Source organism: Rhododendron vialii, chromosome 4a (genome assembly GCF_030253575.1).
Source record: "Rhododendron vialii isolate Sample 1 chromosome 4a, ASM3025357v1".
NCBI lineage: Eukaryota > Viridiplantae > Streptophyta > Magnoliopsida > Ericales > Ericaceae > Rhododendron > Rhododendron vialii.
The window spans coordinates 37,341,428-37,484,824 of record NC_080560.1 but is presented as its reverse complement, the minus strand read 5'-3'; the positions used below and the strand labels follow the sequence as shown (position 1 = coordinate 37,484,824).

The window sequence follows — 143,397 nt, the reverse complement described above, 5'->3', positions numbered from 1 at the left end:
TGTTGCTCCGTTTGGTTTGGAAAATTGGTTAGATCAGAGAACGACACGGTTTGATTGTATTGTTGTCTTCTTTGTTTTTGTTTTTTTTTGTTGGTCAATCAATATAGGCCGATAAAAAAAAAAGTAAACAATTTAAGTCATTGGATTTGTGGGTTAGAAGAAGAGATGATTGAGGAATTTGAGATAGGATAGACTGAGACTAGGGAGATGCATTAATCAACTGTTGGGTGGAGCCCGTGGTGGAGGTCGCCGGTGGTGGTGGGAGTCGCCGGTGGTAGTGGGTGTCGCCGGTGGTTGTGCTCCTCCTCCTCCCTCTCACTCTCTCTCTCCCTCAATCTTTTTCAGATCTGGAATGGGTTTCTTTGTTTTCCTTTTATTTATTTATTTTTTGTGTTGGGTGAAATTGTGGGTCCCACTGATGACGTGACAAATATTGTAAGGATGTTGTAAATTTTTGTTGTCATCGTAGCATTACTGCTGTAGTTTCGAGGGAGAGAAAAGTGAAGCGGCGGCGGAAATTTGCAGAAGACGAAAACACAGATTTTACTGTAGTTGGCAACAAGTTTCACACCACCGGAGGGATTGGGTGTAGTCTAGTCTATTGGCTTTCTATAGTAATGGATACGTGTTGACTTTTGGATGGGGGACAGGGATGGGGACACGGCAATTGGGACAGACGATCTGAGTTGGTAAAAATGACCTCCAGCACAATGTTTCGCAGGCACGTATACTTTTGTTTCTATATATAGCATTTGTCCATTTCCAAGGACAAATTCAGGAATATAAGTTATAGTGGGGCACCTGTTACTCATAATAGTGGAAGTTCATTTTTTTAGTCAACCACAGTAAAATCGCATAAAATTAAGGTATGCATTATGTAGGGAGGTATTCCCGAGCAGATGCATTTAGTTGCCGAACACGAGATGTTTGGGAGCACGTGGTAAATACGACTGGACTTATTGCCAGGCAGTATGAAGAACAGCGATATGGACCAATGATATGAGAAGTCCTTGGTCTATGCAATCTGTTCGGCTAAATAAAGGCCAATGACGTGACAAGTCACTGGTGTAAATTATCTGTTCGGCAGATAAGAGACATTCTGACTACGTTTGGACCAAGTTACATGTGAGGTTCTTGGTCCAGGTAGTCTGTTCGGCAACGAGATCGCCGAACAAGGAAAGAACTCCAATCGAATGTTGGAGCATGTGGAACATTCTGGAGGAATCCAGAAACAATGGTATTCCGTTAAGGAATAAGATCCCAGGAATATAGGATCTGGGAAAGATACCCAATGAGAATGGGATGTCCGGCCAGTAAAGGAAAGAGAATCCTAAAAGGACTCTTTTCAATTAAACTGATAAAGGAAACGAGAATCCTTGATATCCTGGGTTTCCTGTATGAATTGGGAATCCTAGAGCAACAGGGATGCTTGGTCAGCAAGTATACGAAAACCTATAAATATGAGGTGAACCTAGAGGAAAAAGGTACGCAATACACTGCATTCTTATTACTTTCCTACCGATAATTAGGGATTGATTTCTAGTACGTGATACTAACAAAGGCATCGGAGGGCCTTTGCCACGAGAGGCAGAGGTGCACTCACCCCCTGTTTATTTTGCAGATTAGGGTTTAGACGTCGAGTTAGGGTTTCGGTGAAGAGGCACGAATAAAGCCGTTGCAATCCAGTTGATCCGAAGCACCAATTGTTTTCATCCCCCTACAATTGGCGCCGTCTATGGGAAAGAACAAATTTTTTTGAGAAAATAAATATGATGGAAGAGGATCCAGTCACTCCATTCAGTCCGAAGGACCAGTTGGGTGGGGGAAGAGATAAATCCCCACCAGGAGCTCCGAGAAAGCCCACTGGTAGACATGACCGAGATAACTCTAAAGAAAAAGGGGATAAAACTGCTCCAGGCTCCGCGAGAAGGAGTAGGTCTCATCGAAGAGATGAATCAGTTACCCATTCGAGAAATATTCACAGTGATAACGATGTTCTCGATAAAAAGAGAAGGAAAATAGAGGAGTATGCTCGTTTGATTAAAAAATGAGAGTACGAGATACAAGAGTTGCAGCGGATACGAGATCATCCAGAAGATTCTGGACTTTCTCGAAGGAATTCCCAGAGAGAAGGACGGACTCTGGTAGTTCATAAACAGACCCATTCAAGACGAAGAGGGAGCAGAAGTCCTGTTTTAGGGCGTCATGAGGCTTCTCCACGAAAAAAGGGAAGAAGAAGTAGAAGCCGAACACCCGAGAGAAGGGCTTCTTCACGAAAGAGGAGGAGCAGAGACCGAAGTTCTACCCCCGAGGAAGAGGAAACAAGAAAACTTCATCGAGATAGGTATGAGAGACCTGATGCTGATTGGGTCAAGGCTTCGGCTCACAAATCGAAGGAGCAAGAGGATGGGACAGTGACTGCACGAGAAGCAGCACGCAAGGCCCTGAGTAATATTGCAGCCTCCCCCTTTACAAAAAGGCTACAAGAAGCGAGATTGCCGAGCAGAGTGAAGCACGGTGCGTTCGTACTTTACGAGACAAATACGGATCCCGTGGCTCACATACAGCATTATCAACAGGCCATGTTTATGCATTGAGGGGATGATTCCATCTTGTGCAAGATGTTTCCCTCCAGTCTTGGCAAGGTGGCTTTATCCTGGTTTCATAAACTGGCCCCACAATCCATACGAGGATGGAGGCAGTTGGTCGAGGAATTCACTGCTCGGTTCTTGACAAGCAGAAAGGCCCCAAAAACCTTTGAAAGTCTCTCCACCATGAAACAGGAGGAAAACGAACAGATCAGGGACTATGCGAAGAAGTACTGGGAGACTTTCAACGAGATTGATAGTTGTAGTGAAGAGTATGCAATTGCAACCTTCAAAACTGGTTTGCCTGTTCGGGGAGAGCTACGTCGCTCATTGAACAAACACCCGGTAGCCACACTGGCTAAACTGATGGAACGAATAGAGCAACACGCCAGGATGGAGGATGACATACTCCGTGAGGTTGGCAGGACTATTGCCGAACAGCGGAAGGTACCTGCCAAAAAGGTGGATAAGCCAGAGCCCAAGACTTACAAAGAGAGAAGAGAGTATGGGCAGGCCAAGAAAGAGCCGTACAATGATAAGCAAGCTCCTGACCCTAAATCCTTCTTTTCTATCACTACAGTTTGGAAGGAGCCAATTTACAGGATTCTTTATCGAATAAAGAATCAGCCATATTTTAAATGGCCACCAAGTCTAGACGGAGACAAAGATGCAAAGCGTGCTACGAACCAGCACTGCAGTTACCATAAAGATTGGGGCCATATGACTGAGGACTGTGAAATGTACAAGAGGCACCTTGATGATTTGGTCTCTCGGGGCTATCTCAAGGAGTTTATCCAAGAGGACCCTAAAGAGAAAGGGAAGGTTATGGAGCTGGGTTACGAGCAAAACCCTAAAGGAGTAATCCATATGATACATGGGTTGGCCACACCTTATACGAGAAATGAGGTTAGGCTGTTACAAAGGTAAGTTAAGCATGATCAGCACGTGATGCGATTGGGAAACAAGAGAGGTCGAGAGACTGATGTATGCAATGAGAGCTTGGCATTCAGTGATGATGACCTGGGGGAGGTCCAAATACCCCACAATGATGCATTGGTCGTAACCCTACGAGTTGGGAATATGACATCGAAAGAATTCTAGTGGACTCGGGGAGTTGTACAGAGGTATTGTACTATGATGCATTCAATAAGCTGGGGCTGGCCCAATCAGACTTAGAACAGTCTACAACACCTCTCATTGGCTTCAGTGCAGGAGCAGTCTGGCCCCTTGGAAAGGTAACGTTATCTGTTCGGGCTGGATCAGTGGTGTTGAGAACAGACTTTTTAGTGGTCGATGTCCCTTCTTCCTATAACGCAATTATAGGGAGGACATGGTTGCACAAGATGAGAGCAGTCTCCTCGACTTATCACCAGATGGTGAAATTCCCAGGATCAAATGGGATTGAAGTCCTTAAAGGCAACCAGAAGGTGGCACAGCAGTGTTTGATTTCCATCATCAAAACAGCCCCAAAGGTCCACCATGTTCATACATTGGAAGTACCAGATCAACCAACCATCGAGGATGTTGGAAGAAGCCCGGCTGAAAAAGTAGTTGAAGGCCTGGAGAAAATTCAGATCAACGAGAATGATCCTGAAAGATATTTTTTAATTGGGGAATCACTACCAGCAGACGAAAAGGCTGAATCGATAAGGTTTCTAAAGGAGTATATTGATGTTTTTGCATGGGTGCCAGAGAAAATGCCCGGGGTGGATGCAGATGTAATCTGTCACCATTTAAACATTGCCCCTCAGCACAAGCCAATCATTCAGAAAAAACGAAGAGCAGTCGTGCAGCATGTAGATGCAGTGATTGAGGAGGTCGATCGTTTACTGGAGGCCAAAGCAATACGTGAAGTCTATTACCCAGAGTGGTTATCCAACACTGTTGCGGTAAGGAAGAAGAATGGGAAGTGGCATGTCTGTGTGGACTTCACAGACCTAAACAAAGCGTGCCCTAAGGATAGTTTTCCTTTGCCCAGGATCGACCAATTGGTTGATGCAACCTCTGGTTACGAGCAAATGAGTTTTCTCAATGCATATCGAGGATATCATCAGATTGCTATGTTTGAACCTGATCAAGAGAAGACTTCGTTCATCACGCCACGAGGGTTATACTGCTACAGTGTCATGCCATTTGGGCTGAAAAATGCTGGGGCTACATACCAAAGACTTGCAACCATTATGTTCAAAAAGCTCATTGGAAAAACTTTGGAAGTTTACATAGATGATATGGTGGTAAAGAGTCGAGAAAAAGGAGGGCATATTACTGATTTAAAAGAAATTTTCGAAATCTTGAGGAAATACAAATTAAAACTCAACGCCTCGAAGTTTGCGTTTGGAGTTGGTTCGGGAAAGTTCCTGGGCCATTTGGTAACCATGAGAGGGATAGAGGCAAATCCCGACCAGATTGATGCCTTGCAGAGACTACAAAGTCCCAAAACTACCAAGGAAGTCCAGAGGCTGACTGGAATGGCAGCAGCACTTAACAAATTCATCAGCAGGTCAAGTGACAAGTGCAGACCCTTTTTTCAGCTATTAAAAAAGAGGGAGGGATTTGAATGGGGAGCAAAATGTGAGCAAGCTTTCCAGGACCTGAAGAAGTGTGGGCAGGGTGCCCTTCGGAATTTCCGGATTCCGAGACGCGAGATGCCCGGGTCGAGGGAGCGCGAGCGGGGAAGCAAGCGCTCGCAAAATACAGAGTCGCCACTCGGGTTTTGAAGGTCCGACACCCAAGGAACCGTATTTTGAAGCACTTGCCGCGCTGATTGATTTTGAAAAAGTTAAGGAACCAGTCCGTCATAACCATATCTGGGTTCGGGAGCCAGGTTACGAGAGGGGAAGGGTTTTATGGCACCCCTCTCGCCCAATCCGGAGATCGGTCTCTACTTAGGCATTTGCGAAAAATGTTTGTTTGCGATTCTGTTTGATTAATCAATTTTTAGCCAATTAGGGCGGGGGAACAGTTAATCGGGGATTAAAACTGTAACAGTTTGCAGGATGTGATGGATAGCATGCATGAGCAGTTAGTATAGGATGAGAACAGACTGCTGTGAGAGTTTAAACAAACTAGGAGGCCCCTGTTTTGGAGTGACGTGCGTAGGAAGAAACCAGCATGCACTGAACAAGTCACTGCATGCTGTTCACTCCCGCGCGCACAACTCCAAGACACGCGCGCGCTAGTGAGCTCAAACCCACAGCTCTTATTCTCAAACCATCTGGGCTCTGGAAGGACCAGTGCATACCCAGGACAAACCACGCAGTTCATATAGCAGCATAATATATAGTTTAAAGGTTTTAAAGCCCTACAAATTAATAAAATACCCCATAAACAGTGTGGGGACAAAATAATGGCCTAAAACTAAGCTACCCGTGCAAGGCCACTCACTGGTCTGAGGCATACTGTCGCGCGATGGAGTCACTCTGGCGCGCGAGGATGCGCCCTGGCGCACTATCGCGCGACTGAGTGAGTCTGGCGCGCGATGGTGCGCCCTAGCGCGGACCAGTGTTTGGTTTACACATTTCTGGGTTCTGGGACAGGTCCAGAATGATCCCAGGGGTACTCCAAAACAGAAAACATGCAAATTGAACTACGGCTAGCAATTTCAAACAAAGGAAAGCAGTAGACTGGTTATTAACATGCTCAACAGAGTGATCTATACACAAAATAAAGCACAAAATAGTAGGACACCAATCCCCACGCGGTCCATCGCGTGCAGCACCGGAGTGTCGCGCGCGAGAGTGGGACCATCGCACGTTGGTTCCTACCTCGACGGTTTTTGAAACCTTGCTAGCTTTAGGACCAGGACTGGTATTGATTACCAGCCTTGGCCCTGCCAGCCCCCCTCAGAGATCAGAACAGAAAACAGAACAAAGGTAAGCTATACCTTCGGTTTTGAGTTTGAAAGGTGTTTGAACTTTGATGTTTGAAGGCTTGATTGAGGAGTTTGAGTGGTAGAAGCAAAGAACAAGCTTTGTTCTTGGAAGGTTGAGGTGTGAAAATGGGGAATGGTGACCCAAAGTGTATTCTTTTGAAATTCTTGAACCCTTTTAATGGAAGAAGAATGGGGGTATTTATAGAGAAGGATGGAGGTGAATCTGGTTGGTGTAATGAGAGGAGCTCAATCAGTCCACGAGGCTGGTTGAGGTTTGCTTGGTGGCTAAGCATCCCAGCTGATAAAGGTGATGGGGACAGCTTTGACCGTCGCGCGACATAGTGAGTCTGTCGCGCGATGGTGCGCCCTGGCGCATTGTCGGCCGATGGAGTGAGTCAGGCGCGCGATGGTGCGCCCTGGCGCGGGATGGTTGCGCCCTGGCGCACATCAGTAGGGTTTTTGGTTTTTGAAGTGACTTAGGTTAGGTTAGGTTCAAGGGTTTTGCAAACACTCAAAGCTCAAACATGCTATCATTCCCAGGGTGTTCTTGATCCATTTCATCATCGAGGAATCAAAAACCGTAAGTAAACTAATCTGGAAGCCCAGATTGGGGTGTCTACAAGAAGTACCTGGCCGAACCCCCACTGTTGTCAACTCCACAGCCAGGTGAGTCTTTAATTCTGTACTTAGCTGTTTCCGAGCATGCAGTAAGTGCAGTCCTGTTGAGGGATTTGGGGATCGAGCAAATCCCTATTTATTATGTTAGCAAGACATTGTTGGATGCAAAGACGAGATATCTGCCTTTAGAAAAACTTGTCCTGCCACTTAAGACAGCCACAAGGAAATTGCCACACTACTTCCAAAGCCATAAGGTTGTGGTATATACTGAGTATCCATTAAAATCACTGCTTCGAAAGGCAGACTTCTCGGGGAGGATCTCGACATGGTCCGTGGAGTTAAGCCAGTACGATCTCGAATATCAGCCATGAACAGCAATCAAAGGCCAAGTGTTGGCTGATTTTGTGGCAGAGTTTTCCCCCACTGTTGCTCCCTTGCCTCCTATGAAAATGGAACAGGTGGCTAAAACATCATCCATGAAGGATCAACCCGTAGTCGAACAGGATCCCAAAGAATGGAAGCTATTCATTGATGGATCAGCATGTAATACTGGTTCTGGAATTGGGGTTGTCCTTTTTCCTCCTCAAGGAGTTCTGATTGAACTATCTGTTCGGCTTGGATTCAGTGCATCGAATAATGTGGCTGAATATGAGGCACTCTTGGCTGGATTGAGAAGTGCAAAGACCCTTAAAGCAGAACGGGTCAGGGTGTATTGTGATTCCCAGCTTGTTGTGAATCAGCTGTCCGGCGAGTACGAGACTCGAAATGAAAAGATGGTGGCCTACGTGCAGGCAACCAAGGACTTGCTTGATATCTTCGAGAGGGTATATATTGAGCAAATAAGTTCAGGACAGAATGCTCATGCAGATTTCTTAGCTTGGTTGGCTGTAGCTGTACCAACTGAGTTCAAAAGAAGGGTGGCAGTAGAATATCTAAATGAGCTGAGCATTGGGAGGAATGTAGACTTAGTCTTGGACGTGAATCAAGGACCAAGTTGGATGGACCCAATCATGGAGTTCTTACGAGATGAGATACTCCCTTCTGACAAAAAGGAGGCCCACAAGATAAGGGTCAAATCTGCTAGGTTTTGGCTGTCCCCAGAGGGTAAATTGTACAGGAAATCCTTTACGGGTCCATATTTGCTATGCGTACATCCTGAAATGGTGCAGAAGTTCCTTCACGAAATCTACGAGGGAACATGTGGGAGCCATGCTGGAGGGAGATCCATTGCCCACCGAGCAATTACTCAAGGCTACTGGTGGCCACACATGCAGGAAGATGCAAAGGTATATGTGAAGATTTGTGAGAAGTGTCAAAAATTCTCACCAATGATTAGAACACCCGCCGAGGATCTGGTGCCTTTGACAAGTCCCTGGCCGTTTGCCCAATGGGGGATGGATATCGTGGGTCCACTACACAAAGCAACTGGGAATCGAAAATTCCTGCTTGTAGCAACTGACTATTTTACAAAGTGGATTGAGGCAGAACCATTGGCCAAAATCACTGAACCTATGATAGAAAGGTTCGTGTGGAAAAGCATCATCACTCGCTTTGGGGTCCCTTATTCATTGATTACAGACAATGGATCCCAATTTCAAAAGAAATTCAAGGCTTTTTGTGCCCAGTATGGAATACGAAACTATTATTCCACCCCAGCCTACCCTCAGAGTAATGGGCAAGCAGAGGCTTCTAACAAAACTATCCTTGATGGGATCAAGAAAAGGCTAGATAAAGCCAAGGGTAAGTGGCCTAATGAGTTACCGTTAGTTTTGTGGGCTCACCGAACAACGCCTAGGAGGTCTACGAGAGAGACCCCCTATTCATTGGCATTTGGAACAGAGGCTGTCATACCTCTAGAAGTGGGTCTGCCAACCAACAGGACCGCTTTGGTTGAAAGTGGAGGCAATGACAGAGCCCTTGAAATCGAGCTTGATCTCGCCGAGGAGAAGAGAGAGAAGGCCTTAGTCCATCTGGCTTCTTACCAAGAACAGCTGATGAAAAGCTACAACAAACATGTTCATCCTAGAGAATTTGGTGTTGGGGACCTCGTGCTACGAAAAGTGCTCGGCAACACCAAGATGGCCAACGAAGGCAAGCTGGGGGCCAACTGGGAAGGCCCGTATAGAGTAACCGAGATTGTAGGCATAGGAGCCTATAGATTGGCAGATCTGGATGGTGATCCAATTCCGAGGCCTTGGAATGTTCATAATTTACGAAAGTTCTTCGTTTAGCAGTATTAAAATCTGTTTTGGATTTGCACTACATGATTGTGTGGGATTTACGAATATAATTCTCTTGTTCCAGTTTTGATTATTTTTGTTTCATGGGGTACAAATAACGCCCTCTTGAGTTTTTATAGATTATGAATAAAATCACTTCTTTAGTATAACTGTTGTGGTATTTGTTTTTAATACGAACTACGGGTTCAGTTTCCCTCATTTGTATTGGGGAGCAGGGTATACCTTTTAAGTATGTGAAACTTAAAAGTTTTATACATCTTAAGTATGTGAAACTTAAAAACAAGTATGAAACACTTGTGTACTTTTTAAACATTTAAGTACGTGACACTTAACGAATACAAGTACGAAACACTTGTATGGAGTTTAAAGTACGAGACACTTGTAAAAAACAACTGGCTTGGCTTAAAGACATAACGAGTATATGTTAGCCACATTTTATTCAAGTACGAGAAACTTAAAATAATTATAGTTAAGTACGTGAAACTTAATCATTTGTATGCCTTGTTTAAAGTACGTGAAACTTAAACATTTAAGTACGTGAAACTTAACGAATACAAGTACGAAATACTTGTATGGAATTGGAATTTTAAGTACGTGATACTTAAAATTCATAACGAGCATATGTTAGCCACATTTATTTAAGTACGTGACACTTAACATCTGTATCAAGAAAGGACGTGAGACTTAACAAAAAGTCTGTTGAAACACACTTATTCAAGTATGAAACACTTGTATAATTATGTTCACAAATACAAGTATGAAATAAACTTGTAAACAGTAGGAGAAACTGAGAAAGCAAATGATTTTAAAAGTACAAGAAACTTAGCAAAGTGTGAAAAACTTACGATTAAAACTATTTGCATCTGAACAGATGCAAATACGAGTGTAGCCGAACAAAACATAAAGAGTTATACCACAAAGGGCCGAATACTTGTATCAAGCCAACTGTTTTTTGAAAGTACTAGTGCCACGCAGGGCCAATGCTTATGGTCACGCAGGACCAGCAACCAAAATCAAACAGCTCAAACAACTTACCAAAGTCAGTCCACATTCTGGACTACGGGAACATCAGTATTGATCTGAGTATCTGCACCATCATCGACTGGATTTTCCTCCAGGATTATGGGTTCATTAACTGCATCTCGAGCAGGAGACTGGACGGGCTGAGATCCAGATGGAATATCTTCCTCTGCTTCTGTAAAGTCTTCAATTTGGTGCTCAAAATCATCTTCCAGGGGCACTTCGTGCTCCTGGGGAGCTGCAACCCGGTTGCTCGGTAATTCATTCTCAGTCCAGAGAGGGGAGTCGTCTGCAACGCCAACCTTCGTTAAACATGTTTCCCAGCAAGCAAGCCAAATCTGATCTTGAATGGCAGGAATCTGTTCAACGTAGTTAGCAGTTGTGGTATCAAAACCCTTCTGATACCCTTCTTCGTATGCAGCTTTCTTGGCATTATCAATCTCTGACAAAGCGTGATTGAGGCTTTCTTCGGCAACTTCGAGTTTGCCTTTAGCTTGATTGAAGTCAGACTTAGCTTTGTCTCTTTCTCTTTCCAACCTAGTGATTGTTCGGAGCAACCTGGTGTTGTCATTCATCAGCCTGACCCTCTCAGTATCAACTTCTTGGTACTTTTTACCCAAGGTAACCATCTTTTGAATGAACTGGCAAAATATCAAACAGTTAGAGACGGATGTAGCAATACATGTTTGATAGTGTACGGCATATACATAAAGACCTTACGTGTAACTGAAAGGAAAGATCAAGTCATAAATACCTTGATACCACTGACAAGTCCAGTAGAAACGAGCCGGTCAGGTGCAGATGCATTTTCTTTCTGCATGTCAACTGGGAGCAGCAGCCCTTGAGCTAGGGCAAGTGCTGTTTCAGATGAACTAGTACTGTCCCCGACGTGAACGGGACGGTCTCCCCTAATGAAAGGAGGAGTCCACGTCTGAGGAAGGACTTGAGTAGTTAGTGAGATAGGATGATGAGTTTCGGTATCTGCTTGAGAAGCAGTACCGTCATGGTCATCTACCCTTGGACGTTTGTCTCTATGAAGGTCAGTGGCCTCTGTAGTGGTATCCACTTCTCGAGGAGAAGACGATGACCGAGCAGATCCCCCCTATTGCGACGAGATCGTGGAGGAGGGGCGCCAGTTGAGGCCACTCGGCCAGTCCCACGTCCCCGAGAAGAGACGGTGAGGAGGGAACTGAGATTTAGAGGATGACGGGTCATTATCTCTAAGTTAGGAGGAGATGGAGTATAACCTGATGAAGACGATTGACTGGTAACACGATTTGGAAAAGGGTGTTCGGGCTGTTGTTGAGAGATAGTTCGACTCTGAGTAGTTCTACGAAGTCTTAAACGTGGTAGTGGGACTCCTTCTGAAATGGGAATTTCTTCAAGTTGACCAGCAATGGTAACACCGGATTGATGTCTTGAGGTACGTGGTTGGGGAGCAGCTGATGTAGAGGTAGAAGTAGCACTCGTACTGGGATGGGCGAGTCTTCTGTCAATGACCCCTCTGTATGAAGGGTCGTATCCCAGCAGTATATCAGCGTCTCGACCCCGACCAGCTGTTCGGGTACCCGGCTCTCCTGTATATTTGAGGACTTTGTTGATGTCCTCTGTTCGGATATTGCTCGGTAAGCGTCTGGGACGGTGGTTAGCGTTTTCAGCTGCAGAATCAAAATTGAAACAACAAAATTAGACATATGGAAAAGCTATGAGAAAGCAGTAAACAAAAAATTGCAAAGTTGGAAAAATGAGGAGTATTATGTGGGTATCCCCATACGTGGGGGCAGTGGAGTCCCACCACTTGACCATCCTCTCCTAGTGGCTCAAAAGCTCCAGTAACATATAGAAAGTCAATCTCGTGGTCCCGAGCAGAATCTGGCAGGTTGAGCACGAGACGCTTTTCTGCCCTTCTTACTTTGAAATAGTATGTGTTATATTCAGGGTTTAATACAATACTGTACCACCACTGAATGTCCCAGATCCCTAACTGGGTGCCTAGAATCCTATTTAAGGCAACTACTCCCATTATCAGCCTAAAAACATTCATTGATACTTGCATAGGAGTGAGGCGGTACCAACTTAGGATTTGACGAAGGAGTGGATGAAGGGGAAATCGGACTCCACCTTCAACAATTGCCACTATAGGGATACACATTCTATCCCAAGAGCCACCGTCCCTATCTGCCCCTAGAAGGGCGAGTTCAAATCCTACGTTGTCAGGGATATTATATTCAGACCCAAATGCCGCCATGGCAGTTGGAGTTTCACAGAGTTTCCTAAACTTACTGGGTCTAGGAGGGTTTTCATTGTCATTTGCCATGGATATATTCGAAGAAAAAGTTAAGACTAGAAAAGGGTGCGACTGAATCCCTAGAAAATGACTCACGAAACTGAGAATGGAGATCTCAGATAGAAACCTAAGCAGAAGAAATGGAGTTAGAACGAGAATCTTACAAAGATACCGTGACAATTTCCTAGAATGCAATCGAATTTGTAGATGGCGGCGATGGCGGAAAGCTTAGAGGGAAAGACTGAAAGTTCGAATGTTTTGGGTGAGAAAATCAAAATGAACCCTTTTCTGGGGTTTAAGGGAGAGAAACGGAGACGAAACGTCTCCTCTCACGCCGTTATAGGATAAAGTAACGGAAAGCAGAGATTGTTCTGACGCCGTTTCATAGAACGTCAGTTCGAAATTGATGATAGGCATACGATACGTGCCACGTGGAGTCATTACCCCGAAATGGTATAATGACAGAAGCGCCAAAAGTCATCAAATAAAATATTAAAATTTTGACTGCACGGGATCAGAAGAGTCTGGTCTAAATAAAATTTTGTTTCTAAGCATCATATATTGCCCTCGAACAGTGGTAAATAGATGAAGCTGGGGAGCAATTGTAGGGAGGTATTCCCGAGCAGATGCATTTAGTTGCCGAACACGAGATGTTTGGGAGCACGTGGTAAATACGACTGGACTTATCGCCAGGCAGTATGAAGAACAGCGATATGGACCAATAATATGAGAAGTCCTTGGTCTATGCAATCTGTTCGGCTAAATAAAGGCCAATGACATGACAAGTCACTGGTGTAAATTATCTGTTCGGCAGATAAGAGACATTCTGACTACGTTTGGACCAAGTTACATGTGAGGTTCTTGGTCCAGGTAGTCTGTTCGGCAACGAGATCGCCGAACAAGGAAAGAACTCCAATCGAATGTTGGAGCATGGGGAACATTCTGGAGGAATCCAGAAACAATGGTATTCCGTTAAGGAATAAGATCTCAGGAATATAGGATCTGGGAAAGATACCCAATGAGAATGGGATGTCCGGCCAGTAAAGGAAAGAGAATCTTAAAAGGACTCTTTTCAATTAAACTGATAAAGGAAACGAGAATCCTTGATATCCTGGGTTTCCTGTATGAATTGGGAATCCTAGAGCAACAGGGATGCTTGGTCAGCAAGTATACGAAAACCTATAAATATGAGGTGAACCTAGAGGAAAAAGGTACGCAATACACTGCATTCTTATTACTTTCCTACCGATAATTAGGGATTGATTTCTAGTACGTGATACTAACAAAGGCATCGAAGGGCCTTTGCCACGAGAGGCAGAGGTGCACTCACCCCCTGTTTATTTTGCAGATTAGGGTTCAGACGTCGAGTTAGGGTTCCGGTGAAGAGGCACGAATAAAGCCGTTGCAATCCAGTTGATCCGAAGCACCAATTGTTTTCATCCCCCTACACATTACTAACTATAAAAGTTTATAACGCGTACTATAAGTTAAATTAGGTAAAAATGAGCACAAAATCTCAGACAAAAATTTTAAAATATGTTTTAAATGAACATTGACAAGTATAATGAGCTAGTTTTGTTAATGACTTTATTTTAAAATATTTCTCTAAGACAGTTAAAATAAAGAGAATCAAGAAATAATAACTCCAAATAGATAACCAGCTCGTAAAGCAACAAATATAAATGCACCATATGATGAAATTCAAGCATAAAACTAATTCTATATGTGTATTTTCAACATATGTGCAAGTGTGTGTATTTATATATATGCAAGCATGGATTGGCCCTGCCACGTTATATCTTAGCGGATATGGAAGTACTATGAGTTTGATTATGGCCATCCGATTTCTCATTTATTTTCTAACACTCCAAAGCATTTTCCTGCGATGAAGCATTCACGAGTTTATCAGTCGAACTAATGCGCTGAATGCACCGTGTCGAATAATTCTCTTATATTTGTCCACGCATCGTCTTTCTTAAATGTCATTGGATTTACACTTTCTATCGACGATACTTGATATAAAAAAAATAAAAATGAAAGACATGAAAAACAAAAGATAGAAGAAAAAACCAAACAAAGGGAGAGGCTGATGGCAAAATTACATAGAATGGTTCCAAACCTTGATGGTAGTGGCTGCACTTATAGCCACCATCACCTTCGCAGCTGCTTTTGCAATTCCCGGTGGCTATGATGGAAACCAAGGTCGACACCAAGGCATGGCAGTCCTAGCAAGAGCAACAGCTTTCCAAGCGTTTGTCATAACCAACACCGTAGCCATGATATGCTCCTTCATATCTCTATTTCTATGCATCACTGGTTTATGGTTTGCTTACACAGGAGATGATGATGCTTATGATCTTGCCATTGCTCGCTATGTTGGTGCGGTTGTTCTTATTTTAGTTTCCATGTTTTTCCTGATGACTGCGTTCATTGCAGCTACTTTTGCCATGTTAGCACATGTTACCGTGTTTTCTGTGTCCACTTGTATTATTGCTTGCATCCCCTTTATTGCAAATATTTTGGAACTCAGAAAGTTTGTTTCCAAATTTTTGAGCCAGAAGAGTCGTGTGCTTAAAACGTATAAAACGTATTCAACTGTCCTTCAAAGAGACAAAAGCCAACAACTGGGCCTGACTCATCCTTTTACTTTCTCATGTATCATGTTTTGAGTTTTAATTTATTCTTTATTTATTTATTAGAGTGTCACGCCCCGATTTCTCTCTCCCTTATCTTCCCCTCCAAATTAAGAGCCCCGATTTCTCTCTCCCTTATCCTCCCCTCCAAATTAAGAGACAAAAGCCAACAACTAAGCCTGACTCATCCTTTTACTTTCTCATATATCCTGTTTTGAGTTTTAATTTACTCTTTATTTATTTATTAGAATGTCACGCCTCGATTTCTCTCTCCCTTATCCTCCCCTCCAAAGAGACAAAAGCCAACAACTGGGCTTGACTCATCCTTTTACTTTCACATATATCCTGTTTTGAGTTTTAATTTACAAAAAAACTATAAGCAGAGACAATTCGCAGAGAACCATGCAGAGACAAACGCGTTTGGCCCCATTTTGAGTCCCAAAAAAATCTAGAAAAATATCCATAAATTTTTGAATATTATTTTATGGGGCCCTGTAAAAAATCAGCTCCAGTGAATATCGGTAAATATTACTTTTTGATTCGTAAGGGCGAATTATTCAAAAATTTATGGATATTTTTCTAGATTTTTTTGGGACCCGATATGGGACCAAACGCGTTTGTCTCTGCGTGATTCTCTGCGAATTGTCTCTGCTGTTAGCTGAGCTCTTTAATTTACTCTTTATTTATTTATTAGAGTGTCACGCCCCAATTTCTCTCTCCCTTATCCTCCCCTCCAAAGAGACAAAAGCCAAAAACCGACGTGACTCATCCTTTTACTTTCACACGTCTCCACCTCACTATATATGCTATTCCCTCCGTTCCTTTTTTTAGTCCAGTATTTCATTTTGAAATGTCCATTAATAAATATTTATTTTGTAAAGTTAAGGGGTAAAAGTTAATGCATTATCTATTTTGTTCCTAAAAGTAGATTTTATTTTGAAAAGTTAGCGAGTAAAAGTGTAATGATGATGGGTAAGTAAAAAAAGTGAAGAAAAAATATGTGAAAGGTGTAATGACGATGTCTTTTTAATAAGTTGGAGTTACGAAGCAGGACACTTAAAAAGGGACGGAAGGAATAATGTCTTTTTCTTTGGAAGCTGATTTTGCCGCACTCTAAATTGTTAACGCCACTGTCCTTTTTGTTTATATTGAGTGAAGTTACTAAAATACTCTTGTTCTTTGTAATGCCTACTTTCTCTCACTTGCCAAATGACTGACTTGCCCCTTTCTCTCCCACTACAAAGGAAATAAAAGAGCACACAGAAATTACAACCCGAATCTTCTCCTTTCTCTTGCAACTGACTTAGAAAAAAAGGGGCAGACAAGAACTAAAAAAAAAAAACCCAGAAAAGGTTTCTTCTCCTTTCTCTTGCAACTGACTTAGAAAAAAAAAACATCCAGAAAACTCCATTAAAAAATATACTTCACTACTAAAACCATACAATTCCAATTAAAGCTTTATCATCCATCACATTATATAGTCATGCAATTTCATTAGTTCTGCATACATTTCCCCAAAAATTTAGCTAGTTCCACATGACTATTAGTTCTTCAATCAGTCCAAAAACATTCAACAAGTTCCCCACAAATTGATTCTACACATTCAACTAATTTGTGCTCCGCAAAAAGTGGATGCGTCTTTGTCTAATTTGTGCTTTGCAAAAAATCGAAAAAATTTAGCACCTACACGATAATGATCTCCACCACACTTATAACTGCAATGACGTATTGATATCATATTGAGCCACACAAAAGTAATTGGAAAGTATATCAATAATAAAGCAAGATAGAAACATGTATGAGTCGCGGAAAATATGCTCAAGTATCATGAAATAGAATAAATAGATAACTTACATGGTGTTTCGAGCATATTTAGAGAGACATCTTGGTCGGCCAAGACAAAATGAGGGTCCGAGCTACTGCTTTTATCCTTGTGTGGGCAGGTGCGGCTATTGTGTCCAACACGGTAGCAAACACTACATGTACGGGTCTTTTTCGCGATCTCAAAATGCTGAAGGATGACGAGTGGTAGAGGAATCTCCCTTTCTTTTCTTTGAACCCAATGGGCATATCCTTTGTGGGGTTGAGTGTTAGGATCAAGAGTCAACAGAATTTCACCGTCAACAAGTTCAGCAATTCGCCTATGGCTATCTTCTTTTTGAGCAAAAGGCATTTGTTTGTATTTATCATGGAACCTCTTGAAAAGACTTTCAATTTCACTTCCATTTGTGTCTACTCCACCATCCATATCAGTAAATGATCTATCAATTCTCCACTGTGGATGTATATCAAGTAGCAAAGTTCCATCTTCCTTATCTCTCATCATGTGTGCACAAGGTAAACCCATAGTTCTTGAGAAATGACCAGTACAAGGACCCAAGACATAATCTGTCCGAGCCAATTCACATTACTTGAAAAGCTCTCCAAGTGTGTCACGTCCTAGATTTTCAACAAAATACTAATACTTTTTCTACCAACAAGTCATTCTCTCAACTATATTTACCCTTAAATGTCATTCCAATCCAAACAAAGAATCAAAGTCTCTTCAATCTAAATTTTTTTTACATAAAGTCTCCCAAATGTCCTCCATTAAAAAGGGCTTCACAATAATCAAGGAGATGAGTTCATACATAGCTTTACATATGTTCACACCAAAAGGTACAACCTTCAATTGCGGATGAAGTACACAACGTGATTTAGACTAGATGATAAACAATTCCTTAATAATTTCAATGAAGCTCTCAAGAGACATCTCAATATACACTCCATGCAATTCAAGCTAAGTCCCATGGCGAGTACCTGAAATGTTAGGGTGAGCTACACTAGCTCGTAGAGATATCCATACCTAAATTATATGCAGAAGTGAAAGGTTAGGGTGAGCTACACTAGCTCGTAGAGATATCCATACCTAAATTATATGCAGAAGTGAAGACAAATATTAAGGAAAAACATTTTCCAAAAGCAAATTTGTTGTCAAAAAGAGGAACACAAAATACCACTCATGTTGGGAAAAAATATATATATATATTTAACTCCATTTCTCAAATACTAACACTCTCAGCTACACACGCACACGCACCTCACTTCACTGGTCACACTTGCTTCTAAGTCGACACACTACACACAAAAAATATATATATTTAACTCCATTTCTCAAATACTAACACTCTCAGCTACACACGCACATGCATCCCACTTCATTGGTCACCCTTGCTTCTAAGTCGACGCACTACACACAGAGAAGTGAAATACAATGTGCACAAATACCTTAACCTCAATGTGTCATCAAAGAACTCACACGTCCACCTAATTTAATCTTTTCAAACTTAAGTTTTATCGTGTCCTCCCTCGTGTCCCATTTTATTCTGTCTTTTCGTTTTCTTCACATCATCAACAAGTGTGAATTATCCACCTATACGCACATGCATACCATTCAATCAAATCTCCAATTTACCATTATAAGTTTAAACTACAATACCAATGTAACTCTTTAACAATAGATACTATCACATCTACAACATCAAATTAACATGTTTCCATACCAAATAAATTACCACACCAATCCCAATTTATCAAGCCACTATAATTTAGGAAGTCTATAAGAAGGAAGAAAGCAAGCATCGACACTTCAAAGCATCCAAGACACCAACTCAGGTTAAAAGTTTGTCGTTTCTCACAAGTGCTTTGTTCTGTCTAAACTTCACATTCTAAATCAACATATTAACACTCACAACCTTCTGTATTACCACCCTTTGCGTTACAGTAAACATCACCCAATGGTTCGATTTCGACATTTCCACCCTTTGCGTTGCAGTAAAATATAACTCATTAGTTGGGTTTCTGCATTATCACCCCTTGCGTTGCAGTACTTCCCCATTACAACCCTTGGACTACAATCAATTAATCTCATCAATCAGATAACATCAACATCAAACACTTTTTTCCAGTCTCAATGTGAGACCCTGCTCTTATAATAAAAGTAGAACATAAAGTTGAGTTAATTTAATTATATTTGTGTGTGAGGGTTTATAAAGTGATTTTCCTAAACTATAAGGATGTAACTGTAAAAAAAAAAGATGGCATGTGCTGTGTGTGCACGTGGAAAGCATTTGTTGTGCATGTGTGTGTATGTGACACATATCTAATGGAAAGAAGCAAAGCAAAAAAAAAAAAAAAAGAACGAACAAGGGTGATCAGAAAACAGAGAGAAGAAGAGGCAACAGAAAAGAGGGGAAAGAGAAGAAAAGGGAAGGAAAAAAAAAAGAATTAGGTTTGTGGTAAGTGCTTTAATTTTCTTCTTAATTTGGGTGTGTTATGATTTGTTTACATTCCTCTCTAATTAACTCTAGGGTTTGTGTAGGATTTGAATTAAGAAACTCAAACACAAGTTTTTGGTGCTGGGAATAGATTTCTTAGATACTTAAACTAAATTTTTTTGGTGAGATTAATATATAATACCTAATTAGCTGGTTGGAATGGAAGGACATGATTGGAACCTACTCCTATTGTAGTTGGACATGTGAATTTGCTGGTAAAAAACGTACCTTGAAGTGCTGAAACTAGAAATCAAGTGCTGAACTTATGATTTCGAAGCTGTGAAGTATATTTAAAGTGCAAAAATTACTTTTTGTGTGTTGAAATGTGATTCTATGTGCAGCCATTGAGAACCTAATTGCAGAAAATGTGTGCTTTTGGTGCTAAAACTGAGTATAGCCGCTGGAACTTGGAATTTGGATGCCAAAACTGCATGTCTGGATGTAGGAATTACATACTAGATGTTGAATTGCAACTTGAGCTATAAGAACCTGTATCAGAGAAGTGGAAATCAATTAGGATACTTAGTTAAGGAGATAGTATAGAGAAAATGGTTGTTGGTGTTTAACTTTTTGGGCATCTCTATACTAATACTTACATGTATGAATTTATGTGCTGTACGCCAAGTTCGGAAGCGACGACGAGCACCGTGACTCCATGTAGGGAGTGAGCTCGTGTTGGTACCTTTTTGGCTGGACCTCGAGGTGGGTGTTCTTATTTTTAATAGCAGAAGATGAGACATGGTGTAAAGTTGTTTTTCGTATTGAAATGGTTAATATTTGGCTTGAGCTCCTAAGCGAGAATATGATCGTAGCCTTAGTGGCGTTATAATATGGCCTTAGTGGCGTGAATAAATATTGCCTTAGTGGCGTAAAGAGTATTGCCTTAGTGGCGTTGATATGGAAATTGCCTTAGTGGCGTTATGAATATTATGTAATGGAACGTTATTGTGGGCTGAATATTCTTGTTTTAAATTGTTGATAGCACTTGTCTTTATTGCTTCTCTTATTACGAATAAGCACATTCACTGAGCAAGTTGAAAGCTCACACCCCCACAGTGATTTCTTTTCAGGTGCGTGACGGCACGCGGGTCCATTGCAGAGTCTAGACAGGAGTTGTGTATATAGAAGTCAAGCTTTTTGACTCTTTTGATTATGTGCCTATTTTTGGAGCTTGTATATGTTGTAAATACATGTGGGCACGTTTTGTATGACAGTTATTTTCGTATATATGCAAGTTAAGTTTTTTTTTATGAGTTGGACACCTAGCTGGTGCTTTTATTTACTGTTTGAGCAGGGCCAAGGCGTGGATCCATCCCATTTGGAAAATAAATTTTAGTGTGGTGTTTTCCGGAATGGGGTGTGACACTCAATGTACGACAAAACACACCAATCAAACCAACTCAAAGATTAACTATGCATAAATAATACCATCTTCACGATTATAACAATAAGAACACCCAAGTCCAACTCTTTCATGTAGGAAATCCACCACATATCTTCATCAATCAAATAACATTAACATCAAAGCATTCGCTTGCATATCGAAACATCAATACACGTGACACATTAATCACGCCGGACATCGAAAAGCTCACACACACACTTATTCACACACCTTTTACTTAGATTCTAGGCCCACCATTGCCAATATCATTTTCTGTTATCACGTTTCTATTTTTTTTAAAGGCCTGGATACACTTTAGGTTTCTCGAACGACTACTTTCTCTTCACCGATTCATTTACTAAAACATACCCTTTTAACAAAATCAACTTTTCACATCTCTTAAATTAAACCCACATACTAGCCCAACATCAAAACAAGAGTATTCGAAGATAGACAAGCTCAAACTCTTTCTATGGCCCCTTTTTTTAAAAAACTGATTCAAGTTTTCCCAAATCACACCCATTTAAAGCATAGGGTTGAGACACTCAATAATGTGCTAAACTACCACATAAAAAAGCACACAGAGAGAGATATCTCTAGATTAAAACTCAGTTCTTCCAAAAACCCCAAAAGTCCCGGCACACAAGGCACCACATATTTCTTTGTGAAAATTTGCCATACTCTTACAGAAAAATCATATTCTTTCATCTTAAACCCAAAAATATTGAAACCAAGGCCAAACGTTGCACCACTACAAGCACTACACTCAGTAAAAGTCCTAGGTTCAAAAACGAGGGGAGATTAACCTAACAATCAAAAGAAAAACAGATTCACAACCATTTTCGCACCAGTCAACCAACCCTGCTTTAGAAATTCACCAAAAATTATATACTTAACCAAATTACTTGATTCCAACGCCAATCTCTTCTTAAATTAAATATGCAGCTCCTGTAAAAGACCCAAAGCCACCCAAGGTGTTCAACATGCCCAGGACATTAAAAGAAGGCAGCCATGCACAGATTCGCACATCCAGGAAACAGCCGGTATTCAAAAATTCATAACTAATTGTGTGATTATCGGTTTTTCATGATCTTGGTACCAAAATCTTCGTATCAAAACGTACTTTAACAGTTATGAAGACACCAAAAATTGATTCCTAGCAGAAGGGCCCCCAAAATACAGATTACTAAAACCTACGAAATTTTCAGCATACACTAGATTTATTCAAGACTCAAAATAGATGATCAAACTTGATTCTTGTACATAAAACTAACACTTAAACATATAAAGAAGGCAGGAGATCCCAACCTTGAAGGTTAGAAGCATGCCCGAACATGGAGGAAACTTCTAAGTGCTCCGATCATGAATTTTCTCGGATGGATAGAAACCTCTAGTCGCGTACAACTTAATTTAGTACTTGGGATTTTTTCAAAATCTCATTCTAAGGTGATGAAATCGAAGAGAGAAGTTTGGAGGAGAGGTGAGAGAGAGAGTCGGCCGAGAGAGAGAGAGAGAGAGACGTGTGTGTGGCCTGGAAAGAAAAGAAATATAGGTGGGGGGAAATTATCCCCTACACACACCTGCACTTATACACCCATGCATATTACACTTGCATCCCAAACTTCTAAATTCTAGCACATTCGACATCCGAACTCATTCTCCATTTTATATCTCTACTCATGCCTTCATAAAACATAAAGAATTATGGAAATCAAATACCGGTCTCTACATCCTACCCTTCTTGAAGAAATTTCGTCCTCGAAATTTGATAAACCACGGTCTATCACATTCTGCCTCAATGAATACACGCAAAACCACTTGTGATCGAAGTTATTCAACCATTCAACAAACACGAAGTCTTAACTCGAGAAACTTACGTTCATTATATCGAAAATAAATAAGAATTCCTTTCTAACCTTGTCTCTCCTTACCCAAACTACTACACAAAACTCTCGGTACAGATATCACATTACCCCTTAACACATGATCATGAAGATCTAGGACACGCACCAGTTTCTCCTCAAAATGATGCACCGACTCTAGCTCTAGACCTGTTCATTTTACGACACAACGCAAACAATCCCAATTCTAATCGAACAAACATGACTCACTAAGCATGCCAAACAACTCTTCCCGAATGCTACCATCTCCATCTTCCTTTTTGCCTTCAGTTCAATCTAAAAGAAATAATTCTAACCGTATGTCTGCTTATTATATCGTTTAGTCCACTACCTACAAATCACTTCTAACTCCGTACATTAATGTTTCAGCCACAGTCATGCAACAACTTAGATATGTAACAGACAGTCAAGAAAACACAAATAAGATAACTCTGAATACTTCTTTCTATATATTTTTTTTTACAGAAATTCCTCTTTTCTTTTCCGATGCAACTCAAAAATTTTGCCTCAAAACAACCCTGTCACGTTTCTACATATTCAAGTGTTCCATCCAAGGCTTAACCTTAATTCATCATTAGATCGTTATTCAAGACTTAACCTTTCCTTTCAACATTTTCCTTAGCATAGAATCAAGAAACTAAATTCAACCACAATTTTACACTAGTTCTTGTTAATTAAAAACATCATCATCAAGTCATATTCTAACATCACTTAGTGTCAAACACACACGTACCAACCTATCATCATGAAGGTAATAGAAAGCATTGCAATTCCAAAAGAATTTAACCATTTCACTTCACAGTTCTCAATTCTCTATCGGATGCAAAAACACATGTTCACATGAGACATAACAAGGCACGCATACTCTTCGTAACCCCTTTCAAACAAATTGATAAGCTCACCCATAGAGAAAATTTTGCAGTTGAACTTATCTCTTTATGGTTAAAAGAATTAAATATTATCTTGCTTATTAGTACACCATACAAGACAAGGTCCAAGTTGATACCCCCCTTTTTTTAACAGGTGTCTATTCTGGATATTCAATCTCTAAGTTGCAGTGGCCAGCTGCACCTCAAACTGAATATCCGGAAGTAGATCCTCAAAATCTTAAAAAAAATAAGTTTCACATATGCTAGATATGGTCACCCTTAGCAATCTATATATCAGTTAACATAAACATATGAGATGCATTATACGTTCAAGCTTACCATTTAAGATAGCACAAAACAGACACCAAATACAATAGCGTAAAATATTATACACAGAATCACCCAGAACAGTGATCAATACACCACAACCACAAGACATAACCACGTCACCTCAACTGCATTAATATGTAGCTTTCTCCAAATACACATATTTGTAAAACACAATTTTTCAGCCGCCACAAGAGTTAAGTAGAAGAACTAATCAACAACCACAACTTCACTTACGAGGTCAAACCTCCAATTTTCTCCAATAAAGGTCAACAACACTATATGACGCTACAGAGATGCAATTAAGATGTCGCGTAGATCGGTGTAAGCTATTCACGTACACACAAAATTCATGCCCCAATGCAACCGCTAGACTCATAAGACTAAGTGTCTCCCCACGGTCACAAGGTATTCTAAACCTATGCTCTGATACCAAGTTGTTACGTCCTCGATTTTCAACAAAATAATAATACTTTTCTACGAACAAAAGTCATTCTCTCAACTATATTTACCCTTAAATGTCATGCCAATCCAAACAAAGAATCAAAGTATCTTCTTCTTCTCTCTAAATTTTTTTTTTTTTTACATAAAGTCTCCCAAACGTCTTCCATTAAAAAGGGCTTCACAATAATCAAGGAGATGAGTTTATACATAGCTTTACATATGTTCAAACCAAAAGGTACAACCTTCAATTGCGGGTAAAGTACACAACGTGAATTAGACTAGATGATAAACAACTCCTTAATAATTTCAATGAAGCTCTCAAGAGGCGTCTCAATGTACACTCCATGCAAATCCAAATTAAAGGCCATGGCGAGTACCTAAAAGGATAGGGTGAGCTATACTAGCTCGTAGAGATATCCATACCTAAATTATATGCAGAAGTGAAGACATATATTAAGGAAAAACATTTTCCAAAAGCAAATTTGTTGTCAAAAAGAGGAACACAAAATACCATACTCATGTTGGGAAAAAAAATATATATTTAACTCCATTTCTCAAATACTGACCCTCTCAGCTACACACGCACCCCGCTTCACTGGTCACACTTGCTTCTAAGTCGACACACTACACACAAAGAAGTGAAATACAATGTGCACAAGGACCTTAACCTCAATGTGTCATCAAAGAACTCACACGTCCACCTAATTTAATCTTTTAAAACTTAAGTTTTATCGTGTCCTCCCTCCTGTCCCTTTTTATTCTGTCTTTTCGTTTTCTTCTCATCATCAACAAGTGTGAATTATCCACCTATACGCACATGCATACCGTTCAATCAAATCTCCAGTTTACCATTATAAGTTTAAACTACAAAACCAATGTAACTATTTTACATTAGATACTATCACATCTACAACATCAAATTAACATGTTTCCATACCAAATAAATTACCACACCAATCCCAATTTATCAAGCCATACCAACTCAGGTTAAAAGTTCATCGTTTCTCACGAGTGCTTTGTTCTGTCTAAACTTCACATTCTAAATCAACATATTAATACTCACAACCTTCTGTATTACCAAAATCAAACATACCCTTTTACCGATTCATTTACTAAAACATACCCTTTCAACAAAATCAACTTTTCACATCTCTTAAATTAAACCCACATACTAGCCCAACATCAAAACAAGAGTATTCGAAGATAGACAAGCTCAAACTCTTTCTATGGCCCTTTCTTTTTTAAAAACTGATTCAAGTTTTCCCAAATCACACCCATTTCAAGCATAGGGGTAAGACACTCAATAATGTGCTAAACTACCACATACAAAAGCACACACAGAGAGAGAGAAATCCCTAGATTAAAACTTAGTTCTTCCAAAACCCCCAAAAGTCCTGGCACACAAGGCACCACATATTTCTTTGTGAAAATTTGCCATACTCTCATAGAAAATCATAACTCTTTCATCTTAAACCCAAAAATATTGAAACCAACGCCAAACGTTGCACCACTACAAGCACTACACTCAGTAAAAATCCTAGGTTAAAAAACGAGAGGAGATTAACCCAACAATCAAAAGAAAAACAGATTCACAACCATTTTCGCACCAGTCAACCAACCCTGCTTTAGAAATTCACCAAAAATTGTATACTTAACCAAATTACTTGATTCCAACGACAATCTCTTCTTAACTTAAATATGCAGCTCCTGTAAAAGACCCAAAGCCACCCAAGTGTTCAACATGCCCAGGACATTAAAAGAAGGCAGCCACGCACAGATTCGCACATCCAGGAAACAGCCGGTATTCAAAAATTCATAACTAATTGTGTGATTATCGATTTTTCATGATCTTGGTACCGAAATCTTCGTATTAAAACGTACTTTAACAGTTATGAAGACACCAAAAATTGATTCCTAGCAGAAGGGCCCCCAAAATACAGATTATTAAAACCTACGAAATTTTCAGCATACACTAGATTTATTCAAGACTCAAAATAGATGATCAAACTTGATTCTTGTACATAAAACTAACACTTAAACATATAAAAAAGGCAGAAGATCCCTACCTCGAAGGTTAGAAGCATGCCCGAACATGGAGGAAACTTCGAAATGCTCCGATCATGAATTTTCTCGGATGGATAGAAACCTCTCGTCTCGTAGAACAACTTTAGTACTTGGGATTTTTGTCAAAATCTCATTCTAAGGCGATGAATTCGAAGAGAGAAGTTTGGAGGAGAGGTGAGAGAGAGAGAGTCGGCCGAGAGAATAGTGAGAGAGAAAAAAAAAAAAACGTGTGGCCTGGAAAGAAAAGAAATATGGGTGGGGGAAAATTATCCCCTACACACACGTGCACTTATACACCAGGGGTGGGCATGCCTGACACGAAAAACAAAATAATTTCATATAATTGAGCTAAAAATAGATATTTTTATAGGTAATTCTATACATTGGACATTAGTTTGATAAACTGTCAACTAAAAAAAATAAAAATTTAGCAAAAAGTAGGACTTTTTGACATGACAACACAATCCGAAAATGACACGACCCGAACATGACACGAAAGATTTGATAAATTGAAAAATGTTGTGGGATTTTATAAATAAGATTTTGATATATAACACGAAAATGACACGAAATTACCTATTACCCACCCCTACACTCATGCATATTACACTTGCATTCCGAACTACTAAATTCTAGCACATTTGACATACGAACTCATTCTCCATTTTACATCACAACTCATGCCTTCATAAAGCATAAAGAATTATGGAAATAAAATACGGATCTCTACAAAGTAGAAAGAGAGAAACATGACTAACAAGTTCCCTTTGACATAGGAATCTGAAATTTATGGGTAACGAGAAGCTTTTCACTAGCAATCTTCGTTTTGATTTCATTGTATTGATTTTCAATTGCAAGACAAATTTTTTCTCTTACCTCACGGAAATTACCTGTGAAAACTGCCAAATATCTCTTGAGCGTTAAATGTGCACCTTCAACCCTTGAAACTCGACATCTTTATACCAACGAAAATGAGTTAACGTTGGACATTTTAGATTTTGAAGTAGTTCCCTACTTCTTTCTCGTTGGTTATCCCAGTGACCAACAAAATGTAAAATTATGGATTGGACAAGAGCATAAACCGCATCTTGTTTTACCTCACCAGTTTCATATAGTATTTAACTTGCTAACATTTACTTTGTCCAGCCATGTAGTCTAGCCGGATCAATAAAAAATAGCATTTGATGTTTTAATTTTCACATAACTGGAAAGAGGGGTATAGAAAATCCTGCCTTGCAGCCTTCCCTGTTTTTAGTAAATTATCCTATATTTTTTGGATACTGCCATATAGTGCCCAACAATTTTTTTTCCAATCACGTATTTATATGAGATTTCATACATTTTAATAATATGATCGTAAAAATGCATGGTAATAAGGGCATGAAACATTACTTGAGCTAGCCGGCCCCAATCTGGATTTGATTGGGCTGCAACGCTTTGGGGTGATGGCCACAAATGTTTTCTAGGTGATGTAAGCGCCATGACATCGTTTGTCAATCACGGTGGTGGATTGTGGGGCATCAAATTGAAAAGTAAGCAAAGGCCATGCCTCGAGTAAAGAAAGAAAGAAAATGTTGTCCATTTCAATTTTCACATGAAGGAAGAGACGGTCCTGGATTCTAAAATTGAAAACGTAGTTAGAAAAATCATGTGGTGTTTTTTGTCAATAAACTACCGCAATCAGGGAGCCAGAATCTCAACTTTAGGGTGGATTTGAATTGAAAAGTTAAAGTAATTTATTTTTTCGTCTTTATTTAAATTTTTTTTGTATTTGTTTATTTTGTGCCAAACTTTTTTAACTTATTGATTCATCTCGATGAGAGAAATTGAACAAGTAAAAAATTTTGATCGAAACTCCTAATTTTTGAATAAAAATAAAAACAAATCAATAAGTCAACTTTTTTTTGTCTTTTTTTAAAAATTATAAGTTCTAATCAAAATTTTTTACTTTTCTGATTCTTCTCGTCAAGATGAATTAATAAGTCACAAAAGTTTGACGCAAAACTAACAAATACGATTTTTTTAAATTTTTTTTTTGAAAGATGCGATTTTTTTAATAAAGACAAAATAAATCATTGTTTGACTTTTAAAGCCAAATTGGTTAACATGGGCCGGATTAAGAGGAGAAAAGAATACACAAAAATAAACTTCCACATATTGATTAAGTATATTAAAATAGAGTTTGAAATTTAATTAAGTATGTTAAAAAAGATTGTGACTATTAAAATGACAAATTTTGGAAAAAAGCACAAAGTGATTGTAAGAGTGTTATTCCACCTGGCAAGTGGCAAATAGAATGATAACGACTTGCTGAGTTGCTAACTATTAACCTAATCACGTAGTTCAAAAGGTCAATTTCAATTAAGTTAATAGTAACTGATGAACATTTTACTATAGGAAAATGTTAATTAGTATCAAAGGTACTGTTTTGGTTGGTATCGAAACTCCAACAGTGTATAATGAGATTGTACATTAACAAATTAAAATATGACATTATCACTACCCTTCATTATATATATTACACTTAAGTTTTGCTTTACCCACCAAAATGGGACTAAAGAGGTGGGATCTCACAGTCATCTTTTCCCATTAGTAGTAGAATATGATTTGTCTTGTACAAAAATAAACTTAAGATGCAAAACAACATAAAAAAAATGATTAAATCAATTAAACTCGGTAAATTTAAAGTGATTGTTTAAATCACATTTTCTTCACTTTTAATGAAAAATTACATGTAAAAGTTGCACTAAAAAGCTAGTAAAAAAATAGAGTGCAAAATCATGTCCCCTTTGCAATGGTGCCCCAGAGCAATTTTTAGATAGTACTGCGGCCCGTTCCGTAACGGGAAAAAAGTCTTTATTTTTTACGAAGGCAATTTTAAACTCAAAAATTATGAACTTATTGAAATCTAAAAATATGCAATATGGATCTTATTTGAAAGATCTTTTATACGATGCAAAAAAAATTGAAATTTTATTTTTCATTTACATTATTTTTTAGTTTGAAAATGTAAAATAAACTGTTTATTTTTTAAGAAGGTTTCTGGAACAGGACCTACGTATCACAGTGAGCATATCGCACTCTACCACCATTACATTTCAGAGATCGCTTACAACGGCGGTGGCGAAGGCGGCGTCGCGCCGGCGGTGAGGGAGATGTTGAAGGCGGGGACACGCCGTTGCACTTGGCGGCGAGGTATCGAGACCCGTGACGTGTTGTGAGTTTGTTGACGGCAGCAGATGGACGGCTGGATTATAGGCCGAATAAATCCGGAGAAACTCCTCTGTACTTGGTCGTCGATCGGGGTTCCGACGCGGCGGTGGTGTCTGAGATACTGAAGAATTGCAAATCGCCGGCTTACGGAGGACCCGGACGGAGAACGGCTTTGCACGCGGCTGTGATTGACAGCAGTAAAGGTTCGTGATGCCTACTCCCTCCACATGTTTGGAACTCAAAGAAAACAAAGGAAAATAAAATGGGAGGGAAATGTTCCTCACCCTCCTCTAAGGAGATATCTCTCTCAATTCAAGTTTGAATTTTATTAATCTTTCATCAATCTTATCCCTTTCCATTACCAAAAGTAATCTTTTCCAAATCTTTAGGATCCTTTTCCGAAACAATTAGGATCATTTTCTCATCAAGGAATTTGGCAAACAAAAGTGCTACACGCATAACGGTTGTGTAAAACACAACACACAACCATTCTCTAGCCATCCATGGTTGTAATGAATGGTCAGGATTCACTCAAACTCTTCCTCATAATAGTTAAACTTATCCATGGAATAGTTCTTTTAAAATCTAGACCGTCCAAATATATCTGGATGGTCAGAATTACGCACACAACCAACACAACGGTTGTGTAAGTAGCATTTTTGTTTTGCAAAATCAAAATCATTTCTCATCCTAAAAATATACTCCTATACTTTTAGTTGTGTGTATACATTAAAGCTTGTATTTGTGAAAGGGTAATTTTTGTCGACTCAGCCCGTTTTTTTTTTGGAATTTGGATTTAGATTCGTAAGTAATGAGTGTAGAGAGAATTAGAGTAATGATTAGAAATAAAAGTAATGCTTGGAGAGAGATAGAGATAAAAATGAGAGTAATAATTGGAGAGAAATAAAATAATTATTAAAATCTAAAATCCAAAATCCTTAATCGAATATTTTAGGATGAGAAATGAAGTGAAGACTAGGACTATGATCAAAACCTACGTTGTCCTACCGCTTAGGACCCTGATTTAATTTACATGTTTTTTTTTATGCCAAACAGTATATTCACGCAAAAAAAAAAATTGATCTTGATCGGATATCGACAGGTATCTCTTGGCCAGGTTCACTGAATCACTTATAAAGAGTAATACTAGTAGTAGTAGTAGTAAACAATAAAGATTATGATTGATGCAAAATCTTGTGCTTGGCGCAGAAGTTTTGATAGAGAGAAAATCTATAGAGAGAAATTTAGACATTTTTGGTACATTTGTTTCCTTTTCCCAACAATTGAATCAACTCTCTTATCTCCATCTCGCTATTTAATAATTACTAAGCAAACTTGTATACAATACAGAAAAGGAATTATTTTAAATCCATAATATTGCGAGTTTTAAGCAACCATTTCTCTGATCTTCTTTGTCAGATGCAATCTTAGATAAATTATTAGAATGGAAGCAAGATCTAATCAAGGACCGAGACACAAAGGGATGGACATCTCTTCACTTCGCTGCTCACAATGGGAACCTTGAAGCAGTTAAGAAGCTATTAGACAAGGATAAATACGTGGCATATACAAACAATGACGAAGGGAACACGGCTCTTCACATTGCTACCGCTACGGGAGATGTACTCGTAATGAAAGAGATTTTACAAAAGTTCCCAGATTGTTGGGAGATGGCAAATAGTAAAGGGCGAACCATTCTTCACATTGCCGCAGGTGTGGAGAGAGATGTGGCGACCAATTTTATCCTTAAAAAGCCATGGGTAAGCAGTCTTATTAATCGGAAAGACAATGAAGGTAACACGCCTCTCCATGTGCTTGCTTCCAAGGGTAAAGCTGGGCTTCACATGTACCCTGGAGCTGATATGCTTGCTCTCAACAACGAAACCATGACCCCTCTTGACATACTAAATCGGGAGGTAACGATGCCGCGCCATTACATCTTTAAGATTTTTTTTCAGTTTCTATATGTTTTTTGGCTTATAAGTTTTGGAGGTCAGAAGCGAACCTTTTGAATAAGGCCACCCTATATTTTTCATACAAAAGTGATCTACAAAGAGTCATTAAAAAAAAACCAATACAAAAGATTTACTATTACAAAATAGAAGCATATAATTATCCCAAAAAAAATGCAATTATTATAATACCTCAAAATCCATCATTTGAAAATTATTCTTCTCGCACTTTTTGCTGCAAACGCACTGATTAAGCCTCCATAGTCAAGCTGCTTCACCAACTCCTTCTTAATAGACAACATAGCCAATCCATTTAATCTTTCTTGAGACATGGTTGACCGAAGATAATTTTTGATCAATTTCAATTTTGAAAAGCTTCTTTTCCCCGATGCAACTGTAACCAGTATAGTCAACAATATTCTGTATGCAATCCATGCATTCGGGAAACAACCATCCAATGTCTTCAAGTAATTCAACACATCAATTGGCTTTCATTTATCTTTTGGCAAAACATTCTTCAAAACTTTTAATTCTGAAAATAAATCTCTCCCATCAATATCAGGAAACTCACCACTTTTCAAGAGATCCTCAAAATTGGCACAAGAGGACATCAAACAATTCAAACCCCACATAATATTATTATATTCATCACCATAAATAGAAAATTCTAAAAAATTTACCAATTAGGTCAACTTGTTAAGATAATAAAAAACTTACTTGGTAGAGGTGGAGAGTTGGAGATAGTAAAAGAGAGGCGCTAAGAAATTCCGTGTGCAAATATTTTCCGTCCACAGTCGTTGTTGTTGTCTTCCCTCCCCTTCGACTCCTCAAGCATGAAGCGTTTCTAGTTCCTACCGTATTTACTCCTTATGATCGGCTATATCTTCTTTTTCTTTTTTGATCTTTTTTGATTGGCTATATCTTCCTTGCTAGTTCCTGCCGACCCTTAAGTTATTTTCTTTTTCTTTTTTTTTAAATGCATTAGTGTTTCTAATGAATAATTTCACAATTTGAGCTTATTTTGTGGCTCCTAAATTTCAATTGGGTCTATTTTGTGTAAAGAAGTCAAGTGCAATTTTTTATGGACCATATATACATATATATATAGGAATCCTAAAAATTTGGGGGCCCTCGTTTTTAATTTTTTTCGGAGGCCCGAAGCGCTCGCTCCCCTCGCCTTGGCTATAAGCCGGCTCTAATCACCTCCTGAACGTGTTTTGTTTCAATATATGAATAGCATTAGTCAATTTTGATATCTAACTTTTCAAACCGACCACATAATAACAAAAAAGCTGGAAGACAGCACGGCTTAGGCACGACACGTTAGATCTTAAATAATTATGTTAAGGTAGTTTACAGACACCAAGTGAGTACAAACACTAAGTAGGTTAGGATCAAAGAGAATACAAGACACATGATATATTAAGAAGACACTGGCTTTCATTAACTTGAACTAACTTAACTTTTACAGAAGTGAAGCTCTCCTTTTATAGACAGAGTAAGGAGGCTTACACAGAGTTTACATAATTGGTGCCCGTCCATTTTTCTACTAGACAGTACATCACATAAGACTTTTGTTACAGGGCATTTATTACTATTACAAGACTTTGCTTTACCTACTTTACAGGCAAGACTAAGACTTTACTTTACAGAATTTCACCCCTCTCCGGAAAGAGGACAATACTATCACACTTTATATTACAGTACACACCAATAATATGATACAACAACAAACAGTAAACACTAATAATTTTTACCCTTATCACTCTGGATCATCTGAACTACTTTCTTCATCTCTGTCAGTCAAGTAATACTGTTCCAAAAGATAGCGGATATTTTGGCGCCATTCTTCCGGATAAGTATCATTGAATTTTCAATTTGCAGACTCATAATGGAGGAGAGATGAGGGGACGTCAGCAGGTGTTAATCCATTGAGTGAACACATTGTTTGAGTCATGACTAGATAATTTCCACTGTGGATCTCAATGCTAGGGGACTCTTGATATGCTGAAAGGAATATGGTGTGATACTCCTTTCTCCAAGTAATAGAACCATCAGGATTAGGAAGACATCTGTTGTTATGAGTTGTCCAAAAAGCAAATTGGAGGTCTTCGTCTGGACCTGTGGTGACTTGTCTGATCTTCTGTTGCCAGTAGGGTATGTTGCCAAAGAGCAGAAGAAATTTCAAAAAGAAATCTTCTGGAGGTTGAACTTGATTGAACGCCGCATGAGCCAGATAGACCAAGACTGCTGATTTATTAAAATAAACACTTATAGTATATACATCAACTAGATACCATAAGAGGAGAAAAGCTTCTTTTTTGAAATAAAAGACATTATGGTAGGACACTTCAAACTGGGTGAGAAATGGATAAACAGGATGGAAGGGTAGACCTTTTGTGGGACCTTCATCAAGACCATACTTGAAAATACAGAGATGTTGAAGGTTTTGACACATTTGGACACATATAGAAAGAAGGGTTAACTCTAAAATATGACAATGAAGGTGGACTGGGAGATTGACTGGGTGGAAACAGAAAATCATGGGAAAACAACCAGGAACAAAGGAATGTGGTCTTATTTTTGAAAACTGGTTGATTTCTCTTTTGAGCCTTGACAAAAAATCAGGGAGGACATTTGTTTTTCCTTTTATATGAACAGCATCAAAACTCCAATTGGAAAACCAATTTGCCCATCTGAGTAACTGTGCCTTTGGAAGGTGCTTCTGTTTGAACTTGAGCATACTGGGGAAACTCATCATATCAGTCTCAATTAGAAAATGATGACCAATTAGATGAAATTCAAACTTCTCAATGCTCCTTTTGATTGCCAGAATTTCTTTGTAAGTAGAGTGGTAATGAAGTTCTGCTGGAGAGAATGCACCACTCTTGTATCCACAAATTCTGCGGTTTTGATCTGTATTTTCTTCCAAAAGAACTGCTCCCCAATATAGATCAGAGGCATCTGTCTGAAGGACTCTCTTTCCATCTGAAGGTATGGTTACTGGAGGAAGAGTTTTGGTTAGGGTTTTGAGGTCTTTTACAGCTTTGGTACAAAGGGTTGACCAAGAAGGAGGGGTTTTCTTTAGTAGAGTTGAGAGAGGAGTTCGGTATTGGGCCAGGTTGGGAATAAAATCAGCCATATAGTTAATAATTCCAAGAAACCGTTGGACTTGTTTGACTGTGAGATTTTCATCTGAAAAATGATCAAGTTGGGAGGCTATATGAGGCTGGAGGGTATATTGACCTTTAGAGATATGCATCCCTAAAAAATCAATTTCTGTTTGGGCAAGAAACATCTTTTTCTCTGAAAGCATGATACCATGGGTTTGGACTAGGGAATGGAAAATTTGTAGTAGGACAACATGAGACTCAATATCTGGAGAAAAAAGTATGATATCATCTATATAGACAAGGGCTGAGGATAGTATAGGAGCGAATACCCGAATAATGGCCTTTTGAAATAGGGATGGAGCTGTTTTCAATCCAAAAGGCATGACTGACCACTGGAAGTGGTGGTTTGGAATGCAAAAACCAGTTTTGGGATGATCATCTGGATGGATGCCCAGCTGCCAAAAACCTGCTTTCAAGTCAAACTTTGAGAAAATTTGAGCTTTAGGCAAGTTTGCAAAAAGAACACTTCTTCGAGGAATAGGGAATTTGTTATCCTGCAAAAAATGATTAAGAGGCTGGTAGTTGATAACCAGGCGAAGCTTTCCTCTTATCTGCTCTGTTCTTTTGTTGACATAAAATGCTTCACATGCCCTCTGAGAGGTTGTGGGCTCAATCAAACCTTCTGATTGAAGTTGCTGGAGTTCTTGAAGAGCAAGCTGGTAGTGTTCTAGATTCATTCCATGATGGATAGCTTTGGTGGGGTTGATGTCTTCATTTTTCTTAAAGGGAAGAGAAATGAAGAAATCTGAATTTTTCCAAAGTGGATTAGAGCATTTGGTGAGGAACTGGAAATGGGATTCAGCACAAGAAGTTTGGATTATGGCTTCTTTGATGGTGGAGAAGTTTTCTATGGAAAAGAGATTTGGTTGGGTGGTCCAGGGTAACAAGTAGTTTTTGTATTTCAAATCTTTTTTGAGCCAGGAAACTTTGCTGAGATTTTGGAGAATATCAAAGCCTAACAATAAATCTTTTCTTGGGAGATCAGAACCATAGACTTGGTGTTTTATGGTGTATCCTGGGAAAAGTTGGATGTATCCTGGGAAAAGTTGGATGATAATAGGCTTGCTGTTCAGGGTGATAACAAAAGTTTCTCCATTAGCTGCTGTAAAGGGCCTGAAACAAGACTGCCAGTAAGACCTATAAAGGATTGCTGGATTGAGAATGGAAGCTGCTGCACCAATATCAAAGAAAGCGATGACTGGTATGGGTTTCTCATATTTTCCAAGCAAGATTTTGACCTTAGCTAAAGGCTGAGCCAGCATGATGTTGAAAAACCTAATTGTTTGGACTTCATAGGGGAATGAGTCAGGATCATCAGAAGAGTCACCTGATTCTGAGGAATCGTCTGAATCATCAAAGGTAAATGCAAGGACTGCTTCATCTATTGCTTCATCGTCGATGGAAAATAGTGATTCTACATCAGCATCTTCAAGATCATCATCAATGAGAGCCAAAGAGTTCACCATTTTGTCTCTTGCTGCTTTATTTGGACACTGTTTTGCATAGTGCCCCTTCTTTCCGCATATGTAGTAGCGATCAGACTTTCGCTGCCCTCTGAACTTTTTCTTCTTGAAAAATTTTCACTTCTTCCGGCGTGAGAACCTGCCAGATTTTGGAAACTTTGAAAACTTGCCAAGAGATTGAAACTTCCATTTCTGAAAGTGTTTAGACTTCCGGTGTGAAGGACGACAAGTGCACTTCTTGTCTTTGCACTTTATAGATAGGTCAGGACGATCACATGCTTTACCAAGAAGTTTTTCCTGTTCTTCAAGAGTTCTGAGGAATTTCTGGTGATTGCACAATTTTTCCAAGGCAATCAAAGAGTGCTGGTAAATACCACCAAGAGATGTTGCATTCAGCGTCAATCCTTTTGTCTGAAGTAACCTTGTCGTCTCATTTTCCAATGGTTCAGGAAGGGAATTGAGAAAGGCTTGCTTGAGATTGACATCATCCATGCCGTTGAGAAGATAAAATCTCTGAGACATGCGGTCATAATGAATCTCGAGATCTTTCCTTTTGAATGAACAGCACTTCATGCTGAGATATTCTTCTCGAACAAACTCTTTTGTGTTATTGTGGTCACCAAGAAACTCAGTATGCAAGACTGAGATAAATTGATCAAGGGTTGGCAATTGTTTAAGTTGTAGCTGTCGGTTCTCACCCAGAGCTAAATACCATTGACAGAGACGGCCAAGGAATTTCGCTGTACACTTAGTAATGACATCACTAAGTATAGCATTAGGAGAGAGCATAGCAGCTGTGCACCAAGCATGAATTTCATAAAGTTTATCCAACCATTTTGACGGGGGAATGGTGTCAAAAGAGAAACCTTGAGTATGGATGTTGGAATGTGAGAAGGAATCAAAGGTTGGATTTTGAGGGGGTGTATCAAACTCAGGACCTTCTTTAATGATGGGATCTTCAATATTTTCCTCTGGGTTTTCAGGGTTCATCATGAAAACATGAGGAATGGGCATCGAGTCAATGGATTCAGTATCTGATTCAGACTCAATGGTTGGTTCAGGAGATGGGGCTTCTGGTATAGTGGCTAAGGTATGTAGGAGAGTGGAGATTGGATTTTTGGAAGGGTTAGGAATTGGCTGAACCATTAACTGGGGTGACTTTGAGTTTGGGTCAGATGGTTTGGAGGGAGTAGAGGTAGTTGGAGTAGATGTAGATGTAGATGGTGGAGACGGACTTTATGGAGGCTGGACAGGTTTTATCTGGGGCTTTGGGAAATGAAATTTTGGTGGAGATGGTCTTTTTGGTGGAGGGAGAAAAGCTGATGAGCTCCCAAAAATATTGAATTCACCAAATCTTGAAGAGGGAGTTATAGGTAAGGGTTGAGACATTTGAGGATACCCAAACAAATTTTCTTGAGAGTAAGAAGGGAACATGTCAAATGGGCTTTTTTGCTGAGAATACTGCTGAGCTTGAAGTGAGTGAAGCTGGTTTTTGAGGTGCTTCATTTCAACATTCTTTTGAGAAAAAACTGCTGAAAATGTTTGGTTGGCATATGCCATCTGGAGAAATTCCTGGTGAACATTTTGAATTTCCTGCTGCAGATCTCTAATAAGAAGTTCCAAAGTTGATAACTTCTTATGGACAACATTCTCCAAATTTTGTTGGAAGTTAGCAATTCTTTGAAGAATTTTGTTCTGAGCAAGAGAATTTGCTGACTGCCAATTTATCGCTGCTTCTGCTACTGACACGGCTTTGGTACTACCATCAGGGAGAATGGTAGTAGAGTCTGGAATCTTATGCCGATGAGTCGTCCTTTCTTGGGAATTATGAAATTCCAAAGGAGGAAAATCTACTTCAGTCCAGAAAGGAGATGAGGTGAACATAAAACATCCACTCGGTTGAACAGAAGAACCATCATCAGAGGGAGGTTGAGGAGGAGGTGGAGATTTACACGGAATGGGAGGTGATGAAGGACATATAGAACATGGACATGGATCTTCAAAATCCTCGTCATCTTCTAGGAGACTGTCTTCTAGACAATCATCACAGTCACAGGCATCAAAATAACAATGACCTGTTTCTGGATTTTTGAAATAGAAGACTGGAAGGCCACTGAGATCAAAATATTTAATTGGAGGGTCAGGCCTAGAACCATCCACAAACATGTTAATTCTTGAGGGAAAAATAACAGGATGGGTTGAAGATGAGGCAGAGGTTTCTTTTTGAAAAGTGATTTCCACAGTACCATCAGGTTTGGTGATGAAAGTTGGGTTGGATGTTTGGATAGGTATGAGCCTGTTTTGATTTTTCTCATAAGCTGTAACCCAAGATTCTGGGAGAAGCTTGAGAAGCTCAGGACGAGAAATTTGTCGAGGTACATGGACACAAGAAGTTTGGTGAGGTGCATTTATAGTGAGGAAAAGGGCTTTATCTGTGGAGGATGGTAAGGACATGTCAAAGGCATGGTTTTGAAGACGGTAGGCCATTTGGTAGTGAAGGGTTGCTGCATATGTGGTGAAAATTTGGGAGGCACCACCAATTTGAACTTGGACCTTCAAGGCGGATAGCAGATGAGGATATGCTAATGGCATGTTGAAATTGGGATAGAAGGTAAAAATCACAGTTCCAGCATTTAGAGTGGTTTGGACTGTAGCGATGCATGCGTGCTGATACTGTAGAAACCTGGTATCGACCAGAGCAAGTCTGGAAGTAACAGGTAAACCTTTTCTACCATGGAAAGTGACAGCCAGACGGATTGCTCCAAAGTGAAGATGGGTAAATCCTTGTTGTTGCCAAAGGCGAGGCAAATTAATCAACCGGGATTTCCAAAGGTAAAAGTTGTTCAGCTTCTGTAGCTGCTATGAAGCATTGGTCAAATTTAGAGGCTTGAACATATTCTTTTACGGACGTTGGGCGTTTTGTGGTGAAAAGTTGGGTGACGGTCTTTTTTACAGAAGTTTGTGGTCTGACAAAAGTATTATAGGGATTTAAGAAAGGGAGATCAGTAAGAGGGACTTTACTATCATTAGGAAGGTATTCAAACTCATACAAATATTCAAGATTAGAAGAAGAAGATGAGAAATTTCTACTGGTAGAGGAACATGAAGGGACTAAAGATGACGTAGTAGAAGAGTGGGTGGTAAACAGATGATTCATTTTTAAGTAGAAATCTGGGTTCTCCTTTTCCTTAGTACAGTAAACCTTTTCTTTTTCAACGTAAAGGACTTCAACCAATTTTTTGATTAATAAAATTTTGTATATCAGGGTAGATAAACCGAGACACACTGCTCAACAGCCAAAAGTCTCAAGGTACTTTAACCCACTGATACAAAATTCTTTTAACCAAAATAGTTGATGAAGTTTCTGATGTGGAGGATCCTTAAAAGGCAATCACAGAGCATACACTTCAAGTTTTTCTTTTAGAAAAGATTTGAAGTAGTTTTGGAAAAGAAGTTCCCATAAGAGGGTTTAAGCTAGAATAGAAGACATGGCTCTGATACCAAGTTTACAGACACCAAGCGGGTACAAACACTAAGTAGGTTAGGATCAAAGAGAATACAAGACACAGGATATATTAAGAAGATATTGGCTTTCATTAACTTGAACTAACTTAACTTTTACAGAAGTGAAGCTCTTCTTTTATAGACGAAGTAAGGAGGCTTACACAGAGTTTACATAATTGGTGCCCGTCCATTTTTCTACTAGACAGTACATCACCTAAGACTTTTGTTACAGGGCATTTATTACTATTACAAGACTTTGCTTTACCTACTTTACAGGCAAGACTAAGACTTTACTTTACAGACTTTATATTATAGCATCCCATTGGTGATATATTTAATCAAACTCAAACGCATTTTCTGCCAAGCAGGAGTTCAATATGTAGTTGGACAATTGTGGTGAATGTGCCACATCCAAAAACTCAAGCATTTGCCCCTGCATCATCAGTCTTTAAGGATTTACACTTTGTATCCACGAGACCTCATAGGAAAATTTAAATAATAGTTTGTGAGATTAATCTCGCAGTTGAGTATATACTAGCACTAATGTTTGGATTTACCTGCAAACAGCGAATACAATTGGCGAAAATTCTAAGCACTTATCAGTGTTGTTCCTCTCCACCACCACAAGAAAGTATACTATGTGCAATCCAACCAGAGTAATTGCTTTAACAACCAAACAGGGAAAAGAGTTTTAGTGTATTTGCCACTTTTAGTGACCGGATGTTACGCTGTTGCAAATTAGGTTTTCTGAAAGGTAGTATATATTGGCAACGGGTACATTACCCATTCTGATAGGAAAAGAAATACAGTCCCCGTGATGGTATGGTGGGGGCTGTGGCGCAAAACAAGCGCTAATGGCAACAGGACGGGGCCAGTGGCAAATACAGAAATTAATTTCTAGGTAGGGTGGCGCGATTTGGAATTCTCCTCATTGTCGTTCATAATTCTAAAGCTCATAGGGAAACCAATTATTGCACCAAATCATGGCCTTGGTAATTGGGTTTGGAACTTGATCATTTATTTTTAAGTAGAGTAATTTCCCCCCTATGAAGCTCCGTAATTTCTGAATTTCGCCATGATAGAGTATACAAACTCTCTGATTAATATAAATAAAAAAAATGGTTACATATGCTGGAATCGAACGGGCTCATTTCGGAATTGCAGAGTTCGTGTCTTTTTCTTGTCTAACTTTTAGTAGAAGAATATTTCACAGGAAATGCCTGACACTGCTGTTGCAGGGCCAAGTTGTCCTTAATTAATTCTTCAGAGAATAAACGTGACCATGGCTCAGTACCTCATAATAGTGGTCAAACACACTTTTCCCAAATTAGACGTGAAGATTTTCTTTTCTTTGGGAATTAATTAATAAATTATGTCGAATTCTAAATCTTCTTCATTTGACCATTTTAGATAGCTGGAAAAGGTGGGAGCCTTGATAAGATGAGTGTCTACACACAAACACGAAGGAAAGATGACCATGACGTTGAAAAGACAAGGGTATGTATTTAAGTGTCTATTTTCCATATTCAAGTACTTATTGCGTACTTATGTATTTCCAATATAGGAGGAGTATATGGCTGAAATGGAGCAACGAATTGAGTCTCTCCTAACCCAATGACTCACTGCACAGTTTGATCAGCTACAATCTAAAATGTTCCAGTACATGGAATCCAGGGGCTTAGAGGTTAGACAGGTTAACTAGACTGTGCAGAACACACCATGTAATTGCATTTATCGAAATTGGGATGTATGCATATGCTTACAAATTGCTCATTCACTTTGTAGGTTCCAGATGCAGTAAGTGAACATCGAACTGTACGAGAGTCTATCGAAGATGACACCTCGCCGATGGAGAGTAGTCATCGACCACCAACACGTTCTCCAGGACCTGACGAGCAGGTATCTTCTATGATTTTGTCATGAATCCTCCTTCAATTCATGCTCCAAACCCAGTCTAAGAAATGAAGATAAGTGGCTTTTTCGAAATTTGGCACAACAACTGCTATAGCTTTGTGGTAAATGCTGAATTTCACTAGCACTAGCACATGCAGGAAATTAAATGTTTTTTCTGTTGTTACCTAGCTAGAACATAGAATTAGCTATACAGTGAGTATGGTATGTGGTGGCATCTTAAGGACCAATAATGATAATTTCGGAATTTTTTTTATTCAAGGTATCATGTGTGTATGCAGCATGCTTCTGTAGTTCCTTGTGTTGTGCTTTGTTTTAAACCTATGTTACATGGAATGCGGATTGTATTGGTGCGAAGAACGACAACTGGAATGTGGTATGCCAAATGTTTTCATTAATTGTGGTACTCTAGGGGTATGCTTCTATAGATGACGAATTAGAACATACTCTTCAAAGCAGTAAACATATATATATCGACATTGACAATGGATGGAGGGCTAAGAGACCATTTGAATATGTAGCCAACACTGAGAGGCTGTTTTCTGTTGTTGATTTCTTTCTTTCTCTGGTTCAACTACTGCTTTCTTCTGATTGCAGCGAGACAATAATTGAATGATGAACAAATTAGTATTGAACTTCCTGCAAATCTGTTTTTGAGCTTTGGAGATTAATTTGGATGAGCTGTGGAGATTCATGAACCAGTGGGACTGAACTGCTCCTAATGGGACTGAATTGCTAAGGTTTTGGTTACTAATGGGGCGGAGCTGAAGGAGGTTTTGAATGTCAATGTCTTGCGACTCAATTTTGGTGGGATTAGTGGAGGAGTTTTTGCTAGTCTACTGAGCTTGCAGCCTTTTGGAGGGCTAAGAGATGTCATTGTTGGTTGCTGGATGAAATTGTTTGTTAGGCTCTCCAATGATATTGTCCATTCTCTGTCACATGCTCCATTTGAAGTCAAGCAAGTGCTGCCTAGCCCTAGTGCATTTGCTACTGATTAGTATTTTGGGGAAGTGCCATGTGCCTCATTTTTGTAGAAAGAAGTGGACGGGATGGTATAGGGCTCATTCAATTTTCCCGTTGGATGTATTTTTATTTTCTTTTGTTTTCTTTCCCTGGCCTTATACTATGCTTCACACTCTGTGGCTAGTATTTGGTCTCGTCTCAATGTACCCTTTGTCGAGTTTTTAATAAAAATCTTGTTGCCTATAAAAAAAAACATATATATATCTAGTAAAAAAATAATTAGAGAGGAAATCCAATGGAGTCAGATAATTCATATACGATGTAATGCTCTCTCCTATCTTGGTTCGTGTTTGTGTGTGTTTTTGTTTGAGGTCCCGGAAAAGCACTACAAAACTATCGAAACCAGTTGATTTGCAGTGGCTGGTAGGAACGCTAGATCAAGAAGGAAGTGTGTTGTCTATGTATCTCGTACGATGGTGCTTGCTGACCCTGGAGGAACATCTCAACTGTGAACAAATTACAATTGCCATTTAAAATCAGGATCCATAAGGGCATCGTACCAACCTTCATTATGCATGATGCTGACCTTATCTTCAATGAGCTGAAAAACCTCCTACTTCCTAAACCGGAAGAATTCTAGTCCTCGCAAAACCGGAAAGAAAACTCAGTTCCCAAGTCGAGATTTTTTTGCAGATTCTTCTTCAAGCTATTATCATACATACACAAATGATGTGTAGCCTCTATTTTAAATGGGTATAATTAAGTAGTTAACTGCGTAGTAATCTTTTGCCCTTAAGTATTAAGTAGCCGAAAACACATGAGAAGCAATATCAAAGGTAAAATGAATAGATCAAAATAAAAGAAACTTGTGATCGATGTATATTGACACTCTGATTTTATTGTTTCATTTAATTATTGCTTCTATAACTTGAATTATGGTTTTATATGTTGACTTTTCAGGTTATCGATCAAGAAAGAGATGGATGATTGAGTGTGTTTTTTGGAATTTGATAAGCAACTCACACCATTTGGAAACCACCATATTTCCAGTAAGCCCTTATGAAATCAAGGATGCCAATTAATTTTGTTTGGGTTTGTGATAGGCGCATAAATGTTCACATTAGCGCCCCCTATCTTTGTTAAATCCTATTTATATTATTATTTGAAACTTAATGCTTAATTTGTGTATTATAGATATTTGAAAGTTTTGGTGCAAAAAGCGTGAAATTAAAATATTATACGGTGATTGAAGCTGATCCGATTGAAGGTCATATGGAGTCAAAGGGTTCACTGCGCATGTGAAAGGATTCTTGTGTTGTAGCCCATGGGCATTACTGATTCCATTGTGTGTAGGGCTGCAAACAAGCCGAGCCGAGCCGAGTTTTAGAGTGTTTGAGCTCGGCTCGCCAAAAATTTAGTTGGCTCGAGCTCGGCTCGAGCTCGTGACGAGCTGCAGAACTCTAGCTCGAGCTCGGCTCGAGAAGTATTTACAGAGCTCGAGCTCGGCTCGTTCGGCTCGTTTATGAAACAAATATATATAAATATATATAAAAATAAATATAAATATGTAAAAATATATATATATATTTAAATATAAATATATATATAATATAATTGAGCTCGCGAGCCAATTCGAGCCGAGTTTCGACTAGCTCGAGCTCGGCTCGTTTACGAAACAAGCCCAAGACTCGAGCTCGAGCTCGTTCGTTTGTGTCTTGAACCGAGCCGAGTCGAGCCGTTGTCGAGCCAAGCTCTGAACCGCTCGCGAGCGGCTCGGATCGTTTGCAGCCCTAATTGTGTGGGCCCAAAGGGTTATTGTTTATTACTTCATATTTTGACTTTTTAGTCTTTAACCTGGCAATAGTATAAGGTTTTTTTCGGCCCACGGCTCTGGGAATAAGTAGAGGATTAGAAATAGGGTTTTATCAGATTATAAAAAGGGTAAACAGCAACAGAGAAAGATATATATATTTTATTCCGAGGACGATTTGTTTATTTTTCACTCGGACGAAAAAAGGAAGCGGCACTTGATTCCCACGGAAAATACAAGAAACGTCGACAGCTTTGGAAAAAGGGGTTTCGGACGAAACAGGAAAAAAAGAAAGAATGGGGCTACCGAGGTCAATAAAGAACGGAGCTGCAAGACTTTCATTCGTACAGTTTTCTTCCTGAGTTTTATTTCATTCATGTTATTGAAAGTTTTGTTTAATTATTTATACTCCGATAATTCGTATTAATTTTTATTCTTCATTAAAGTTGTTCATTAATTCTTGCTTAACTTAGGTCCTGTGTTTATTTTCTTTCTCCAGTACTAGAAGCATGAATCAAATTAAGATTTCTTCTATTTCTTGCATAATGATTAGTGAGTAGTCGTTTAGATAGGGTCGTGGGGTGATTAGCACATCGTGGCTAATTTGGGCACTGCTCCTTTTATCAAACTATTAAATTAAACGATTTTCGATTGGAAAATACTTCCCGCGGACGAACTCCGGTATCGTCGGAGCCCATATGAACGGGGGAATGGGGGTCCAAAACTCAATCTTCGCTGCGCATGGGTATACGGCGACCATAGGGTCTCACATCTTGCGGGGTATCTTTTTCAATCTAAAATTAAACGTTTTGAAGAACTCCAAACAGAGCAGGTTAATCAGGATTAGTTACAAGTGCTATGAACCCTACGATTTTACCTCCTTTTAATTTTCTAGAAAAGCACATTCAATTTTTTTGTTTTAGTTAATCTCTCAATCAATCGTCAAAGGGTGGCTACCTAAGAGCCCGTTTAAATTATAATCACCCGAGTTTTTTAGTCAGCACACATCACCGTCTTTGTGGATTCGACTCCGGTCTTACCGAATATTATGCTACGTCGGTTTCTGCCCTACGCTTGGGGCAACCCATTATTTTAGGACTAAGAATCGGTCAAGCAGCTTGTCAATCTAAGAATCCTAATTTTTTAAAATGGGTGGAAATTATACGTACTCCTAATTTTTATTTTTATTTTGGTTTTAGCTTGTAAATTTTTTTTTGGGTTGAAACTATACATCCCCCAAACAAATTTTTTTCGTTAGGTTTATAATTTTTTTATTTGTATTTTTGTTTGTTGCCCCATGCCGGGGGATTGCCCAAGCCACTGGACTTGCAGGCTTATCCCACGGCCAGCCCTGCTCTTTTTGTCCCAAAAAGTTGCATACTTTCACTATTTTAGACCTATAAAAAATTAATATATATATTTTAATCCGTAATGTACCCCATTTTATGATCAATATGTGTCTTGTTTGATAAATTTTAATTTGTTCTGTTAAACAAATTTTTTTAAATTATATAAAACATTGTGAATTGAATTATATAGGCAATTTAAAAATGGCATACAATCCTGAAAGTATCTAACATTACGAGATTGGGAGTACAAAATTAGATAAGGGTATTTCGTGAATCAGCTATTCCCCTTTCATTTCTTTTAAATTCTTGCTAGCCTATCAATGTTAACAGGGGGTCTTAGTGCGATTTAGGGGGCTTCTGGCTAAATAAACAAATTGATTTTGTTTTTTTTGTTTTTATCTTTATTCTAAAAAAACTGCATCGGTTGATTTTGTATCAAATTTGCGTGAATTATTAATTAAATTTTTTTTTTGCTTTACATTGTCCTTTCCCGTTGGTGGAGATAGTATTTGTCATCGTGACTTTATCACTGTCCTTAATTTGCAGTATGTTTTTGATAAGAAATGTCTGGCAAAGAAAGAAAACGTGGTCTCTTTTCCCACGTAGAGCGAAGATGTGGTTGCTTTCACCTCTTTTTTTTAACTCTGACCATACCACTTGGCATTGAATCGTTCACATCAATCGTTTCTCGGATTAGATTAATTTTGAGTGAATACTGTATAATATAAGTGAAGATTTAATAAAAGGGGCTTTATCATTGTCCTTTCCTGTAGGTGGAGATTTTTGTTGCAGTGGCATTATCATTGTCCTTTCCTGTAAGTTCTTGATAAGAAACGTCTGACAATAATTTTATCTTTTTATCAATGTATTTCTATCACGTTCCAAAAAAAGAAGGAAAATAATTTTGTTAACGTCACTCTCCTACAAGTACATTTTTACATAAAAAATACCCGAACAAAAAAATGACATTAACAAAAAACGAAAGTAACAAAATCAGCAACGAAAAAGAAACGTTGGCAAAGAAAGAAAGCAGGGTCCCTCTGATCACATGTAAAAAGTAAGAGAAATGTGGTTGCTGAAGCGGGGTCCCTTTCATCAGTAGTAAAAAGTAAGAGAGACGTGGTTGCTTAATTTCACCACTCTTTTTTCTCCTGGCCATAGATTGGCACACATTTCAAGAAAATTTGGATTAATTTCAACGAAGGCAGGAAAGTAAAGTGCGGGGAAGCTCCCTTTGTTGCGTAGTGAGATGGAGCAAGAGTCGACAGATCCGGTCGATTAAAAATTTGTTTCTTGAATATTTGTAGAAGTGATCATGATTTTGAGATTAATAAATAAAAAAAAATCAAGACGAGTGGAAAGGTTTTGAAAAATTGAGCAGTGATCGAGAAAAATCATGTATGGTTCGATAGTAAGATTCAACTTCAAAAAGCACTCGTTAAATCAGTCAGCACCAAGTCAGTTTGATTCACCCGCTACGCAAGTAGTAAATATTCAGTAATCTTGGGCACCCCACATGGTGTTCCACGTATTTTTGCATGATTCATACATTTAGTATTAAGTTTTACATAAATATATTGAGGATAAGGGTGTTGTGGGGTACCACAAGGGCTAACCAAAATTTATATATATGAACCAAAAAGAGGCAGACTCGTATATAAATATATAAATTTTCAAAAATAAACAAAAAAATACAAAAGAGTTTTTTCGCCCCTTTATTTTGTTTTTTTGTTAGAGCATGTACAACAAAGGAGCAAAAAAGAAATATTAACTATTATAACTACCTAAAACCGAGAGAACCCGCCTGCAACAATTAGATAAAAGCTTAGGTAAAATACATTTCGCCACAATATTTTGGTATATATACTGAACGACTATTCATCAACAAATTCTTTTATATTATTTTTCACTTCTCTCTCGATTTCTCTTATATTATTAAACAGTCTCAAAAAAATTAAGTACTCCAATTGTTAATTCGTTTGAGTCGGTGCGAGATCTTATTTTTCTGACATATTATTCTAAAGTGTCATAATTAATTTTGTTGTTAGGGCTCTCTTAATTAAGTATCTACTCTTTATTTGGAACCCTATAGAGCAGATACTTGATTATAAAAGTCCCAGAGATAAAAATTAATTATGACCCTATAGAATAAAAAGATCAGAAAAATAATATTTTAGCACCGCTTCAAACAGATTGAAAATTGAAGCCCTTGATTTCTTAACCATATTTTTAAATATATAAGCTGTCTAAAAAAATCAAGTGGTCTAATTTTAATTCGTTTGAACCGGTGCAAAAATCTTATTTTTTTTGATTATATTGTTCTAAAGTGTTATAATTAATATTTTCCTCTATGGCTCTCATAATCAAGTATATGTCCCATAGGGTCCCAAATAAAGCAAATACTTGATTACGAGAGTCGTGGAGACAAAAATTAATTATGATCAGAAAAATAAGATTTTCACACCGTTCAAATGGATGGTGAGTTGGGCTAGATTGAATGGAGGGTTGGGCTAAATTTATTTGCACGGGAAATATAAATATAATTTTTTTTTTTTTTAGTTCTTTGGGACTGCACCTGGGCTATAGCCCAATGGAGCCTCGGTGTAATTCTGCCATTGGGATACCATGTGATAGTGTCCTAAGAGCACCAAATAATTTCTCTATGTCAAATGGGTAAACATAATTATGAAAGTGGCTTCCTTTATTGTATTATCTTTATGTGAGGTGGGGTGTCACTTAAGGTCGCGCGAAAGAACTAATGGGTATACAGATGTTGAACATAATTCTTTATTTTTAGCACCAATTTAGTTGCCACACTCTACGAAAATGGGAGAAAATAAGACAAGGGAGCAGTACATTTTAGATAAAAATAAAAATACTCTGGTCCATAATTTTTTGCCTTTGCACTAATATAAGTGTCTTAATCTGTTGTTCAAGTTATTAAACGTTTTAAATTTTTTGAAAACTATGAAACCTGAAGTTGTCAGAAACCTTAAGTGAAATTTACCCTTTTAAGTAAGAAAAACTCCATCATAACTAAATAGTACCAGTATCAATCAGGGTGGTGATCAGTTTAATAAAATTAACCCATTTTTGCCTTCATTTTTAGCGGCCTCATGACCTGGATTGATGATGTCATCCACTTGACATCACCTAAGAGACCGATGTCATCACATATGATAATGTTTAGTAAAGACTGTAAAGCTTTAAAAATAACCCATTCTTCTTAATACGACTTATCAAAAAAAAAAAAAAAAAACCCATTCTTCTTAATACGGAGTATTACTCATTATTAATTCCTGACTTGATTTTGGTATTTTTAGAATCATTTAATTTAGGATTAAAGATAACCCATTCTTTTTAATTTTTGGTATATATTATAGATTTAAGTTTAATAATTTGTTGTCTAGCCTTTCACCATAAATCACCATAAATGTTGAAATTAATCACTTACCCACACTCTTATTAAGTACTCCTAGAGAAAATCAGAAAACAAATTGCATAACTGAGAAGACTAAAAATACCCCCACAAAATTAAGAAAGCATGAGGAACTTTAATAATATTCTGGGAAACATTAATTGCAACAAAATAAATGCCTAAGCTAGCTACCCACTCAATTTCGTTATCCTCATTATTACTACAAGTCTACTACTATATAATAAAGTGGAGATTATTACTTACCATTGCACACCCATCCTCTGCTAAAACTTCTCTGCACCCATTGCATTTGATCAACCGATAAACAAAAATATTACTTACCCTTTCGTTTAGTTTACGATCTGTATTGCACTAATTTTATACATGAAATTTTATTACTTTCTATCTGCCCATAACAAAAGAGAGTTGGGATTAGGCCTGTCAATCGACCGGATCCGATAACATCGATCCGATAATCCGAATCCGGTAATTCAATACGGATCCGGATCGGATCGGATTAAATCCGTTATCAATCCGAATCCGAACTTTATTTTTTTTAAAAATAGTAAAAGTTTTATTTTGAAAAAAAAAATGTTTAAGAAGTTGTATTTTTATTTTTATTTTTTTAAATTTTTTTTCGGAAAATAATTTTTTTTTGAAAAAAAAAATTGTATTTTTTTGAAAAAAGTATTTTTTTTTGCTAAAATTTTTGAAGTAAAAAAAGTTTCCGGATCGGATTCGGATTTTCGGATCAGATCCGGATTTTTCGGATTAGGATCCAGATTTTTTGGATTCGGATCCGGATTACCACTATCGGATTTGAGTCTTATCGGATCCGGATCGAATTGTGTCTTATCGGATCCGGATCTATCGGATCCGGATCTATCGGATCCGGATCGGATCCGGCCCATTGACAGGCCTAGTTGGGATAGGAAAAATTAGGGAAGATTTCGCCTTGCTTTGAAGAGAGAGAGAGTGCTAAGGTTTCAAACATTATTTCCCTTTCTAATTTCAAAATTCGGCTATTTTTTTTGGCAATGAAATTTTATTGCTTTCTTCTTTGCATAACAAAAGAAAGTTGGAATATAAAATGTTAGAGAAGATTGAAAATATGATTTTTCAGCCCTAGGACTCTTCCCAGCCGTAGAATTTATGAGAGATAAGTTTGGGCCGTTAAATTTATGTACATAAGATTCAAATACTGAGTTGTTTTAATATATAGATTTCGGGGATCAAACATGACGTGAATCAAGGCACTCACTTTTTAGGCCCTGACTGTTCATAGATCAACCTCAACAATTGACTTTTGATCAAATATATGTTAACTGACCTGACAAGTAGATGAAATATATCTCTCTATTATTATTTGAAAAACATGTTTTAAGTTTTGGGTCATAATTATGTTGGAGTCTCGGTTTGGTTGCCATGATTGCGATGATCCTTGCACTCATCACCGTTGCTTTTGTGGTGTTAGCCCATTCTTCAGCTACTGTTACGATCAGTTGTACTAATGCATGCATCCCCTTCATCCTTTATGCTCTCGAGCTCAAAAAGATCCTTCGGTGTCGATGATCATCCTATGAATCATTAATGTTTCTTTATGAATTTGGGGTCAAAGTCGACGAGTAAAAAAGTAATTGTTACGCTCAATTTCTCTAATTTTTCATGTTTTTTTTTATTCATTAACAGAGATAAAGCCATTGGGTTATTTGCAATGTTTCGTATGTTTTCTTCTTCCTTTTCATGCAAAAATTTAACATTCACTTTGACTAACATTTCTCATATGTGAAAAAGGGTTACTAGAGAATCGAGATCAGTGCGTAGCCTGGCATCATGCCAGCTTTCAGCTTACCCTGTTTCTAGATGAAGCTGTAGCACATCAGGTGTTTGTCTTTTTAACCTTTGCCGTATCAAGACTTCTAAGGCATCTGAACGAGTTGTAGAATATGTTTAACTTTGGCTTATTTGCAGACAAACTGATTAAGATGCACTTTAGTCGACCTCATCCCGCGTAAACTAATGATTTTAGACATCAGAAACTACAAGCTGAATAATAACTTCAATCAAACTTGATTTGAAGCTTAATAAACTTCGAAGTAACTTAGCTTTGTGATGTGACAGCAACCGTAAGCGACTAAATACAAGCTCAGGCTCGAGTAGCTAAGTTCGTTTACCCGCACCAACACCATCTCCATCTCAGCCTTTAACCTATTTTTCACCCATCTTCATCTCGGTTTAGTAATTGAGATTACCACCAGAAAGCAGCTTGAACCTCACCTCTTTTAATCAAATTCACTCCAATAAATCCTCCACTCCAGTCCACTTCATTGCGGGATTTTTGTGGGCCCTTCCCAAGCAACTTCGATGGGTCAAAACCATTCACATTTTTAGAATTCATCAAGACATAAATGTGTTCTAAACTCGCATCAATAGGTATCCAGTTAAGTTCATTTCGGTCGGCATTACACCCCAATAAACTAGTGAGATGAAAAATCACTACAGTCCGGTTCCCAACTGTTTGACTCCCTTAGAGTTGAGAAAATTGTATGGGTTTTCCTCTAAATTTACGTACTTCTCTATACATCGCCCCCTAAGTACGACAATTAAGCCTATCCAAAAAAAAAAGTACGACAATTATGCATACATGATTTTGATGATGAACTGGAGATAAATCAGAAGTACTTGGCCCTAATAGTTAACAAATTCAAGTTCAAGAAATGTCCTAGCTTGTCCCAACCTAGGAAGTAGATCAAAGAAATGTGAAAGAAATAAAAAAAATGACTCCCCAAGGGAATGAGAGCCGGCTCCGCCCCTGTCCCACCTTTTGTATATCAGCTTATAAGCTAGTGATACAAAGTTAGTTTCAAGAAGAAAGTGTTAATTGGATTTCTTCAGAGATACCTTTCAGTACGTACTTTTCGGTTAGAATCAGCAGTAAAGTGTGTCTCTTGTTTATGTTCGCCGTTTGTGCATCGGGGGTGGTTGCTGGCCGCACGATCACTTGTAAGCTAGTCACAGCTGTAGTGGTGGAGAAGGGTGTAGCACGTACTGAAAGAAATTTTGACATTCCATCTCTTTTTGAATGGGTTGAAATTTTAGCATTAGAAAAACAGACAAACTAATTGAACTAAAACTTCATCCCAACAGACTTTTGGTCCGATGTCACTAGATTATTTCTAAATACGATCAGGTCCATATCGCTCTGTTTCACCTCCCAGTTGTTGTGGAAGTCACACTACTGCAAAGTATGTTTGATCTCCTCCATATCACTCTGTTTGGCCTCCCAGTTGTTGTGGGCATGGAAACCATACTCCATAGTATAACCGATAACTAGAGCAACAAAAAAAGTGACATCATTTATTGTAAATCAAATTTTCCTTTAGAATTCAAAATGATTCCTCCACGGAGGGTTTCTAGGAACATATACATACTTTGAAGGTTGTTGAAGTTATCAAAAAGGAAAAAGAGAACACTGTATTTTTTAGAATCGAACAAAGTGCGCCAAAAAGTAAATGTAAAATTGAAGGTTAATTAAAAGATGGAGGCATATATCATTTGCTTGAGAAAGACCAAAGTAAAAATAAAGAATTCTACTTTGGTGCATGTAACAAGCGACAAAGTCGTGCCAAAGAACACGAACAGGAATTCTACGACAACTACACTCATATTTGGTAAGTGAACTTCATTAACCAACCACCAACAAAAAAGAAAAGTCATGCCACGTACACACCTTTTGAACACGATTCTGAAACATGTCAGTCTAGGGCTGTCCAAAAAAACCCACCCGACCCGAAAAATGCCTCGGGCGGTTTAAAATGAGACAGTCGGTCTGGTTCGGATTGACTCAGAAAGACCCAACAATTTGTCGGTCGGGGTTCGGGTTGCAAATATTATATTTCGGGTCACCCGACCCGACCGAAGTTCGCACCTACTATAAAAAGAAAAAAAATGGGATTTCTTCATTTAGGGTTTTGGTCTCAGTCTCTTTCTCCTCTCGTTCTCTCCGCTGATTTCCACCCCACCCAGCCCCACTGCCCCCACCCCACTCTCTCATTCTCTCCGATCGACGACCAGATCTCCGGCCAGTCCTCTCCTCTCCGGTCTCCAGTCTCCACAGTCCACTGACTCCACTCTCCAGTCTCCACAGTCCACACTCCACAGTCCACTCTCCACTCGATCTCGCAGCCGATAGACAATGGTCAACGACTAACTTTGCCATAGAGCCACTCTGGTATCGTGGTACGTCTCTCTCTCTCTCTCTCTCTCTCTCTCTCTCTCTCTCTCTCTCTCTCTCTCTCTCTCTCTCTCTCTCTCCATAGTTTTGATGATTTCATTATGATTTCATTTTTTAATTGTTAGTTTTGAATTTCTAGATCTCCAGATTCTCCACAGTCCACTCTCTCGTTCTCGTTCGCAGCCGATCTACACCTAAATCTGGTACATTTCTCTCTCTCTCTCTGGAAGTGAGTGGCGGCAGCGGCGGCGGACTGGTTTGATGGAGTTCATTTTTTAACTGTTTGTTTTGTAATTTGTTGCTAGATTTTGATGGAGTTCATCTCTGATCTGAGAGAACCCGTCTCTGTGTGTGTGTGTTCTTCTGGAGGGAGGACTGTGAATCTGTGATGTACTGATGTACTGATGTTTTGAGGAGAATATCGTGTGCTCACGTTTGTATATGGTTGATTTATTGTATTGCATTTTATAATGCCTATTGAGTTCACAATTTGCCATATTAATTGTCCAGATTAGTGCATCATATTAGATGTTAGACTATTCTGGTGTATTTAAACGTGAAAACAATGAGCTCAGTCTTCGGGTTCCAAAGGATTTAGTTATATAAATAGGAAGCACTTTGGTTTTTGTTTATTGCTACCACTAAATTTGGTTCCTCATATAATCTGCTGGTGTCTTTAAACTAGTATAGACTTGCATTTGTTCAAGTATTGCTACTAGCTTTGTCAATTAGTGCTATATTACTTTTATGTTAAAAAGTACTCTGATTCTTTTAATTTAACTGATTCAAAACCATCTGATCATCACACTTGTTTGTTGTAGGTGATGGAGCGGGAGCCAGTTTTTGATTTCCATCCTGGTGGGGAACTTGAGGATGATGTTGTTGATATCGAAGAACTTGAACTTCAAGGTAATCCTAATCCTACTGTGACTACCCTTGCCGATGTTGTCAATGTTGAAGATGATACTGTAGATAAAGTAAATCAAGTGAGGAAAAAAACAAAGAAAAGAAAGCTTCCACCACAAACTCCTAAAAGCCCCAAGCCAAAAAAAGATCGACATCGATCTCCTACTTGGGATCACTTCGAAAAAATAATAGAGGGCAATGATACATGGGGTGAGTGTAACTATTGCAAGAAAAGATATGCGGCTGATAGTAAAAAACATGGCGTTACTAATTTGAAAGCTCACATTTCCATTTGTCCATTATATCCTTTTAGAGACCAACATGGACAACCAAACCTTTCATTCAAAATCAACGACCGGGGGGGGGGGGGGGGGTTGTTGACGTTGTGACGAGTGTATTTTCCTTTAAAGAGTGTAAGAGAGCTCTTGCAGAAATGGTGATTATTGATGAACTACCGTTTAGGTTCGTTGAGGGGATTGGGTTCAGAAAGTTTTGTAAGGTCATGCAACCGAAGTTTGCACCAGTCCCTTCTCGCCAAACGATTACTAGAGAAGTGGTTGCAATTAAAGACTACGAGAGGGGAAAACTGAAAAAATTGTTAAAGGGCCATAGGATTTGCCTTATGACTAATACATGGACATCAATTCAAAACCTTAACTATATGTGTCTCACTGCACACTTCATTGATGATGATTGAAAGTTGCAGAAGAGAATCTTAAACTTTTGTCAAATTGAAGATCATAAGGGAGTTACAATAGGCAAGAAAATTGAGTCATTATTGCTTGAGTGGAATGTTGATGGTATTTTTACAATGACGGTAGATAATGCAAGTTCGAACGCTACGGCTATTGAGTACTTGAAAAGGAAAACAGTGGATTGAAAAAGGAGTGTTTTGGGGCATGAATATATACATATGCGATATTGTGCACACATTTTGAATCTTATTATTGTTGAGGAGTTGAAAGATATGAGTGAATCTATTTTGCCTATTCGTGATGTTGTGAGGTATGTGAAATCTTCTCCACAAAGAATGGAGACTTTCAAGAAGTGTGTGAAGAAGGAGAAAATTAAATCGAAACAAATTGTGTGTCTTGATGTGTATACTCGGTGGAATTCCACTTACTTGATGTTAGAAGTAGCCATCAAATTTGAGAAGGCATTCCAAAGAATGGGGGAGGAAGACAGTAGTTTCATAAAATTCTTTAGCATAAAAGAAGGCGATGAGGATTTGTCATTGGAGGGCGAGGGTGACCAAGGTGGGAGCCATGGCCATAGGGTCCCAACTCCAAGACAAGCAACTGTCCCAAACAAGCTTGATTGGAAGAAGTGTGGGTTGTTTGTTACATTTTTAAAACTTTTCTATGATGCAACCAAAAAATTTTCAGCTTCTCTTTTTGTCACATCCAATGTGTTCTTTCATGAGTTGTTTGAGGTTGAAACCCATATAGATGAATCAATCCTCAGCGGAGATTCTTTTATGTCTAAGATAGCAATTGAAATGAAAAGAAAATTTCAGACGTATTGGGGGGATGTAGAGAAATTCAATTCCTTACTTTATGTGGCGGTGGCACTTGATCCCCAGTATAAGTTAAGGTTAGTGAAGTTTTGCTATACAAGATCCAAAGGGAAGGCGGTGGGTGAGAAAATGGAGAAATAAGTGAAGGATGTTTTGAACAAGTTGTACGATTTTTATGAAAAAGAGGGTGAAGTTAGACAAAATGTGCCTAGTGCAAGTTCAATGCCGAGAGTAATGGAGGAGAATGAGGATTGTGATCGTCGCTTAAATTTAGCTAGCGAATTTGACACTTACTTAGAGGAGGAGTATTCTAGTGTTTGTTCCTCAGAAGTAGACAAGTACTTGGGGGATTTGTGTGAATGTAGGGACAGTCCAGATTTTGATATCTTGATATGGTGGAAGAACAATTCCAACAAGTATTCAATCTTGTCAAAAATGGCGCGTGATGTATTAGCTATGCCCGTGTCTACCATTGCTTCCAAATCAGCCTTTAGTACAGCTGGTCGCGTACTTGATCTATTTCGAAATTCACTCTCACCGTCAATGGTCGAGACTCTTGTATGCACTCAAAATTGGCTTTTAAGTACGGTTCCAATCTCTCTTCGACAGTCCATGGATAAAGTTGAAGAACTTGAACGAAGTAATTTAATTCAATTGATCTAGTCTACTTACTATTTAGTTTTTTCTTAGTATTGTATTGAATTAAGTGTGTTTTTTTTTTTCCAGAACTCTTACAAACTGAACCAACTGATGATGCAACGCAAGTTCTTAGGGATTGAGTGATGGGCCTTTGGACATTGGACCTTGGTAAAACATTTAACATGCATTATGTTATTTTATAATCTTCGAAGTTTTCAATTTAGTTGTATGATTTTTCTTTCTATGTAACAGGTTTGGTCAATTTACATGGGATTGGGGAGCACTTTGGACATTGAACTATAGGACTAGTTTATTTTATTATGGACTTGTGTGTTTGGTTGTTTTAAATTATTATGGACTTGTAGTTTTAATCATTTTGGACTTGTAATTGCTTGCCTAATAGATAGTAGTGGACTGAAAATGTTGTGACTGGTTGTATGGTTGCTGAGAAAACAGGGGAGGAGAGACTAGAAAGGCTAGAGAGACTAGAAAGTGGGAAGACTGGAAATCTAGATATCACTTGCTAGTTGCTGGATATGTGGTTATGTTTGGTTTCTTAATGATTTTTTTTTTGATATGGCTTGGTGGAAGGCTGGATTGGAAGTCTGGAAATGTGTAAATTTTTGTTGCTGATGAATGATGATCGGCTTGGTAAATTTTTTTTGCTGATGAATGTGTAAATTTATATGGCTTGGTGGAAGCCTAAAGGTTAATAAGGGCATTGGGCCTTGTGGCCTGCTATGAAACTTGCAAATTTAGGAGGTTAACAACCCAAAATAAATGGGAAAAAATAGCCCAGAAAAATGAATACGGCCCAAAAAATAATAGGCCCACTAAAATGGCCCAACCCGAAGACCCGACCAAGCCCGCTCGACCACAAACCCGTCCGAACCCGACTAGAAGTTCGGTTGGTTGCGGGTGGATATTTCTCCAACCCGAAAAATGCCGGGCCGGGTCCGGGCTGGCTCGACCCGAACCCTAAAAAAACCCGCCCGATGGACAGCCCTACATGTCATGCAATATAGCGTGGGGTTTCCCTAACGATTTGAGTCATGCATTTTATAGGTCCACAAATGCAAGTTACAGATACAAAAATTTCAATTTGATTGAAACTAGAAAATGAACGAATTAAATTGTAAAAATAAGTTGTGAAACTCACATTTCTAGGAACTATGTTTTAGAAGTGTGTTTTAGAGGCATGTGATTATAATTGCCCAAAGATGAAAGCTCCAGGAAAGCCTCAACAACAATGACCAGCGTGCCACACCATTTTTTTTTTTATTGGCAAAGGAAATTTTTTGTTAAATCGAAAGGGTACATCGAGTAAAAGGGAAGGGAGAACCAGACAATTCACCATTAAGTAGGTCTAGAATTCAATGCTCCCGGAGCACAGCCACAAGGTGCTTTGAGGCACTCCAATGCCATACATCCCTATGAGACCCAGACTAAGTGTATGAATTTCATAAATGGCAAATGTGTGGCATTTGAGTGATCTAGAGCACCACATGATCGTGCTCCGGAAGTACTGAATATTAATAGTCCTCCTTTTCCTTGAGTATTCTCCTGCATCCAATTGTGTTCCTAATTTCTAAAGAAAAGCCTTGGACAATTCCTTAAGTCAACAAAAAATCAGTGTGATAAGATATTGATAAATATGCTAATAAGTTACATTTTGTTTCGTAAATTGTAAGGCTGAACTTTAGAATACCATTTACCATGCATATTGCATAACAATTTGCAACGTATTCACTTGTCTATGGAAACAAAATCGATTCGTCGCGATAGGACAATTTAGTTGTAGTGAATTGAATAGGAAAATAAGAAAAACGCACGCAAGGTTAGCTCTGAAGGCTGAATGAATTAGGAATTCAAGCATGTGCTAAATACCCAATCTAATACTAAGTTGAATAATTGATTTACTAATACATTTAAAAACTCTGCATGTCAAAAGACTACCTAAGGGTAAGCTAATTAAACAACTTTATACTTTTGAAAGTTTTTCAAGCAAAGAATTTCAAAAAGGCACACAAAGAACATAAACAAAGCGAAAAAGAGAGAAATTCAGTGACTACAGAATAAAATAAAGATGGAGTGATGAGGAAGGAAATAGTTGGTTTAACTTTGGGGCCAGGGTGGCAATTGACACTATAAATATAGGTAAATTAACCAAAGTGTTTCATTGTAGTCACCCAGCGATAAAAAAGAAGAAGAAGTGTTTCGTTTTATAGTTAATAACATGGATCGTAACCTGTACAATGCTGCTAGTGAAGGCAAAGTTGATGTCCTCCGGCAACACTTTGATCAACTAGAAAGCCAAGCCACTGCCAATAGAAACACTGCTCTCCACGTGGCAGCCCAATTCGGCCGATCGCAATGTGTGGCCGCGATCCTAGAAGTGTGCCCCTCGTTGTTGTTACGCCGAGTGAACAACAGAGGGGAAACGCCACTTCATATGGCGGCGAGGGAAGGGAACCCTGAAATAGTCGAAGTGCTCATTGAGAGTGCGAAAAAGATGGAGCAAGAACTTGAAAGCTGCTTGGGTGGGGAAGCTAAGAAGATGTTAAGGGCGACCAATGTTGACGGAGACACGGCCTTGCACATGGCGGTGCGGAATTGCCACATGGAAAAGGACAAGCACTTGGAAATGGTCAGATTGTTAACCAGAGAAGAACCTGAGTTTCAACATCCCACCAACAATGCTAAGGAAACTCCACTTTACCTGGCTGCTGAGCGAGGTAGCGAGGACATAGTGGTTACGCTCTTGGAAATTTGCACATCACCAACTTATGGCGGCCCTGGTGGAAGAACAGCATTGCACGCGGCAGCACTTAAAGATCACTTCACAGGTTTGTTGCAACCAAACTAATTTCATAACTTCGAAATTGTTAGTAAGATCGAGAAGGCTCCGAACATATCAAAAGATTAAAAACTACCTCTGTGAAAATAAGGTTCCACGCGTATACCAGATTAGAAAGGGAAAAAAGGAAATGCTAATTGCTAGCATAGACCAAATTTTCTGAAAATGGAGAGTACTTTTCATATTACTCCATATTAGTTTCGTATATCCACTTTTTCTTCCTTCTCTTCTATCATGACCATCAGATCCTTCAACGATATATATGCTTGGTTGCGGTTAGGTATTTCGGAACCCCGCTGAACAATTATTTCGTTAATTACTATTAATGGTTAACCTTTCTCGAATCTTCTTAATTTCAGGTCGACTTACAAAAGCATTGTTGGAATGGAAGAAAGATCCAATCAATCAAGCAGATGAGTATGGGTGGACACCACTTCACTATGCTGCATGCAATGAGAGTGGAAAGGGATCAGTTAAGGAACTACTAGAAATGGATATATCAGTGGCATTCATTACCACTACAAACAAGGACGGTCTGGAAACAGCTCTTCACATTTCCGCAGCTCATGGGCACGTAGATGTAATGAAAGAGCTTTTATCATACAATCCAGATTGTTGGGAGATGGTCAATAGTAAAGGGCAGAATGTCCTTCATATTGCTGTAGACATGAACAGGAACTCAGTGATTTATTTTATATTATGTCAGTCCTGGGTTGGGCAACTTATAAACCAAAAGGACAGTGAAGGTAACACACCTCTCCACGTACTTATTGCTTCCGATTGCAATGCTGATGAGCTATGGGAGCTGAAACAGCTATGGTGGCATCGTAGAGCAGATCATCATGCTTTCAATGGCAAAAACATGACTCCCGTGGATTTAGTGTGGTCCAATCTTATGGAGGAAAGGATGTCGACCTTCACTGCAACATACATTATGGTAAGTACATATGTTCTCATTGCATGATGACATCACTGTTAGAAGCAAGCGTTCCATTTTGTTATGCCTCTTCTTCATCATCCAATCAATACATAGAAGCACAGTACTCGTGCTATGGACATGAACAAAGAAAATTTTGTTATAGATCAAAATTTTAGTAGGAGAAAAGTTTGAAAATAAGAGAAAATTTGTGAGAAAGAAGGAAAAATAATAATCATTGTTGAGGATAAATCAAGTAGGGGAAAAGGTTAATCGAGAGAGCTTCTTTCTACTTTTAGTAAATATAGTTGCTTAAAGCAACTCCAACTTGCAGTATTTCATGTTTATTGTATTGTTGATTCGTTCTTTTAACCGAGTATAAAAGCGCTTGAGTGTGGACCTAACTCGGATATTTAGCTCCGCACTAGGGAGCCGTTAAAAGTGCTTAAACATGATCCTAAGTGGGGAATTCAGCCCCAGATTGGGGGGCCGTGAAACGCATTTGAGTATGCAATTAAATCGATCATTTAAACTCCATACTGGGGAGCAGTGAGTATGGAGGGTTTACCAAAACACTCGAAAAATTCGAAAAAGCACTTAGGCTAAGCACAGAGAAGCTTAGGCCTGAGCAAACGACAAGTGCTCAAAAGCATGAAACAGCTAAGTACGAAAAAACGTAGGATTAGGCGACAAGGGATGCGTACGAAAAAACTTACGATTAGGCGACAAGTGATGCCTGAGCAACGAATATTGCTCGATGCTAAATACGAATTAATAAACTTAGGATTGGGTAACGAATGATGCCCGAGCAACGAAGAATGCTCAATGTCTGAAATGGCTAAGTGCGAGTTAACTTGGGCCTGGGCAACAAGTAATGCCTGAGCAGCGAATATTGCTCAAAGCTAAGTACAAATACACTTGGGCAGGGACAGCGAACGGTGCCCGAGCAACAAGTATTGCTCAAAGCTAAGTACGAATACACTTAGGAAGGGGCAGCGAACCCGAGCAACGAGTAAGTACGAATACACTTAGGAAGGGGCAGCGAACCCGAGCAACGAGTATTGCTCACAGCTAAGTACGAATGAACTTAGTCCTAGGCAGCGAATAGTGCCAAATGGTAAAATAAAGTACGAAAAGACTTAAATATGGCGCCCAAGTAGTGAGCATTACTCGGGAGAGGGATAGTATGGAAAAGTCAAAGAAATATACAAATGAAATCAAGAACTAGAGAGAAGAAATACAGTAGAGAGAGAGAGAAAGAGGAGCTATGTATTATCTCGTTGTTCTATTACAAAACCCAGAACTCAGCTTATAAAAGCAGCACCCCCTCTACCAGAATTCTGTTACAACTCGACAGCTGGCAACTAACTAAACTAATCACCAAACTAATCTAATGTGACTTCTTTACATCCCCCGGCAAACGCATGGGAGTAGCCATGACCATGAGTTTGTGTTTTAAGAAAAGAAAACGATCCACAGGTAGAGACTTTGTAAAAATATCAGCCACTTGAGCCAATGTACCAATATGCTGAACTAATATCTATTTACTGAGAACCTTTTCTCTGATGTAATGATAATCTACTTCGACATGCTTGGTTCTAGCATGGTAGATGGGATTAGATGCCAAAGCAATGGCAGACTGATTGTCACACCAGATAACATGAGGTAATGAAACATCAATATGAACATCAAGGAGGAGTTGCTGAATCCAAGAAACATCAGCTGCAGTCTGTGCCAAAGCCCTGTATTCAGCTTCGGTGGAAGATCGAGCCACGGTATGTTGTTTCTTAGCACACCAAGAGATCAGATTGGGGCCCAAGAACAAACAGAAGCCAGTGGTAGAACGCCTATCGACATGATCCCCAGCCCAATCTGCATCACTAAATCCTGTGATGTGCAAAGGACCAGGTACAAAATATAGACCTTGATGTATGCACCCTTTGATGTACCTCAATATTCTTTTTACAGCAATGTAATGACTCTGTTTTGGAGCATGCATGTGTTGACATGCCAGGTTTACAGCAAATGAAATCTCTGGTTTAGTGAGAGTAAGATATTGTAGGGATCCCACAATAGTTCTGTACCAATGAGAATCTTCAAAACTAGAATCAGGATCAAGAATGGCAGGTTTTGTAGAAGAAGGAGAAGGACTGGGCTTGCATTCATACATACCAGCCTTAACAAGAAGATCTTTGGCATACTTGCTTTGGGAAAGAATCAGACTTCTACCATGCTTCACAACCTCGATACCCAAAAAATAGCTAAGCTCTCCCAAATCTTTCATCACAAATCTACTGCTAAGAGTGGGTAATAAAAGCAGAGATAAAATCTGTATTGCTCCCAGTGATTATAATGTCATCAACATAGACTAGGAGTAATGTGATGCCCTGATCATTCTTGAGAGAAAACAAAGAAGGATCTGCTTTACTGTTAGTAAATCCTTGTTGAACCAGAAATCCCGAGAACAATGAAAACCAAGCTCTAGGAGCTTGTTTTAATCCATACAGAGCTTTATTGAGCTTGCAAACCAAGTGAGGATGAGAGACACTTCTATAACCCAGTGGTTGTTTCATATAAACCTCTTCTTCAACAATACCATGCAGAAAAGCATTAGAAACATCTAATTGTCTTATATTCCAGCCATGATGGACAGCAAGACTCAAAACAATTCTAACAGTAGGTTGCTTTATTACGGGGCTAAACGTTTCAGTGAAGTCAAGACCCTCAGTTTGCTGATTACCATTTGCCACCAACCGGGCCTTATACCTAGCTACACTGCCATCCGAGTTTCTTTTGATCTTATAGATCCATTGACAACCAATAACATTGGCTCCTAATGGTGGTTGAACAAGAGACCAAGTGCCTTGTTGAACAAGGGCTTGGTACTCTTCTGCCATGGCAGCTTGCCACTCAGAATGTTTAACAGCCTCAGCAAAATGAGTTGGTTCAGTGTTAGGTGGTGTAGATGTACTCTGGACAACATTCAAGCTCACAATTGTTCTAGGCTTAACAATCCCATGCTTTGATCATGTGACCATGTTATGATGATTAACAGAAGTGGTAGAAGAATCTGAAACAGGAACTGAAAATGGAATGGAAGTAGAACTAGAGGTATCACTTGATGAATTAGAAGAAGCAGAACAAGAAATAGAAGAAGAAAGAGGAGAATGACAAGGTGGAGACTGAGCATTAGTAGGGATTATAGGGATAGCCATGGGTTCAGAAGTACAAGGTGCAGACCTGACAGACTGAGGAACTGAAACAGACACGGGAAAAGAAGAAGAAGAAGCAGAAATGAAGGAAGAACCAGTGGGAAAAATAGAGGTAACAGGAATAGGAGTGGTAGGAGGAACAGAGACCACAATATCATCAAAAGAAGTCACAGGAATGTTAAAAGAAGAAGTGGCAGAAACAGACACAGAAGAAGAAGAAGTGAGTGTAGAATAAGGAAACAGATGTTCATTAAACTGAACATGTCTAGAAGTATAAACCTTGGTAGTGATAGGATCATAACATCTGAAACCTTTAGTATGATCACAGTAGCCTAAGAAAACACAAGGTGTAGATTTTGGGAGTAGCTTATGAGCTACATATGGTTTGAGCCACGGATAACTGCAGCAACCAAAAGGCTTAAGATTGAAATAGTTAGGAGTAGTTTTGAACAATAGAACATAGGGAACCTGAAAATTTAATGCAGAATGAGGAAGACGATTGGCCAAATAAACAGCAGTATGTAAGGCTTCCAACCAGAACTTGACTGGTAAACCAGCTTGTAACAACAATGCAATGGTTGTTTCTATTAAATGTCTATGTTTCCTCTCAACAATACCATTTTGCTCTGGTGTATGAGGACAAGTGGTTTGATGAATCATACCAGATGACTGAAACAAATGGAGAAGAAAGTTATTAAGAAATTCTCCCCCATTATCACTCCTAACCATAGTTTTAAATCGCGGTATCGGTCGCCGTCGCAGTATCGGTCGCGGTGTATCGGTATCGGAACTTATCGGTGATACGTCGTGGGAATCGGGTGTCGCGGTCGTGAATTTTTAAAAATCATCAGCAACATATATAAAACTTGAAAAATATACTTTTGCCCCAAACATTGGTTTAAATTATCACATTTTAATTAATTTAAGACATGTAATAGCCCATTCTCTTCATGTGAAATATCCGATAATTTATCAAAACCCGCAAGTCAATAAGATTTTACAAATATGAGAAAAATGCAACATTATGAATTTCGATATAATTGACATAAATAGCAAAAATAAGATGAAGACATTAAAATAAACACACCATAGAGGTTTTACATTACATAATCGCTAGCCACAACTAATTTCAAGCTCATAGCTTTTAAGTCATACATAATTTTGCTAATACAACTTCAATGCCAGAATGAATGACGTGGAGGTACCGGAGGATCTACATATTCCTCATTAAATTGATCATCACCATGACTATTTTGCCCAATAGCTCCAAATAGGTATCCGTAGGAGTTGTTGGTGAAATTACAGTGCTCAAAATTATTGGTGGTGCCGCTACTATCGGATTGATGTTGTGAATACCCATGTGTTGATGGTTCTCTGACATAACTACTATGTGTTTTTTGGTTTTTCTGTTTTTTTTTTTTGTCGAACCGATACGTACCGGCCGAACTGGTCCAAAAATCGGTTACATACCGATACGTATCGGGAATCGGCCGGTTCGCCTGTGAATTTCAATCTCACCATTATACCAGCCTATATCCGAACCGGGAGTCCCAAATACCGGTACGAACCGGCCGATACGAACCGTATCGGCCGATATTTAAAACTATGCTCCTAACAATTTGAACAGTGGTACCAAATTGAGTATGAACAAAAGCCTTGAAAGTAGAAAGTTTGTACTTGACTTCTGATTTGTAATGCATAGGAAAAAGCCATGAATATCTAGAAAAATCATCTATAACAAGAAGATAGTATCGGAAACCTTTATTAGAAGCAACTGGGGAAGGGCCCCATACATCCACATGTACAAGTTGGAAAGGAGCAGACGAATGAGTCTGAGAAATAGGAAAAGCTAGTTTGTGACTTTTAGCCATACGACAACAAGAACAATCTCCCAAAGGAGTCTTCTCAACAGGTAAGCTAAACTGTTTTATTAAGGAAACAAACAAAGGACTACTAGGATGACCAAGTCTTTTGTGCCAAAGATCTGCAGAAGAAGAACAGTGAACTAAAGCAGTAGAAGAAGAGGCTGTGGACCTGGAAACTGCCTCTGAAGCATAGGAGACACAGCTAGAAGAGTTCAGAATGGGATATAACCCCTTGTGGCATGGTCCTCTGTACAGGACCTGATGAGTGAACTTGTCCTGAATAACAAGTCCATTAGAGTCAAAAATAAGAAGACAATGATTATCCTTAGCAAATTGATGAACAGACAGTAGATTATGAGTAATTTGTGGTGTGTGTAGAATATGAGAAAGCTAAAAATTAGCATGAGGTGTGGGAAGTAAGCCTTTACCAGTGTGTGAGACCTGTAAAGTGTTACCATTACCAACCAAGATCCCTTCATTCAGTGAAGCTGGCTGAGAGTATTCCAAGTTGAGGTTTTGCATGTCGTTGGTAATATGATTTGTAGCCCCACTATCAAAGTACCAGGGCTGAGAAACAGATTTTGCCAATGTGTCATCATGAAGACCATGAGAAGATGCTGAACCATACAAACCAGAAGATGAATGTGGCAAGGTAGAGTTATCACCCAAACCAAAACTTTGTGGAGGTATCATTTGTGGTGGCAACGCTCATGACAACTTGTCAAAATTGGAGAAAGCTCGTAGACATGAAAAAGAGAAAAAAAAAGAAGCTAAAAAACAGAGGAAAGAGGCTCATAAAAAAACTTTCAGAGAATTGTTCCAAACCTTGATGGTAGTGGCTGCACTTATAGCCACCATCACCTTCGCAGCTGCTTTTGCAATTCCCGGTGCCTATGATGGAAATGAAGGTCGATACCAAGGTATGGCAGTCCTAGCAAGAGTAGCAGCTTTCAAAGCATTTGTCATAACCAACAACATAGCCATGATATGCTCCGTTATATCTATATTTCTATGCATCACTGGTTTATGGTTTTCTTACAGAGGAGGCGATAATTCTTATAGTCATGCCATTCATCGCTATAATATGGCGATGATTCTTGTTTTAGTTGCCATGTTTGCCATGATGCTTGCGTTCATCGCCCCTACTTTTGCCGTGTTAGCACACTCTATAGCTCTTGCTCTGTCCACTTGTTTTATTGCTTGCATCCCCTTTATTGCTTATATTTTGGAACTCCTAAAGTTGATTAAGCTCCAAAAAGCCGAGCTCCTTGTAATGGCATGAGACATATTTTCGTATCTCATTATTGAGTTGTAATTTACTCCTTATTTATCTTTTTAGAGTGTAACGCCCCGATTTACCTTTTAGGAATGTGTCTTGATTTTTTCTTTTTAGATGTTTTCTATTGTGTTTAGACTTTTATAGCAAGGCTTTGATAATGTTTATTATATATAGAAATCTTATGGTATTCTAAAGATAAGTCTTTTGAGATTTTATGCGAGACTGTTAGGGTTTTTTTAGCCCCTAGTGAGTTGTAAGTGTTGGGAAACTGAATCCCCAAGACCCAGTAATGACGCGTACAGATTAGACAACAAAAATTGTAAAACCCTATAAAGCGGAATTAGGGTTCTACCTCAACTCCCTGCGACACGAACGCTGGTTGAACTTGTTATAGCACGTCTTGCTATAAACCACGAATACTGCTCGACCGTACCTTACGATCTTCTATCGTATTCCCTACACGTCTAGAACACGAACCAAGTGTGGACTCTTTCGTGATCTGTTTGCTCTCTCTAAGCCTGCCTCTATTTACTGAATAATAGAAAAACATCCTCCTGACCTAGAGAGCATAACGTGTATATATAGGGCTACGATAGGGACCTAAGGAGTAATAAGTCTGGGCTCCCAGTGTAAATAAGAAAACTTAATCCCACCAGGATTTTATTTCTTATTTCACTAATTATAATTCACCCCACTACAGAATTATAATTGCACTCCCGTCCTTATCTCAATTATATTACGAGCTCCATGATATTAAATACTCATTAATCTCCCCACGTTAAGATTACAGATACCCGTTGATTAAAATAAATTACTAACAATCTCCCACTTAATCAACATCTTAACTTGAGACTATCCGCTTAACTTATTCGATATGTCGGATACAAATATCCACCTGCAGGGTTTAACATAATCGAAACTTATAAGCTTACTCAAGGGGTATCATCAATCCCTATCGGGACGTGGATTCCATTAATAATTAATAGTTGTCATATACATAATGTTGCTACCCAATTCACCGAGACTATTGACCGTACAAAGATCTCACTCTTTAATGAATCAAAGTCAACAACATTAAATATATACTTCTAATAATTATCTTTGAATTAAGAGCATAAGCATTCATAATAACCATGAGATTCCAATTGTCTTATAAAGTTAGTATAAAGACAATTACCTCAATACGGTCCCGTTCAATACACACAAAGTATACTAGCACAATGAGTTGGAATTAACACCATTCCCTGTAGTCAAGAAAAACCTACTAAAATATTGTGCTACAGTCCTACCGATGGTGTGTCAAATTCCATCTAAGACTGTGAACCATAACTTATATTCCACAAGAACCGATGATCCAATCTTCTGTGTGTAAGCCGTACTCTACACACTGGATTATCTACTATGTAGAATAAAAGGCACACATGCACAACATACAAAATTATCATGCAAATATTGCCCATAAAAGATTCTCATCAAAAATGGATAAAATTGATTAATAATTAAATATTAATCCATCATATAAAAACATAACTTTTACATAATCTCCTAACAAACTCCCACTAAGACTCAAAACCATACTGCCATGCATCTCACTCCCATTCCTTCTACGTGACTATTAAAAGTCTTAGCTGGTAAGCTCTTCGTAAAAGGATCTGCCAGGTTATTCGCTGATGCAATCTTGGTCACAGCAACATCACCTCTCTGTACGATCTCTCGAATCAGATGATACTTACGCTCAATGTGTTTGCCCTTCTTGTGAGTCCTTGGCTCCTTCGAATTAGCAACTGCACCGCTATTGTCACAATAGAGTGTAATGGCTGATTGCACTGAAGGGACCACTTCCAGATCCAACAAAAAGTTTCTAAGCCAAACAGCCTCCTTGGCTGCTTCAGAAGCTGCCACATACTCTGCCTCCATGGTAGAATCAGCAATGCAAGATTGTTTGATACTCCTCCAACTTATAGCTCCACCTCCCAAGGTAAACACATATCCTGAGGTAGACTTTCTGGAATCCTTATCTGACATGAAGTCTGAGTCTGTGTACCCATGAGGTACCAGACTATCTGACTGGAACACCAACATATGATCTCTAGTTCTTTTCAGATACTTGAGTATATGTTTCACTGCAGTCCAATGTTCTTGCCCTGGATTAGACTGAAATCTGCTAACCATGCCAACGGCAAAGCAAATATCAGGTCTAGTACACAACATAGCATACATAAGGCTTCCTACTGCCGAAGGATAAGGAACTGCCTTCATTTTCTCCATCTCTTCAGGTGTTTTAGGACACTGATCCTTGGATAGATTGATTCCATGTCTAAAAGGGAGGAACCCTTTCTTGGAATCTTGCATGCTAAAACGGGCTAGAATGACATCGATATAAGTAGCTTGGGATAAGCCCAACATTCTATTCTTGCGATCTCGTATAAGCTTAATCCCTAGGATGTGACCAGCTTATCCCAAGTCCTTCATTTCGAATTGGCCGGATAACCACACTTTCACTGAAGATAACATTCCCACATCGTTTCCGATGAGCAGGATATCATCGACATATAGTACTAGAAACACTACAACTTTTCCGTTGCGCTTCTTGTACACACATGACTCATCCGGACATTGATCAAAATCAAAAGACTTGATTGCTTGATCAAAACGAATGTTCCAAGATCTAGATGCCTGCTTAAGCCCATAAATAGACTTCTTAAGCTTGCACAACATGTGCTCCTGGCCTTTTGCTATGAATCCATCTGGTTGCACCATATAGATACACTCATCCAGATTTCCATTAAGGAACGCGGTCTTTACATCCATTTGCCAAATCTCGTAATCGAGATGAGCCGCAATGGATAAGAGAATCCGAATGGACTTAAGCATGGCTACTGGCGAAAAAGTTTCCTCATAATCGATCCCTTCTTTCTGAGTAAACCCTTTCGCAACAAGCCTAGCTTTGAAGGTATGCACCTTCCCATCCGCCCCTCTCTTCTTCTTATAGATCCACTTGCACCCAATGGGTTTAATCCCTTCAGGTGGTTCTACAAGATCCCAGACCCGATTAGAGTACCTAGACTCCATCTCTGATTTCATAGCCTTTTGCCAAAGTTCCACATCTTTATCTTGAAGTGCCTCATTGTAGTTACAGGGTTCAGCATGTTGATCATCAGGGATCATTTCAAAAAACTCTCCCAACAACGTATACCGACTGGGTGGAACAGTAACCCTCCCACTACGACGAGGTACCGATGTGTCAATAGGTGCCTCTACAAATATCTCTTGTGGCATTTCCTCCTGCACTATTGGTGGTAAAGAAGTTTGTGCTGGTCTCTCTCCTCTCAATTCTTCTAGAACAATTTTACTTCTGGGTTTGTGGTCTATCACATAGTCCTCTTCTAAGAACCGGACATTAGTACTAACAATGACCTTCTTTTCCGCAGGACTATAAAACAGTCCACCTCTCGTTCCTCTAGGGTACCCCACAAACAAGCAAACTTCTGTTCTCGATTCCAATTTATCTGCGTTCCCATTCAGCACATGTGCTGGACTACCCCAAACCCGAACATGCTGGAGACTAGGTTTGCGCCCAGTCCATAGTTCTGTGGGTGTAGATGGTACTGACTTAGATGGTACCAAGTTAAGAATATACGCTGCTGTTTCTAGTGCATGTCCCCAAAACGAAATTGGTAAATCTGAATAACTCATCATTGATCTTACCATATCCATAAGAGTCCTATTCCTTCTCTCTGCTACACCATTTTGTTGTGGCATACCTGGAGCTGACAATTGGGATGTAATCCCTTCAGCTGACAAGTAGTCCCTAAACTCTCCCAAGAGGTATTCACCACCACGATCAGATCGTAGTGTCTTGAGACATTTACCCAAACGCTTTTCCGTTTCCGCCCTATACTCCCTGAATTTCTCAAAGCATTCGGACTTACGGCGCATCAAATAAATGTATCCATACCTTGAGTAATCGTCAATAAAAGTGACAAAGTACTCAAAACCACCTCTAGCTTGGATATTCATAGGCCCACACAAATCAGAGTGAACCAATTCTAACGGCTCTTTGGCTCTATATCCTTTTGCTGAAAAAGGCCTTTTGGTCATCTTACCTTCCAAACATGATTCACAGACTGGAAGTTCCTTAACTTCTAATGAACCTAAAGGTCCATCTCTAACCAGTCTAGAAATCCTATTCAGATTAATATGACCAAGACGTAAGTGCCAAAGATACGTTTGGTTCAATTTCGAAGGCTCTTTTCTCTTGCATGGTAAATTATTAGTGTTATTCAATTCATGCAGTTGCACTGTAGGAAATATAGGATTTATAATGTAGAGATCATCCACCAATGAACCAGAACAGATAAAACGTTTATTTAACTTAATAACCACAGAGTCACTAAAATAAACCAAATATCCATCCTTTATTAACTTAGAAACTGAAACCAAGTTTCTTCTAATAGTAGGAACATAAAGACAATCTCTCAAAATTAAACTCCTATTACTACTAAAATTTAAAAAAATATTTCCAACTGCAACTGCTGCCACTCTCGTAGCATTTCCCATATGTAGATAAATCTCTCCATCACTGAGTCTTCTGGTTTCCTGGAACCCCTGCAATGAATTGCAAACATGATTAGTGGCTCCCGTATCTACACACCAGGTACTGGTAGATAACACCGCTAAACATGATTCAACAACTAGTGAAAAAGATTTACCTTGTTTGTTCACTTTATTGAGAAAAATCGGACATTCCTTCTTCCAGTGTCCTTTCTGCTTGCAGTGAAAACATTTGCCCGTAGGCTTTTTCACTCCACCTTTAGGCACATGAACTGCCTCCACAACATTTTTCTGAGACTTATTCTGTTTTTTCTTGCCTTTCGGCTTAGAAGTAGAAGCCTTCTCTGCCACTAGCATTGATGGTGGTTTCTTCGCAACCAAAAGACCCTCAGCTGCTTGGAGTTCCTTAAGAAGTTCCGCCAAAGATAAATGCATTTTGTTCATAGAATAAGTTAGGCGAAACTGCTTAAAACTCTCAGACTGCAGTGAGTTGAGAACGAAATCGATCTGGGTTTCCCCATCAATTTCAGCTCCAAGGATCTCTAGTTCATTAAGAAGAGCTATCATCTTTAGAACATGATCCCTAACCGGGGTCCCTTCAACATGGGTGATGCTCACCAATTCTTTCATAGCAACTAGCCTTGCTGCCCGATTCTGATCCCCAAACATTTCTTTGAGGTTCAGCATCATATCAGAAGCAGTTTCCATAGCTTGATGCTGATGTTGCAATATATTCGACATAGAAGCCAAAATATAACACCGCGCCATCTCATCAGCCTTAACCCAATCTTTATAAGGCTTTGCTTCATGTTCTGTGGCATTTTCTTCAGGTATAGGAGGGCACGCCGTAGATAGCACATATTTGTGTCCCTCAGCAGTTAACACAATATTCAAGTTTCTTTTCCAGTCAACATAGTTTGGTCCAGTAAGTTTATTTTCTTTGAGAATAATGGCAAGTGGATTGAAAGAGCCCATTTTTGAATCTGAGAATCAAATAACATAACAATCAATTATGAAGGGCAATAAAAATTTTGAATTTCATTTTAATATTGGTTCCCTCTACTACATGTTAAAAGAAAAACATTGGCAACCCTACACACCGTGAAGAGCATGCCTCGATGGGAAGTCTCTACTCTTTATCATTCGTGTAGATAGACACAACTTTTTAATTTTACTATCTAGACACTATACCGTGCCAAGCAAAATTAAATAGCCAATATAACTTCGGTCCTATAAATAATAATAGTGACTCAGATGGTGAGGATACTATTATTTACAGCTAAGTGTATACCATTACCTAGCCCCATGATCCATTGTTCCGTTATGAATTACCTCAGATGGTGTAGTAAGTCACACAACAATCATCATAAACCTATCCTTTAAGGAAGTCTGTACCGATGAGGCCATAATTAATTTTGCCCGATGGGGGGGAAGGTTCTAAAACCATCTCACAAAATTAATTACATCATCTACATACTAGTAACGGAGACCGTGGGATTTATAAAAATAAACTCCCTCTCCCACTTAGTTATTTAAAAAAAAATTTGTGAGGGTTATCAAAATTTTTAAGTTTGCAAAAAAACGTGATCTAGGTCAAAAGCCATATATTACCATGTTGTCCCAATATGGTAAACTATCACATATGCAAACAATCATAGAAACATGCATAAACATAATTTAGGAAACATAATAAAATATGCATCCCAACTATTATGGTCAAAGATGCAATCCTTGAGCAACAAGGAATCCTTCCAAACTTGAAATCCTTAAGCAATAAGGAGTCCTTCCAAACTTGAAATCCTTCGGCTATACTTGTGTAGAAGATTTAGATGGTTTGAATCAATCAAGAAAACCAAAATCCAACCGTGCTTAGGCAAGAAATTTCGGATTTAACATATTCCCGCGTAAACTGCACAGCCTTCAGTATTTTGGCCATATCTTCTTCATCTGACCTCCAATTGAAGTGATTCAAATTGGGTTGGATTCGAAATTCAATTATCTACAACTTTCGTGAAGAACAGATTTTCTGGTTCCAATGTTTACTGGGTCGAAATAGCCCTGCAATCAGACCCTACGAATCTGGAAAAAAACTGTTGCGAGCCAAATAACTTGAATCTTTTGTATCTACCATCTTCAATCTCCGAATAACCGTCGAATGCTATTACAATCGAAGAAACATACAAATATCGATCTTATGCCTCCATTGGAGTTCACATGCTACGTTAATTATTACAACCACGAAAAATAATCGTGGCACCCAATAAATAACACATGCTACGTTAATTATTACAACCACGAAAAATAATCGTGGTACCCAATAAATAACAATAACCACGAAAAAATTATCGTGGGATCCAATCACATAAAACCAATAAAAATCATGTGACCATAATAGCTGGGTAAGAACGCTGCAAAACAAGGGTTAGCGCAGTTCTACGTTCTACCCTCTATAACCTACGGACAACATGGCCTGTTTAATCCATACGCGTGATTACAGCCTGCTCTGATACCACTGTTGGGAAACTGAATCCCCAAGACCCAGTAATGACGCGTACAGATTAGACAACAAAAATTGTAAAACCCTATAAAGCGGAATTAGGGTTCTACCTCAACTCCCTGCGACACGAACGCTGGTTGAACTTGTTATAGCACGTCTTGCTATAAATCACGAATACTGCTCGACCGTACCTTACGATCTTCTATCGTATTCCCTACACGTCTAGAACACGAACCAAGTGTGGACTCTTTCGTGATCTGTTTGCTCTCTCTAAGCCTGCCTCTATTTACTGAATAATAGAAAAACATCCTCCTGACCTAGAGAGCATAACATGTATATATAGGGCTACGATAGGGACCTAAGGAGTAATAAGTCTGGGCTCCCAGTGTAAATAAGAAAACTTAATCCCACCAGGATTTTATTTCTTATTTCACTAATTATAATTCACCCCACTACAGAATTATAATTGCACTCCCGTCCTTATCTCAATTATATTACGAGCTCCATGATATTAAATACTCATTAATCTCCCCACGTTAAGATTACAGATACCTGTTGATTAAAATAAATTACTAACAGTAAGTACTCAATTCTCTTTGTTTGGGATTCAAAGTTGCTTTAATTTATGGAGTGACGGGTATAGCCGGCTCCGCTGTAATCTTGCTCCCTTGCTATAGTGAATCCTCTCTCGCTAGCTCTTCGTCTGTGGAGTACAATTTTCTTCGTATTTTATGGAACCACGTATATCTTGGTGTTCTTGTGCTTTTGCCTTTTTCGTTTGCTTTACTTTATTTTCTCGTGGCTTGACATTTAAAGAGGTGTTAAATTCCCAACGTTACCTTTAGGAGTATCATATTCGTGAATGTGTAAGCTTAACTACCATCAATATCACACTGAAATTCCATCACAACCGGACCGAATTCTCCACTCCGATTTATGCCCTGTCCCGAATGGGGGATGCTGCCAAGCTTGAAGCGAGTTAAGCACTTGCTCAAACAACTGATCCCCAAGATGAAAAAGGAAAAAGTTGTTTTTTCTACTGCTTACAAGGAACTTATATTTCTGACAATGTTGGTTCAGTCCGATGCACCGGCAGTCATTGGCTACTCAAATTTTGCGGCAGTCATTGGCTATTCAAATTTTGTGGTCCTGTTGTTTGTGGATCAACTAAATACTCCCTCCTGACTTGTTGAAATGCTAGTGTTGAATGCTTAAAGTGGGATCCACGACACAATCTCAACCACCTACATGTAAGAGCAATATTTACCAATCTTTTAAGGATTGATTATTAAGCGGGCATAGAGAGCAATGCATCATGCCTTTCAGCCTCCCCTGTTTTTAGTTGAAGCTGTAGTACCATCAGAGCCACCTGGTGTTTTGTCTTTGTAAACTTTCCAGCTTCATATTAAGACCCATTGATGATCTGAACTAGCTTTACAAAGTAGTTTAACCTCATTAAGCGGATCTCTAACAAGCTTTAATCAATGTAATCTCGAATAACTTGAATTTTTTAGACATTAGAAACTTTGTTTGAATACTTAATGAGCTTCAAGAAAACTGTTAGATTTCTTGAAGGGTTCCAACCTAAAGCTAATTGGTAATAAGTGGAATAACCTCTAGAATATATTAACCAAGCTTAGGTGGATTAGATGAGCGATGTATGCACGTGGAGGTACAAATTGAGAAAATTAGGAGATTTGACTCGGGCGACAGAGACTTGACCACGCGAGATGATGCCATCCAAGACCTAGCTCTAATATCATGTCAGATTTCTTGGAGGGTTCCAACCTAAAACCAATTGGCAATAGGTAAAGTAACCTTTAGAATATATTAACCAAGCTTGAGTGACTTAGATGAGCGATGTAGGATAAATCTAACAAAAACTTACTTTGTTTACGTGACGATTATCTAAAATAAACGACTACAAATAGCTAGGTCCTTTGCACTTTCATATTCCTCCCTCATCTCCATCTCTGCAGTAATAAATTTTATTACACAGAAAGCTGCTTGAACCTCACCTCATTCAATCAAATTCACTGCAAGAAATTTTGTTTTTTGATAAAAACGCAAGCAAAGGCAAAAAAAATAAAGAATGCCTCGTGAACTACTTGAGAATTGAGACTAGCTAATAAAGCATTTTCTTAACCTCCACAAAACGATTACTAAAATGACCACGTGAGAAGAATATGGTTACGAGAAGACTGAAACAGAAACAGCCAATTTACACCCAGTTCAGTACAATTACAGAGCAAAGAACAATAAGATTCAGAGACCTACATCAGCCTTCTTCAAGTAAAACTACTGAGACTTCATCGCTAGCCAATAACAAGCACAAGAACAACATTGATACCAAAGTACGACTTTTACAAGGCTAGTCGAAACAGGAGCATAACTAAGAAACTGGTCCAAGGAAGTCACCCTCCAAGCTAACCACCGCCTGAAACTCCCTCTCGACCTCTATATACTTTGTCCCAATCACACTGAAGCGCACCACCACGTCTTTCTCAATCTTGGACAGCTTGTCATTCATGAAGATGGGATTTTCCCAGGGCACGTACTTATAATCAGACATTTTCTGATTAGAGAGGTATATGTTCTCAATGGGACCACTCCTCAAGAAAACTCCATGCTTCAAGATCTTGTGAACGACTCCTTCTAGCTAAGATCTCTCCTCTGAGAGGCTTGAAAGTGATGCAGCTGAAAAGCACTGGAAACCGCACATCCCCCATGTGCTCTCTCACCTTTCCTTCCCTGTTGTGGTCCAGTGTGGTTACTGCAAGAAAGTAACCTAGATCTTTTGTTGCCTTCTTTGTGGAGAAGTCGTCCAAGAGGCGAATTATTATCGACTTTTGCAGCATCAGCCCTTTCGTGTCAAGGCTTTCAGCTGGAGTTATGACGTTCCATGGTAGCTATAAGTTAAGAAACATGCCTCTAGTGCCTGCCTGTGAAGAAGATCAAACGGATGTAGTTTCAAGTAGATGACTTATATTCATCGGTAATAATATCGCGGACTGTAATTTGAACTCTTTTTGCTGGAAACCTCTACATAATAAGTAAAAAGCACCCGATGAGCTTCTCAGGATTTGGTACTACGGAAAAAGATGGGCCACTTAGGCAGACCATGACGGAAGACCATTATACCTATACATCTTACATATATAGCAAATGTTTTACATACATATGCCATTATAACCAATTCTCTAAGCTAGTTTGTCAGGAACTCGGCTGTCCAGTGTGTATGTACAGCCCAGGTGACTGCAATAGATGAGAGCAAAGCAACTGTTTGACTCCCTTGTGGTCGAGAAATTCATAGTTTTCCTTCTAAACCCAGAAGCTTACAATTGTGCCCCCCTAAGACCAAACCCGGTACAGCTGGTACCACCATTAGGCACAATGCAAATGATTTCGATGATGAACAGCAAATAGGTGAGAAACACTTGGTCCCAATAGTTAAGAAATTCAAGTTTGGTCGCGAAGCTTATCCAGGTGATGTTTTTGCAATGTTCTAGCTTGTCCATGTGTGGGAAGTCTAGTGAAAGATCAAAGTTTTATCAGGTTAAGAGAGATGCAAAGTTTCAACAAGAAAAGCTAAAAAGTCAAGGCAATTAGCTACTAGAAATTTTAGTGTTGGAAACTGCGCGCTGATAGTAACCCTAAGGAGTCGGCATCTCGAAAGGGACATAAAGGACTCCACTGTATAAGCAGCCTCCAAAATGGGAAGGGTTACACAAGTGTTTCACAATCTTAAGAAGAGTAAGATGAGTCATAGCCATAAAATTCACAACCTAAGAGAAAAGAGAGATGCTCCATTTTTTATTTTTTATTTTTATTGAAAAATAGGGATAGAAAGCATGAAGAGTATACCCTTCTTGACACGAGGAGACTAAGCAGTAGCACAAAGTGTGCTGATAGTCCAAATTCAAAAATATAGGGACAAATGTACCAATTTCTACGAATAGAAATATTAGCAAAACAAAAGGGAAAGCTCTTGGGAAGATTTGACTCAAAAACAGATGGTGTAATGCAACTTAGGAGATTAGACTTGGAAGGCCACCCTTATTACTAACTGTTAGAACTATGGCTCATATGTTGAGTACGAAGAAATACTAAAGAGTTCTAGAAATATGCTAGTTGCCCGAACGGAACGATTATGGTTAGAATTGAGTAGGTATAAATACTCTATGGTGTAAACTCTGTTTCAGACTAATCGATAATAAAACAGCAGCCGCTCTCTCACTCTTGTGGACGTACACAATTTTGGGGAACCACGTAAAAAAATTTTTTTTTTGATAGGCAACAAAATTTTATTAGAACTCGACAACGGGTACATCGAGGGGAGACCAATTACGGACCACAGAGGATGAGGTATCATAATAGGCCTACAAAAGAAAGAAAAGGAAAGGAGAAAAAATTACATTCAAAAGATATTGAATGATCCTGGGAATAAGAGGCCCAAGATAGATTCAGCACTTCAATCCATTTGAAGAGTCAATACCAGCAGCACAACTCTAAAACAGAGGAATCTTCAAACATTTAAGACTTCCAGCTTCAAATCATCTTCATAACGTACGTCCCCAAATCAGTCCCGTTGGACCAGTCAGCAAGGGTATATCAGAATCAATATCAGCCAGTAACAGCCACAACATCATCAGTTGAAGTGGGAATAAGCATTAGAGAAAATCCAGTTTATCAATATTCAACACAGCAAATAGCAGCTCATCCCTCAACGCCCGCTAAACAAAATTTCAGCATGAATCAGAAATCTATCAGCTCATCATTCAGGAATCATTAAGCCTTTGAGTAGTAGATACACCCAAAGCTGAAACAATCTTCTATCAATACCAGCAGATCTCCAAAGACTCTTGGCCCTCCCCAGAATTGGGAGCTGGAAAGAGTGAAAACCTCGCCTGAATTTTTATCCATCTTCATTTTGTACCAACAGCAGAGTTGACAGTTCACCACACTTCACCTTGAGCTCTCTTCATCTTGCACCCAATTCAGAGAGAATCATGCCAAAACTGACGTAAGACTCTATAGGAGCATGATCAGATATTGGTCTTTGTAGTCCCCATAGCACCAAATTCAACTTCTCCAACACCTCCACAGAGATTAGAAGTCTATCAATCCTGCTATGAACAGCATTGTCCTGAAAATTAGTCTATGTAAACTGCCTGCCCATCATTAGTAAATCCTCGACTTCTAGCTGATTAATGAATTCTTTGAATTCCCTCAAGCTCCTCTCCACTCTAATGCACCCTATCCTTTCATTCATAGCCATTATCTCATTAAAGTCCAACACCCAACCATGTAAATTTTGTGTGTTGATTCTTTAATGTTTTCAATTCATATATCGTGTGTGTGAGAGAGAGATTGATCCTACAGTAACTGAGCAATGGCTGTGAAGGGAAAAACGAAGAAGGTGATCGAGAATCGAAAACAAGCAAGAGTATATAGTTTTATGATTTTGGAAGAGAGTGGGCTGAGGCTAAACACTCCCCAAAAAGTGCACAGTCGGAATAACAATATCGAAAAATGCTATTGTGATGTTTTTGAAATCGAGTTATTTGAGATATACCATGATTAGAGCCTTAAGCATACGGGCGGTTCTTGGTTCTTAGAATAAGCAGTAAACTTCATCTCTTGTTCATGTTGGCACTAATTTGTGCATCCAAGGTGATGGTTGCTGGCCGCGAGGTGACGGGTAGTCACAGCGGTAGTGATGGAGACGAGTGTAGCAAGTACTGATCGAAAGCAATTTGGACATTCCATCTCTTTCAGAGTGGGTTGAAATTTTAGCAGTAGAAAAACAGACAAACTAATTGAAAATAAACTTCACCCCAATAGACTTTTGGTCCAACGTCACTAGATTAATTTTGAAGGTCTCCTCCATATCGCTCTGATTGGCCTCCATAGTATAACGGATTACTATAGAGCCAAAAAAAAAATGACATCAATTATTGTAAATCAAATTTTCCTTCAGAATTCAAAATGATTCATCCATGGAGGGTTTCTAGGAACATATACATACTTCGAAGATTATTGAAGCTATCAAAAAGGAAAAAGACCACTGTTTTGAGAATCGAACAAAAAAAAAGAGAAAATGTAATGAAGGTTAAAAGACAGAGGAATATATTATTTGCTTCCTCCATGGAGGGATCGTATGAACATCTGCTTTGAAGGTTGTTGAAGCTATCAAAAAGGAAAAAGTGAACTGGATTTTTAGGAATCACACAAAGCAAAAGAGAAAATGTGATGAGGGATATATTATTTGCTTGAGTAAGACCAAAGTAACATAAAGAATGCTTCCTCCATGGAGGGATTGTATGAATATATACTTTGAAGGTTGTTGAAGCTGTCAAAAAGGAAAAAGAGAACTATGTTTTTAGGAATCAAACAAAGCAAAAGAGAAAATATAATGAGGCATATATTATTTGCTTGAGGAAGACCAAAGTAACATAAAGAATGCTTCCTCCATGGAGGGATTATATGAATATATACTTTGAAGGTTGTTGAAGCTATCTAAAAGAAAAAAGTGAACTGTGTTTTTAGGAATCAAACCCAGCAAAAGAGAAAACGTAATGAAGGTTAAAAGATGGAGGCATATATTATTTGCTTGAGGAAGACCAAAGTAACATAAAGAATGCTACTTTGGTGCATGTAACAAGCGACAAAGTCATGCCAAAGAACACAGACAGCAATTCTACAATAACTACACTCATTATCTCATATTTGGTAAGTGAACTTCGATCATTAACCAACCACCAAGAAAAAAGAAAAGTCATGCCATGTAGACACCATTTCGAACACGCTTCTGAAACACGTCACCCAGTATAGCATGAGATTTCCCAAACAATTTGAGTCGTTCATTTTATAGGTCCACACTTGCAAGTTACAGATACAAAAAAAAAAACTCAATTTGTCCGGAACTAGAAAATGAACGAATCAAATTGTAAAAATAGGTTGTGAAATTCACATTACTTGGAACCATGTTTGAGAAGTGCATGTGTTCTATAGGCGTGTGATTATAATTGCCCAAAGAAGAAAGGTCCAGGTAATATTAAAAACCCTCAACAACAATGACCAGCCTACCACACCGAGTGAGCGGAAACAACAAACAAGGAGTAAACAAACTGATAATAGAAAAACACCATTAAGTAGGTGCCCCGGGGCACTCCAATGCCATACAATGCGATCCACGACTAACTGTATAATCCCCATAAATATTAATTGTCTAGCGTTTGAGTGATCTAGAGCACCATGTAGTTGTGCTCCGAAAGTATGAATATTAATAGTCCTCCGTATCCTTAAGTAGTCTTTCTCCTACTCCCAATTGTGTTCCCAAGTCCTAAAGAAAAGCCTCGGACAATTCCCAAGACTCTTGTAAAAATCCAAGACCTCTTCATCAAAACCAGAGCAAAGTACACACCTTGAATCTGTTGCAACACCGCCCCTATTGGACAATCTATCTAGTGGAAAATCTCTCAAGAAAGACCTTCCACTCTATAAAATAAAAAATAAGAAAAAAAAAAAAAAGGACCATCCACGGGTATTGTTGGGAAACCAAACCAAATGGTGCCAATTCATTGGCTTCAGTTTAAGAGATGAGCTCCCCTCCATACCCGTCCATACTCTCAATTTTGTCCACATACCGGATCCACAATTATGATCCCAACCGTAAACCTCGTAAAGCACACAAAGAACTTAAGTCAACAAAAAAATCAGTATCATCACATATTGATAAATATGCTAATAAGTTACATTTTGTTTCATAAATTGTAAGGTTAAACTTTAGAATACATTTGCCATGCATATTGCATAGCAATTTGCAACATATTCACTTGTCTATGGAGACACGAGCAAAATCGATTCACTTGTCTATGGAGACAAAAGTAACACATCAGATGTTTTTTGGGCTTTTATTTTATGATTTGGGATTTTAGGCCATCAGGAGTATGGGACTTTTGTCCCTTTGTGTGTGATTGGGCTTTGTCCCTCTAGGTGTTGAAATTCCCCTTCCCATTAATAAAAGGAATGTTACTTTTGCCGATAATAAAAACATCGAATATTCTTTACGATAGGATAATTTTGTTAATTGTAGCGAATTGAATAGGAAAAGAAGAAAAACCGTCACAAGGTGTACATCTCTTGCTTGAAGGCTGAATGAATTACGAATTCAAGCATGTGCTAAATGCCCCATGTGATACTAAGTTGAATAATTGATTTACTACTAATACACCTTTGAAAGTTTTTCAAGCAAAGAATTACAAAAAGGCACACAACAGAGAACATAAACAAAGCGAAAAAGAGAGAAATTCAGTGACAAGGAAGGAAATAGTTATTTAACTTACCACAATTCAGATAGAATATCGCTCGAACGTGGATAACCATGAATCCTAGCTTGTATACATCTGCCATGGAGGGTAAAGTTGCTGTCCTCGGGCAACACAAAGACGAACTTGACGGAGAACTCACCCCAAACCACAACACGGTTCTCCACGTCGCAACCCAGTTCGGCCACCTCAATTACGTGAAAGAGGTCTTGGAAGCGTGTCCGTCTCTGCTACACCGGCGGAATATCAAAGGTGAAACTCCACTTCATATGGCAGCTAGGGAAGGGCATGCTGAAATAGTAAAAGCAATGATAGCTCGGGCAAAAAGACTGGAGGAAGAACTTGAAAGCGGCTTGGTTGGAGCAGTTAAGGAGATGTTGAGGGCAACAAATATTGACGGAGACACAGCCTTGCACATGGCAGCGAGATATTGTCACTTGGAAGGGGAGAAGTACTTGAAAGTATTCAAAATGTTAACCAAAAGACAACGGGGTATGGGTAAAGAATCGGTGAAGATGATGATAATGAGGGCCACAAAGCTCCATAGAGAAGAAGTGGAGGAGATAATGAGGGACAGAGAAGCGGACGAGATAATGAGGGCAAAAAAGGTCTACAGAGACCCAGCCTGGCACATGGCGGAGAGAAATCGCTTGGAAAAGGAGAACAGAGACACATACTTGGAAGTGGACGAGATAATGAGGGCAAAAAAGGTCGACAGAGACACAGCCTGGCACATGGCGGCGAGAAATCGCTTGGAAAAGGAGAACAGAGACACATACTTGGAAGTGGTTAAATTATTATCACAAGAAGATGCGGAGTTTCAACATCCACCAAACAACTTCCAGGAAACTCCACTCTACCTAGCTGCTGAAAGAGGGATTATGGGTGTGGCCATAGTGGACACGCTCGTGGAAACTTACAAATCGCTGCTAACTTACAGCGGCCCTGGTGGTAGAACAGCATTGCACGCGGCAGCTCTCAAGGACTTCACAGGTTTGTCAAAATATCTAAAAATGTAAAAAAGAGAAAGCTCGAAACCCTCACTGCTTAATTAGTTGCACGTACTCATTACTCGTTAGAAATCAATATTAAATCATCTATAAAAGTATAAACATATCAAAACTACTTTTGAGTGACATCAGGCTGGAACTGGGAAAGAAGATGTGTTAATAGCTAGCGTAAACCAGTAATTCAAATTTATTTGTACAGTAGATCTCTGAATGCTAATGACTGCAGGCTTGCAAATTGAAGTACTATTTAATTATGAATACTTAACTTTTCTCTAATCTTTTTTCAGGTCAAAGCACAAAAAAATTGTTGGAATGGAAGAAAGATCTAATCAATCAAGCCGATGAGTATGGGTGGATACCACTTTGCTATGCTACATGCCATGGTAATAAAGAGGGAGTTAAAGAGCTTCTGGCAATGGATGGATCACGGGCATACATTACCACTACAAACAAGGGCGATCAAGACACAGCTACTAGCAATGGGAATGAAAACGGAGTTAGAGAGCTTCTGGTAATGGATGAATCAGGGGCATACATTACCACTACAAACAACGACGACCAAGACAAAGCTCTTCACATTGCTGCAGCTTATGGGCATGAACATGTAATAGAAGAGCTTTTACACATTGCTCCAGATTGTTGGGAGATGGTCAATAGTAAAGGGCAGAATGCCCTTCATATTGCTGTGGACATGAACAGGTATTCAGTGATTAAATTTATATTTGATCAGTCCTGGGTTGGGCAACTTATAAACCAAAAGGACAACGAAGGTAACACACCTCTCCATCTACTTATTGCTTCCGATTGCTACGCTGATGAGTTATGGACGCTTGATAGAGCAGATCATCATGCTTTCAATGGCAAAAACATGACTCCCGTGGATTTAGTGTGGTCCAATCTTATGGAGGAAAGGATGTCGGGCTTTGCTGGAAGATATATTGTGGTAAGTACATATGTTCTCTTTGCATCACTGTTAGAAGCAAACGTTCCATTTTGTTATGCCTCTTCTTCATCATCCATTCAATACATAGAACTGATAGACGCACAGTACTCGTGCCATATATGGACATGAACAAAGAAAAATTTGTTATAGATCAATAATATTAATTACCTCTCTACCATTTAAGATTAGATGTAAAAATTTTAGTAGGAGAAAAGTTTGAAAATGAGAGAAAATTTGTGAGAAAGAAGGAAAAATAATAATCATTGTTGAGAATAAATCAAGTAGGAGAAAAGGTTAATCGAGAGAGCTTCTTTTTATTTTTAGTAAATGTAGTTGCTTAAAAGCAACTCCAACCAAGCTCTATCACTCTATTTTAGAGAACCATTTTACTCCAATCACGCTCTATATTGGGCCTTTATTTTAGAGACCCAAATTTGGTTCTCTATATATAGAGACTTTCTCTATATATCTGTACAAGATTGTATACATCTATGGTAAAATATGACTTTTTTGTTATTGTTTAGACTTGACAGAGACTATAGGGACTATTGGTGGAATTTCCCTTTCTTTTGTTTACGACTCCCTATTTCTTTCCTTTTTTTTTAGAAAGAAAGATTTTATTAATTTTTAAAATTGTTACAAAGATTAAAATGATCATACAAAGACATATCACAACAAGAGGAATGCATCCCAACCAGCTTGGCACTCAAACCCTTGACAATCATATGCCAAACATGAACCAAAAAGAAAAATATTTGACCAGGGCCGGCTCATAAGTTTTGAAAGCTGGAAACAAACATCTTGAAAAACCATTACAAAATATAAGTATATAGTTATCCCAAAAAAACACAACCATTATAATATCTCCAAATCTATCGATCCTTTGAAAATTATTCTTAATTCCATTCCATTTCATCGAACTAAATGTACCCTAATGGTTTATGGATTATGGGAGTTGATAATCAGTGTATTCCATTGGGCCAATTTTGTGATTCCTAAATTTTAATTGGGCCTATTTTGTATAAAATAGGCTTAGTGCAGAAAAAAATATGGGAAAATATTCTTAGTTTGTCCTTGGCGGGTATTAATTATCAAAACACATCCTGGATCGTCATTTTCCCTGCATATATATATATATATATATATATATATGGGTCCAAAAATTTGGAGGCTCTCATTTTTAGCCTTTTTTTGAGGCTCAAAGCGCATACTTTTCTTGCCTATCCTCTAAGCCGGCACTGCATTTGATAAGGTGTCAACCGAAGAAAATCAGTTAACAAAACCAGAAATACATCAGTAACGGAAGAAACAGAAACCTCTTGAGATCCCAGTTTCCTAAAAGACTACTTGTATAGATCTTAATTAATGCCTTGGAGTTTCTTAGAGGTCTAGAAACATTTAATAGCGAGGAGATCAACAAAACAAAATTCTAATAAATCAATAATGGAGGTAGGATTTCAACTTTTACGGACCGATGTACATGGAATAAGGATAGTAGTATTTGTCAAGTTTAGAATATTTTAAACCAATCCTAGCTACTACAATGTGGGTGTTTACGAGAAATTATTGTTGCAGATTTTGATATTTTAGTTTTTCAAAATTATTTTGAAGTGTTTACCAAATATTCCAGATAAGTAATTCTCAAATTTTACGGATTTTGAAAAGCTAAAAAATGAATGAAATTCTGAAAGTTCCAAGGTTGGGTTTGGGTAATTTTTTGAACTTTTTGGATCAGATTTTAAGCCTTAAGTTTTATAGAAGCTCATTTTTCAGGTTTTTTGCTATTAGCTTTTATTGCACCTTAATGATAAACTCACAGTTATAGTAAATCTGTTAATCTGCTTCTACTGAAATTTAGAATCTTGATCTATGGTAGAATCTGAAACTATAAACTAAAATATAAAATATGTATGCACAACTATCGCAAACATGCTTGATATTAAATCAGGATAATAATCCATAGTTTTATTGATTTTGAATCTCTCTCTCTCCCCCTGATTGGTTTTCTTTAGAAAACCGATATTAGTGTGGTTTAATGGAGGCTTGGTCAAATATTGTTTATATGGTATACTGTTTTAGATGATTTGGTTTTCAGTTGATGATCAACTTATCAAAAAAATGTAGGATGATGCCTTTTTGGATTATTCGGGAATTAAAGCTAGTGGTGGGAGAAACCTAGCCTGCAACGCTCATGTCAACTTAGCAAAATTGGAGAAAGCTCGTAGACATGAAAAAGAGAAGAGAACAGAAGCTAAATCGAAGGAACAACAGAAGAGAGCAGAAGCTGAATGGAAGGAAAGGGATGAGGCACTTGAGCGTTCCGTAAAGCTATTCCAAACTTTCGTGATAGTGGCTGCACTTATAGCCACGATCACTTTCGCAGCGGCCTTCACAATTCCAGGTGGCTATGATGGCAACAAAGGTCGAGACCAAGGTATGGTAATCCTAGCAAGAGAATCAGCTTTCAAAGCATTTGTCATAACCAACACCATAGCCATGGTATGCTCCGTTACATCTATATTTCTGTGCCTCGCTGCTATGTTATATTCTTTAGCGGCAGCGAAGGCTGATCGTTACAATAAGCGCTATTTTGGAGCAGTGGGTCTTATTATAGTTTCCATGTTTTTCCTGATGATTGCGTTCATCACATCTACTTTTGCTGTGTTAGCACATGCTATCGCGCTTGCTGTGTCCACTTGTATTATTGCTTGCTTCGCCTTTATTGGGTATACTGTGGAATTGGGAAAGTTAATTGCTGGACCCTGATTAAATAATATGTTCTAAAAAGCTGAGCTCTTTGTATTGGCAATTGATTGACAAAAGACATATTTTCATATATCCCGTTATCGAGTTGTAATTTACTCCTTATATCTTTTTAGAGTGTAAAGCCCCAATTTACCTTCAAAATTATTATATTCATTAGATATGTAGCTTAACTTAACTACCATCAACATCACACTGAAATTCCATCACAACCGGACCGAATTCTCCACTCCTATTTATGCCATGCTCAGCTTCTCTCTCTCTCTCCCTCTCTCCCCAACTGCAAGTTCTCCTCCCCTTCTCTTTTTATGAGATGCTACTATCCAAAGAGACAAATTAAGCCAACAAATGGGCTTGACTCATCCTTGAGAAATTTTTTGGTATCACTAGTATACCAAAGACCTGGCATCCCTCCTTTACAAAAAAAGTGACATGTGGCAAACTATATTTTCTTAGGACTTCAACTATAATTATTCCACTCCAATTCACTATTGGCACTAAAACAATTGGTTTTTTCCCGCCTCTGTCCACAAAAAACTAACCCCACACCCCCCGCCGACCAAATTACTCCTCTGCCTATCCCAGCATGGTGGAAATTCGGGACGCTATCCGTTAATACGACACAAACACAACACGAATATGATACGACCTGGCAACGCAAATTAAAATTAAATGGGACAAACACGAATTTGACTCATGTAACTCGATAAGGACACACTAACTGTTTAATTTTCGGGATTGACACATTAACCCAAATCAACACGACTCGAATACGACACAACAAGATTAACTGTGGTTCTTTTCAATTTCCTAATTAGTCTATGATTTGATTTTTCCAAATCATACTTGGTTAATTTGTATTGAAAACAATCAATGAATTACGAAAATACAAGTCATGCATGTTACTATAGAACTCATTGTAGAATTTTTGTTTTCCAAAATCAAAACCAACGGAATATCTAAATTTCTAATTATTTGAGTTTCTATGCTAAAAAATTCCAAAATTAAATAAACATCATTTAGGCTGGAGTTCTAATTACTTTGCAAACAAGATTTCATACAATTATATAAGACCTATGACTTGAAAAACTCATAGTATCCCATAATTATTACACATCTTTCTCACTAGGGATAAATCATTTAGTTGAAAAAACTCACAGTATACCATAATTATTACTCACAATATCATTTAATCTTTGTGCTTTCAATGAAAATTTTACTACTGTAAAATTTGACTAAGGACCTTTTATTTTTTTAGAATGGTTTATGTCCTCAAGATTTATGTTTTACGTGTAAATTAAAGTCCAAAAAAAAAAAAACAATTGGATGAGAAGAAAGCGAAGATGTTAGTAGGGCTAGGCACAGGAGTAATTTGGGCGGAGGTAGTTTTTTGTGTATAGAGGCGGAAAAAACTAGTAATAGTGATTTTGTGAAGGGGGGATACCAGGTCTTTGGTATACCAGTGATGCCAAAAAGTTTCTCCTCATTCGAGAGTGAGAGGTAGGAGGAAAATGGGAAAAGTTTTCCCCTGGAACACACACCAAATTACACTAATTCCCATGACTTTCAAGCCTTGCATATTAACCACCACACCCATATTCACGTCATTTTCACCCTTTCTTCTCAATTACGAACATTAAAATTAATAAAAAATTGTTGGAAAGTCCACTATAGTATATTTGTAACCCACTAAATCCACTTCTAAATTTCATAACCCCTCTAGTCCACTAATTAGGTTTTGGTGAGGCTTTAAGTCCAATTCAATTAAAAAAGGAATTAGTTCAGGACCAAAATACCCTTACTTTTAAAAACTGTTAATCTGATATATCTCACTCCTATAAAATCTCTCATATCCCACTCTTATAAAATCTCCCATAGTCACGTTGTTCCCATATCCAAAAGGAAAACAGAGTCCAAACGAGAGAGAGAGAGAGAGAGAGAGAGAGAGAGAGAAGATTACACTTTCCATTCAAATCCCATATTTTTAGCCCATTATCCGTTCTACATTTGAAATCCCAGCAGTTACGTCGGAATAAAGCGACAAAAGATTCTCTTTTTCTGATACACTGTATATAACGTAATTGTACATATATAACATTATATACTCGTTCATCAGTTCTCATTTAACGTGCGATACTTACATTATATGTTATATACTCATTCATCGGCTCGCATTTAATGTTATATGAGTTTTTAAAATCTTTCTTTTATTATAATACAAGAACATATAACATTCCACGTTTACATCTGAACGTACATAAATTAACATAAAATGGTATATGTTCTATAATTTTTTTGGAGTTTCGCTGCACAAAAACTCCCATATAACATTATATTTTTACTTTATTGAATTGGTCCGCGCAGCAGCCTCAATGACTTGCTTCGAGTAACAATATATGTTCTTTTTTTGTTGGGAGGTACACAAGTCAGCAGCTTTCATATAATGTTATATGTTTTATTTTTTTGGAGTTTCACAGCATAGAAACTCACATATAACGTTATATGTTTTACTTTATTGAATTGGTCCGCGCAGCGGCTTCATTGACTAACTTCTGATAACCGTATATAAATAATCTTATATATGTTTACAATGCAAAAACAAACAAAGAACTTTATATGTGTATTATTTTGCCACATAAATAAATACACACAAAAAAACATAATAAGTGTGACAAAAAATAAACATATAGCCTTATAACACTATACATGAGATTCTGTCATTTCTAACTCTAAAAAAAATGGGAAAAAAAAGAAGAGGAGATCTTGTAACTTCTTTCCCTTTGTCGCCGTCGCCTTCTTTACGGTCGATTTCACATGTAACTTAATACTCTTCACCCCTTGAACAACTGCACAAATAATAAGTCAGTAAGGCCGTTGCGCGGACCAATTCAATAAAGTAGACATATAATGATCAGAATTTGATATAATCATATCTACTCGCAATCAAAACCCTAACTTATATATTATTAACTGTTCAATTGTGCTTTGCTAATGAGTTCCTATATATACCTTGAACTGGACTCAGTTACCAACATTGATATAACCATATATAACCCTATATATTTGTTGAACAGAACATCATATATAATATCTCACGAGATAGTAGATCGTATATAACGTTATATAAATCAGAAACTATATATACATATATGCAAAAGCGACAGAATATCATATATAATGTCTCACGAGATAGTATATTGTATATAACGTTATATAAATCAGAAACTATATATACATACATGCAAAAGCAACAGAACATCATATAAAATGTCGTACGAGACAGTAGATCATATATAATGTTATATAAATCAGAAACTATATATACATATATGCAGAAGCAACAGAACATCATATAAAATGTCTTACAAGACAGTAGATCATATATAATGTTATATAAATCAGAAACTATATATACATATATGCAAAAGCGACGAAGGGCGACGATCGACGACGAAGGACGACGGCGAGGAGGAGTGCGATGTCAGCGACAAAGGGCGATCGACGACGAAGGAAGTCTGGGACGTGGGTTGATCTCTGTTTTTCGTCCGTTGATCTCGTTGTTGGAATGACGACGGCAATCGAGTGCTTGACGACGGCGACGGAGATGACTAGAACGGTCAAATAATGGCGATTAGCATCCAACTAGAACAGGCGAGTGATACGCACCTAAGATTGCTTGATCGTGGTGCTTAAGTCCGTTAGTTAGAAGTGTTTTTAGCTTTTAATTGTCGTTTTTATTCAATATTGCACGTAAGGTGTGTTTTAAGTGTTTTCAGGTAAAACGTGCAAATAAGGCGCATTTTAACGCCATAGATGGCCCAAGTGCTTCCAAGTACCCGAAGACCCTGTCGGCCCCTTAAAATCTGTCTAAGTATGGAAAAATGACTTTCAGAAAAAGTATCGATTCTCGAGATTAAAAATGGCGGTAATTGATCCTTGAATTTTTCTAAGAGTAACCACAAAGTTACAAGGTTTTATTTGAAGAGCAAGGTCATGTTTTGAGCCATTTTCGCTTGAGAAAAATGCACAGTTTTTCATTTTACACTAAAAGTGGAGGGTTGACATTTTGATTTAATTAGAATCTTGAAATTCTGGTAATGCCATTATTTCCAAATGGGGGGTACTTTTTTATTTTCATTAAATAAATTAAAATAAAGAAAAGGTAAAAGAAATGTTTAAAATGTAGTCTTTACTTAACTTTAAAATAAGATGTTGTGGAGCTCCAGGGCCGTTGGGTGTCAAGTCTGGGAGGCTGGCCTGAAGTTTTGGAGATAAGCTCCGCGTATCGATACGGATTATGTACCGTATCGATACGCGTTGGTTCAGTGGGTAGCCAGATTGTTCCGTATCGATACGGATTATGGACCGTATCGATACGGGAGCGTTACGGGAAATTGGTCTTCTCAGCTTAGCGATGTGGTATCGATACTTTGCATAATCTGTATCGATACGGGGAGCTCTCGGCCAGATATTTGCTACTTTTTGGACTTTCGATTTATGGAATAATTGCTACTTATAGTATGTTTCTAGGATATTTGTTGGGAGAGAAGTTGAGTTGTATAAATACTTTTCTCTCCCACTTTATCTCATATCTACTTTATGTTCTAGTTTTAGTTCTCTCTCTAGGAGAGATCTCCATTGTTGTTCATGCTTTTCCTATTGTAATTTCCTTAGAACTCAAGTAAGTATTTACTTTATGTTAATTTCTCGTTTATTAATGTTGTAGCTACGCTTTGGATCTTTGCATAAATCAAGTTTATTTTTGTTTTCTTCGGTTAAATCTTTCGCTCCATTTTCTTACCATGTCTAGTCTTTTAGCTATGTGTGAGTAGTCTTTTGGCTAAGTCTTGGGCTAATCTATCCTAAAGATCTAGGCGGTTATTTGGTTCTCAAACCTTCGGGCTTAAAATCATGGTTTTCGAAATTTCATTAACCTAGCCATTTTGGTCTAAGCGAGGGATGTTAACTCCTTAGTACGTCGTTTAGTCAAGCGGTCTTGGCAAGTGGCATATTGAGGGCTCGTGGCCTCCTACGTGTTAGATACTACATTAGCAAAAATAGGTTGATTTAATTCCGGTTAATCACATCTTTCGATAAACATAGTTTTTTAAAGCTAAATCTTCGGGCCGTGAGCACGCGGTCGTGACTCTCGCCTGAGTTATAATTGAGAACCGGTAATGGCTTAAGTCAAGAGTTAGACGATCCCTAGACTTGCCTCCTTTAAGTTAATTAGGCGTTTTCCTAGTCTTTTGCCTTGGCAATTTTCACCTTTCAAAGCAAAATCAAGTTGGCCGTCTTTAACGCCATAATCCACCATATAAAACCTACATTCCGAATAAGCTGTTTTCGATTCTCTGTGGGTACGATCCCGGACTTTTCGGTTATTATGCTACCGACAACCTAGCCCTACGCTTGGGGTTTTCAACCTTATATTTGAAGGCGAGGTTTGAAGGCGAAGCATTTTTGGCGCCGTTGCCGGGGAATCTTAATATAGCTTATTTGGAGGTTCGACAAACCACTATAAGTACTCCGTTTATTTTTTCTTTGTGTACTTTGAGCTCGGCTTAGCGGATACCTCTAACTGAGCCACCAATTCGACTTGAGGTTTAACGAAGCTAGTCGAGCATCAACTGCCTTTCTGCTTTCTATTTATTACTGCATCTATAGCCGTGGTGGTGGCATAACCCCACGGAACTGTTTTGAGAGAGGTGGTGGCATAGCCCCTCTAGCCTGTTTACTTTTTGTCTTATTTATCTGCTAGAATGGCGGTAGCACAGTGGGAAACACCCCACAAGACTTTGCGGGATTACCTTTGTCGTAATCAAATCATCACACCGCACAAGACTTTGCGGGATTACCTTTGTCCCAATCAAGTTATCACACCTCACAAGACTTTGCGGGATTACCTTTGTCCAAATCAAATTTTCACACCCCCTTGCATAGCCACTCATGACACCAATGTTTTTAAAAGTCATATGACCATTACCAATTGGTTTGATCTTAAGAACCAAATTCAAACTTTTGCTGAAAGAGTAAATGAGTCATTTTATACATGTTGGGGAAGATATAAGGATTTGCTCATTGCGATCCCGAATCATGGCTTTGAAAATTTCAAAATTGCTAACTATTTTTATGATGGACTTTCTCAAAAGAGTCAACGATTCTTAGACATGATGTGTGATGGCAAACTTTTTGAAAAAGAACCCGCTGAAGCCTTAGATTTCTTTGATTGGTTGGCTCAAATTTTACACTCTCGGATTTATGCTCAACATTGTCAAGAGTCTAACTCAAATGTCATAGAAGAGGAAATTGAGCCACATATCTTTGTTGAAAATGTTAGTTTAGATTGTGACAGCTTCTCAGAGTCTGCTTGGAGTGATGAGCCTATTGATGAAACTGAGGTCCAGAGTTCTCCTTTTATGGATCCCCCTCTTTGTGATGATCCAGGGGAGAAATGCCTCACTGCTAAGGTTGTCTCTTCTGATCTCTCATAGCTTGATCCTTCCTCGGAGGAATTACTTCTTGCTCATGAGATGAACCTGCTTGATGCATCGGGCGTCTACTATGAAGATCCGTTGGCAAAACCTCTCACTGCTAAGGAAATGGATGCCGAAATGGATTACTTGTATTCTTTGTTGGCTAAACAGGATGCTTATGAACTAATCTTTGAAGAGTTGAAGCCCATGGAAGCTACAATTGTCCCTTCGAATTCTCCGTGCCTTGATTTTCTCACCGCTAAGGAAATGGATGGCGAGGTAGATTCTTTCCACTCTTTGTTAGAAAAATAAGATGCATGTGGGCCTAATCTTGAGAAGTTACCAATCGTAGAACTAATTGATTTTCTTGGTGTTGAGAATGTTGATATGGTTTACGATCCTTTTATAGTAGAATTTCTCAACAATTTGAAAATTGATTTTGTTTGGGCTATGCACTTGGTAGAACTTAAGTTTTTAAAACGAATTCTGCAAATGTGCTACTCCAAGTATCTATTTTTGTGGCATGGTCGGATTCAATTTTTGAAGCAACGTGTGGAATGTAGTGCTATGTTCATTTTATTAGCTCTAGTTGGCATGATAAACATTCGGAGCCCGCGTTTGGCTGAATGTACATAAACTCTTTCTTTTTCTCCCTCTCTTTTCTTTTTTTTTCTTTTTCTCTTTTGATGGTCCGGTATAGCCACCCGTCTCTAGCTCCAAGTTGTTGCATGACTTGCTCTACGGCACTATGAGTTGGATATGGGGAGAAAAGTAGTACCCGTGCAATCACGTGACGATTTGGTGGATTTAATTTTACTTGTCAGTTGTTGGGCCTGGATAACACGAGCCAGGCGATACTAATGTCATTTGCTTCTTAGTAGGTAGTTGGTTCTTAAGTCTTTTGCAGGGTAAGCATGCTACCACACCAGCCTTGGTGGTTTAGGTCTAAAAGCTAGGATGAGTGAGGCATTCAGGAGCCCTAAGCATGGGTGCGATTACGTGTCGCGATTGTAAGACTAAGAAAGCCCTGGCGATGACCTTGTGTGACTAGTTGTGGTTCCGATGGAGGAGCCGAAAGAGTGAGCCTTGGAAGCAGTTCCAATGACGAAGGGAAGCAATGACAAGAAAGCCTCCAACTTGGTCGAGGTATACGGGGGTTGACATTCTCCCGAAGGTACAATCTTTTGTTCTTTCCTCTCAATATTGTTGTTCTTTATGCTATGAGGGCATAGCATCGTTTAAGTTGGGGTGAGGGATATATATATGCTATATATATGTTCATGAGACTTGTCTCATTTTTCTGCTTTTGGTACAATTTTCAAATTTTTTGTGTAATCTTTCCTTGTTAGTAGTGATTTCGCTTTCTAGATACTTTAATTATGCTCAATTGTGTCAATATGGCAAGAGTCGTGTATCCCGTCGAATTTGGTTATGTGTTTGAATCCATGTCACGTGCATATACATGAACATTGATGAACAAGTTTAGCTTAAAAGTCAAGTCAAGTGTTGTGCATCGCTAGAGTAGAGATTCATTCTTAAGCATCCCATGCTTTTTGCTTTCATTTTCCGCATTTGCGTAAATAATATCTTTTGTTCATGCTGGAGTAGTGTTTATATCTCTTGTGCATCTTGTTTGGAGTTGTTAGCGTACTTAGGAAATGATTCAAGGCATTTTTGCTTGATTAAACCACATAAGAGTCACTTTGTCCTTATTTTGAACCATAGTCCGAGTCTCTTCCATTGTTCAAACCTAGGTAACCGGATGTTCGGAGGGTTGTGTGTCTATAGTTTTCAATGTTTTAAGAAGGTTTGGGGGTGGTGTGAATGTGATAGAAGTGGTTGAGATGCAAAAAGGCGAAAATTTCTCTCCTCTTCCACTACAAATGTTAAAGCTCCAAATTTTCATCTCTCTCTCTAAGCCCTCAACATTGGCCCCTCAATCTCTCTCCTTACAAATCTCACTTCAAATGACCCTATTCCTCAAAGAAAAATCAAAGAAATGCTATAAAAAGCAAAATCATATCCGAAAGAGGGTTGAATACTATGATGAGAGGATTGGTGTGACCTCTGGGCTAGCTTACATTCCGGAGGAAGAAGAGTTCGATGAGGAGGAGGAGCTCAATGCTTAATACCATGAGAAGCCGGATGAGGATGACGAGTATGTGTGGTAGAGTCGGTGGTAGTAATTTTAGTAGGACTTATCTAGTAGTTTTTTCTTTCTTGTTCGAATCTTTGTTTGGTGTTTGGCCAATATGCGGTCATGCCTTGGGTAGTTTAGGGTCGGTAGTGGCCAAGGGTAGATGAACCATGTAAGTATATGGCCATTACAATTTTGTAGTCCCTTTCTCTTTGTATCCAAGGTCATTATAAGCTAATAAAGTCCTCCGTTGATCTTTTGTACGCTAATTAACTCCGTTTGATGCATGATTGATAGCTATTACTTTTTAAGTATGATTTGTCCCTTAACGTGCATAGTTGTCAATAATTAGCTTTCGTTTCTTTCTTAGCGCTTTTTTGATAGCATGCTTAGCTTTTTGTCTCTAGCTATTGCATTTACTCGCTAGCGCTTGTCATGGGATGTATCTTGTGTCTCACTGTGTGAAAAGTCAAATAAGAGCGTATCCTTGTAAGTTTTGGAGTCGAAACTCATTGTGGTGCACGCATGCTTGACTACTCTAATAGGGCAAAGTTTGTTCATCCTAGTTCATGGCATGCTTGTGTGTGGATTGCATGTACTCGGATTTGAATGACTGTTTTAGACTCTTGCCTAGTTGTAGTAGTTGAGTATAGTTTTTGTATCTTGAATCTCGGGAAGATTGCATAGCTAAGTTAAATATGTTTTGCTTTAGTTTGCTAGGGACTAGCAACGCTCAAGTTGGGGGGTGTGATACGCACCTAAGATTGCTTGATCGTGGTGCTTAAGTCCGTTAGTTAGAAGTGTTTTTAGCTTTTAATTGTCGTTTTTATTCGATATTGCACGTAAGGTGTGTTTTAAGTGTTTTCAGCAGGGCTGTCCATCAACCCGACCCGACCGACAACCCGACCCGATCCGACCCAAAATACAGCTATCGGACGGTTCTGATCGGGTGGTCGGTTCGGGTTCGGGTCCAAATCTGAGAAAAAATGTGTGTGTCGGTCGGGTGTCGGATGCAGGAGATTATTTTCCATCCGACCCGAACCCAACCGATATTTCTATTATAAAAGCAAAAAAAAAACCCTAATACCCACTTCAGTACCTCCCCTTTCCACTTTTCCGATTCCTGAGTTCGGCCTCTCTCTCTCTCTACATAAACAGTACACCCAGCCCCCACCCTGATCTCCCCTCCCCCTTCTCTCTCCCAGGTCCCAATCCAATCGACCCTCACCCTCTCGATCTCCACCTGGACTGAATCCCAGGGCTTTCAAATTCCCTCATCAAGATTCCTCCGTTCGCTTAAAAAATCGCAAATCTGCGCATGGATTCCTGGGATTCGTTGGTCGCCATTCTCGTCTTCTTTGATCGACGGCGGCGGCACTCTGTTGACGACGATGGCGTTCTCAGTGCACTTGTTCGACCAGTTGTTTTTGAAGGTTGATGTTCTTGATCATTAATGTATTTATGTTTTGAAATAGCAAGTGATGTTACTGATATTGATGGGTTTCTCGATCTGTATGTATATGGGTTCCTCGATCTCTTACTGCTGATTTCTGAATGAACTATGAAGTTTGTTTTTTTTTTTTGTTGGGTCCGACAACCCGACCGAACCCGACAGCTACAACCCGATCTCATTTCGGTCGGAGCCCGACCAGTGGTTCGGTCGGTTTCGGGTGCATATTTCATAATCCGACAAATAGTCGGGTCGGGTCCAACCCGACCGATGGACAGCCCTAGTTTTCAGGTAAAACGTGCAAATAAGGCGCATTTTAACGCCATGGATGGCCCAAGTGCTTCCAAGTACCCGAAGACCCTGTCGGCCCCTTAAAATCTGTCTAAGTATGGAAAAATGACTTTCAGAAAAAGTATCGATTCTCGAGATTAAAAATGGCGGTAATTGATCCTTGAATTTTTCTAAAAGTAACCACAAAGTTACAAGGTTTTATTTGCAGAGCAAGATCATGTTTTGAGCCATTTTTGCTTGAGAAAAATGCACAGTTTTCCATTTTACGCTAAAAGTGGGGGGTTGACATTTTGATTTAATTAGAATCTTGAAATTCTGGTAATGCCATTATTTCCAAATGGGGGGTACTTTCTTATTTTCATTAAATAAATTAAAGTAAAGAAAAGGTAAAAGAAATGTTTAAAATGTAGTCTTTACTTAACTTTAAAATAAGATGTTGTGGAGCTCCGGGGCCGTTGGGTGTCAAGTCTGGGAGGCTGGCCTGAAGTTTTGGAGATAAGCTCCGCGTATCGATACGGATTATGTACCGTATCGATACGCGTTGGTTAAGTGGGCAGCCAGATTGTTCCGTATCGATACGGATTATGGACCGTATCGATACGGGAGCGTTACGGGAAATTGGTCTTCTCAGCTTAGCGATGTGGTATCGATACTTTGCATAATCTGTATCGATACGGGGAGCTCTCGGCCAGATATTTGCTACTTTTTGGACTTTCTATTTATAGAATAGTTGCTACTTATAGTATGTTTCTAGGATATTTGTTGGGAGAGAAGTTGAGTTGTATAAATACTCTTCTCTCCCACTTTATCTCATATCTACTTTATGTTCTAGTTTTAGTTCTCTCTCTAGGAGAGATCTCCATTGTTGTTCATGCTTTTCCTATTGTAATTTCCTTAGAACTCAAGTAAGTACTTACTTTATGTTAATTTCTCGTTTATTAATGTTGTAGCTATGCTTTGGATCTTTGCATAAATCAAGTTTATTTTTGTTTTCTTCGGTTAAATCTTTCGCTCCATTTTCTTACCATGTCTAGTCTTTTAGCTATGTGTGAGTAGTCTTTTGGCTAAGTCTTGGGCTAATCTATCCTAAAGATCTAGGCGGTTATTTGGTTCTCAAACCTTCGGGCTTAAAATCATGGTTTTCGGAATTTCATTAACCTAGCCATTTTGGTCTAAGCGAGGGGTGTTAACTCCTTAGTATGTCGTTTAGTCAAGCGGTCTTGGCAAGTGGCATATTGAGGGCTCGTGGTCTCCTACGTGTTAGATACATTAGCAAAAATAGGTTGATTTAATTCCGGTTAATCACATCTTTCGATAAACATAGTTTTTTAAAGCTAAATCTTCCGGACGTGAGCACGCGGTCGTGACTCTCGCCTGAGTTATAATTGAGAACCGGTAATGGCTTAAGTCAAGAGTTAGACGATCCCTAGACTTGCCTCCTTTAAGTTAATTAGGCGTTTTCCTAGTCTTTTGCCTTGGCAATTTTCACCTTTCAAAGCAAAACCAAGTTGGCCGTCTTTAACGCCATAATCCACCATATAAAACCTACATTCCGAATAAGCTGTCTTCGATTCTCTGTGGGTACGATCCCGGACTTTCCGGTTATTATGCTACCGACGACCTAGCCCTACGCTTGGGGTTTTCAACCTTATATTTGAAGGCGAGGTTTGAAGGCGAAGCAGCGAGGAACGGAGAAGAATGTCCGACTGAATCTGGGTGAAGAACGGTGATCTAGTGCTTTTCTTGATTCTTCTTTGGTTTTTCACGAAAAGTATAGTTCTTTCTGGAAAAATAATGGTGGGGGGGAGGGGGGGGGGAGGGGGGGGGGAGGGGAAATGGGTTTTGTACTGAATTAGAGAGAAATTTTCGGGATAGAGAAATTTCAAATTGATGTTTTTGAAATAAATGAAAAAACGGGGCAAAAAGATTTTTTAAAATAAGGGTATATTAGTCTAAACATGGTTATTATATCTTTACTAATAAGTTAGTGGACTTAAGGGGTTTTGGAATTTAGAAATGGACTTAGCGGGTTTGGAAAGTGGTATAGTGGACTTATGAAAAATTCTCCCTAAAATTAAATAGGGAAATTTACGGATCTTTACAGGCGGACCCAAGAATTTAACATAATCGGACACCAATTTGTTTTGTACCGTAATATACGAGTTACAGTTAAGCACATTTACTCCAAAATAGTTTTAGCATTCATGATAAATTAACAATTTTAAAGTATATATATATTTTAAAAATTAGCTACTTGGGCAAACTTGCGCACCTCGACTATATGCGTTAAAACAATATTGTCACATGTTCATCATCTTTTTTTTTATTACTAACTCTACGATTACAGTTTTGGGGACCAAAAGTATACAAATGTAATATGGAGGTAGACTCGAACTCACAAATAGTATAAAAAATAAAGTACGCACTACTATTTTCTACTGCCTTTTGGAAAAACCAAAAAAACACATTTTTCTATTGCCTTTTGGGAAAAAGGCAAAAAAAAACCTAAAGGAGAGTGTGGGGTTGTCTCGAACCCACTACCACTTGTTTATAGGGAAAATACTTTACCACTACACCAACAGACAACTATGTACATGCATTCGACGTAAATAATATATACACAACATCACAAATAAAAAAAATTTGTTTTTTGAAAGGCGTGGGGGCACGTGACCCCATGTGTCCTATGATGGGTCTGTCTATGAGTATTATACATTACACAAAAGTACAAAGACCTTAGTTTACAAATAATAAGGTTCAACGTATAAATTTTAAAGGAAGTTGTTCAACAATTTTTTCTGATAACCGATCTAAACTGTTAAGATTGCACATCTTGTCAATTCTATGTTTGTCACCAACTTTTATGATAATCGGATGTCGGCAACCACATGGTTGGAACATATTAGATGCTTACGTATGTGTTAAAGCAATAATTCTAGTGACACCCTCAAACTCACACCCAAACATACACTGACACTCACATGAGTGGTGAGCCTCATACACTCTAGTGTGTGTAGTGTGTGTGGGACCCACCACTCATGTGAGTGGTGGGTGTGTATTTGGGTGTGGTACTAGCACCATTGTGTATTAAAGTCCTATAGTTCCCAACTCGATGACTGCTTTACCTATTTCTTTCAAACCAGAACCGTCCATCTTTTGCGTAACATAGATTAGATCATTCCTGCCAAAAATAAAGTAAATTGCTTATTGTTACAAGCTTTATTGGACATAAGTTATCATTCTTATATTGATTTTTTGTACAAATCGAACAGTTTCATAAATTAGAATAAACTGGATGGTGCCCAAATTTTTCGAAAACAACTAAATAACCAATAACAACCAAATCAACAGCCTTGATGATTAAAATAAATGATTTACTGAGGTCCTTTACATTTTACTGGTCAACATAATCGCAAAACATGTATACATTTTAAATTTTTTCCACTTAACCCAGGGTTAAACATTTTAAAATAAAAAAATTAATTATAAAAAATAGATAATGGGGAAACAGGTGGGACCAGGGGCAGGTGTCGTACTGTTATGCTAGCATGAGGTTATGGTCATGCATTTTAGGGGTCCTGTTATGCTCTTTTTTGTGGTATTGTTATGGTTATGCCTTCTATATGATTTTCGTTATGCCAACCGTGGTTATTGGTTATGTTTTTCAATGGTTTCTGGTATGCCCATGTTGGCATAACTTAACAGTTATTGCATTTAATGGTTTTGTTATGCCTACTTGGGATTTATGTTATACCAGTTTGGAAAATGTTATACCCATGTTATGCCATTAAATTCACGTGTTATGTCCTTTTAGGGTTTCTTGTTATGTCATTTACTGGTTTTGTTATACCCAATTCATTGATTTGTTGGGGTTACCGGTTTGACCGATCAGTTTTGGTCAAACTTGTAGCATGGCAAAATCTCGTTCGTCGGTTTGGTTATGCTCGTTTGTGGTTTGGTTATGTCTTATTTTGATCTTATTATGCTTGTAATGAGTTTTGATTATACTCATAATGATTTTGTTATGCCAAAATTACGGTGCCTCCAAAAGGAGGGGAGACACCGAAGTATTTCCCTTTTCATTTTGTTTCTTTTACTTTTGGGAAATGCTACGGTGTCCACCCGCCGTTTGGGGACACCATAATTTTTGGCATAATTGACCATTACAAGCATAACCAAGACCAGTGATGTGTATAACCAAAACCTTATAAAGGCATAACCCCCAAAATCTCCAAAATTCAAAATTCTCAAAAATTCTGGGGATTTTGGGGGTTAAGCCTTTGTAAGGTCTTGGTTATACATGTCACTAGTTTTTGTTATGCTTGTAATGGTCGGTTATGCCAAAAATTATGGTGTCCCCAAAATAACCGGAGACACCATAAATAATCCCAACATTTTCAGATATTATCGCACACGTGCACACCCCTCTCCCTCTAATAAGTCAAAACTCACACATGGATTTTGCCTTGAGATTGATCATTCAATCACTAGTTGTGTAATTCTCCAACACAAAAATCTATCCTTCTTGGATACTTGAGGAAACCCATGCATGAAACAAACTGCTCCAAGGAGGAACACAATTCACGTGTAGTACACCTCCAAGGTACAACCTTCTTTTTTTACACTACTACAGTACTTAAAGATCAAGGGCATCTTGTTAATCGATCGCGACTTATCTTCTGTTTTAGTTTCTATGCTTGCGTTCATCTCAGCTGCTTTTGTCGTGTTAGCACACCCTAGTGTCCTGATAGTCCAAATTCAAAAATATAGAGACGAACGAACCAATTTCTACAACTAGAAACAATATAGAAAAAAGAGAAAGCTCTTGGGAAACTGTGACTCAAAAACAGTTGTTGTAACGCAACTTAGGAGATTAGACTTAGAAGGCCACCCTTACTAACCAAGTAATAGCTTTAAAGGGGGAAAAGGTGAAGATGATCGAGAATCAAAAACAAGCAGAGTATAGAGTTTATGATCTTGGATGGCAGAGGATAAACAGTACTCCCTAGAAAGTGCACAGCTGGAATTTACCAAAATTTAGGAATATCTGCAACTTCCAACAAGAAACAATACCGAAAAATGTTATTGCGATGTTTTGAAATCGATTTATTTGAGATATACCGTGATTAGAGCCTTAAGCATGCATACGGGTGGTTCTTGGCTTGTGGGAGAGCCGGAGAGCTTTAGCTCAACACAAAACACCCCATAGGATCGTTGCATCTTTGGAGAAAAGCATCATAAAGGAATGTTTCTTCTCTAAGGAAGGATCGATGCAAAGCTAACAGACAAGAAACATCCCCTTCTGCACCTAGTTAAATTATGATCTACTCCCAATATACAATGATCCTCAAGGAGCCTCCGTGCAACCAAGTCTCTCTCCATGAGCCATGGACTGCCTGTACGCTCAGAGTACTCGAAACATATATAATCAAACCAAATCAACAAATTAATACGTATTGTAGCCGAAATTTCAAGAGCGAACGAGCACTTCATATCACATTGTTCCTCGATGCTATACCACAGTAACAACACCACCATATATCTAGACGAGGCTCGCACCATCGTTAAATTGCAACCATAGATTATGTTAGTGCAAGAATGCATGAGCTAACGCACCATTGTTCACTTGACTAGGTGATCAATAGTCAAGCAGGAGCAATGACCTTGGAAAAGTAACCAGTAAAAGAAATTCAACAAAAGAAAAAGTGAAATTTAACTGAATCAACTATTCAAATTAAACCATTAAACGCAATTCCATTGTCAAAACCCGCATCAATCTTTACTGCAAATGAAACTGTATGTGTGTGTATATATATATAAGTACAAGCTAACCTGATAAAGTCAGCTCTGCGTAAAGGGCAGCCGTGTACTCTAGAACTCAGCTTGGCCATAGAGGCTAGCTCAAGAGGAAGAGCTCCGCCATAAAGCTCAGCTAGACCTATAGCACAGCTAAGAGCTCCCTCCATGGATAAACGTTATACCTTGATTATTTCGGGTGATAAAGCTTACGAACAATCGAATAAACCCAAAACCTAACAGGGTGCCAACTCCTAAGCGCCCTGCAGGGATCCAATTCCATTAGGACTCTATGGAATCCTAATCCAACATCCAAACTGTAGACACCCTAATTTGGCTCAACAAGTATTTCAGGTCCCACCTTTGAAACTGTCCCGATGATGAATAGGATATGTGGTTGTTGTGGTTGACTTCATGAAAGCCTTAGGAACTTTGTGGAACTCTTAAGGGATTAAGGAACACTTTGAAATAAGTGATAGGAGTGTCAAACGACACTCAGAGTGGATAGAAATGTGTTGACACATGTTTTAGCATTGGTAGCATCGTCGATCTCCAATTAAGTCTACTTTCAGCCCATTTTTCATAAATTAAACTTCCTTATTTTTGTGGTTGGATTCTACCATCTTGTAACACTTTCAAAACCCTCTTTAGTGATATATAATAAGCCTTAAACCGATTGGAAACAAGGGAGATACGAGAATTTTACCAAAGCGATCCATTTTATGACCCACTAAGGGTAAAATTGTCGTATCTTTTGATGTACAAAATATTTTTGATCCAAACCACTTGGGTTACAAGTGAGACTCTACAAGCTTTCCAATGGTCCAAAAAACAACAAAACCAAGTTTGGGAGTGTCCGGAGCAAGCCCGCGAAATTTGGCCTTTTGCTGAAAAATCATTTTCACAGCCGTGAAATCCTTTTCTCGGCCGCGAAATCCTTTGGGTGGCTGGCAAATCGATGTTTTCGACATTTTGGAATGTTTAGTAGCTTTTCAATCCATTCACCCAAACCCTAGCAGCCACAAACCATTACTTCAGGGCTACGAATACACTTACCATAGAGGTCTTGAAGCCCATAACTTCCATATCAATTGGGTTAATCTCATCTGTTTGATCGGTCCTTCCATATCAATAGGGTTCCTCGAGAGCTTCGAAATACACATCTCTCCACTCCATGATCCGGCCCCAAATTCTACAGAAATCATTTCCTATCAATCCTCTACAAAAGCTATAACCTCCCGTGAGTAGCCGTATCCGAGAGTGAAAACTCCCAAAGAATTCACTTTGTTCTAGGGTTTTGTGAAGTTGACCACCACAATCAACCACTATTATCTGCAATCAATCGCAATCCGAGCGATCAATCTCTGAGAGATCAAGGTGGTGTGGCCAGGGGCCTATGATTTGATTCAATTTCTATTTTTTTGCTTTAAATCGTAATTTTTCTGCTGTCTGTTCGTATTCTGGTGTGCAGAAGAACACCGGCTGACTTTGTTTCGTCGGCCGGTACATTAATCCAGTTGGATCCCACAGCCGTGACATCTATTCACAGGCCGTGGAATCCATCCGAATCCATCCGCTGGGACAGATTCTGCTTTCGTATTGTTTATATCGCATATGGTTTACTTACTGTCCTGGGTCATCTATAAAACTGTTTTAAGGCTTAATAACCGGTTTAATTGCGTAAGATTAAATAAAGCAAATAATAATTGTGTGTTGAATGATTATGGACCGATCTTTGACTGGGCGAAGAGGGGTGCCTTACACCTTCCCTTCATCGTACTTTTCTTAATTTTAAATAAACTAAGTAGCAACTCTACTTTGTGGAAACCATTATCGTATGGCGATGCTCCTAACCATGGGAGTATCCACGATGCTGGTTTATGTGGAAGAAACAAGTGTAAAGTATATCTGTGTGGCAACACCCCTATTGGGACGTGTTTACACAAACCCTACAGGGCACAGTCCTACAAGGACCCAATCTCTAAATACTGGACAAAAGCCCTAATAAGGTATGAAACTCTTACGACCCAAAACCCTACTGCGATTACCCTATTCTCCCTAAACTCTACTAATTTAGGCATCGGAAGGGTATTGGCAATACACTTTTTGATAATAATGAGTTAATTTGCGGTGGGACCTACACAATTTCTATCAATCACAAGATAATGTTCACCCCTCAAAAGGAGGGTGAACAAAATCATTCTAAAAAAACTGATAGCCCATTTCTACATCATGCTCCAAGGACAACAAATTAGATGAAAAGTAAATGGAGCACATGCAACCTTTAAAAAAATTGGAATAAACACTAATACGCTAGCTTTGAAACACAGAGCAAACTCAGCTAGTCTGTGCCTTTCTGCCTCCCCTGTTGTTTCTACTTGAAGCTGTAGCACCATCAGGTGTTCTGTCTTTATAAACTTTCCAGTTCCATATTAAGACCGATAAATGATCTGAACCAGCTTTATAAATATGTTTGCCGAACTCAAGTCAGCTTTAATCGACCTGATCTCAAGTAACATGTACTGTGTTTCGATAGATTTTTGAGAATTTTTGAGTTTGGTTTTTGGGGTAATGAGTGTAGAGAGAAATTATGATAATGATTGGAGAAAAGGATAATAAGTGGAGAAAGATAGAAAGAGAAATAATAATAATGATTAGAGATAGACGTAATAAGTGGAGAGAAAAAATGAAAGCAATAATTGAAAATAAGGACAATCAGTGTTTTTTGAGTTGGAATTTTTTTTTTTCAAAATGTAACAAAGCATTGAATTTTGAGCGATTAGAAACTGAACGAGCCAAATTCTAACTTGTTCATATTCCTCACTCAGCTCCATCTCTGCAGTAACAAAGCTAATAACACAGAATGCTGCTTGAACCTCAACTCCTATTCAATCAAATTCACAGCAAGAATTTCGTTCCGATAGAAGCAATACTACCATCATTGCTTGACAACTGAATACACAGGCAAAGGAAAACAAAGAATGAATACCTCATGAACTACTTTGAGAATTGAGACTAGCTAATAAAGCATTATCTTAACCACCACAAAACGATTACTAAAACAACTACGCAAGAAGAACATGAATACAAGAAGACTGAAACAGCCAATTTACACCCAGTTCAGTACCATTACAAAGAGCAAACAAAAGATAAGACCCCGATCTACATCTGCCTTCTTCAAGTAAAACTACTGAGAGTTAATTGCTAGCCAACAAGTACGAGAACAACATTGATACCAACATAAGACGTTTACACAGAGGCTAGTCGGAACAGGAGATAAACTAAGAAACAGGTCCAAGAAAGTCACCCTCCAAGCTAACCACCGCCTGAAACTCCCTCTCGACCTCTATATACTTTGTCCCAATCACACTGAAGCGCACCACCACGTCTTTCTCAATCTTGGACAGCTTGTCATTCATGAAGATAGGATTTTCCCCGGGCACGTACTTATAATCAGACATTTTCTGATTAGAGAGGTATATGTTCTCAATGGGCCCACTCCTCAAGAAAACTCCATGCTTCAAGATCTTGTGAACGACTCCTTCTAAGATCTCTCCTCTGAGAGGCTTGAAAGTGACGCAGCTGAAAAGCACTGGAAACAGTACGTCCCCTGTGTGCTGTCTCACCTTTCCTTCCCCGATGTGGTCCAGTGTGGTTACTGCAAGAAAGTAACCTAGATCTTTTGTTGCCTTCTTTGTGGAGAAGTCATCCAAGAGGCGAATTATTATCGACTTTTGCAGCATCAGCCCTTTCGTGTCAAGGCTTTCAGCTGGAATTATGACGTTCCATGGCAGCTGTACCTTAAGAAACATGCTTCCAGTGTCTGCCTGTGAAGAAGATCAAACAGATGTAGTTTCAACTTTCAAGTAGATGACTTATTTTCATCGGTAATAATATCGTGGACTATAATTTGAACTCTTTTTGCTGGAAACCTCCACATAAACAGGAAGTAAAAAGCACCCAATGAGCTTCTCAGGATTTGCTACTATGGAAAAAGATGGGCCAGTTAGGCAGACCATGACAGAAGACCAATTTCATGTAGACATCTTACACAGCAAATGCTTTGCATACATATGCCATTACAACTAATTCTCTAAGCTAGTTTGTCAGGAATTCAGCTGTCGAGCGTGTGTGTACAGCCCAGGTGACTGCAACAGATGAGAGCAAAGCAATTGTTTGACCCCCTTAGGGTCGAGAAATTCATCAGGTTAAGAGAGATGCAAAGTTTCAACAAGAAAGTGCTACTTGAATGACAGTGCAACAAAATATATCCAAAGAGGCAAGAGAAAAGCTCAAAAGCCAAGGCAATTAGCTACTTGAATGATAGTGGTGAAACTGCTTATAGTAACTCTAAGGAGTCTTCATCTCAAAAGGGACCTAAGGACTCTAATGTGTAAGCAGCCTCAAAATTTAGCATGATATAATGAGATACACCAAGTGTGCTGAGAGTCTAAAATTCGAAAATATAGGGAGGAGCGTACTGATTTCTACAACTAGAACCATTAGAGAAAAAAGAGAAAGCTCTTGGGAAACTGTGACTCAAAAACAATTGTTGTAATGCAACTTAGGAGATTAGAGTTAGAAGGAAACCCTTACTAACAGAGTTAAAGCTGTAAAGGGGACAAAAGAAAAGAGGATTGAGAATAAAAAACAAGCGGAGTATAGAGTTTATGATTTAGCAAGGGAGTTGACTGAGGCTTAACACTCCCTATAAAGTTGCGTAGCAGCACTAAGAGGATATTGAGATTTTGACAAGGCCAGCATTCACAAGAAACAATATCGAAAAATGTTCTTGCGATGTTTTTGTATCTTGATTTACTTGAGATATACCATAGAGCTTTAAGCATATGGTCGGTTCTTGGTTTGTGGGATAGCTTTAGCTCAACAAAAAAACACCCCATAGGATCGTTGTATCTAGGGAGAAGAGCGTCATTCAACCCGGTGCACAGAGAAATGTTTCTTCTCTAGGGAAGGATCGACGCACAGCTAATAGAAGAAACATCCCGTTCTGCACCTAGTTAAATGATGCTCTACTCCCAAATCCCAATATACAACAATACTCCAGAGAGCCTCCGTGCAGCCAAAGCTCTCTCTACAAGCCAAGGACCACTCGTATGCTTAGAGTACTCAAAAGATATATCTGAAATAAATCAAAGCAAATCAACGAATTAATACGTATTGTCGCTGAAATTTTAAGCGAACAAGATCACATTGTTCCACGATGCTATACCACAGTGACCACACTATCATACATATAGACGAGGCTTGCATCAACGCTAAATCGCAACAATAAATTATGTTAGAGAATGCTTTGCGCACATATGTTCACCTGACGAGGTGATCAACAGTCAAGCAGGAGCAATGACCTTGAAATAGTAGCCAGCAAAAGAAATTCAACCAAAAAAAATATTGAAAATGGAATCATCAAACGCAACAAAATCAAACGCCATTGTCAAAACCCACAACAATCTTTACTGCAAATGAAACTGCATATATGCCAAAAACCCTAGAAAACCTGACAGCCCATTTCTACTACCTGCTCCAAGGGCAACAAATCAGATGCAAGCACATGCAGCCTTAAAAGTTGGAACAAAAACACTCAAGAGTATAGCAAGAGAGAGAGAGGTGGACAAGCTCAAGATATGATGGTGGATAAAAAATTTAAAAAAAAAAAAACCTAATAAACGAGCTTTGAAACAAAATAGGGCAAACCCAGCTTTATGGTATGCCCAGGTTACTCCTGCGAAGCTAAGCAACTGGGACCCATAACTTTTATTTTGAATAAATCAGGAATCTAATCCCGTAGAAAATAGTTCGGAACTTCAAATGAGCAAATGGGGTGAAAACATCACAAACACCCAGAGAGAGATATGAGAGAGAGAGAGAGAGAGAGAGAGAGAGACTGAGAGGGGAACTTACCGGTGTATGGCGTGGTGTTGAAGAGTGGTCGCCGGAGTGAAGGGGGGAGAGAGGAAAATTTTGAGGATTTTTTTGGGCAGATTGATTTGGGTGATTTGGGGTGGGGTAAAATTCGGACTCCAAGAATGAAAAGAAGCAACGACGACGTTTTCACTCTAGACCCTCCCTGCTCTTTCTTTCTAAAACTATGACCACCATACTCATTTGGGTTTGCTAACCACACAAGAGTACAGATTGGTTGAAAATCACAGACAATGGGTCCGGTGATGCATGGGCAACCGTCCTGTCCGAAGTACTTCCAACCGGTCCAGTTCAATTTCGGACCATTTGTGGACCCTTCTCAACAATGATCGAAATTGTTCATTTTTAGAACTCGTCAAGAATATTAACCACGTGAAAAAAATCACATTAATCTATGATTTGATATGATTTCTAAATGTATTAAGTTTAGACAGTAAGGTGATGCTCTCGAAAGTGGCGATCATTACGCGTTACTGTCGTCTCACCCTTATTGTATAATTTACAGGAAAACAATCCTTTCTTGCTATGTCGATGATTTTGTTTGTCAGTGCCGCAAACAACCATCCCAAAATGGAGTAACAATTATGCTGGATTGGGGCCTGCCAATGCCCGTCTACATGCCCCAATCACGGCAAGGCCTAATTCTGCTCTTACATATGGGTCGGGTCGTAAGAAAATGATCTTGATCAAAGGTCGGCCCTGATTCGCACATAAAGATTTCACCGAGCTGAAAGAATTCCAAGCTTAAGAAGTTAGCAAAGGCCATACTAGATTTGTAGCCTCAAATTGCAAGACACTGTGTACACTGACCCCTCTTTTCGAACAACAGACCTTTCATAACATGAAAAAAACCCAAACTACAAGCTACTAGTTCAAGCCTAGGTCTTCAACTGTATACAGAACTTCACCCCTCTTGTACACAAAAATCAAAAACTTATAATCCTCCCAGCAACAAGTTTGTCTATCAACACCAGATTACACTGTCGGAAAAATCAGTTTGCACTCCCCACCACCACCTGTAAAACATAAAACTACAACAAAAAAACAAAAGTTTGCACTGATAATGAAAAACTTCACGAATCCAACTCATCAGATCCAGGTAAGGAAACCGGCCCTAGGCAATCGCCTTCTAAACTGGCAAGGACAAAGAACTCTCTTTCTGCGTCCCAGTGTTTCTTTCTCCAACTCACGGCAAAGACTACGAATCGGATGACCACACCAGTCTCTATCCTCGTGAGATCATCGTTCATAAACACCTCTTGAGTTTTCAGTCGGACGTAGTGGAAATTCGGCATCTTTGTAGCCGATAGATAGACGAATTGCATGGGCCCGCATCTTAGGAAGACCCCCCTATTATATAACTTGTGAACGACTCCTAGCATGACATCTCCTTTGACAGGTAGGAACGTACGGCAAAAGAAGGCTACTGGATAGAAGATGTCGCTTGATTCCTCTTCATACTCAACATTGCCTATGCTCTTCAATTTGGTTATGGCAAGGAAGTAACCGTGCTCCTTGGTGGACTTCAAGAGTAGCAATTCTTTTAAGAGGCAGGTTACAACTGAACTGTGGGCCACCGATCCATTTCCATCTAGGCTATTGATTGGAAAACCCACACGCCCACTAAATTCAAGTTCACGGAACATAATCGTTTACTGGACAAAAAGATCAAACAGATAGAAACACGATGAAATAGCATCTTAAGACCAAACAGAGAAACCAAAGTGCCAAAATGAATCATTGGCTATAAACTGAAGAAGAAAATACCTGCCTAAAAAGTGAGTTGCAGCAGGTCATATACGTAGGGAAATATGCTACGTGGAATACAAATTGTACCTGTACGAAGAAGTAAGAACTGTAACGAGAATGTGGTATGTCACAAAATCGGGCATACTTCATTCAACTCAATAACATCCAACAACAACAACATCATAACATAACCCATCTAATCCCCAATCATTGGGGGTATGGGCGGGGATGATTGGAGACAGACCTAACCTTTGGCAATATATGCACAAAGTGGCTGCTCTCAGAATACCACTAAAACAGTGGCCCCCTAAACCTCTAAGAACCGAGGAGCTACAAGGACGTTTTGTTGTAAAACCATGCCCCCAAATCAAAGCCAAATGGCATCAGAGAGAACAGGCCTAAAGACCCAAATCAATTTATGTGCACATTACCATGCTTCCTCCATTGATAGTCCAGAGCATCGGTATGCACAATAACATCCAACAAGACAAAATAGTAATTCTCAATTTATTCATGCACAACACATTTCTAGGAGAACAATAACCAACTGACTCAAATTTTCTCTTGCTAAGATTGCACTCTCTCCGAATTCCAAGTTTCTTACAGTACACTATTTCGAAAGCCTTTTGAGCTATTGAATTCACCATCTTGGAAATGAGGTGACCCATTAACCATGCATTGGAATGTGTGTTCCAAAACTTGATTTTCGCAAGGGTATTAGGTTTCCCTGGTGACACTTGTAGGGATTTTTTTGGACCATACAGATAGGGATTGGCATTGCAAGGTTGCTACAGGGTTCCTACAAGCTTGCTACAAGCTTACAACTCAAGTGACAGATTACTAATCATCTCGAGATTACAGGAGCAAAGAATAGAGAGGGATAAATTATCAGCCAGTTGACTCAACATGTTGTCATGGCCTAAGTCATAAGTTCGCCGAGGGGGTGCAAGTGTGGCAGTGAGAGCAAGAGTGTGAGAGCATTAAATTTTAAAGGGCCTAGGATTGAGAGTGCCTTGAGTGCGTTAATATTTCACTAGATATAACAATTAATTTCAATAAAGCTAGTAAATAGATAAGAGTTTCATGAGCAATTTTGTGTGAAACATGTGACTCTCTGTTCAAATGTTGTCCACATCGAAATATAATAGCACTAGCAGCAATGTTCTAAAACTCGGTACTCGGTACTCGCTCGGCCGGCCACCTTGTACCTTGTAGGCCGAGTACTCGGTGATTACTCGGCGAGTAGAAATTACTTGGTATTTTTTTTTATATGTTCCCCAAATGATATTCATAATGCATAATGAGAAGATCAATGTTCATAGTTCAAACCAAATGAAACTAAGTACAAAATTACTAGTCCATTGCAAAGCTTAACGTTCAAACCAAATGAAACCAGGTACGAAATTAATAGTCAATTACAAAGTTCAACGTTCAAACCAAATGAAACGAAGTAAAAAATTAGTAGTCAATTATTCCTCCTCTTCTTCTCGAAGAAGAAGAAGAATAGCAGCAGCCGCTTCGGACAGCAGCAGCTTCGAACAGCAGCAATAGCTTGATTGGTGTGTTCACTCGATTAGGGTAAGTATAAAACTATGCTGAAATTACACTAACGACCCTTCAAATTTAACATATTATGTATTTTACCCCATTTTTCAGTTTTTTTTCGATTTTCTCCCCACTTCCGAGTAATCTCGTTTTACCGAGTAATCGGTACTCGCCGGGTACTCGCCGAGTAATGCCGAGTAATCGGCTGGCCGAGTAATTCCACCGAGTAGCCCTAACTCTACTCGGCTAGGCACCGAGTACCGAGTACTCGCCGAGTATTTCCGAGTTTTAGAACACTGACTAGCAGTGCTTAAACATCCTAAGTTGAGTTAAATCAGAGGCGGGGCATTCATTGTTATCAACTAAGTTGAGGTTAAACAACTTAAACCTCCACATTTATCCACTAAAATACAGTATTCATCAAATTTTCTTGCACTAAATTAAAACTCTAAATGAATACTATGAATATTCTAGCATTGTGCGCAGTGCAGAACCTAGGTTAATCCAGGACTACTACAACCAGTTCATATGGGATTTGACTTTCGACAGTTGTGTGTTGGCTAGAGCTTATCCATGTGTAGCATAATCAGTGCATATACCGGTGGGTGAATAACATGAGATCCACTCCTGGCAAAATTGGAATCGCAAATTCACGCGATTTCTTTGAGATTTCGACAATTCGCAGTTTGAGCAGGTGAATTACCCAACACCCGTTAATTATGAAAACTAAGGTCATGGCTATCTAAGTCCACTCATCTATATACCAAGCCTAAGTGAAAAATGTAAGAGAATCGCCCCGTTTAAAATTGGCATTAAGCTATGAAAAAACTTATGGACGTAACTCGCAAGATCTCTCAAAAATGGAGCTATTATGAGGTTCACGTAACAAGGTTATTCTATGACTGAAGATTTTTCCTTCTGAGTATTTCACGAATGTTCAGTAAAGACACTTAGGCCGAACCCAACATATCCATTACAGGATCCTTTGGAGCCGTAGTTTGAGAAAAGATGCATAAATACTAACTGAAAATATCTCTATGTTGATTGAGGGAGTACATTTGGAAAATAAATGAGGAGGCCCCAACCCTAGCCATATCTGAAAACATGTATTCCACCGAAGGATTCCAGGGCCATACACTGTAGGGGCCAACTATAAATCATACCATGAAATTTTGTTTCCATGATCAAGCACAGTGAGATAACACTAAACATAAACATCCATCACTAACACCAAAAGAGCACATAGCATATAAACAAAAGTTTCTACCTTTGTGCACGAAACTCAATAATCATTCATAAAGTGCCACATTACACTTATACAAATGACCCCGACTGGTTTTCGTCCTTTGCAAGCTGCGCAAGACAGTATCCTTATCAATTCCATCAAACATCTAGCTCTATGTATTTCTCCAGAACTTTTTTCCACGATAAAACTCAAACCTCAGAAATGCTAATCAGAAAAACAAGACCACAATACTATAACAACCCCAAGTATTCCATTCTAGTCCAGAACTTTTTTCTCAATGGCTTTTACCATTCGTTACATGCAGGTACTTGTGTAGTTATCAAGAAAAATTGCCCTGCGGATTGTCCTGGTGATCAAAGCCTTGGACTTAGGGGTTGCTCCTCCCTAAGGTCTCAGATTCGACAACTCCTTTGAGGCGAGTCCATGGGGGGCTTTTGCCCCGCATTTAATTGGGCACCTAGTGATAAGTCCCCGGGACTAGTCGAGGTGCACATACTCTGGCTGAACACCTGGGTTATCCAAAACATAGAACTAAGAAATAAAACTTGCCCTGCAGAAGACATAGCGCAGTCACTGCACACCTTGAGGACAATAATCTGTTCTGGGTAGCCTCTAAACTGATCCATATGGAATAACATGTTCCCTAATGGATCTACAACATAACATCTGATGGGGTGAAGTTTAATACTTAACAGATATAGTAAAGATTTATAATTTCCACTTTTATCAACATTTGAAATGCTACAATTCAGCCAAAAACTTGTCGTAAAAGATTAAATCCACAGTGGAGATAGAATCAGGGAAAGTATTTCCACAGCAGAATGGCAATCTGTTTCAGTTGATAGGAAGGTGAGGTTATCCAAACATGACATATCCGAGATCAAAACAATACGCGCATAGATACATATGCATCCATGAATTATCAAATCACATTCCCAAGAAAAAGCAAAAACGAAACTTATGATCAAAACCAGCCGAAACCCATTATTTTGACAAGATGTAGAAATTGCATGCACACTTTACTTATGCATGTGTGTGCGCGTAATTAGTAATACAGACAGAGAGCATTATTAGCGAGAGTTTACCTGAAAACAAGAAGCCCTAGAGGTGAGCAAATTGGGAAATTTGGGAATGACAATTCTAGTGGGACCGGAGGAGAGAGAGAGAGAGAGGGTCTGTTCCCTCTTACTATATGGAACGATAAAATTTCAGCGCCGAGCGGTTACCAAGTTGCACCCGCTCGGTGCATTTATTAGGTCGTTTATTTTGATTTTGGACGGCTTGGATTTAAAAAGATAAAAATAAGAGAGAAAGAGGAGAGAGAGTGTGGGGTGAAAAGAGAGAGAATGTTTCAATCTGAACCGTCCAATATACTTTTGGACCACTCTTTTTAAGAGGGTGAACATTACCTTCCACATATTGGCTGGCATGGTGTGAATTTCACCACAAAGTGATCTCATGCTTATCAAAAAGTGTATTACATAATAAGCATGACATCACTTTATAATGGAATGTAATTTCAAAATTGCACTCACTCGAATGTGCTTGCTCAAACACCACGTCAGCCAGGTGTTACTACCCGGCAGTGAAAAATTTCTCATATGGAACGGTTGATGGATCCCGTTTTCTTAAGATTTTTATTTTTAATTATACTAGGCGTAATTCTTTTATAAAACATTACTTTTAATTTAAAAATAAATATTTATTTATAAAATAATTGCTTATTTTCTTTAGAGAATCAGGCCTGAGGTCCGTTTTTCTTTTCTTTTTTTTTTTGGTACGTCGGAAATTTTGCCTGAGATCCGTTTGGCCTTCATATCGGTGTTTTTGCATTTTTTCCTCATTTTTTTTATCAAATTATGTGATAAATATTTGAAAATTTCAAAGCAACTGTCTTTTTAACACCTTTATGTTGTTTTATTCGGAATTTTTTTCAACTTGGTCGATAATTGAATATTTGTTTCAATCTTTCTTATCCAAATAAATAGTGATTAATTGTAAAATAATTAACCAAAAAATCCATTAAAAACTAAATAATTCTCATTATTTTTAAAAATAATTAACTTAAGATTTGTTTGGAACTTATTTAAAAAAATTCTCTTATTTTATTTGAAAGAAAGCAGAGAGAAAAATAATAAAACGAGTAATTAAGCACAATAAATTTTTCCTCAAACACTCTTGCTTAAAATTCTATTTTCCTTTAAACTCTCTAGAGGAAAAGTTCAAAGGAACCGTCGTCCAATTTTATCTCGGTCGGTGCGTTCTGCGCATACACGCGTAACATATCACTCTCTGGCCTCGTTAAGATATAGTGCGCACCACACAGGGAGCCAGACCCAGAGGGAAGGAGGATAATCTGAACTTTTTCCGCACAAAGCTTCAAAATTTCTTGCAGGTGTTCTCTCTCTCTCTCTCTCTCTCTCTCTCTAAATGACACTTCAAGTCTACCCAGCAACAACCACCTTCATAGACTCCCTCCACAGCTCAGTCTCCAAGCTCCATGTCACCTCACGCCTGCGGTTCTTCAGGTACAGTTCCTCCGCTCCTTCCAATAATCAAAACCTAACATCACACTCAAACCCACATGGATACCCACTAGGAAAGTCCAATTCTTTGAGAAAAACCAAGGGTACAAGATGGGTTTTTTATGCATATTCATCTGCTAGTAGTAGTTGGTTAGATAAATGGAATGAAACCCAGAAAGAAAATAAGCCCAAACCGCCTCAACCGGTACTGAGTTATCGAAATAGTGGCAATGCTTCAAATTTAGGTCCTGTAAGGATTACTTGTAGCGCGGTGAGTGGCGGTGGTGGTGGAAGTACAATGGAGAAGATTGTGGAGAAATTGAAGAAATTTGGGTATGTAGATGATGTGAAAGAGAGGAATGAGGAGGGGGCGCGGAGAGTAATCGAGAAAGGGTCTGTTGAGGACATATTTTATGTTGAGGAAGGTATGTTGCCGAATGCGCGAGGTGGGTTTTCAGAAGAACCGCCATTTGGGGAAGAAAACTTGTTTGGAAGCAATAATAAAGGGGCGGTGAGGTTTCCTTGGGAGGATGTGATGGAAGAGGAAAAGGAGAAGAAGGATTCAGTGAGGCTTAAGAGTAGGACTTCGTTAGCTGAATTGACTATTCCGGAGACAGAGCTCAGGAGGCTGAAGAACTTAGCTCTTCGCACCAAGAACAAGACAAAGATTGGCAGTGGTGGCGTCACTCAAGCAGTGGTGGATTTGATTCATGAGAAGTGGACGTCAACTGAGATTGTGAGATTGAAAATTGAGGGTGCGCCTGCACTTAATATGAAGCGGATGCATGAGATATTGGAGGTTAGCTTCTTTTGATCCTGGTTGCAACTCTATTTTCCTGTTATTCTTTTGCCTTAGATGTCCAACAAGTGTTCATGCTTTTTTAGTGCTTATTCATGCATCCAATGCTTCAAACCTGATGATAAAGTATGGAGTTTCTTTTCAATCTGTCTCTGAAAATCTGAAAAGGAACTTGATTTCTATCCTCTCAATTTGAGGACGCTTCAATATCATTACTGAGACTTTGACTACTTCACTTCATATAGGACCTCGTAAACTTGTCTCAATTCAAATGCATCTGCTTTTTATCTCAATTCCCATCTGCGAAAACCCTTTTCTACTTGTCAGTATTCAACATGGTCTGTTAAGACTCACTTGTTAGATAATATAGTGGTTCAACGAACAGTGTTCTTCCTGGAAGACATCTAACTTATAAGTAAAGAAGAAATGAACAACTTCTAGTGTTTTGAAACTTAGGCTTTCAGGTATATCACCCATTTCTGCAAATGTGGTGGTCAGGTAACGAAAATATGCCCTTGTTCATTTTAAGGTCAAAAAATACCACGGATCAACTAAGAGATCGAAATATATTTTGTCTTGTGGTCCAGTTGTGAAGTCTTCTGTCATTTCTTCTAACCTACTACACATAAATTTATGAGAGGCCAGTAATTCATGTTACTTCTGCTTTCTTAATTCAAAAGAACCAGAGTTTCCCATAGTATTACACCATTGAAAGGTTTGTTTTGTCATATATTCCACTAAATTGTGGTTCCATTCATTTCATGCTACCTTTTCCTTCACGTTCAGAGAAAAACTGGTGGCTTGGTGATTTGGAGGTCTGGCACTTCTATTTCTTTGTACAGAGGTGTGAGTTATTTGGCTCCTTCAGTGAGATCAAACAAAAAAACATGGAACAGAAATGATATTTCACGTAATTCCTTAACAACTATTGATAACAATATAGACTATTCAGAATCCAGTCCTATTTGTGATGTCCATGCTCCTCGAGGAGACTCGGGGAGCACTCTTGAGGAGAAAAAAAGCACAGAATTATCAACGGAAGTGGAATATGAAGATGAAGTTGACAAGCTGTTAGAAAGTTTGGGGCCTAGATACACTGATTGGCCAGGAGATGATCCACTCCCCGTCGATGCAGATTTACTCCCTGGAATTGTTCCTGGTTATGAACCTCCCTTCAGAATTCTTCCTTATGGGGTGAGATCTACACTCTCAGTAAAGGATGCTACATCTTTAAGAAGGCTTGCCAGAGTTCTCCCTCCGCACTTTGCTTTAGGTATTCCTCTTCATCCATGTTACTCAACTTTCAAGAGGTTTTTTTTTCTCCCTTTAATTGGTTTTTTGTTTTCTAGAGGTTATCTGAGTAGTAACATAAAATCCTGTATATCCAGGTAGAAGCAGGCAACACCAAGGATTGGCGTCTGCCATGATCAAGTTATGGGAAAGAAGTAAGATTGCAAAGGTTGCCCTTAAACGTGGTGTACAGCTAACTACAAGCGAGAGAATGGCTGAAGAAATTAAGGTAGTAGAACGAAGAAAGAAAAACTTGACTTGATCTCAAGATTTTTTTTACTTGTCTAACCTTCCGAACTCATTCCATTTACCTCATAAATTGTGATTAGCGTCTTGATTACCTGTTTGGGCTGTTTATATGCACTTGATTTTGTAAATTTCTGTATTAAGCAATATCCGAACCTGAAATGTTCAGCTTTAAAGAATAGGGGGGTAGTCTTTTTTTTTTGTGTGTAAAATGACAGCCCAGCGGCCCCAGTCTCTGTATAATGTTTAATGTGTAAGAACAAAATCTGGCTCTACATCTCTAGGTTGCTTATCAGGATTAGTGTTGTACCTCACACATTCATCCTATATTGCACAAGTGCAATTTTTCATATGATTTGCCATCGCCTGTTATCTGAAGATTCTGAATTAATTGAACTTATTTTATGTAATATCACACCATTGTACCACTTTTTATGTGTCTTTTCCCTCTTTTCATTGAACCCACTACGCCTGTGACTCGCTTTTGTTAAGTGATACACTGGCTTCCACTACAGATGGTGTCAGCTGACCTCAGACTTGTGTGCCAGCTAGGATTTCTGTTAGTGATTTTCTGTTAATGTAATCGTGCAGTTAGTTGAGGTTTCTGTTAGTATAATAGTGCAGTTAGTTGAGGATTAAAAACTACTGATCTCTGTATATAAAGTAGAGCTAGTGTAACAACCCGTCCCACATCGGAAGTCTACATGGATGATCTTGGGCATATAACAAACCTTGTGGGCTACTACTAGTACCTTGTGCTTAAGCTTTTGGGCCATGTGGTGTGGCTTGTGGATCAAAATCAAGGTATTGGGCCAGTGGTTTGCTTGGGGCATTACAGGTGGTATTAGAGCCATCCATGTACACGACCGTGTGGGCCCTTGGAGTTTGGTTTGATTTAGTTGTTGGTTTGATTTATAATGGTGATTATAGTGCTCAACCCCTCGCGAGGGCGCGAGTCTATAAAGTTGGGGAGATTGTAACACCCCGTCCCACATCGGAAGTCTACATGGATGATCTTGGGCATATAACAAACCTTGTGGGCTACTACTAGTACCTTGTGCTTAAGCTTTTGGGCCATGTGGTGTGGCTTGTGGATCAAAATCAAGGTATTGGGCAGTGGTCTACTTGGGGTGTTACAGCTAGGACTTCCTTTCATTGTATTCAGAAATCATTGATTTGTTAAAATGTGAAATGAGCGTTCAGTTTACAAAAGTTCTTAGGGTCTGTTTCTCTAGCACAGCGCTTTGTTTGATGAAAAATTGGGAATTTTTATTACATAGGTACCGAAAAGCAAGGCAAAAATTTTAGTTTGCTTTCTCTCAGGAATCTTTTTTTTTGTTGGTACTCCCATGTGCTGCTTGTCCACTTGCAGGCGGAATCAATTTGGGTAAGGTTAATAGAGGTTGAAGGCTTGAAGCTTTCATGCGTTTAATTCACTACTATTCTATTTGTGCACACTTTATCGACTGCGTGTTCCGACTTGGACACATAATATTTTGTTGAGAAATAACAATATTTATCCGATGCAGAAACTGACAGGCGGTATCCTTCTCTCCAGAAACAAGGATTTCTTAGTGTTTTATAGGGGAAAGAATTTTTTGTCACGGGAGGTGGCAGAAGCATTACTTGAAAAAGAGAGATTGGCAAAGACCCTTCAAGATGAAGAGGAGCAAGCACGGTTAAGAGCTACAGCCATGGTGATACCAAAGGTTGAAATAAATGATGAATTTCAAACTGCCGGTTCACTTGAGGAAACATTGGATGCCAGTGCTCGGTGGGGAAAAACAATGGACAATCGCGACAAGGTAAAAGTGATGAGAGAAGCAGAGATGTTAAAGCATGCCAACCTTGTTAGAAAGCTTGAGAGCAAGCTTGCTTTTGTAAGTCCCTTTAAACTCGAGTCTGTTTATACCATCGCTATGAATTTAGCCTGCTTGCTAGTTTTTTTTTTTTTTTTTACAGTTTCTAGGTTGTGTTTAAGGTCATGTATTTCGGGAGGGAAAAGGAAAATGATAGGATAACCAAAATAATATTTAGCTTCTTTACGAATCAAAACATCTCTGTTAGTTCTTGCCGGCAAAGTATTGAAATTTATCTAACAAGGAATAAGTTAGAAATCATAGCCGATCTTTTAAAAATGTCCAATATATTCTTGTCAACAGGCAATGAGACGTGACCAAAACAATTTAAAAATGAATGATAGGGCGTAGTGAAAATCATTTTATAGACATTCTTTGAAGATGTCCGGAGTAGTGAAAATGTGCAAACATATGGAGTCTGTGGGAGTAGTTGGAAACAGTTCACTTTCCAGGTCTCTGTCGCATTATTAAGAGAAACTCTCTTAACAGGCTGAGAGGAAGCTCATGAAAGCCGAACGGGCCTTACAAAAGGCAGAGAAGTCTTTAGCACCATCAGATCGCGCAGCGGACCCAGATAGCATAACTGATGAGGAGAGGTATATGTTTCGCAAGCTTGGTTTGAGGATGAAAGCCTACTTGCTTCTTGGTAACTCACTCACTCTCTCTCGGATCACAACTGTTGGATCTTTCAACTTTTCCATTTCTTCTTCTTTTTTCTTGCCAAATCCTTGATCCAAGTACACCCTAAGGAATTCAGGTATTAAGTGCTAGCATTTTATTCAGGTAGGCGTGGAGTGTTTGATGGAACAGTGGAGAACATGCACTTGCATTGGAAGTACCGAGAATTGGTTAAGATCATTGTAAATGCCAAGAGCTTTGACCAGGTAAAAAATGTTGCACTGTCACTGGAATCTGAGAGTGGTGGTGTTTTGGTATCAGTCGACAAAATATCCAAAGGGTATGCCGTAATTGTGTTTCGGGGAAAGGACTATCAGCGACCTGCTTTTCTAAGGCCAAAGAATCTTTTGACCAAGCGGAAGGCTTTGGCACGTTCAATTGAGATCCAAAGGCGTGAGGTATTTCTTCCCTTTAATACATTGATAAAAACATGTACTTGTCTGGATATTGAGCTAAAAGCCTAAAACCAGTGTTCCATGTGTTTCGTGGCCGGATCATTACTGCATAGTAACTCAGTAAAATCCTCCATCAGTTGATTGGTCTACGAGCAGTACCACCAAACGGCCACTACATGGGGCCAGTCTGAGAATATGTTTCTCACTGTTTACATGCTTATTTAGTAGAAACTAAGAATAAGCAAAATCTTTTGACATCTTTTGTCTTATTTGCTTATTTAGAAGAGAGAATGTTGCTTGTTGGTTATTTTTAAGCAACAAGCAGATGACCCGGAAATTAAGAGTCAAGGAAGGGCATGTGAATATTTCTTCAACATGGCATCCTCTCTTCTTCCCCTTCTCCACACAACACACGCACAACCCCCCCCCCCCCCCCCCCCCCCCCCCGAACCCAAACACACACACACACAGGGTGATTTGGCATGCTGGATATGTTTTCTCTATATCTACCCGGTGACTTGCATACTTAACTTCTGTGTTATATGTCCTGATCACAGGCTCTCCTTAATCATATTTCAACTCTGGAAACAAGAGTGGGGAATCTAAGATCTGAAATTGTACGACCTCTTACTTTCTCTAGACTCTTCTAATTTGAGTATAGTGTCATTTTTTCAATTTCCCTAAATCTTGTGTCTCTGCTTTTCAATTTTAGGACCAAATTGGTATTGTAAGGGACTCTGGAGACAAGGAGCTTTATGACAAACTAGATTCTACTTATTTGACAGAAGACGAGGACAATGAGGTCAATATCTCGTTTGGCATTCTGTTTTGTTTCTTGTCTAGCAAGTTGATTTGCAGTTTTTCATAACAAAAATTTTCTTCTCATTTCTTATTCGTTTGTCTTGTGATAGGAGGAAGGGGACGAGGACGAGGACAAGACATATCTTGAGACGTACGACACGGATAGTGATGGTGAAGATGAAAATGAGCACTCGATTCACAATCACCACTTGGAAACAAATTTTCCCTACGATTTCCAAGATCAAGAGTCAGAAGAACGTGAGGATCATGATCCGTACGCAGCTGCCGTCAATGAGTCACAATAAACTAGTTGATGAAATGGAGGAATTCATGCGATTCGAATGTGAGGATCATGATCTTCGGGACTGCACATATCTGGCTAATTAAAAGAAGAGGTGGAATTCATGCGATTCTTGAAAAGCAAACAGCGAGAATGGCTTCATTCGATAAGGATTTGGGTTGGCCAAAGGTACAGACAGATGCATCATGGAATAATCGATCCGTGTATCGGCTTCTCAATCTTCAGTCCATGTTATTTTTTCCGGTAAATAGTCCATTGTAGTTGTCGATCATAACTTATACATAGTTAATATAAGAAAAAATCACTTTTGTGCTTTATCGGGCTAGGGTTGCTCTTTGCAACGCGTACTAATCACTTGGTTACACATACTCGATACTCTTGTAGGCGCAAGTCCTTTTCTCCAAATGAACCATATAGTGCACAAAATTCAGTGGTACACGGTAACTCCCACATAGTATGGCCCGTATGGGTTCAGAAAGTTGCAAGTTCGAGCCTTTGTGAACAATGCTCTCTCGTGCCATGTAACCTGGCTGGCTCGGCAGTGGTGACCTACGAGTCCTCCGGGAGACCGATAAAACTTACAGATATTGCGTCCCTCATCAAGCTTGACACAGTCTAGATTAATGATCACGGCCAGGGAAATTTGAAATAAACAGTCATCCCCTTCACTGTATTTAGTATTCACCGGGTGTGACCAGGAGTTGCAATTGCATCACCAATTCCTGCCATGTAATGACGACTAAGAGAAACCGTTTCACCGTTGATTATTAACCACTCGGATTGAAGAGCATGCACTAATATTGCGGACTCCAAATATAAAATGATACTCCCTCCGTCCCTTTATTACAGTCCAGTATTCCATTTTGGGCTGTCCCTTAATAAGTGTCCATTTTGTAAAGTTAGTGGGTAAAAGTTGGTGAATTGTCTATTTTGTCCCTAAAAGTAGATTCCATTTTGAAAAGTTAGTGAATAAAAGTGTAATGATGATGGGTAAGTAGAGAAAGTGGAGGAAAAAGTTGATGTGAAAGGTATAATGATGATGTCTTTTTAATAAGTTAGAGTTACGAAGCAGGACATTTAAAAAGGGACGGAGGGAGTATCATATAACTTTCCTTATCGCACCGGACAAAGATCCCTAAAGCCATCGCCCAAATTGGGAACAAATGCTGTACGGAACTACTTGCAGTTGTGGCTTCAAAAATGATTAGCAAAAACAAGAGACTATTAGGGCTGATAAATGAATCAATAAGTTCTAATTCGAGCTTGAGTTCGACCTTTAAAAGCTCATTTGAAATCGGTTTGTAACAATAATAAGCCAAGCTTTAACAATTTTTGTAACATGTTAAGCTTTCAAACCAAGCTCAAACTACTTGACTCATTCAACTTATGATAATTGGTCACTACTCAAGATCGGCTCGTGATCAGCTTGTTTCAAATCGACTTGCATCCTAAACAAGCCAGATAAAACATCTTTAAGAATCAAATCAAGCTTGAACAGTCCAACTGTAAAGCTCAGATTAAAAAAAATCAACTGTTCAACTTATTTTTCACAGCTAGACACAAGGTTATCAAAGACAGTGAAACAGCATAAATCAAGCCATTGCAGAAAAAGCAAAACAACATAACATATGCATCAGAACTTTATAAAGCATTGCAAAATACTCAAATTATGCCCCCGGCAAAACCACATAACTAAAACCAAAAATCGTCTGGGCTAGATCATCTAAATTCAAAATCCAGCAACATATTGAAGTTACTAACACACGACCATTCAAATTGAATAAACATAGATGTTACTCGAAAATAAAAGTCTCATTTCCAGATTTTGCTTGCCAAAGGTGCTTCACTTCACAGAGGAATGAACCATCAGGGGAGTGGGTAGCACCAGAACCATAAACACCAGCAACAGGAATCTCACTTAAGAGGAATGAACCTTGAGGAGTGAGTAGCACCAATACCGGGTCTCCCATGCTTGACTGGCTTGTACGAGATCGAGAACTCGGCCAAATAATGACCAATCATTTCAGGCTTGATTTCAACTTGGTTGAATGTCTTGCCGTTGTACACCCCAATGACGCTTCCTATCATCTCAGGCACGATGATCATATTGCGCAAGTGGGTTTTGACAAGATCTGGCTTCTCACCAGCTGGAGCTTCCCGTTTCTGATCCAAAACATGAAAACACAATCATATTCAAGGCTAACATGCTTTCAAGAAAAGTAAAATTTCTACTGAAATCAAAAAATTCAATGTTGAAACACAGCCTACAATCATTCAGCACAATCCTTGACCATCTTTATGGCAACTACAACATGTTCATACAACATTCCAGAACACCAACAAACCAAAAAAAAGAGACCAGAAGGAATTCCAATATAGTTCTTGTCATTTCAATTACTGGTCTCTGGAGATCTGCTTTATGAGAAACAGACATTAAGATCATACCAAACTCAACCAGAATGCTCTCTATATGTTTGCCCTAATGCCCTGTGATACCCCAGGCAATACAAACAACCATAGCCATTAGGAAAGATAAAACTCACAAGGAGAGAACCATACTTGGATAATTAAAGAAGAAAAAAAATTCGGCTGCTAGAGAATTAAGAACCATCATACTTGAATTGGGAACATCAAACAAACTCTATCCCACTTTTCACAACTTGTTGTGACAATTTTCAAAGAAGATGGATTTCCCATTGAAACGGGAGCAATGCACAACCTAGACCAAAGCACCATTTATTTTCCTTTATTAATCTATTTTCCAAGTTCAAAACCATAGGTATAAATAACTTACCAGTTACCAAGGATCTACAAATAAATTTTTCATTCAAAATTTTGCCAAAGTACAGCCAAATGTTTGGTTCCAGATTGGCACATTAGCCCTATTATAAAGTCCTACCACAAAACAGTGTAAAAAAAAAAGCATAAAGAAGTCTTGAAGTTGATTTCTACGCAGACCACAGTACCAATTACCAAAGAAAACATGGATATGTAGAACAATATAAACCACAAGATACTTGGCTCCAAAAAGAGTCTGAACCAGAAATGAAATTTTGGGATCATAAGATAAACAAATAAAGCAACAGAGATGATATTGACAATTTTAACTCATGGAAAAGAGAAAGAGAAAGAAATAGAAACTCAAATACATCAATGCAGTTGTATTAACCGATGTTGAATGGACTCGGTCCCTGTGTCGAACGCAGGCACACCATGGGTACAGGCCCCTATTAAACCTCTAAATGAAGGGTGCATAATAAGACAGTTCTAACAGGTTTTTTTTCTAACTCCTCAACTATTCATTTTCAACCAATTATACATAAAGTATCAGCATTAAATTCAATTATGTACAAAGTTTCTAGTAGGAATTATCGTATGATACAGGTATATATCACATTGAATACACCTCTCTCCTATAAAAATGACACCAGATTCAAGACTTCACAAAAGTTTCACAACATCTCAAAATGCGGGCAATAAACATAAGAAACAACCCAGCAATCAGTTTATAGCATAGTCAAGACCAAGCTAATAATCATAGGAACTGCAAACGATTGACAATACTTTAAGCAAACTAACTCTACTTCAAGTACTTAAAACATTTAAGATCGAGACATAAACATTATAAGATCCATGTAAGACATTTACCGCTTTGCGCAATTTCTTGATCAAAGCCATGGGCTTCCTCTTCAAACCTCTTTGGAACCTAACATTGCACGAAAACAGACAAAACCCAGAACTAATTTCAGCTTAAATCACAACACAACACAACTATTCATTTTCTATCTATGATGTATTTCAAACGAAAACAGATAAAACCACAAGAAATTAATCATAACACAACAAAACAACTATTATCTTCTATCTGTGATGTATTTCAAACGGAAAACAGATAAAACCCACAAATAATTTCATCTTAAAATCGTAACACAACTAGACAAAGTATTCATTTCCTATCCGTGATTTATTATTTCAAACGAAATTAATCGGACTTATTTCAGTACCTTCTGCGAGCACGGGCAGTGAAGAGCTTGACGAGCTCATCGGTGGACATGTCGAGCAGAGCGTCCAAATCGACTCCCCTGAAGCTGAACTTCTTGAACGTCCTCTTCTTCGGCTGCCCCGCCGCCACGTCCATTTCCACGTCCGCCTGAAACCACCAGCACAAACAAATACTACATGAACACATACATATAAACAGAGATAAACACACATGAATCCGTTCTTTCATATCGGAAAGAATGGATTCAGATCTTTAGATGTTGTTGGGAACGCACCATTGTTGGAGAGAGAGAAGGGGGGATGGGTGAACCCTAGTTTTTCCGAATGGAGCTTCGGTGAGTAGCAGCGGCTAGGGTTTGGAGGATAAGAGTGTGAGGATATGGGGATATATATACGTGGTGGGTGCAGGCAGGCTTGCAGCGAGATATATATAGCACGAGAGAGAAAATGCCGTCGGCCCACAAGGCCAGCTGGGATTTGGGCTTTGAATGATGTGGGCTAGTGGGCTTTGACAGGCTTCATAAGGGCTCGTTTGGATGGTAGCAGGTGGGAGGGAAAACAGGAACACACAGGAGAGTAACCGCGCTCCTCAAACGTTAGATTAGAAAAGCAAGAAAAAAAATAAAAAATTTTGATTTTCGCAGTCCTCAAATTGTTAACCGCACTCTTCAAAAGTTAATTTTTTTATCGTTAAAAGTTAATAATTTGAAAAGTGCGAAAATCACTCTATATTGATTTATGGGAAGTGCGAAAATCCCTTCCTGAAAAAACACTCTTTTAAGGTGAGTTGTCGCCACATAATCAAGATGATCTTGCTCAACGATTCTTTTTTGAATCTCGAAATAATGCAAAATGGAACGCGCGTGATTTTATTCAACAATCTAAGCGTGCAGTTTATTTCATAAATCTCGATATATGAGTTCATACATACAAAAAATTAGGTTGAGCAAACAACACTATCAACTTGAAATTGAACAGTGGGATTCGACCAAGTCTTCTAACAACGTCCGCAAACCTCATTTTTTGCATGAATGATTTATGAATCGAAGTCAACAAAAATGAACGGGTCGTATCCTCAAATGAAACCACGATGAATCCTGTTTAAGTCCCCTTATATGAAAAATGGCTTGTTGTCGATGGAGGTTTTGGGCAACTTTGAGCCGAAATTAAAGTGGTACCCAAATACCTCCAAGAGAATTTAAATACCCCTACGAGCATATACATAAGACTCTTTACTTTTCCTTTTTCTCTTAAGTAGAGTAATAAATTCAAAAAAAGTAACCTACAATAGCCTAGGTACTCTTAAAGGTATTATACCTTAGGGGCGACTATTCACAGTCCCGTATTTTCTCCCTTAACCCGTTAAAATTTTTTAACTAATTACAACATGACCCCCTAATACAAAATGACCTACTTACCCTTATACCTATACATGAAATGACCTATATGCCCTTATGACCAAAACCCCTAAATTATCTTCTTCCCCCTTCCCTCTAAATCATCATTCACGTTTTTTTTTTTTAAAAAAAACACACACCAGGCGACCTCCCCCTATTCTTCATCTTCTCTTCTCCTGTTCTTCTCTTCTCCATCATTCTCCTGTTTTTTGTTGTTGTGACGTCTGGGTTTACAAAACCCAGTTTTTCGATGTGTCTGGTCCGAAAGAATAAAGTAAGTAATTTTGGTAGCTAACCACTGTAAAATATTATCATACTCGATAGTTAGTTACCAAAATTGAGATACATTTTCAGCATCCAATTACCGAAATATATGTTTCTTGTTTTTGTTATATGCATTTCCGGCATGTAGTTACTGAAATATAATCTTGTTTTTAACAGCTATTTATCGAAATGTATGTATGATTTTCATATATAGTAGTTCGGCAGTTGTTTACCAAATGTTGAATATATTTTCGACATGTAGTTACCGAAATATAATCTTGTTTTCAACAGCTATTTACCGAAATGTTATGTATGATTTTCGTAGATATAATTCGACAGTTAGTTACTGAATTTTGTACTTATTTCCGACATGTTGTTACCGAAAGTGATCTAATTGTTGTTATTGTATATATATACATACATATGTATGTGTAACGACCCGCTCTAGAAGGATTAACATAATCAGTTTTAATAAAAGCTTAATATCAACCTTAATGAAATTCATTTCATAAACGCAAGACAAAGTCAATTAAGTATATTACAACCGGCTTCCAAAATAAAATTTACAAGAGAACTTTACAAGATGAGTTGCATCCACATAAGGTACGACAACTCTCCAAAAATTGATATCACAAAATGTACTATCCAAAAGGACACCAAGTTGACCCTCGTCCTCGCTCCTACAGCCTGTCAGACCAGTAGTGGACCAAAACTCTACTTCAGTTACCTGGAAGGATTGTGAGTGTTACTACTTCATTCAAGCAAAAAGCATAAAACAATTTACACGAGCAAACATGGATCGAGTAATGCTTCTAACCATATTTAGCAAGAAACAAGTTATTTTTCACAACCATTAAATAAGCACAATATTTCAAGAAACCATAGGGTTGCTTCCCTCGCAACCAGGAGTTATGACGGTACCGTGACCCTGTGAACAGGGTACTTCCAACAATTTATACCCTGTTTGTGTACAGCAAACAGACAATTTATACCCTTCTTGTGTACATCAAGAAGAAAACAATTCCAACCAACAATACAGCTATGGCATGCTCTTGAAATAAATCATGTTTCAAGCAACTTGATCCATATCACTACCGTCAAAATTTCCAACATTTGCAGAAAAATGATAAGTTTATTTTTAGCTAGCCACTTCAATGAAATAGCACACTCACCTTCAAGATCCAAAAGACAAAAGCGAAAGGCTCCCTTCTCAACTTTGAGGTGGAGACTCGTCCCCCGATCCTAGAATATGAATGACACTACACTTAGTATATTTCATACACCAACTCATGTTAAAATGCAAGCTAAATGCAATAAAAATGATGGGTGATGTGTTTTAATGCCCAAAGATGATTCAATAAAATTTGATACAAGAATTCCCAAGAATAAGACTTAGACCATGACCAACATGTACGGTTCTGACCATATCTAGTACATAATCGTGAATTCTAAGAATTTCACTTAAACCGTTGAAAAGTTAACTTCTTCCTCTTCGAATCGACAGGTCATTCATAAAAAATGGGGTTCGGGTAACCTTACTACGGCCTCGCGACTATAACTTAACAAAACACCAAAACTGGACCAGAGACAGATTTTGGGTCAACTTTAACAGCAAATCTGTTATTGCTCGGGCATAACCACAGCACACGGGTTGCACCGTTGGAAAGCCCTACAAATCTAGTTTTCAGCAAAACAAGCGGAATGTGATTTCGAGTCTCGAGCTAGGAGATATGACTGTTTTCCCAACTTGTGTCAGTGCAGTCAGCAATACGAGTTTCACAGCAGCAGTTCGGTGCGTGATTTTTAACTTTTTCTTCTCTTTGAAATAAATTCTGAAAATTTTACCCAATCAACTAGACATGCATATCCATCTCCAGTAAAAATTTCAGAAAATTACAAGGTCGGCAAGTCAGTGAGAAAAATTCGTTAAGAACATGACAGATTCAGTCAAGTTCAAGCTCTAATTGACAGAATTGAGACATGTCCCAAAGATGAACGAATTTGCTAGGTTAAAATCCATTCTCTTATGAACCAATTAGGATTTAAACTACAAGAATATCCAGGTATAAACATGTTTGATCAATACCCAATACATAGATTAGGTATAAAATAGGGTTTACCTTCAATTAGATTTCCCCAATTCCTCCTTTTCTTCTTCTTCTTCTTCTACTTCTTCTTCCTCTCTCTCTCTCTCTCTCTCTCTCTCTACGTGATACAAAAGAAACGGTGGAAGGGTGTGGAATAGTGTAGAATACGGTAGAAGCTAGATTTATTAGAGAAGAATTATCCCATGAGGTTGGGTGTATAGGTTTAAATGTGTCATAACTCATCTCCACCCTTCATTCCACCAACCAAGTCAAACACTTTTAATTAACTTAATTAAACCCTCAAACTTAATCATGTATCGCTAAACAATTTATGAATGAAATGTGAACGATAACCCAACACGTGTAACAATTAGCATGACCTATGCAACATAATTAAATGTCATATGCAATGCACGTGCATGCTCGGAACGGGTGTTACAATTCTCCCCTCCTAATAAAATTTCGTCCCCGAAATTTATTTACCTTGTCCAAATAAATGAGGGTATTGCTTCCGCATGTTAGTTTCAGCTTCCCACGTTGCATACTCTGTTGAACGACTCCTCCACAATACCTTTACTAACGATATGGTTTTGTTGCGAAGGACTTGTTCTTTGTGATCCAAAATCTGAACTGGTTGTTCGACATAGGTCATATCATCCTTCAATTCCACTATTTGAGGAACCACATTAGATGAATCTCCTTTGCACTTTCGAAGCATGGATACGTGAAAAACATCGTGCATCTTAGCCAATTCTGATGGTAAATCTAGTTGATATGCTGTCGAACCCACCCGTTTCACAATCTCATAAGGCCCAATATATCTTGGACTTAATTTACCCTTTTTACCGAATCTCAACCGCCCTTTCCATGGTGACACTCGGACAAATACTTGATCGCCCACATTAAACTCCAAGTCTCTTCGTCTTGTATCAGCATAACTTTTTTGTCGACTTTTTGCTATCTTCAACTTCTCTTAAATCACTTTTACCTTATCAATAGTAGCTTTTACTAATTCTGGACCTAGATACTCCTCTTCGCTTACTAACTTCCTTTCACCCGCCTCTCCCCAGCACACTGGAGTCCTGCATTTTCAGCCGTACAATGCTTCATATGGTGCCATGCCAATGCTTGAGTGATAACTATTGCTATAAGCAAATTCAATAAGAGACAAATATTGATCCCAACTACCCTGGAAATCAAGTACACAAGCTCGCAACATATCTTCCAAAGTTTGAATTGTACGCTCGGACTGTCCATCAGTCTGAGGATGAAATGCTGTACTGAATTTCAGAGTAGTACCCATAGCATTTTGAAGTCTAGGCCAAAATCGTGAAGTAAATCTGGGATCTCTATCTGAAACAATAGAAACTGGAGCGCCATGTAGTCGAACAATTTCATCCACATATATGCTAGCAAGTTTATCCAATGAATGTGTGCTTTTAACAGCCAAGAAATGTGCAGATTTAGTAAGTCTATCCACGATTACCCATATACTATCATTTCCTGTTTTGGTTCGAGGTAATCCTACGACAAAATCCATAGTAATATGTTCCCATTTCCATTCCGGAATAGGAAGAGGTTGCAACAAACCTGCAGGATGCTGATGTTCTATCTTCACTTGTTGACATATCAAACACTCGGATACAAATTTAGCAATATCACGCTTCATACCAGCCCACCAATAATTCTCTCGAAGGTCACGATACATTTTGGTACCGCCAGGATGCATAGCATATGCGCTACTATGAGCCTCCTCAAGAATTTCTCTTTTCAAAGACGGATCATTAGGTACACATAACCGGTTCCCAAAATACAAAACATTTTCATCTCTCATTGCAAAGTCCTTATGTTTTCCTTCCTTAACCTTCTTCTTAATCCCTTCCAAATTCGATTGTTGCATTTCTCGAATACGATCTACTAGAAGGGGTTTAAGAGTAAGACTAGCTAGTAGAACGGTTCCATTAACGGAAAGTTTTACCCGCAAAGAACGTAGATCAGCAAGTAAATTCTCTTGTGTGCTCCGCAAAGAAGCCAAAGTGCCCGCAGACTTCCTACTCAAAGCATCAGCTACTACGTTGGCTTTACCCGGATGATACTGAATTGTGGAGTCATAGTCTTTCACTAACTCCATCCATCTACGTTGTCTCAAGTTCAGCTCCCGTTGTGTGAACAGATATTTCAAACTTTGATGGTCGGTGTAGACTTCACATGTTACCCCATACAAATAATGCCTCCACAATTTTAATGCAAAAACAATAGCAGCCAATTCCAGATCATGGGTGGGATAATTATGTTCATGAGGTTTCAGTTGTCTAAAGGCATATGCAATTACTTTACCATGTTGCATCAAAACACAACCCAATCCTTGTCTAGAAGCATCGCTATAAATAACAAACCCATCATTACCTGAAGGAAGAGATAATACTGGTGCAGTAGTCAACCTTTTCTTCAGCTCCTGAAAACTCTTTTCACAATCTTCAGACCACACAAATTTTACCCCCTTTCGAGTTAATCGGGTCAAAGGAACTGCAATAAAAGAAAATCCTTGAACAAACCTGCGGTAATAACCAGCCAAACCCAAAAAACTACGAATTTCCGTCACATTAGTCGGTCTCTCCCAATTAGTAACCGCCTCTACCTTTTTAGGATCAACAGAAATTCCATCCCCTGATATAACATGTCCCAAAAACACAACAGAGTCTAGCCAAAAGTCGCATTTACTTAACTTTCCATATAACTTCTTTTCACATAGAGTTTGTAATGCGATTCGAAGGTGACTTGCATGTTCCTCTTTACTTCGAGAATAGATAAGAATATCATCAATAAATACTATCACAAAAGAGTCAAGATATGGCTTAAACACTCGATTCATCAAATCCATAAAAGCAGCTGGGGCATTCGTTAGACCAAACGGCATAACAAGGAATTCATAATGGCCATACCTTGTATGAAAAGCAGTCTTCGAAACATTCTTCTCCTTTATTTTTAATTGATGATATCTCGATCTAAGATCAATTTTAGAAAATACTGTCGCCCCTTGCAATTGATCAAACAAATCATCAATACGCGGTAAAGGATATTTGTTTCGGATGGTCACCTTGTTCAACTGACGGTAGTCAATACACATCCGCATCATACCATCTTTCTTTTTAACAAATAAAACTGGAGCACCCCATGGAGAAATACTAGGTCTAATAAATCCTCGTTCCAATAGATCTTCCAATTGGATTTTCAATTCCTTTAATTCTGCAGGAGCCATACAATAAGGTGCAATTGAAATTGGTTGTGTACCTGGCAAAAGCTCAATAGAGAACTCAACTTCTCGGTCCACTGGCAACCCTGGTAATTCCTCAGGAAATACATCAGAAAACTCACAAACTATTGGTATATCCTCCACCCGCGGTGTACTTTTGCCGGTGTCAACAATATGTGCAAGGAATCCTTGACAACCCTTTTTTAACAACTTCTCGGCCTTCATTACAGAAATTATACGAGCAGAAGTTCTATCCCCGCGAAATTTTAGTTGTGGATTATTTGGAATCTGCAATGTTACTTCTTTTCGGAAACAATCAATAGAGGCATGATAAGCAGATAACCAATCCATTCCAAGGATTATATCAAAATCTGTGATATTCAATGGCATCAAATCAATTGACAACTCCTTATTGCCCATTCGAAATTTACAGTCCCGATATATAACTCTAGTCAATAGAGTCTCTCTTGCAGGAGTGGAAATGGCCATAGTATATTCTAGTGGACTTGGGGGTCGGTCTACATGCTTTGTGAATGACAATGCTATGAATGAATGCGTTGATCCAGAATCAATCAAAATACGCGCTTCTTTACCAAAAATAGTGAGCATACCTGTGACAACATCTGGAGTTTCAATTGCATCTTGTCGATTCATAGCAAAGATTCTTCCTTGTGCTTTAGGTCTACCAACTGAACCACCACCACGGCTTTGATTTTTACCCTGAGAAGTACTTCCACCCATCTGAACGCTACCCGAAGATAAAGTAGACCCCGATGTTCTGGGACAACTTGAAGCCAAATGTCCCGGATCCCCACATCTAAAACACCTACGGAATGATTCTGGTTCGGGACAATCTCGAACGAAATGATCAGGTGATCCACACCTATGACATGTAAGGGCATTGCTGCGACCACCAGAAAAAGTAGAACCCGTCTGACTTTGTTGCTTTGACACATTCGCTCGCTATCCAGATTGGAATCCTCGAAATTGACTTCCACCATGGCTCTGAAAAGTAGAAGTTCCTCTGCCTTTAATTATGGATTGTTGGCCAAAGTTCCTTCCACCTGATGTAGATTCTGTTTTTCTTTTCTTATTCTGCTCCCTTTGTTCATTCAATAACCCCAAATCCCGCTCAAAGTTTGTTGCCACTTCGATCATATCCGCAAAATTATTTAACCGTTGATTTGCCACATAAGGCCGAAGTTCTATATTCAACCCATCCTCAAACATTCTGCACTTGTCCTCGTCCGTGCTAACAAGATTCAAAGCAAAACGTGATAAGGTTGTAAACCGGGCTTCATACTCTGCTACCGTCATCTTCCCCTGTTCCAACTTCAAAAATTCCCGCCTCTGACCCATTTGGTAACTCCTTGGGAAATACTTTTCATGGAAAGCTTTGGTAAACATAGCCCAAGTGATGACCGTAGGTATAGGAGGAGCATCATTATTTTCAAGATTTGCCATTGGTGCAGACAATCTTTGTTTGGTAACTTCCCACCAACGTCGAGCATCTCCTTTTAACATAAAAGTAGCCAATAAAACCTTTTGTTCATCCGTCACAGCCATTATCTATTTCCTCTAACTTTTTCATCCATTCCTCGGCATCAAGAGGGTTAGGTGGTCCATCAAACTCTGTAGGTCCAAGCTTTTTAAACCGACTATATATGGTGTCCCGCTCAGTGCGTGCCCCCGAAGAACTCGCTTGTGCGGCTGCCTGAAACTCGAAATATTTTGCCTGTTGAGTTGTTAACTGTATTATCGCTTCAAATATTCTACCATCCATGGTCGGCTGATTTTGTGCATTACTAGCATTTCCCCCTCCAACATTATCATGTTGACCATCGTCCATAGCTAGATATACAAAAATTCATCAAATAACATCTCAAATAACAAAAGTAAATGCATGACATGTTTCATGATCATTCTATTCCTTCCCATCCCCACGGACACAAGACAAACACCCTATGGTCCACCACTAGTCTAAACACGGCTAGTCTACAGAATTTAAAACCTATGCTCTAATACCAACTGTAACGACCCGCTCTAGAAGGATTAACATAATCAGTCTTAATGAAAGCTTAATATCAACCTTAATGAAATTCATTCCATAAACGCAAGACAAAGTCAACTAAGTATATTACAACCGGCTTCCAAAATAAAATTTACAAGAGAACTTTACAAGATGAGTTGCATCCACATAAGGTACGACAACTCTCCAAAAATTGATATCACAAAATGTACTATCCAAAAGGACACCAAGTTGACCCTCGTCCTTGCTCCTACAGCCTGTCAGACCAGTAGTGGACTAAAACTTTACTTCAGTTACCTGGAAGGATTGTGAGTGTTACTACTTCATTCAAGCAAAAAGCATAAAACAATTTACACGAGCAAACATGGATCGAGTAATGCTTCTAACCATATTTAGCAAGAAACAAGTTATTTTTCACAACCATTAAATAAGCACAATATTTCAAGAAACCATAGGGTTGCTTCCCTCGCAACCAGGAGTTATGACGGTACCGTGACCCTGTGAATAGGGTACTTCCAACAATTTATACCCTGTTTGTGTACAGCAAACAGACAATTTATACCCTTCTTGTGTACATCAAGAAGAAAACAACTCCAACCAACAATACAGCTATGGCATGCTCTTGAAATAAATCATGTTTCAAGCAACTTGATCCATATCACTACCGTCAAAATTTCCAACATTTGCAGAAAAATGATAAGTTTATTTTTATCTAGCCACTTCAATGAAATAGCACACTCACCTTCAAGATCCAAAAGACAAAAGCGAAAGGCTCCCTTCTCAACTTTGAGGTGGAGACTCGTCCCCCGATCCTAGAATATGAATGACACTACACTTAGTATATTTCATACACCAACTCATGTTAAAATGCAAGCTAAATGCAATAAAAATGATGGGTGATGTGTTTTAATGCCCAAAGATGATTCAATAAAATTTGATACAAGAATTCCCAAGAATAAGACTTAGACCATGACCAACATGTACGGTTCTGACCATATCCAGTACATAATCGTGAATTCTAAGAATTTCACTTAAACCGTTTAAAAGTTAACTTCTTCCTCTTCGAATCGACAGGTCATTCATAAAAAATGGGGTTCGGGTAACCTTACTACGGCTTCGCGACTATAACTTAACAAAACACCAAAACTGGACCAAAGACAGATTTTGGGTCAACTTTAACAGCAAATCTGTTATTGCTCGGACATAACCACAGCACACGGGTTGCACCGTTGGAAAGCCCTACAAGTCTAGTTTTCAGCAAAACAAGCGGAATGTGATTTCGAGTCTCGAGCTTGGAGATATGACTGTTTTCCCAACTTGTGTCAGTGCAGTCAGCAATACGAGTTTCACAGCAGCAGTTCGGTGCGTGATTTTTAACTTTTTCTTCTCTTTGAAATAAATTCTGAAAATTTTACCCAATCAACTAGACATTCATATCCATCTTCAGTAAAAATTTCAGAAAATTACAAGGTCGGCAAGTCAGTGAGAAAAATTCGTTAAGAACATGACAGATTCAGTCAAGTTCAAGCTCTAATTGACAGAATTGAGACATGTCCCAAAGATGGACGAATTTGCTAGGTTAAAATCCATTCTCTTATGAACCAATTAGGATTTAAACTACAAGAATATCCAGGTATAAACATGTTTGATCAATACCCAATACATAGATTAGGTATAAAATAGGGTTTACCTTCAATTAGATTTTCCCAATTCCTCCTTTTCTTCTTCTTCTTCTTCTACTTCTTCTTCCTCTCTCTCTCTCTCTCTCTCTCTCTCTCTCTCTCTCTCTCTCTCTCTACGTGATACAAAAGAAACGGTGGAGGGGTGTGGAATAGTGTAGAATGCGGTAGAAGCTAGATTTATTAGGGAAGAATTATCCCATGAGGTTGGGTGTATAGGTTTAAATGTGTCATAACTCATCTCCACCCTTCATTCCACCAACCAAGTCAAACACTTTTAATTAACTTAATTAAACCCTCAAACTTAATCATGTATCGCTAAACAATTTATGAATGAAATGTGAACGATAACCCAACACTTGTAACAATTAGCATGACCTATGCAACATAAAATTAAATGTCATATGCAATGCACATGCATGCTCGGAATGGGTGTTACAGTATGTATATACTCACAAAAAGAGAGAGAGAGAGAGACTGAGATTGACGAACAGAAATAGAAAGAGAGAACGACACCTTGAAGAAAGGCAGTGGTGCGACAGTGGTGTTCTGGCAGGAGTGGCGGTGTACGGTGGTGGCTATGGAGGTGGAGGTGGTGGCTATGGGTAAGTAGGGTGGGAGTTAAAGTGTAATTTTTGAGAGGGGAAGAGTATAATGGAAAGATCAGGTACATTTAATGGGTTATATGGAGAATTTTTTTTTTAAATAATTGAAAATGGGCTATGTAAAGTAGTGGGTTAAGAGAGAAAATATGAGGCTGCAAATAGTCGCCCCTTAAATCTTTGGCTGTAGAGGCTCGGTACATTTGGCGATGGACTGTAGCATAGGTAAAGAGTAAACAATCAATATTTGAGTTTCTCTCACCAACTTTATCCCCCTCTCTTTGTATTCATACCCATCTCAGCCATTTATAAGCAATAATACAATATATTAAAGAAATCCAAAGAAGATAGAGAGCTTTGCTACAGTTGTGATGGAAAAACTGTCGAGCTAAATTATAAATCTTAGAGCATGTACACTAGACTCTTTACCTTTCCTTTTTCGCTTAGGTAGAGAGCAATTTCAGGAAAAACAACCTACAGCAGCCTAGGTACTCTCAAAGGTATTGTACCTTTGGCTGCAGAAGCTTGGTACCTTTGGCGATGGACTGTGGCATAAGTAAAGAGTAAACTGATTGCGCCCATTCGGTAGTCGTTGAAGTTTACCAAACGGCAGTCAAATTCAATTATTTATTAACCGGACTACAACTAAAGATTTGTATAGTATAGTGAGGAAGTCCAAGTCGATCCGCAGGGAGCTCGAATACAGCTTTTTGGATTGTAGATGTAAGGATTTGTGGCGTTTGGGCGGCCAACTTTTAGTTTTCCTTTGAAAGGTGAGAAATACCCTTATGAAAAAGACTAAAAAATGAGTTTGAACTAAGAATTAAAGGCGGCAAGGCAATGGAGTTTCTAACGCCCGTAACTTAAGCCATCTAACAATTCTCAACGAAAATGCGGTTGAATCGCACGGCATAGGCTATCAACTGGAAGATTTAGCTATGAAAATGGTTAGACTTGATATAGAGTTTGAATAACAAGGTAAACACAAGGCGTGACATCGCTCCCGGAACCATGTGAGCGAGCACATGATCACCGGAGATTAACAACGCCAAGACTTGTATTCAAACTAAATATCAAGGTCAAGAACTAGAAGCAAGGTTTGGAAAGCGAGCAAGTTCTTTGGTTCTTTTGGCAAACATGAGGCGAGACATAGCTCACGAAACTATATGTGCAAGCATATGATCACCGGAGGTTAACATCGACAAGTTTTGTTACATAAAAGGCGAACCACTTACATTTCCAAACCAAACCTCAAGTCTTAAGTTGAGAAAGACAAGATTAACCAAAGTCACAAGGGGTTATTCACCCATGGCCAAGCCTTACTGACTACTCACACATAAGGAAAAGACTAGAAAGCATGCTAGAATTGGAAAACATGTTTAACCGATAGAACTGAAAATAAACTTAATTTAAAGAAGAATCTAGTCCGTAGCTACAATATTAATACACGACAAATTAAACGAAACCAAATACTTATTTGAGTTCTAAGGAAAATAAGCTTGAAAACTTGAGCAACAACAATGGAAAAAGACTATCCTAAGCTAACTACCCTTTCCTAGGAGAGAGGAGAGGGATATTTATACAAAAACCAACTTTCTCTCTCAAAATATCTTAAAAGGTTACTACAAGTAGCAAGTTTCCAAATATGGAAGATTGAAAAACTATGAAAAACTGTCAGTAAGCAATCTGTATCCATACAACCAAAACGGTTGTATGGATACCGAGCTGTTAAGCCTGTGCTGGAAATTCTCCGTAGAGGAGCTGTATAGATACAACCAAAACGGTGTATGGATACGCTGGAAGTTGTCCAAAAGATAAGGTCACTGTATCAATACAACCAAAACGGTTGTATGGATACAGTCTTGTTAACTGCAGAAATGGCCTCTAGCTTCAAAACTTGGCACCCGACGCTTCCGAACTTCACCATATGCTTCGTATCTTGCTCATTAGAGAACGGTGGCACTTCGCCACTTGGTCTTGGAAGCTTGGACTCCCTCGAGGCATGTCCATGGTGTTTAAACGCGCCTTATTTAAACGAATTACCTGAAATACACAAAAACCTACCTTACGTGCAATATCGCATAAAAACGACAACATATATATACAAACACAACATACTAAAGGACTTAAGCACCAAGAATATGTATTATTGGGTGCTTATCACACCCCCCAACTTGAACTTTGCTAGTCCCTAGCAAACTAAAACAAAACGCTTTAACTAAACTATGCAATCTTTCCGAGATTCAACATACAAAAATTATGCTCAACTACTACAACTAGGCAAGAGTCCAAAGCACCCCTTCAAATACGAGTACATGCAATCCACGCACAAACATGTCATGAATTAGGATGAACAAACTATGCCATATTAGAGTAGTCAAGCATGCATATGCCTCACAACGAGTTTCAACTCCAAAACTCACAAGGATACGCTCTTATTCGACTTTTCACACAATGAGATACAAGATACATCTCATGACAAGCGCTAGCGAGTAAATGCAATAGCTAAAGACAAAAAGCTACACATGCTATCAAAAGAGCGCTAAGAAAGAAAGGAAAGCTAATTATTGATAAGTATGGAAAGACTAGGAATATCACAACTTAAGTAATAATAGATATCGACCATGCATCAAACGGAGTTAATTAGCGTACAAAAGATCAACGGAGGACTTTATTAGCTTATAATGACCTTGGATACAAAGGGAAAGGGACTACAAAAATATAGTGGCCATATACTTGCACGGTTCATCTACCTTTGGCCACTACCAACCCTAAACTACCCAAGGCATGGCCACAAATCGGCCAAACACCAAACAAAGTTATGAAAAAGAAATAAAGAAAAACTACTACCACCGACTCAACAACACATAGTCGTCATCCTCATCCGACTCCTCATGGTATTGAGCCTCGAGCTCCCCCTTTCCATCGGACTCTTCCTCATCCAGAATGTAAGCTAACCCGGAGGCCACACCAATCCTCTCATCATAGTATTCAATCCTCTTTCGAATCCGTTTTTGTTTTTTCATAGCATTTCTTTGATTGTTCTTTGAGAAATAGGGTCATATGAGGTGAGATTTGTAGTGAGAGAGATTGAACCAAATTTGAAGGCTTAGGAGAGGGAGATGAAAATTTAGGATTTTAGCTTTTGGTAATGGGAGAGGAAAGATATGGAATTATGTACCAATTCTTTACCTTTTTGCATTCCAACCACTTCTATCACATTCACACCACCTCCAAACTTCTTTGAATCTTTGAAAACCATTGACACACAACTCTCCGAACATCCGGTTACCTAGGTTTGTACAACGGACGAGACTCGGACTATGGTTCAAAATAAGGACGATGTGACTCTTATGTGGTTTAATCAAACAAAAATGCCTTGAATCATTTCCTAAGTACGCTAACAACTCCAACAAGATGCACAAGAGAGATATATACACTACTCAAGTATGAACAAAAGATATTATTTACGCAAGTGCGGGAAATGAAAGCAAAAAGCATGGGATGCTTCAAAGCGAATCTCTACTCTAGCGATGCACAATGCTTGACTTGACTTTTAGGCTAAACTTGTTCATCAATGTTCATGTATATGCTTGTGACATAGATTCAAACACATAACCAAATTCGATGGGATACATAACTCTTGCCATATTGACACAATTGAGCATATTTAAAGTATCTAACATACGAAATCACTACTAACAAGGGAAGATTGCACAAAAAAAATTTGAAAATTTACCAAAAGCAGAAAAATGAGACAAGTCTCATCAAAATATATATAGCATATATATAATGTATATATATATATATATGTATCCCTCCCCCTAGCTTAAACGATGCTATATCCTCATGGCATGAAGAACAACAGTATTGAGAGAAGAGAACAAAAGATTGTACCTTCGGGGGAATGTCAACCCCCGTATACCTCGACCAAGTTGGAGGCTTTCTTGTCATTACTTTCCTTCGTCATTGGAACTGCTTCCAAGGCTCACTCTTTCGGCTCCTCCATCAGAGCCACAGCTAGTCACACAAGGTCATCACCGGGGCTTTCTTGGTCTTACAACCGCGACACGTAATCGCACCCATGCTTAGGGCTCCTGAATGCTTCACTCACCCTGGCTTTTAGACCTAAACCACCAAGGCTGGTGTGGTAGCATGCTTACCCTGCAAAAGACTTAAGAACCAACTACCTACTAAAAAGCAAATGACATTAGTACCGCCAGGCTCGTGTTATCCGGCCCTAACAACTGACAAGTAAAATTAAATCCACCAAATCGTCACGTGATTGAACAGGTATTACTTTTCTCCCCATTTCTCACTCAAAGCATCGTAGAGTAAGTCATGCAACAACTTCAAGTTCAAAACGGGTGGCTATAACGAACCATCAAAAGAGCAAAAGAAAAGAGACAGAGAGAGGGAGAGAAAGAAAGAGTGTTCAGCCACACGTGGGCTTCGAACATTTATCACATCATCAAAAGTTATCACAATGAACATACCACCTAACTCTAAACTCTTTGTCAAGAATTAATTTCGACCATGCCACAAGATAAGATACTTAGAGTAGAGCAATTGTCGAATTCGTTTCATAAACTTGAGTTCCACCAAGTGCATATTCCAGAATAAATCAATTTTCAAATTGTTGAGAAATTCCACTATAAGAGGATTGTAAACCAAATCAACATCCTCAACACCAAGAAAATCAATTAGTTCTATGATTGGTAATTTCTCAAGATTAGGCTTACATGCATCTTGTTTTTCTAACAAAGAGTGTAAGGAATCTACCTTGCCATCCATTTCTTTAGCGGTGAGAAGATCATGGCACGGAGAATTCGAAGGGACAATTGCAGCTTCCATGGGCTCCAACTCTTCAAAAATTGGTTCATATGCATTTTGTTTAGCCAACAAAGAATACAAGTAATCCACTTTGACATCCATTTCCTTAGCGGTGAGAGGTTTTGCCAACGGATCGTCATAGTAGATGCCCGATGTGTCAAGCATGTTCAACTCGTGAGCAAGGAGTAATTCCTCCGGGGAAGGATCAAGATACAGGAGGTCGGAAGAGACAACCTTAGCGGTGAGGCATTTCTCCCCCGCAACCATTCTATTAGATAGATAAGACAAAAAGTAAACAGGCTAGAGGGGCTATGCCGCCACCTCTCTCAAAACAGTTCCGTGGGGTTAAGCCACCGCCACGTTATATAGACAATAAAAGAAAAGGCAATTGATGCTCAATCTAACTTTGTTACACCTCAAGTTGAATTGGTGGCTCGGTTAGAGGTATCCACTAAGTCGAGTCCAAATTACACAAAGGAAAAATAAACGGAGTACTTACAATGGTTTGTCGAACCTCCAAATAAGCTTTAATAAGAGTTTCCCGGCAACGGCGCCAAAATTTGATTGCGCCCATTCGGTAGTCGTTGAAGTTTACCAAACGGCCGTCAAATTCAATTATTTATTAACCGGACTACAACTAAAAATTTGTATAGTATAGTGAGGAAGTCCGAGTCGATCCACAGGGAGCTCGAATATAACTTTTTGGATTGTAGATGTAAGGGTTTGTGGCGTTTGAGCGGCCAACTTTTAGTTTTCTTTTGAAAGGTGAGAAATACCCTTATGAAAAAGACTAGAAAATGAGTTTGGACTAAGAATTAAAGGCGGCAAGGCAATGGAGTTTCTAACACCCGTAACTTAAGCCATCTAACAATTCTCAACGAAAACGCG

The 143,397-nt window shown here is 38.8% G+C and overlaps 12 protein-coding genes, 1 long non-coding RNA gene, 1 other non-coding gene and 1 pseudogene across 25 annotated transcripts; 6 read left to right on the top strand and 9 right to left on the bottom strand.

The window, feature by feature from the left end:
- The first annotated feature begins 14,724 nt into the window (after positions 1-14,724).
- On the top strand, positions 14,725-15,293 carry LOC131323983 (protein ACCELERATED CELL DEATH 6-like). Its single transcript, XM_058355816.1, has one exon. The coding sequence runs from the start codon at positions 14,748-14,750 to the stop codon at positions 15,291-15,293; it is 546 nt and encodes a 181-aa protein (XP_058211799.1). The 5' UTR covers positions 14,725-14,747.
- A 2,496-nt stretch (positions 15,294-17,789) lies between these two features.
- On the bottom strand, positions 17,790-26,819 carry LOC131324193 (uncharacterized). Its single transcript, XR_009199259.1, has 2 exons — positions 26,565-26,819; positions 17,790-18,056 (listed from the first exon to the last, which is right to left on the bottom strand). It is a non-coding gene; the product is annotated as an uncharacterized LOC131324193 (long non-coding RNA).
- Positions 26,820-29,730: 2,911 nt separating this feature from the next.
- Positions 29,731-43,839, top strand: LOC131324189 (ankyrin repeat-containing protein At5g02620-like). Of its 5 annotated transcripts, none has more exons than XR_009199254.1 (5): positions 29,731-29,978; positions 31,195-31,691; positions 41,278-41,364; positions 41,432-41,560; positions 41,653-42,022. XR_009199254.1 is itself a non-coding variant. In XM_058356047.1 (4 exons), the coding sequence occupies exons 2-4, from the start codon at positions 31,407-31,409 to the stop codon at positions 43,726-43,728; spliced, it is 426 nt and encodes a 141-aa protein (XP_058212030.1). In that variant the 5' UTR covers positions 29,731-29,978; positions 31,195-31,406; the 3' UTR covers positions 43,729-43,839. The 5 variants fall into 5 exon arrangements, 3 of the variants coding, with proteins under 3 accessions (XP_058212030.1, XP_058212031.1, XP_058212029.1); XR_009199253.1 differs by having other exon boundaries at positions 41,432-41,551; positions 41,653-42,019; XM_058356047.1 differs by lacking the exons at positions 41,278-41,364; positions 41,432-41,560 and adding an exon at positions 43,702-43,839 and having other exon boundaries at positions 41,653-41,766.
- A 9,852-nt stretch (positions 43,840-53,691) lies between these two features.
- LOC131324186 (zinc finger BED domain-containing protein RICESLEEPER 2-like) lies at positions 53,692-56,263 on the top strand. The gene is made up of 2 exons (XM_058356044.1): positions 53,692-53,755; positions 54,374-56,263. Exon 2 carries the CDS (start codon positions 55,372-55,374, stop codon positions 56,113-56,115), a length of 744 nt encoding a protein of 247 aa, XP_058212027.1. The 5' UTR covers positions 53,692-53,755; positions 54,374-55,371; the 3' UTR covers positions 56,116-56,263.
- A 2,543-nt stretch (positions 56,264-58,806) lies between these two features.
- Positions 58,807-61,695, top strand: LOC131324182 (uncharacterized). Its single transcript, XM_058356038.1, has 2 exons — positions 58,807-59,459; positions 59,830-61,695. The coding sequence occupies exons 1-2, from the start codon at positions 58,850-58,852 to the stop codon at positions 60,432-60,434; spliced, it is 1,215 nt and encodes a 404-aa protein (XP_058212021.1). The 5' UTR covers positions 58,807-58,849; the 3' UTR covers positions 60,435-61,695.
- Positions 61,696-61,926: 231 nt separating this feature from the next.
- On the bottom strand, positions 61,927-62,670 carry LOC131323982 (uncharacterized mitochondrial protein AtMg00810-like). Its single transcript, XM_058355815.1, has one exon. The coding sequence runs from the start codon at positions 62,668-62,670 to the stop codon at positions 61,927-61,929; it is 744 nt and encodes a 247-aa protein (XP_058211798.1).
- Positions 62,671-71,596: 8,926 nt separating this feature from the next.
- LOC131324183 (uncharacterized) lies at positions 71,597-74,379 on the bottom strand (the record flags this gene model as incomplete). The annotated part of the gene is made up of 2 exons (XM_058356039.1): positions 73,904-74,379; positions 71,597-72,279 (listed from the first exon to the last, which is right to left on the bottom strand). A coding segment is annotated over exon 2 (675 nt), but the record flags the coding sequence as incomplete, so codon positions are not given.
- Positions 74,380-75,983: 1,604 nt separating this feature from the next.
- On the bottom strand, positions 75,984-76,720 carry LOC131324184 (DNA-directed RNA polymerase V subunit 7-like; annotated as a pseudogene).
- Positions 76,721-82,128: 5,408 nt separating this feature from the next.
- Positions 82,129-86,857, top strand: LOC131324181 (protein ACCELERATED CELL DEATH 6-like). Its single transcript, XM_058356037.1, has 3 exons — positions 82,129-83,116; positions 83,421-84,076; positions 86,201-86,857. The coding sequence occupies exons 1-3, from the start codon at positions 82,180-82,182 to the stop codon at positions 86,840-86,842; spliced, it is 2,235 nt and encodes a 744-aa protein (XP_058212020.1). The 5' UTR covers positions 82,129-82,179; the 3' UTR covers positions 86,843-86,857.
- A 19,189-nt stretch (positions 86,858-106,046) lies between these two features.
- LOC131324185 (DNA-directed RNA polymerase V subunit 7-like) lies at positions 106,047-109,055 on the bottom strand. 4 transcript variants are annotated; one of them, XM_058356042.1, is made up of 3 exons: positions 108,909-108,973; positions 108,319-108,355; positions 106,047-106,816 (listed from the first exon to the last, which is right to left on the bottom strand). In XM_058356042.1, the coding sequence occupies exon 3, from the start codon at positions 106,799-106,801 to the stop codon at positions 106,271-106,273; it is 531 nt and encodes a 176-aa protein (XP_058212025.1). In that variant the 5' UTR covers positions 106,802-106,816; positions 108,319-108,355; positions 108,909-108,973; the 3' UTR covers positions 106,047-106,270. The 4 variants fall into 4 exon arrangements, with proteins under 4 accessions (XP_058212025.1, XP_058212023.1, XP_058212026.1 ...); XM_058356040.1 differs by lacking the exon at positions 108,319-108,355 and having other exon boundaries at positions 108,909-109,055; XM_058356043.1 differs by lacking the exon at positions 108,319-108,355 and having other exon boundaries at positions 106,047-106,812; positions 108,909-109,001.
- Positions 109,056-109,744: 689 nt separating this feature from the next.
- On the bottom strand, positions 109,745-114,674 carry LOC131324180 (DNA-directed RNA polymerase V subunit 7-like). Of its 3 annotated transcripts, none has more exons than XM_058356034.1 (3): positions 114,555-114,674; positions 110,697-110,765; positions 109,745-110,584 (listed from the first exon to the last, which is right to left on the bottom strand). In XM_058356034.1, the coding sequence occupies exon 3, from the start codon at positions 110,573-110,575 to the stop codon at positions 110,003-110,005; it is 573 nt and encodes a 190-aa protein (XP_058212017.1). In that variant the 5' UTR covers positions 110,576-110,584; positions 110,697-110,765; positions 114,555-114,674; the 3' UTR covers positions 109,745-110,002. The 3 variants fall into 3 exon arrangements, with proteins under 3 accessions (XP_058212017.1, XP_058212019.1, XP_058212018.1); XM_058356036.1 differs by having other exon boundaries at positions 110,701-110,765; XM_058356035.1 differs by lacking the exon at positions 110,697-110,765 and having other exon boundaries at positions 114,555-114,668.
- Positions 111,018-111,125, bottom strand: LOC131324917 (small nucleolar RNA snoR100). The gene has a single exon (XR_009199502.1). It is a non-coding gene; the product is annotated as a small nucleolar RNA snoR100 (small nucleolar RNA).
- A 1,122-nt stretch (positions 114,675-115,796) lies between the features above and the next one.
- Positions 115,797-122,680, top strand: LOC131324179 (CRM-domain containing factor CFM3A, chloroplastic/mitochondrial). Of its 2 annotated transcripts, none has more exons than XM_058356032.1 (9): positions 115,797-116,793; positions 117,580-118,066; positions 118,182-118,315; positions 119,940-120,209; positions 120,678-120,834; positions 120,972-121,264; positions 121,819-121,878; positions 121,974-122,063; positions 122,173-122,680. In XM_058356032.1, exons 1-9 carry the CDS (start codon positions 115,900-115,902, stop codon positions 122,365-122,367), a joined length of 2,580 nt encoding a protein of 859 aa, XP_058212015.1. In that variant the 5' UTR covers positions 115,797-115,899; the 3' UTR covers positions 122,368-122,680. The 2 variants fall into 2 exon arrangements, with proteins under 2 accessions (XP_058212015.1, XP_058212014.1); XM_058356031.1 differs by having other exon boundaries at positions 115,798-116,793; positions 118,182-118,312; positions 119,859-120,209.
- Positions 122,681-123,992: 1,312 nt separating this feature from the next.
- On the bottom strand, positions 123,993-126,766 carry LOC131324178 (small ribosomal subunit protein uS19). Of its 2 annotated transcripts, none has more exons than XM_058356029.1 (4): positions 126,641-126,766; positions 126,368-126,513; positions 126,012-126,069; positions 123,993-124,526 (listed from the first exon to the last, which is right to left on the bottom strand). In XM_058356029.1, exons 1-4 carry the CDS (start codon positions 126,641-126,643, stop codon positions 124,278-124,280), a joined length of 456 nt encoding a protein of 151 aa, XP_058212012.1. In that variant the 5' UTR covers positions 126,644-126,766; the 3' UTR covers positions 123,993-124,277. The 2 variants fall into 2 exon arrangements, with proteins under 2 accessions (XP_058212012.1, XP_058212013.1); XM_058356030.1 differs by having other exon boundaries at positions 126,637-126,719.
- Positions 126,767-134,163: 7,397 nt separating this feature from the next.
- Positions 134,164-134,932, bottom strand: LOC131323981 (uncharacterized). Its single transcript, XM_058355814.1, has one exon. The coding sequence runs from the start codon at positions 134,930-134,932 to the stop codon at positions 134,330-134,332; it is 603 nt and encodes a 200-aa protein (XP_058211797.1). The 3' UTR covers positions 134,164-134,329.
- Between the last annotated feature and the right edge of the window lie 8,465 nt (positions 134,933-143,397).

Excerpts from the sequence above, each read along its gene's own strand:
- LOC131323983 (XM_058355816.1), top strand. The coding sequence starts at position 14,748 with ATGGTAGTGGCTGCACTTATAGCCACCATCACCTTCGCAGCTGCTTTT.
- LOC131324189 (XM_058356046.1), top strand. The coding sequence starts at position 31,407 with ATGAAAGAGATTTTACAAAAGTTCCCAGATTGTTGGGAGATGGCAAAT. Across the intron at positions 31,692-41,652 it reads TTGACATACTAAATCGGGAG|GTTCCAGATGCAGTAAGTGA; the intron begins GTAACGATGCCG and ends TTCACTTTGTAG. Across the intron at positions 41,767-42,059 it reads CTCCAGGACCTGACGAGCAG|CATGCTTCTGTAGTTCCTTG; the intron begins GTATCTTCTATG and ends GTGTGTATGCAG.
- LOC131324186 (XM_058356044.1), top strand. The coding sequence starts at position 55,372 with ATGCGATATTGTGCACACATTTTGAATCTTATTATTGTTGAGGAGTTG.
- LOC131324182 (XM_058356038.1), top strand. The coding sequence starts at position 58,850 with ATGGATCGTAACCTGTACAATGCTGCTAGTGAAGGCAAAGTTGATGTC. Across the intron at positions 59,460-59,829 it reads ACTTAAAGATCACTTCACAG|GTCGACTTACAAAAGCATTG; the intron begins GTTTGTTGCAAC and ends TCTTAATTTCAG.
- LOC131323982 (XM_058355815.1), bottom strand. The coding sequence starts at position 62,670 with ATGAAAGATTTGGGAGAGCTTAGCTATTTTTTGGGTATCGAGGTTGTG.
- LOC131324181 (XM_058356037.1), top strand. The coding sequence starts at position 82,180 with ATGAATCCTAGCTTGTATACATCTGCCATGGAGGGTAAAGTTGCTGTC. Across the intron at positions 83,117-83,420 it reads AGCTCTCAAGGACTTCACAG|GTCAAAGCACAAAAAAATTG; the intron begins GTTTGTCAAAAT and ends ATCTTTTTTCAG. Across the intron at positions 84,077-86,200 it reads TTGCTGGAAGATATATTGTG|GATGATGCCTTTTTGGATTA; the intron begins GTAAGTACATAT and ends AAAAAAATGTAG.
- LOC131324185 (XM_058356040.1), bottom strand. The coding sequence starts at position 106,801 with ATGTTTCTTAAGGTACAGCTGCCATGGAACGTCATAATTCCAGCTGAA.
- LOC131324180 (XM_058356034.1), bottom strand. The coding sequence starts at position 110,575 with ATGTTCCGTGAACTTGAATTTAGTGGGCGTGTGGGTTTTCCAATCAAT.
- LOC131324179 (XM_058356031.1), top strand. The coding sequence starts at position 115,900 with ATGACACTTCAAGTCTACCCAGCAACAACCACCTTCATAGACTCCCTC. Across the intron at positions 120,835-120,971 it reads GAAAGCCTACTTGCTTCTTG|GTAGGCGTGGAGTGTTTGAT; the intron begins GTAACTCACTCA and ends CATTTTATTCAG. Across the intron at positions 121,879-121,973 it reads GGAATCTAAGATCTGAAATT|GACCAAATTGGTATTGTAAG; the intron begins GTACGACCTCTT and ends TTTCAATTTTAG.
- LOC131324178 (XM_058356029.1), bottom strand. Across the intron at positions 126,070-126,367 it reads ACTGCCCGTGCTCGCAGAAG|GTTCCAAAGAGGTTTGAAGA; the intron begins GTACTGAAATAA and ends GTGCAATGTTAG. Across the intron at positions 124,527-126,011 it reads TCAAGAAATTGCGCAAAGCG|AAACGGGAAGCTCCAGCTGG; the intron begins GTAAATGTCTTA and ends GTTTTGGATCAG.
- LOC131323981 (XM_058355814.1), bottom strand. The coding sequence starts at position 134,932 with ATGGCTGTGACGGATGAACAAAAGGTTTTATTGGCTACTTTTATGTTA.